Source organism: Anabrus simplex, chromosome 6, assembly GCF_040414725.1.
Source record: "Anabrus simplex isolate iqAnaSimp1 chromosome 6, ASM4041472v1, whole genome shotgun sequence".
NCBI lineage: Eukaryota > Metazoa > Arthropoda > Insecta > Orthoptera > Tettigoniidae > Anabrus > Anabrus simplex.
In genome coordinates, this window is record NC_090270.1 from 170,201,688 (window position 1) to 170,345,866 (window position 144,179).

The following is a 144,179-nucleotide window of genomic DNA, read 5'->3' on the forward strand; positions in this document are numbered from 1 at the left end:
GTTGCACCAACCTTCGCCTATGATCATTACTATTTTAAACGAATACCTTGATAACACTCACATAAAATTGTAATTATGATCTAGTTTTTCAGTTGTTTTGTTCCGACATGTTTGTGAGGTGGCACTTCTATATGTTCCTGGTGAGTGGATACTGTATCAAGGTTTTTATTACTTTCCGATCTTGTACAGTGTAACACGTTACTACTATTCCAGCTTACTACTAAGTTATTTGTGTCTCTGCTCAGTACGGTACCGAATGTAATACTTCCATGAACCTATTTATACCCGATATAATATTGTTTCTTTAAATGCATCTATCTACGTGTGATCATGCTAAAATCAGGCATTAGTGTTGTAATCGTGTGCTTTTGTGATATAAGTGTAATATATTAATTGTCTCGTGACTGGGAAAGAATTTGTTGAATCCCAAATAAATATCCGCAAGACAAGACAAGTAGGAGAATAATAATAAGAATAAGACGAATACGAAGAAGAAGAACTCGTAAAAGAATAGTTGGCACATGGAAACTGAAACAGAGTTTTGTTTTTGGTTATAGTATCATTCCTGTAAACTTTGCTACAACGGCAATGGATACAAAATAAGCAATGTGCCATACACTGTGGAAGTTACTTTCCGTCATCCGATTGCTGATTAAATAGCCAGTGCCTTTGTTCGTTTGTTTCACTTAAGCACAATAAGGGCAGCAGTTTCGAAGAACTGTATTCGTTTGGCTTCATATTGGTCAACAGGTCGATGTTTGAGTATTCCTTCTACTTCCTTAATGATGTTTTTTAAATTGCTAATTTTTTTAATAATGATAAGATATATTAATGGTGGGACAGAAGAAGACGAAGGTGTCAAATATGCTAACAAATGTGAAGGTAACAGTAATACCCGCTTTATTTTTCATTTTTCAAACACAATCACTTGAATTTTGCATAGGTGGATGTAATAGGTTATATTTTGTATATTGATAATTTTTGCACAGTTCGTATTTAGTTTGATCAAATAAAGAAAGTTATAAAATAAGGTCAAAGTTACTAATTACTGCTAAACTTAGACTAAAATTCATGATTACATGCTATATAGGGGAAAATACACACACACTAAATTTTGAATGGACAGCAGGTTCAGAAATAAATTCTGTTGTATTAAAATTTAGTTCGTTGAGCCACTCCAAAAGAGAAAAAAAGTGAAACTTGCAATATCTAATACTCCACAGGGAGCTTGTCTTTCTCACTAAGTACTGGATGGTCAACTAACGTATGTGACTTGTGGGAATTATATTGATAGATGTAATCACTTCTCTCTCTGTTAGGATAGGTCCGTAACACATGTCTATGGTTTCTTTGGTAAATAGAAATCCAAATTGTGTATACAGAACTCCTTTACATCACACGGATACAGACATTTCTTATGGGGACGATAGCATAGGACTCGTAAGGTAGCGACCATGACCTTAATTAAAGGTACAGCCCCAGCATTTGCCTGGTGTGAAAGTGATAAACAAACTTAAGATCTGCCGACAGTGGGGCTCGAACCCAGCACCTCCCAAATGCGATCTTACAGCTACGTGAAGCAAACCACGCCGCCAACTCACTCGGTAGTTTATACCGGTACTCCTGATTAAAAGGGTCTGCCATTGCCTGCTGCTAGCATCCTCAGTTGTCTTGGATAATTAAAAGAAATGGAACAAGAGAATGATCAACTCTCTTAATACATTTATTCCAACATTTTATGATTTTGTTGTTAAATGAAGGAACTTGGGCATGAATTTTCAAAGATTCGAGGAGCGATGGCTGATGCAGCCTTCCGTCACGGAAGGACACAGTAGATTTGTCAACAAGATTTCGGGGAAGCTCTTTTAATAATAGTATGACAGTGATCAGCTTCAGGGATTTCCAATTTCTTTGAAATCATTTAGGAAAAGGCTAGGAAAGCAACAGATAGGGAATCTGCCACTTGGGCGACTGCCCTAAATGCAGATCAGTATTGATTGATTTGATTTGATTGATCCCGAATTAATTGAATTTGATAAAATTGAAACAAACACCATTCGCCTTGGAAAGAACAAATGAAGAGAACGTCCTTGTAAAATATAGAACAGTGACAAAGGAAAATTATTTTTCAAAATTTTTTTATCAGTGGACAAGTAGATTATCATACATCATAGTGAAAAAAGTGCTGGAAACGAAAACATTTAACATCTGTTCAAATGAATAAATATAGTTTTAAAATATGCTAAAATATGTAAATCAATTTTCCTTACTATTTCACCACCCCATTCAACCATCCACATTAATTTTAATTTTTAAATTCACGTAGATTTTAAGTAAAACAAGGTACTCATTAAGATGACAAATACCGGGCGAGCTGGCCATGCGGTTAGGGGCACGCGGCTGTGAGCTTGCATCTGGGAGATAGTGAGTTGGAATCCCACTGTCGGCAGCCCCGAAGATGGTTTTCCGTGGTTACCTATTTTCACACCAGGCAAATGCTGGGGCTTTACCTTAATTAAGGCCACGGCCGCTTCCTTCCCATTCCTAGGCCCTTCCTATCCCAACGTCGCCATAAGACCTATCTGTGTCAGTGCGACGTAAAACCACCTACTGGTAGCAAAAAAAAAAAAAAAAAGATGACAAATACTTTGCAATTTCACCTAAGCCTTGTAACACAGCTGAAGATGTTCCAAACGGAATGAAACGTGTACTGTTTTGCTTAGGCTCTTAACACAAATATAAATATCAAAAAGGTGGAAATTTACTGTTATTGATTCATTGTAAATAAGATTTGATACAGGAAATGAAGCTGATTTCTTGCAATGAGGCATATGAATCACCTGTGTCCTATGCTTGTTGTAAGATGTGACTAAATGGGGGAACCCTCTGGGGCTCTCCACTTGGGAGTGTTGGTTGGCATCCACAATTTCTCTGACTGAATGCGGCAATGCTTGTGCTTCCTATTTGACCTCTCATAGTTGGCTTTAATTCTTCTCTGAATCTGTGGCTTTAATTCTCCTCTGAATCTGACATAATTAGGTCTGTAGGCCTAGGGTGTCCTTTCATTTTCACTTCCTTTGCTGTTCCTCTCTTTCTTTTACTGATACCCTCATTCTTTAAAGGGTCAGACACTTTCCATATGTTCCTCTGATTAACTTAGTGTTAAGAGAGAATAGTTGCCTGTGTATTATCTGCGCACCTTTTAGCGATAGATTTACACCCTACTGCTGAATCGGTCGACTTCGGTTATCTTCGAGATTCGTATTGGCAACCTTTGAAACACAAACTAAGAATCGCTTATTATCGCTGTGTGACATTTGGCGTACACTTTAAGTACTCGTACTGTTGTTGTTTACACAGCAAAGCCAAGCTATACAATTCATGCTAGGAACACGTTTCACATCGGGAAATGTGATATAGTATATATTGTGTGTGTGACACAGTTGTTGGCGGAAGATATAATAAAGGTTTAGAAAATTCATATCGATCGATCATATTATCGATTCAATTCAGATTTCATTTTCATTCAGTTGGCAGTACTACTGGAACCGGCAGTGCTCCCTTCTTACTTCTCAACCGAGTACAAAAATCTATCACTAAAAAGTGCGCGTACTATACTTACTCTTGATACACTAACTGCCATCACCAACCTTAAGAGTAGAGGTATTTCAACATTCTTTCCACTTTTTTTTTTTTTTTCTCATATTGTTTGTTTTCAAGACTACGTCATAATATACTAGGCTTGTACGTGTTGACCGAGCGAGTTGGCCGTTGGTTAGGGTCACCCAGCCGTGAGGTTGCATTCAGGAGATAATGGGTTCAAATCCTACCGTTGGCAGCCCTGAAGATGGTTTTTCGTGGTTTTCCATTTTCACATCAGGCAAATGCTGGGTCTGTACCGTAATTAAGGCCATAGCCACTACCTTCCCATTCTTACCACTTTCCCACTCTTTCCTCGCCGAAAACCTTCAATGTGTTAGTGTAACATTAAGCAAGTAGTAAAAAAAAAAAATGTAACTTACCTGTTGACTGTTTTAATATGCATAAGACTGAACCAAAATCTAATTTGACTGCTACCATCATGTACAATGAGGATTTTTCTTTAAGTGGCTTAATGTAATGTTGCACCTCCTTGGGACAGGAAATTTTGCTAATGAATTTTCTTAATTTAGTTAGAAATGTTTCTTTTTTTCTTTTTAATTCACAGCATTTTAGATTGAGTTTGATGTATATTTTGAGACGAGAGAATCTGTATGTTACCTTGTCATACATTTAGAAAGCAAAAGATCCCTTGTTCACACCCTCAGTAAAAGTAAGTGTTGGAATGGAACAAATGAGTAAACAGTGTTAAAAGGAACACTTAATAGCATGAACACAATGACAGATCAATATGAGAAGATGGAGCAAAAGAAAAGGGGAATGAGAATAAACTCCGTAGCTAGTCCTTCCTTGAAGCGTTACTCATCCCCAGGAGCAGTTCTTTAGGAGTCAGTCAGGAACGACACATATCTAGTGTAAACTACATTTTGCTCTGGCCTGTGCCAAGGGACAGATCCAAAAATACTGCATCCATCAAGAAATGACAACAAAAATGAGAAAAATAATATGGTCAGATACTGATACGTAAAAATCCTAAGAAGATTTGAGAAAAATGAACACTGTTTTCCTCTTTCAAGGGAGAGAATTATCTTCCTTGCATTAAGAATTTTGATTACAGAAGAAATAAAATGTGTATGAAAGGAAAAAATAGGTCTGAACTTGTTATAGATCACTTTTAAATCACCCGTGCGTCAATTTCAAAAACTTGTTAGCTGAAAATATTTTTTTTAGATTTGTTAAGAAGGAAGCCATACTTTCTAGTGTTGACAAAGTTAAATACTTGAAAGCTTTCCAGTCTGTTGAACACACAAGTTTAATATAAATATTGGACTAAAAAATACCTGTAAAAAAATTAATGTTTTTTTAAATGTTTAAGTGCTTTTTACAGGTATGTTATAGTCCAGTATTTACACTGACTGACAGAGCAAATGCAACACCAAGAAGGAGTGGTCAGAACTTTATGCCAATTGCAGGGTAGACTGACGTCACTGAGGTATGCTCATGATGTGAAATGCGCCGCTGTGCTGCGCACGTAGCGAACGATAAATGGGACACGGCGTTGGCGAATGGCCCACTTCGTACCGTGATTTCTCAGCCGACAGTCATTGTAGAACGTGTTGTCGTGTGCCACAGGACACGTGTATAGCTAAGAATGCCAGGCCGCCGTCAACGGAGGCATTTCCAGCAGACAGACGACTTTACGAGGGGTATGGTGATCGGGCTGAGAAGGGCAGGTTGGTCGCTTCGTCAAATCGCAGCCGATACCCATAGGGATGTGTCCACGGTGCAGCGCCTGTGGCGAAGATGGTTGGCGCAGGGACATGTGGCACGTGCGAGGGGTCCAGGCGCAGCCCGAGTGACGTCAGCACGCGAGGATCGGCGCATCCGCCGCCAAGCGGTGGCAGCCCCGCACGCCACGTCAACCGCCATTCTTCAGCATGTGCAAGACACCCTGGCTGTTCCAATATCGACCAGAACAATTTCCCGTCGATTGGTTGAAGGAGGCCTGCACTCCCGGCGTCCGCTCAGAAGACTACCATTGACTCCACAGCATAGACGTGCACGCCTGGCATGGTGCCGGGCTAGAGCGACTTGGATGAGGGAATGGCAGAACGTCGTGTTCTCCGATGAGTCACGCTTCTGTTCTGTCAGTGATAGTCACCGCAGACGAGTGTGGCGTCGGCGTGGAGAAAGGTCAAATCCGGCAGTAAATGTGGAGCGCCCTACCGCTAGACAGCGCGGCATCATGGTTTGGGGCGCTATTGCGTATGATTCCACGTCACCTCTAGTGCGTATTCAAGGCACGTTAAATGCCCACTGCTACGTGCAGCATGTGCTGCGGCCGGTGGCACTCCCGTACCTTCAGGGGCTGCCCAATGCTCTGTTTCAGCAGGATAATGCCCACCCACACATTGCTCGCATCTCCCAACAGGCTCTACGAGGTGTACAGATGCTTCCGTGGCCAGCGTACTCTCCGGATCTCTCACCAATCGAACACGTGTGGGATCTCATTGGACGCCGTTTGCAAACTCTGCCCCAGCCTCGTACGGACGACCAACTGTGGCAAATGGTTGACAGAGAATGGAGAACCATCCCTCAGGACACCTTCCGCACTCTTATTGACTCTGTACCTCGACGTGTTTCTGCGTGCATCGCCGCTCGCGGTGGTCCTACATCCTACTGAGTCGATGCCGTGCGCATTGTGTAACCTGCATATCGGTTTGAAATAAACATCAATTATTCGTCCGTGCCGTCTCTGTTTTTTCCCCAACTTTCATCCCTTTCGAACCACTCCTTCTTGGTGTTGCATTTGCTCTGTCAGTCAGTGTATATTTAACATGTGTGTTTGACAGCGATAGTGGCAGACTGGAAAGCTTTTAAGTTACATCATTTTAGATGTTACAATACAAGATTGATAGGTAAATAACACAACATTTTTACCATTAGCTTTACGTCGCACCAACACAAATAGGTGTTATGGTGACTATGGGATACGAAAGGGCTAGGGGGGGAAGGAAGCAGCCGTTAATTAAGGTGACAGCCCCAGCATTTGTCTCGTGTGAAAAATGGGAAACTACGGAAAACAGTCTTCAGGGCTGCTGACAGTGGGAGACTATCTCCTGAATGCAAACCCACAGCTGCGCGCCCCTATATGCATGGCCAAAGTCAAATAAATAATAAATAACTCGCTTGATATGGCCCCAAAGTCAAATAAATAAATAATAAATAACTTGCTCGGTAATAAGCAACACCATTGCCAGATAAAGGCAGTATAAGAAAAGTCATGAACAAGACAGTAACAAAAGCTCTTTCGTATCCCATCGTCACCATAAGACTTATTTGTGTTGGTGCAACGTAAAGCCAATGGTAAAACTGTTGTGTTATTTACCTATCAATCTTGTACTGTAACATCTAAAACGATGTAACTTAAAAGCTTTCCAGTCTCCTTTGGAGTAATGTAACTCTCAATCTTCCAATGTCATGACTGTACAATAGACAAACTACCTACAAACACAGAAAGGTTCATGGCGTAATCATATCTTAGCAGTTTTTGAAGAGTCAGAGAGAGGAACAAACATGTGGGAAACGATATGGGAAGGAATGTGATTGTAGCGGGAGATCTCAACTGACTTTACCAAAAGTCAGTCGGGAAGGTAATGCGAACAAAAAATGGCAAATAAGTTAATATGAGAAGTACAGCTGATTCAGAAAGTGATGGAACCAACTGGAGGGAAGAATATTCTGGATGTGGTGCTGATGAAACCAGATGGTATCAAGAAGCTGTTTTTGTGTTAAAAATAAATGTGATAGAAAGGAAGGTCTTAATTAGGCAGTACCATATGGCTGATAAAGCAGACATCAGGGACTTTTTAAACAGTAATTATGATCGGTGGAAAACGTTAAATAAGAATGTAACAGACTCTGGGATGGGTTTAATGCAATTGTTGAGGAATGTGACAACAGGTTTGACCTTTAAAGGTGGTAAGGAATGGTAAAGACCCACTTTATTGTAACAGAGAAATAAAGAGACTAAGAAGGAGGTGCAGACTGGAAAGAAATAAAGTTAGAAATGGCTGGGGAAGTAAGGAGAAATTGAAGGAACTTACTAGGAAATTGAATCTAGCAAAGAAGTCACCAAAGGATAACATGATGGCAAGCATAATTGGAGGTCATAAAATTTTAGTGAAAAATGGAAGGGTATGTATGTATGTACTTTAAGGCAGAAACAGGTTCCAAGAAGGACATTCCAGGAACCATTAATGGACAAGGGGAGTGTGTATGTGAGGATCTTCAAAAAGGCAGAAGTATTCAGTCAGCAGTATGTAAAGATTGTTGGTTACAAGGATAATGTTCAGACAGAGGAGGTGACTAATGCTAAAAAAATATTAAAATTTACGTATGATAACAATGACATTTACAATAAGATACAAAAGTTGAAAACTAAAAATAGCTGGAATTGATAAGATTTCTGAGGATATACTAAAGGCAATGGGTTGGGATATAGTACCATATCTGAAATACTTATTTGATTATTGTTTGGTTGAAGGAGCTATACCAAATGAATGGAGAGTTGCTATAGTAGCCCCTGTGTGTAAAGGAAAGGGTGATAGACATAAAGCTGAAAAATACAGGCCAGTCAGTTTGACATGCATTGTATGTAAGCTTTGGGAAAGCATTCTTTCTGATGGGTTGGGATATGGTACCAATTGATTATTTGATTATTGTCTGCATGAAGGAACAATACCAAATGAATGGAGATTTGTTAAGGTAGCCCCTGTGTACAAAGGAAAGGGTGTCAGACAAAGCTAAAAATTACAGGCCAGTCAGTTTGACATGCATTGCATGTACGCTTTGGGAACGCCTCCTTTCTGATTATATTAGACATGTTTGCAAAATTAGTAACTAGTTCGACTGAAGGCAATTCGGGTTTAGGAAAGGTTATTCCACTGAAGCTCAACTTGAAGGATTCCAGCAAGATATAGCAGATATCTTGAATTCAGGAGGTCAAATGGATGTCTCGCGATTGACCTGTCTGAGGCATTTGATACGGTGGATCATGTGAGACTACTGGCAAAAGTGAGTGCAATTGGACTTGACAATAGAGTGACTGAATGGGTGGCTCTGTTTCTAGAAAATAGAACTCAGAGAATTAGAGTAGGCTAAGCTTTGTTTGTCCTAGTAATAATTCAGAGGAGAACTCCTTAAGGCAGTATTATTAGACCTTTATATTTCCTTATATATATCAATGATAGGCCTATGTGTAAAGAAGTGGAATCAGAAATAAGGGTTTGTGCGGATGATGTTTTTCTGTATAGAGTAATAAATAAGTAACAAGATTGTGATCAACTGCAAAATGACCTTGATAATGTTGCAAGATGGACAGCAGGCAATGGTATGTTGATAAACGGGGTTAAAAGTCAGGTTAAAAGTTTCACAAGTAGGAAAAATACTCTCAGTTTTAATTACTGCCTTGATGGGGTGAAAGTTCCTTATGTAAGTACCTAGGTTTAATATAAGGAAAGATCTTCATTGGGGTAATTACATAAATATGATTGTAAATAAAGGGGGTGTAGTAAGGATGTAAAGGATAGGCCATACAAGTCACTGGTAAGACCCCAACCAGAGTATGGTTCCAGTGTATGGGACCCTCACCGGGATTACTTGATTAAAGTACTGGAAAAAATCCAAAGAAAAGCAGCTCGATTTGTTCTGGGTAATTTCTGACAAAAGAGTAGCGTTACAAAAATGCTGCAAAGTTTGGGCTGGGAAGACTTGGGAGAAGGGAGACGAGCTGCTCGACTAAGTGGTACGTAAAGTGTAAAAGTTTCAAACATATTTATTAAAAAACCACCATTCCAATACTTTACAATCTTTAAGTTTAAGATACAAATATTACTTATGCGTTAAAATGGGACATTTTTGCTTAGGCTTCGTAAGCATCTTCAGCCATACTTAATCTAAAGCTAAGTCAGGGCCCTGAACTTTGTTCCTCATTAAAGTATAATACATGCTTTAATACAAGATAAAACAGTCATAAAAATCTAGTCTGTGGAGAAGGCGATGCTTAAATGCAACTAAACTTCAATAATGAACTTGTCATAGTATTACATGTACATGAAATGAATACTAGTGTTCGTGTAAAAAAGTACAAGTTGGTTATTTGTAGAACGAGACATAGTCATAATGATCTGACATACATTTGGATTGTACATATTATTTGATATTAAGGAAGCGTGAATTAATTAAAATATCGAAAAATAAATCTTCGAACGTTGTTGATTGAGAACGTTCCGAGCTGTCAGTGGAGAGTTGACGTGGAATGTCATTAGTAGACGAATAAGTTTAAGTGGTGTCTTTAAAAGTAGGAAAGATCACAATATGAAGATATAGTTGGAATTCAAGAGGACAAAGTGGGGCAAATATGCGTTTATAAGAAGGGGAGTTAGGGTTTGGAATAACTTACCAAGGGAGATCTTTAATAAATTTCCAATTTCTGTGCAATCATTTAAGAACAGGCTAGAAAAACAACAGATAGGGAATCTGCCACCCGGGTGACTGCCCTGAATGCAATCAGTAGTAACTGAAGTGACATCAATATAACATACGAGGGCAGACCAAGTATAAACAGGAAATATTCATTTAAATTTATGCATCAACCAAAAAATACACATATACAGTAGAGATCACTCTTCTACATTGTCTCCTGCCTTCGATACACATTTTCTCCATCGGATTGGTAAGTTTTTGATGCTGTCCTGACAGAAAGAAGAGGGGCATATGCAGAGTGCACAAACTCTCCTACACTTGCATCATCATCGAATCGCTGTCGTTCTAGGTCTTGTTTGAGTGGTCCAAACAAATGGTAGTCGTAGGGCAATAAATCCGGACCGTACGCAGGGTGTTCCAGAGGTGTCCTATGAATTTCCTCACATTTTTGCTGCGTTAAAACAGCAGTGTGTGGCCTTGAGTTGTCACGGAGAAGAATGATATTTCGGATCAGTTGCTGATGCCGCTTGTTGCGATACGCAGCTTTCACTTCATCCAAAAGGCGGCAGTAATAGTCTGCATTAATTTTCCTTTGTTCGTGAGGAAAATCCAGCACCCACGGAGATGCAAGCACCTTTCCAGCAGATGGGCGTGTTTTGGCCTTGAACAGACCTGTTTCATCTCTTCGCCACCACTCCATGCTTGCTTGCTTCGACTCTGGGGTGTAATGATGCACCCAAGTTTCATCATCAGTCATAATACGACACAAGAAATCCTCTTCTTCCTCCCCGCAGTGGCGCAAGAGTCTCTGACAATCTTCCTGGTGTAAAGGTTTTTATTCCTGGTTGAGGAGATGAGGAACCCACTTGGCAGACATTTTTCTGAAATGGAGTTCATCTCGGATGATTGTCTGAACACTTCTGTAACTTATTCCTATAGCTAAAACAATTTGCAAAATTTTTACTTACTGATCTTCACCAATGTCACGAATGGCAACAATGTAGTCTGCAGTTATGCTTGTCCCCGGCCTTCTTTCATGAGGTTCATTTTCCACAACTTCTCTTCCTGCCACAGATTTTTAAGCCCACTCATACACTCGAGTCTGCGAAAGTGTTTCTTCCCCAAACTGCGCGGAGCCGTCTGAAAATTTTGGAAATTACACAATGATGCATTGCGCAATGGACGTGTGTACCTCTTGCTCACTCATGGCGTACTGAAGCAGCCCAGTTCTCCACCGCCGTTCACGCATGAAAACTACTTCTTCAGACACCCCCATCAACATCCTGGCAAAGCCCTGTCTCAGAATTATTACTAACAGCAGTGGTACATTCAAATTCCACTTTATATTTGATCCGCCTTTGTAGAAAATGAGGATGAATAAAAATCATATAACACGATTTGTGTAAAGATAGCGGGGCGAGGACAAGTAAGAAAACACTAAAGGACAAGGACAATTTCCAGTTCATTATACACTGCTATCTTCACATGAATAGGCTCACTTCTACATCCATTTCTTCTCAATGCGTTCACAGTTTCATTCGAAGGTGGGCATCAGCATTCATTCCAGGGCCAACTTCTCCTTTATCTTTTTCTCTTGTCTTCTCATTCTGTTACTCCATCCTCCCACAGTGAACTGTCATTGTACATGTATATAAGGAATGCAGCATAAATAAGCTCGTTGGTGGCTGAGAAAAGGTGGATGTAGGAAAATGGGATTGATGTGGACAAAGCATATCTATTTGTTGATGGCAGTGTATGAAGATATAGAGATTGTCCTTGTTCTTTTGTGTTTTCATGTTTGTCCTTAGCACGGTTGAGGTGCTGGCCTTTTGACTGCAACTTGGCAGGTTCGATCCTAGCTCAGTCTGGAGGTATTTGAAGATGCTCAAATACGTCAGCCTCGTGTCGGTAGATTTATTGGCACGTAAAAGAACTCATGTGCGACTAAATTCCGGCACCTCGGTGTCTCCGAAAAGTAAAAGTATTAGTAAGACATTGGCCTGCCTTTATGTTCATTTTATTTTGTGTTCTTTTTCTTGTCCTATCTATATATGACTTGAACTATCAATGTGTTTATCCTATTGTGTGTTCCTTTCCAGGTTTCTTTCTTTTGATGTATGACTTCACTTGTGCCTTGTTTGTTCGTTTTAATTATTTATATTGACCCTTTCGGATCCTTTTCTTCTTCCTTGTTTGTCCTGATTCCTAATCCTTTACAACCTGTATTTAATTTCATCTTTTTGTCTCTTCTCTAGCTTTATCTGCCTTTCTTCTTATCCTACATTTCTCCCATCAAGACTGAAGGTCTGTCAAGATGTTCCCTCAATGAGTATTGAGGCCTCCTCTGTATTGTTTTGCATAGAACCAATACATGCTGTACAGCCTATCACTTTGCTTGCTTTTTTTGCTGTTTATCACGAAAAATAATTAGGTAGGGGCCTTACTTTTTCATAGGTTTCAAAGCTTAGATCTTTATTTCTTTGTCACAGGTGAAGATGTCCAACCGAAGAAGTGCTGTGTGGCTTCATTTCAACTATACAGAAAATAAAGGCATATGTCGATATTGCAAAGCAGAAATTAGTGTGAAAGGAGGAAATATTAGTAATATGTCAAGACACCTCAAGAATGAACACCCAACAATCCACAACAGTGCATATACCATAAGTATTGTTCGCGCTCAAAATCTGAACATACCCACGTGCTGGTCATGGGCCATTGTCGGCAGCCCAGCTGTCTGGGACTCTTGCGAACGAAGTTTCTGAGGGAAATGAAATGAAATGGCGTATGGCTTTTAGTGTCGGGATTGTCCGAGGACAAGTTCAGCTCGCCAGATGCAGGTCTTTTGATTTGACGCCCGTAGGCGACCTCCATGTCGTGATGAGGATGAAATTATGATGAAAATGACACATACACCCAGCCCCTGTGCCAGCGAAATGAACCAATTATGGTTAAAATTCCCGACCATGCTGGGAATTGAATCCCTGTGACCAAAGGCCAGCACGCAAACTATATAGCCATGGAACCGGACGATACTGAGGGAGAAGAGTAGGAACTAAAAGAACTGCTTCAAAAGAACTATTCATTTCAGGGACTGAGCAGTTGTGACATAAGTCTTTCCGGTCAACTGCTCTTACCCATATCTAGTTTCCACCAATGTCCCAGTCTTATTCATGGTTATGACAGTGTAGAAGCTGCTGAGATTTGACTTTTGAAGCATGAGTGCCAGGCTGAGTGGCTCAGAAAGTTGAGGTAGCTGGCCTTCTGACCCCAACATGGCAGGTTAGATTCTGCCTCAGTCCGGTGGTATTTGAAGATGTTCAAATACGTCAGCCTCGTGTCTATAACCGCATAAAATTTGTTGGTGCTATATGAGGATCCAACCAGCCAATCAATCACTACTGATCTGCATTTAGGGCAGTCGCCCAGGTGGCAGATTCCCTATCTGTTTTTTTTTCCCCTAGACTTTTCTTAAATGATTGCAAAGTAATTGGAAATTTATTGAACATCTCCCTTGGTAAGTTATTCCAATCCCTAAATCCCCTTCCTATAAACGAATATTTGCGCCAATTTGTCCTCTTGAATCCAACTTTATCTTCATATTGTGATCTTTCCTACTTTTAAAGACACCACTAAAACTTATTCGTCTACCGATGTCCTCCCACGCCATCTCTCCATTGACAGCTCGGAACATACCACTTAGTCCAGCACCTTGTCTCCTTTCTCCCAAGTCTTTCCAGCCCAAATTTGCGACATTTTTGTAACGCTACTCTTTTGTCGGAGATTGCCCAGAACAAATTGAGCTGCTTTTCTTTGGATTTGAATTGTTTGTTTCAGAAACGACACTTCTCCAACGTACCAAATTGTTCAGAAAACAGGAAAAACTGCTTGTAGTGTGTAATGTCATTTCTATCCTTCCGATATTTGTTATGCTTATTCTACTGTTGAAATGACTATAACAGATAGGTTGTTTGTATGAATTAGTCTAATACGTTCCTTTACAGACTTTGTTGAAAATGGTGGAGCTGTGCTGTTTCTGCAACAAACACCATTAATGAGAATATAAGGAAGCGTAACATTGATTTTAATGTCATTTCAAGTTCAAAAGGAAATTTTTTTGTACTGAGGAAATACAGTGTTTAAACCCATTATTTAATAGTTATTTGTAAGACTTACTTATTTGCACATATTATGATTAGACCACATTGTATAGAAAAATAAACAGAAGAATACTCCTTTTATGTCCCTTTCCAAGGTTCAATATATATATATAAAATAAAACAACACAATATATTACAAGTAACATGTAAGTCTCTTATCTTTGAACAGTGTTTTCTCACTTCTATTGCGCTGATGTTGTCCATGCAAACAGTTCATTATAAAACTCATGGTGTTGTTCTGGTATGTAAGATTCCAACTTCTTTATGTCTGCTAATTTCTTTTCATTTAATGGAACACAGCCTTGTGGATAAGCAAGTCTAGTTGGTAACACAGGGAGACGGGTTGCAGAAATAATCAACTTGAAATTATGAACGCACAGTCCATCAATATAGTATTTTCCTAAGACATGATTTGCCTCAGACTAAAACTCCATAAATTGATTTATATGAAATGCGAATTTTGCATCTCTTTTCACACCTCTTCGTAGCGACTCAACTGAAAGAACTGACACAACTACTTTGTGAAGCGGGCTGGTTTGAAGTAAAGACAACACCTCTCCAGGATAAGTGTTCTTTCTGCACAAAACGGAAACTTGCATTCACAACTGACAGGCAAAGATATATGGTAGAAGTGTTTTTTCTGCACAAAATGGTAGCCCTTCGTGCATTAATCATGGCAGTATTAATAACTCATATAGTGTCAAAAAGTGGAGAAGTGCTGTTTCTGCAACAAACGATTCATTTTTTCCAGTTCTTGAATCAAGTAATCCTGGTGAGGGTCCCATACACTGGAACCATACTCTAATTGGGGTCTTACCAGCAACTTATATGTCCTCTCCTTTACATCCTTACTACAATCCCTAAATACCCTCATAACCATGTGCAGAGATCTGTACCCTTTATTTACAATCATATTTATGTGATTACCCCAAATGAAGATCTTTCCTTACATTAAGACCTAGGTATTTACAATGATTCCCAAAGGGAACTTTCACCCCATCAACACAGTAATTCAAACTGAGAGTACTTTCCCTATTTGTGAAACTCACAACCTGACTTTTAATCCCGTTTATCATCATACCATTGCCTGCTGTCCATCTCACAACATTATCGAGGTCATTTTGCAGTTGCTCACAATCTTGTGACTTATTTATTATGCTGTACAGAATAACATCATCTACAAAAAGCCTTATCTCTGATTCCACTTCTTTACACATATCATTGATATGTATAAGATAACATAAAGGTCCAATAATACTGCCTTGAGGAATTCCCCTCTTAATTATTACACGGATAGATAAAGCTTCGCCTACTCTTATTCTCTGAGTTCTATTTTCTAGAAACAGAGCCACCCATTCAATCACTCTTTTGTCAAGTCCAATTGCACTAATTTTTGCCGGTAGTCTCCCATGATCTACCCTATCAAATGCCTTACATAGGTCAATCGCGATACAGTCCAATTGATTTCCTGAATCCAGGATATCTGCTATATCTTGCTGGAATCCTACAAGTTGAGCTTCAGTGGAATAACCTTTCCTAAACACAACTGCCTTCTATCAAACCAGTTATTATTAATTTTGCACACATGTCTTATATAATCAGAAATAATGCTCTCCCAAAGCTTACATGCAATGCATGTCAAACTGACTGGCCTGTAATTTTCAGCTCTATGTCTATCACCCTTTCCTTTATACACAGGGGCTACTATAGCAACTCTCCATTCATTTGGTATTGCTCCTTCAAGCAAACAATAATCAAATAAGTACTTCAGATATGGTACTACAGTATATCCCAACTGATTGTCTTTAGTATATCCCCCAAAACCTTATCAATTCCAGCTGCTTTTTTAGTTTTCAACTTTTGGATCTTACTGTAAATGTCATTACTGTTGTAGGTAAATTTTAATACTTCTTTAGTATTAGTCACCTCCTCTATCTGGACATTATCCTTGTAACCAACAATCTTTACATACTGCTGACTGAATACTTCTGCCTTTTGAAGATCCTCGCATACACACTCCCCTTGTTCATTAATGATTCCTGGAATATCCTTCTTGGAACCTGTTTCTGCCTTAAAGTACCTATACATACCCTTCCATTTTTCACTAAAATTTTATGACCTCCAATTATGCTTGCCATCATGTTATCCTTTGGTGACTTCTTTGCTAGATTCAATTTCCTAGTAAGTTCCTTCAATTTCTCCTTACTTCCACAGCATTCTAACTCTCTTTCTTTCCAACCTGCACCTCCTTATTCTCTTTACTTCTTGCTATAATATATTGGATCTTTACCATTCCTTACCACCTTTAAAGGTACAAACCTATTTTCACATTCCTCAACAATTGCTTTAAAGCCATCTCAGAGTCTGTTTACATTTTTATTTGCCGTTTTCCACTGATCATAGTTACTTTTTTTTAAACTCTCTGACCTAGCTCGATAGCTGCAGTCGCTTAAGTGCGGCCAGTATTCGGGAGATAGTAGGTTCGAGCCCCACTGTCGGCAGACCTGAAGATGGTTTTCCGTGGTTTCCCATTTTCACACCAGGCAAATGCTGGGGCTGTACCTTCATTAAGGCCACGGCCGCTTCCTTCCCAGTCCTAGCCCTTCCCTGTCCCATCATCGCCATAAGACCTATCTGTGTCAGTGCGACGTAAAGCAACTAGCAAAAAAAAAAAATATTACCACAAAAACAGCTTCGTGATCACTAATACCATCTATTACTTTGGTTTCTCTATAGAGCTCATCTGGTTTTACCAGCTCCACATCCAGAATATTCTTCCCTCTAGTTGGTTCCATCACTTTCTGAATCTGATGCCCTTCCCAAATTAACTTATTTGCTATATGTTGGGCATGCTTCCTGTCATTCGCATTACCTTCTCAATTGACATTTGGTAAATTGAGATCACCCACTACAATCACGTTCTTTTCCTTATTGTTTCCCACATAGCTGATTATTTTATCAAATAATTCTAAATCAGCAACTGCGCTACCTTTTCGCTGTCTGTACACTCCAAAGACATCAAGTTGCCTATTATTTTTAGAGATAAGCCTTACACCTAGATTTTCATGTTTGTCATCCTTAACCTTTTTGTAGCTTACAAATTCTTCTTTCACCAGAATGAATACTCCCCTTCCTACCATTCCTATCCCAGCTTTATGATGCACCCTCCAGTTCCGTGAGAAAATTTCTGCATCCATTATATCATTTCTCAGCCATGGTTCAACTCCTATTGCAATATCTGGAAAGTATATATCTATTAAATTACTTAATTCTATTCCTTTCTTTACAATACTTCTACAGTTCAACACTAACATTTTTATGTCATCGCTACTTGATTTCCAGTTTCCTGTTCCTTTAACACTGCTCCCTAGGCCAATCTGTTTCCCTTAATGTACATCTCTATAACCCAAAAAACCAAACCAAACCAAACCCCATGGCACTACAGCCCTTGAAGGGCCTTGGCCTACCAAGCGACCGCTGCTCAGCCCGAAACCGTGCAGATTACGAGGGGTCGTGTGGTCAGCACGACAAATCCTCTCGGCCGTTATTCTTGGCTTTCTAGACCGGGGCCGCCATCTCACCGTCAGATAGCTCCTCAATTCTAATCACGTAGGCTGAGTGGACCTCGAACCAGCCCTCAGGTACAGGTAAAAATCCCTGACCTGGCCGGGAATCGAACCCGGGGCCTCCGGGTAAGAGGCAGGCACGCTACCCCTACACCACGGGGCCGGCGATTCTCTATAACCCTTCTAAACAAATTTCCTAACTTATAGGTACCACAGCGGTTTAAGTGAAGCCATCTGAGCGCAGATCCCTATCTCCTACCCACCCATGAGGATCTAGAAATCTCACTCCCAGTTTCCCACATACCCAATCACCTTCCAGTCAGTATCACTCCTACACAGTATTCAACTGATAACAATCTTTGCTTCCTGAAACTTTACCCGTGCTGCATTTACCAGGTCCCACTCATCCCCAACTATGTTGGTACTTATACCTGCTTGTCTTACGTTGTTAGTACCAACGTGAAACACTACCACAGTCTCCTTTCCTTCCTCCTTCTCTTCTACTTTCCTCAACATATGCCTTAACCTAATTCCTGGATAACACTCTACTCTGGTACCCTTTCCTCCATACACTTTCCCGACATGTCTAATGATGGAATCCCCCATGACCAGAGCCTCAGCCCTCAGTCCTACTTGCCCATCCTGTTGAAAGTAGTCCTACCCACTTCATTTGATCCCCTCCCCTCCTGGTCAGTCCTATCTTTCCTGACAGCTGCAGAAGTTACTTCCTCCTCCTTTTTCTCCGTCCCATGACCCTGTTTCACCTATCTTTTCTTATCCACTACTGCACATTTCCCTTTCCTACTTTTTCCTTTTCTCTTACTTCCACACTTTTCATCAACAGTTCCCTGTTCCTCATCTGCCCTTGGTTGTTCTACCTGCAGTGACTCACGGTATCCCCTGCCTGTTGTAAGAGGCTACTAAAAGGGGCCCCAGGAGCTCTGAACTTTGGAGCGTGGGTTGGCGACCACGGGGCCCTCAGCTGAGTCCTGACATTGTTTCCACTTACTTGTGCCAGGCTCCTCACTTTCATCTATCCTATCCGACCTCCCTTGGTCAACTCTTGTTCTTTTCCGACCCCGACGCTATTAGGTTTGCGAGGGCTAGGGAGTTTTTCATTTTCATGCCCTTCGTGGCCCTTTTCTTCCTTTGGCCGATATCTTCATTTTTCGAAGTGTTGGACCCTTTCCATTTTTTCTCTATGATTAGTGTTATATAGAGGATGGTTGCCTAGTTGTACTTCCTCTTAAAACAATAATCACCACCACCACCACTCGTACCAATTTCTCACAGACACCTATCCTGAATTCTGATCCTGAAAGGAGCCCTTAGCCTGCAATCTCCTCATTAAAATATTAGACCACCTGTCTTCTACAATTACCCCTTTCCTTTCACATCCCTTTTTTACACTTACTGTATCCTGTACATTTTTTGATGTGGTGGTGGTGATTATTGTTTTAAGAGGAAATATAACTGGGTAGCCATCCTCTATATAACACTAATCAAAGAGAAAAAATGGAAGGGGTCCGACACTTCGAAAAATGAAGGTATTAGCCAAAGGAAGACAAGGGCCACGTAGGGCGTGAAAATGAAAGGCTCCCTAGGCCTCCATACGTAATACCGTCGAGGTCGGAAAAGAACAAGAGTTTACCAAGAGAGGTCGGATGTGATAGATGAAAGTGAGGAGACTGGTGTAAGTGGAAACAATGCCACGACTCAGCTGAGGGCCCCGTGGTCGCCAACACACGATGTAAAGTTCAGAGCCCCTGGGGCCTATGTTTGAGGGAGGCCTAATTTCCTTCCTGTCCTCTGAGAGAATCCTAATTATCTCCCTCAAGCTCTCTAACTCCTCCCTCTTACTCCTTAATGCCTGGCCACAGCCACAATTCCTACACTTGCACTCCTTAGCCATTCTTTACTGAATAATGAAAAGGAAAAATAAGATATTCTGTGAAAAATAAAAATGAAAGGAAAGAAATATTATCTAGGATAGTTCACAAAGATCACACTACACTTAAGTTAATTAATACAGGCTACTATTGCACTACAATACTACTTAATTGTACAATGTTTTTATTCCTACAACACCCTAACAGGATGAATATTGCTGTTAATTACTGGAAACAGAGAATAATATGCAAGAATTACACAATTCTTAACTGCAGTTAAGTCTACCCTAATTACTACAACAGAATTCTAGTAAGAGAGTTACTACAGATGCCACAGATACTATACTGCACAAATATTTCACAGTAATAGAATAAAAACACTATTTTCTAATATGATACTGTAATACATTACAATACTTCTAAACTACATTCAGACTATGTTCAGATACTACAATACACTGCAATAATTTTAAACTACGTTCAGACATATTCTAATTACAACTGGTTGTTACCAAGCACAATCAGAAAAGAAAATTACCACGAAATTCGCAAGTGAACTCAAAATGATAGAATACGCACTCTAATTTCTAATAAGTTACTATACTACACTAGAATAATTTTTAAACTACGTTCAGACATGTCCTAATTACAATAGGATATTACTAAGCACAAATACAAAGGGCATTAGGAAAGTTTTGCAATACTCAAAAACGGTTGGCTGGACACCCCTGTTACGGTGAGGGGTGAAAACTGGTCTGGAAGACAGCAAGGCGCGACCTTCACACCAGTTGGTACCAAGCAGTGGGATTGAAAGCAAGTTAAGAAGTCAGTGTGGTCTAAAGGTGAATATCACGCAATTATCCACTACAATTTTGCTTGTGGATTAAATGTTGTCCAGTGCCTGGAAGAAATGACTCCTGTGCTGGGGAAAGACTCTCCACATCGGACAACAATTTTACGCTGGTACAAAGAGTTCCAGAGGGGAAATTTGGAGGTTGAAGACGATCCTCGTTCTGGGCGACCATCTGAATCGGTGACTGAGGAAAACTTTGAAGCTTTGAGGAAAATGTTGCAGCAAGAGAGGCGATTGACATATCGGCAGGTAGAAGAGACCCTCCACATCCCTGCACCAGCTATTCATTCAGTTCTACACAACCATCTCCATGTTAGAAAGGTTTGTTCTCTTTGGGTGCCCCATTCACTTTCAGAGGAACAAAGGGCACATTGAGTGAAATGGTGCCGAGAAATGCTAAAACAGTTTGAAAATGGGACTTCGCGTAACGTCAATAGCATCGTTACAGGTGACAAAACTTGGCTTCATCATTATGATGTCCCAACAAAATCCCAGAACAAGGTGTGGCTGTTTGAAGATGAGGGTACTCCTGTGACTGTGCGAAAGTCAAGGTCAGTGAAGAAAAGGATGATTGCAGTATTCTTCACTAAACGGGGCATCCTGACTCGGGTTGTGCTAGAAACACAAAGAACAGTTACTGCGATGTTGTACAGTGAGACTTGTCTGTCTCAGGTTATCCAGGCTCTCAAGCGGCTCCATCCAAGGTCACAGCTCAACACTTGGCTCTTGCATCACGACAATGCTCCAGCACATCATGCTAATGTAACAATGCATTTTCTTGCCAGATGAGGGTTGACTGTGCTTGATCATCTTCCATGCTGTTCTGAACTTGCCCCATTTGATTTCGCATCCTTCCCAGAAGTGAAGATGAAGCTGAAAGGGCGGCGTTTTGCATCCGACGAGGAGCTTCTGGCAGCATGGGATCAAGAGCGTGAAAATGTAACCGAAGAAAAGCGGCAGAGTTGGTTCAGTGACTGGTTTCGACGTATGGAGTGGGGTGGAATTTATTTTGAAAAAGTCTAAAGTGTTCACTCACATTGTAAAACTTTCCTAGTGCCCTTTGTAGAGATGAAAATTCTAATTAGGCCTAAAGTTAGATATTCGCAAGAACTACCAGTACTCAAAGATTTTCCAACAAAGTTAAAACATGTGGATAGATTAATATTAGTACTACTTATCCTACTATGCTGTAATAGAAATGAAACCTGCCGTTTTCACAAAAATACACACTAATATAACAGGCAAAATACTATCTAATATACCGTATCTACACTACAATTCTCAACTGAAATGTTATGTGATTATTACAGATGGTGGATTAATATTATTTTCCCTACTCCGTGGGACGTAGAATAAAAGTGTCCTTAAATGCTGAAAAATATGAGGTTGTTCACAATAATTTCTCAAAAGCATTTCTGTCTAAACTACGCCAGGGACTTGTATTGAAATTATTGGGATGTCGGAACTTGATTATTAGTTAACCGCTTATAAACACTGAAAGATCGAGGGTGTGAAATACAAATTACAGATACTTAACTGCCTACTCAGAACTACAAATGATCGGAATGCAAGAATCAGCTGTGGACTGATGACCTGACAGACAGACAAAACTACAATATATTCACAACATTCTGCCATTCACGTTTGGCCCAAGGTACACAAGCACATTTTCAGTTTTCCTGATAATTACTGCAAAGCTGTGAAACCAGTGGTGTCATATCTCTTGAACAGAAATTGATACGTTCTGTCTGAATCACAGTACATAGTTTCCAAATTCCTTCTTCCCGCAGATATATTGTGGTTCTTTTTATTTCAGTGTAAATGTGTCAAGCTTATTTTTTGTACATCTGTTAGTTGTATATGATAGGTGTTGCTATGTGTACTAGGACCATATCTTTGTAATCTAGTCATTAGCAACAGTAGAAAATACAATATGAGAGTATACAACATGTTGCCAGGTGTACCAAATCATCTAAACTGAAGTATACTTGTAAATTGAGAGATTTCATCCTATTTCAAATTGAAAGTATTTCTAAATAGGATTAAGAAACTTGAACAGCATAAATATGATAGATCAGAGGGGAAATACCCAAACACTGTCAATTAATTTGCCTCCCCTGCAGCCAATGAATGTCAAAGATCATGCGAAAGTAAGTGAAAACTGGAAATTCTTTAAGTTAGCTTGAAATAACTATTCAGTAGCTACTGAGTTAAAATAAAAAATACAAGTAGTGCAAACAGCAATATTTAATAGTGTAATTGAATGTGTGCTTGCAAAAACGGGCTAATGAACATTATGTCAGAATGGAGATATATCAACTTTTACAAATGTCAAGAAAAAACAACTATATCATAAAAATATTATTTTCATTGTTATATCTCAGTGTAGTAGCTTTAAATTATCAATACTATATAATAGAACAATATTAAAAAAGAAATGTGCTTGGAAAAGTAGGAATGTAGGAAAATGGAAGAAAATTGACTTTTGCGTTGACCTAGGTATAGAAAACAGTTAAGCTTTGATTCGTAACGAGCCTTTATTTCATGATCATGTAATACAAAAAATTTGTTTTATATACAGAGAACTAGATATAAAGATGCAGCAAACCTATTTTGGGATATGACATAACTGTACCTCATTGGACAGTCGTCAGTCATATGGGTCATATTCTAATGCACTGTATAATGATTCCTCAGCCACTTCTTGGACATTACCAGCTGTCAATTCTTTATAATGCTGGTGATATCTTGGAGGGTCATATTCAAGTTATTCAGGCAAGTCCTTAAGTTTTGCTGACTTTGTAGGCCTTGTACCATTGTACTTTTGTGGCACCTCAATACCCGCAAGTGATAGCTGACCAACCACCGATACTGTTCCTTTTGTTAATGTCAACACAATCATATTCCTCAACAATACCATATGAATATTAAAAAAAAAAAACTTTTCATATATAGTATGTAGTATCATCATTATATCAATGCACATATAAACACTCTTTATATGGGACTTATGATGCCCGTAAAAGTGTCTGGAGAAATCTTCAAATAATCACAATTTCAAAATCTTGAAGTCACGATTAGAACGACACTTAACACAACAGAATTCTTTTCACTCAAGTTAGAACTTTGAAAGTATTGATTTCGACTTAGAACCATAAGATTCTCAAATAAATAAAAAGTCTTGTCATAAATGAAATGTTTTACAAAGGTCGAACCACATATAGAGTTTCTCTGTAAATATGACAGTCCCAATTAGAACGACATTTTAACATAACATAATTATTTAACTCAAGCTGGAATCTTGAAAGTCCTGAGTTCTACTTAGAGTAGGAAGGTTCACAATTTAAATAAAAGGTCTTATCACAATTGATCAGAAGTACAAAGGATGAAACATGTACAAAGTTCCTTTATAAACATAAAATTGTTCTTGGAAAACAAACTGAACAGTCGCCTGTTTTAAATGTTGTAAATTGTTTCTATGGAAACTGTACTACAGCTGTGAATAGTTTCCTTTAATTTGAATATTGAAATATATTTTAAAAGGTGGAAGTTGTAATATTAATAAGAACTTCAAGGGAAATTTTCTCAGTTCAATGCAGGGTCAATGGAGTAAAAAGAAGAATAAAATAAAAACAATCCCCATGGCACTACAGCCCTTGAAGGGCCTTGGCCTACCAAGCGACCGCTGCTCAGCCCGAAGGCCTGCAGATTACGAGGTGTCGTGTGGTCAGCACAACAAATCCTCTCGGCCGTTATTCTTGGCTTTCTAGACCGGAGCCGCTATCTCACCGTCAGATAGCTCCTCAATTCTAATCACGTAGCCTGAGTGGACCTCGAACCAGCCCTCAGGTCCAGGTAAAAATTCCTGACCTGGCCGAGAATCGAACCTGGGGCCTCCAGGTAAGAGGCAAGCACGCTACCCCTACACCACAGGGCCGGCCTAAAGAAGAATAAAGAAAAGTAAATAATGCAGAAAGAAACAAGAGGAAGTAAAAGTTGAAAATAAAATTAAGTAAATTGTCAGGTTGAAAAGGAAAGAGAAGAAGGTAGGGGGACAAGAAGAGGTGAAGGTAAGAGAGAGAGAAGGGAACTATGGAGGGTATAGCGAAGGATATGCATAACGTAAGAAAGTGTTATGCATAATACAAAAGATAGAGCTGCAGTTAGGAGTTTTGTTATTAGTAAGAAGTAAAATAAGAAAATCAAACAAAATTTTTGGTTTTTCGGAGGTGTCATTTAAATTTAGGCCCACATTAAAATATTGGTCCAAGTGAATGTAACAATTTCCCATAGCATCAAGCAAGGGACCTTTGTTTAAGACCTTCAGTATCTCAATAACTTGACCAAATTCAGTAAAGGTATGATTAGAATCCTTCATATGTTGGCCTACTGCAGAAAACCTGTTATATTTTATTGCATTAACGTGTTCTGCGTGCCTACGTACAGAAATTTCGATATTTTACACAACCCCTCCTCTATTAATAACAGCAACTCTTTTTCAAAATCAGGAGTCCATAGGTTCTGTTGTAATGACTGTTCTTGCTCATATGAAGGTCAAACAGGTCATTGCTTCAAAATGTAAGCCGGACTGGTTTCATCGTCCAGTATTCCAACATAAAGAGATGGGTGCACATTTTACAATCTTTGATAACTTCATCCATAATAATGATGAACAAGTAGGGAGACAAAGTGTCTCCTTGCTGTACACCCAATGTCAGAGGTCACTATCGGAAAAATGCCACACAACGTAGAAGATGAAATCAGTTTGGACATAAAAATGTCGTGCCGAACTCTTTAGACTCCTTGTTTCCAGTTCTCTCATAGTCTCTGCAAGTGTTTATAGAAACTCTGGATGGCTTGAATTAAGTTTTGGCTGACTTGCATCTTCTCCAGTACCTTCCATATCTCACTCTATGGAACCTTATCGAAGATTTTTTTTCGAGATTGATATAGCACACACCGGGCGAGTTGGCCGTGCGCGTAGAGGCGCGCGGCTGTGAGCTTGCATCCGGGAGATAGTAGGTTCGAATCCCACTATCGGCAGCCCTGAAAATGGTTTTCCGTGGTTTCCCATTTTCACACCAGGCAAATGCTGGGGCTGTACCTTAATTAAGGCCACGGCCGCTTCCTTCCAACTCCTAGGCCTTTCCTATCCCATCGTCGCCATAAGACCTATCTGTGTCGGTGCGACGTAAAGCCCATAGCAAAAAAAAAAAAAAAAAAAAAAAGATATAGCACACAACCTCAAGATCCAGATCTTCTCACCGAGCAAGTTGGCTATGCAGTTAGAGTCGCACAGCTGTGAGCTTGCATTTGGGAGATCATGGATTCGAACCTCACTCTCGGCAGCCCTGAATTTGGTTTTCTGTGGTTTCCCATTTTCACACTAGGGAAATGCTGGGGCTGTACGTTAATTAAGGCCACAGTTGCTTCCTTCCTACTCCTGCCCTTTCCTATGATATCGCGTTGCCATAAGACCTACTTATGTTGGTACAACATAAGGCAAATTGTGTTAAAAAAAAAAAAATGTAGTCTTCTTGATTAGTTGTCTGAATGTGAAAATCAGATCCTGGGCTCTTCTTGCCAGCCAGAAACCACATTGTTCGGAGTCTCGTCACGCTGATTCATGAGTAGATTTTTCCTGGTATACTCAGTAGGGAAATGCTTTGATGATTACGGCACTTTCAGTTATCATCCTTTCTCAATGTTATGTATATTATCATACCTGCCAAGTATTCCGGTTTTTCTTTAAAATGTATGGATTTTGAGTGTGTTGAACGGATGAACGACGTTATTGTACGGATTATGAATATCCGTGTTTGGTTTCGTTTTCTGCGGTCAAATCGGATTTGACTTTTGATAGTAGTTGGTAATATGAGATGTAGTGTTTGAAGTTTGACTGGTAAATGTATCGATAATCACATTATCGACTATCACCTTGCTTTTGTCACCTGTTCGATCTCAAATGCTACTTCATTCACTGAGATGTTTCCAAACACTTAGCAGGCTGTGAGTTTGAAAAAAAAGAAATCCATGAAAAGTAGCAGGCTGTGAATTTATATATAAAAACTTAAGTAACTGCGTCGTGCTTTGTATAGCAGCTGAAAGACTTTGTTTGTGTGTGGGTTTAACATTGGTGGTAGTTCTGAAGCTCGTGGAATTGTGTGATGAATTTGAAAGTGATGTAGTATTTTTAGTGGTGTTCGCAATGAGTTCAACTAAGAAATGATGATATCAGTATTTTAGGGAGGCATATTCTGCTTAATTTCCTTGTTTTATGCGATCACAGAAAGTGTTCCCAGTGTTAAGTGAAAACAGGGCATTACTCCAGCCCGTTTGACAACATATTTCTGATGTTATAACTAAGTGGAAATTAATGAAATCTTACTTGGAGTGCGTCTCAGAGAAGAGATGTGTTCATTGCGATGTTCAGGAACCCACCATCCCGCCCCAAGAAGTACATTTACTTTTATAACCTAATGAAGAGTATTACACGCCATTTCATTTCTGAAGTAGCTACTTGCATTCTTATTGGCCAATGAAGTGGCATGTGATCTCGTTCCCGTCAATGTTAATCATAATCCGTTACCAACCCCAGCACAATAAAAGTGTAAGAAAATGTACCATGTTAACGAAACAATGTACAATCCTATCTTAATGTCCGCATGGCAAGAATCACTCCAGACCAGTGGTCTTGTCCAGGTCCTATCATACTGTCCGCACGGCAAGAACTAGTCCAGACTAATTGTGTTTCCACACGAAACTTGAGGCCTAGGGCCACTTCGCGGCTTCTAACCCTTTGCTTGTTGCTATATCAGTAGTCTGTCCAGGTCCTATCCTAATGTCCGCAAGGCAAGAACCACTCCAGACCAATGATCTCCAGGTCCTACCCTAACGTCTGCACGGCAAGAACCAGTCCAGACCAGTCGTGTTTCCATGTGAAACCAGTGGCCTAGGGCCGCTTTGCAGCTTCTAACTTGGGGGCTTACGCCCCCTGGACCCCCTCTGCTAGTCCCTGTATCATTGGTCTTGTCCAGGTCCTATCCTAACGTCCACACAGCAAGGACCGCTCCAGATCAATGGTCTTGTCCAGGTCCTATCCTAACATTTGCATGACAAGAACCAGTCCAGACCCATCATATTTCCACACTAAACTAGAGGCCTAGGGCTGCTTTGTGGCTTCTAACCTGGGGGCTTACGCCCCCAGATCCCCCTTTGCTTATCCCTATATCATTGGTCTTGTCCAGGTCCTATCCTAACGTCCGCACGGCAAGAACAGCTCCTCACCAATCGTGTAACAATAATCACCACCAGCAGCTGTTGAAGCTCCACTCACTCATTAGTTCCTAAGTACAGAGGTTGGCAGCACTCCACCGCTTGACAACATCCTTCCTGAGAAAGCCGCGAGCGTGTAAACATACAACAGTTGTTCCGCGGATGTGAAAGTCTTGTCCAATGGGCGGGAGTAATGATGAAAACAGATGAGCACTCAAGATGTAACTGTGTGTATTTAATTTCAGGGGTGATCATAACATATATTTGACTTGTGTTAGTATTGTTTATAATCTCCCCCCTTGCTGTCCTTTTTCATTATGTCACAAAACTTTGCGACGCATGCGCGTGGTGTTAAAAATGTTCCGCTTTAGGATCTTTCAGATTTCTCTTATTGAAAGTTGGCAGCTATAATATATATATCGTATGGCTTTACAAGTACGCAAAATATCTAATATCAAATAGAATTGTCCAAATTTGACAACCAGTCCAGAGCACTCGGGAGTCACTTGGTGTAGAAATCTCAATCACTGTTAAATGCTTGAAGGGGGCACTCCTTAACAATGTGTTCCATTGTCTGCTCCTCCACTCTGCAGTCACAGTCAGCAGATGAATGGAAACTCTATTTCTTCAACATGTAACCACACCTCCCTTGACCCATTCTAATTCGGTTCAGGTTCGACTTGGTTTGACGCAGCAGTTGGAATCCTTCAGCCTTTTTGTTGGATCTTGAATCAAGCGATCATTGTTAGGTGGATGTTCATGCCAACGCTGTCACCACTCAGAGGTCATGTCGAAAAAACTGATACTTTTAAAATCAGTCCAGGGTGGTTTGCGTGATTTTAGATGAATTTTTAGTGGGTCTTGTAGGGCATCGTACAAGGTAGAATTCATAAGAGAAGAGACTGCTTTCCTTCTTAGATCTTGCGGTGGAGTGTTAGCTAAGACAGTTAATCGTTGAATGGAAGTAGATCTGACAGTACAAGTGATAACTCTCATGGCTTTATTAAGCTGTACATCAGTCTTTGTTGTGTGAACGCTGTTTTGCTACAGAAGCACAGTATTCACTGGCAGAATACACAAGAGCCAGAGCGTAGGGTATTGGCGTCCGCACCCCAGCTACTCCCAGCAATCTTGTGGAGTAGATTCACTCTGGAGCCAAGTTTCTTAGATAGCGTGATGTACTGTTGTTTGAATGTCAAGGACCGATCCAGAGTGATTCATAGATATTTTGGATTGTTGTTATGTGGCACTTCGGTTCCGTTGAAAGCCACGTGTAGCTTCCTTTGGGCTTCCGTATTATTTAGATGGAATGCAGTAACCTCAGTTTGTGTTAAGTTGAAGTCTCCATTTATGGAAGTAGTCACTCAATTTTGTCAGATCACTTGCCAGTACATTCTCACAGTCATAAGATCTTTACTCTGGAAGACTAACACTAGGTCATCTGCATGCTGGATTTTCAATGAGTCCATGTCTGGCATATCATGGATATTTAGCGAATAGGGGCCAAAACTGACCCCTGAGGTAGGCCGTTATTTAGAGTCCTCCATCTGCTAGATTGTCCATTCAGAAAAACCTTAAAGCGTCTGTCAGAGAGCATGTTGTTCAATAAAACTGCCAGCTTTTGACATGGGATAATTTCAATAAACTTCGACATCAAGCCATCCCTCCACACAGTGTCATAAGCTGCTGTCCACAAAAACTGCAGCTGATTGCAGACCTCGTATATTAGGACGATGGCTGATGTACCCCAGTCTGCAGGTATTTTCATGTGCTTCCATGCTACATAAAACAGAAGATCTTCCCCAATTTCTCCCATGCACTTCACCATTTCTGGTGCAATTCTGTCATGTCTACAGCTATTCCAGCTTCATCTTTTTTAATAGCTGTTCTCAGTTCTTTACAGGTAATGCATTTTGCATCATTTGCTTGCTCTTCTTCGTATGTATCATTCTCTCCTTTTTCACAAGTCAGTTTCCTGAAATACTCTCCATCTTTTCATAATCTGTTCCTCATCCATTCCTTTTCCTTTTGGAGACTCTTCAAGACCTTACAGAATAGTTTTGGTTTTCATGATGTGACTTCTCCATTAATTTTCTAAACTCCTCCTGAGATCTCTGTTCCCAGGTATTTCTTCCATAGTCCCTTCTTCTTTCTAACCCCAGTTTTCATGGAATCATTCTACCATAGCCTGCTGTTTGTTTCTTTGCCCAGATGTTCCACAGGTTTCCTTTGCTGCCTTCATGAGAATGGTCTTAAAATTCACATAGGCTTCTTCAAGATCTTATGTTGCTATATTCTCGAGTCTCTGAACTTCCAGGGTTATAAAATCTTGATACTGGGTCCTGGTATCTGGATCCTATAGTTTATACACTTTGATCTTGTCCCTTCCCTCCTTTTGTTTGTTCCTCCTCTTTCTTCTTCTCGCTTAAGTAACCAGTACCATTGTCAATAAGAGATGGCCACTGACAATTTATTATTATTAAATGAAAAGCGCACAATGTGCAAAAACAGTTCTTGTACAGATGGTCAACTATGCTAATGCCATTCTTATTATTGAGGTTGTCCTCATTTTGCAGTTTTGTGCATGGTATCTTTCACAATGATCGTTGCACAGGTTACATATACAGTCTTCGTTCGGCTGGTGGAAGTTTTTGGTTTGGCAGAATCTGTGGTGAAATCCATGAGTGGCGTAACGTGTAATTACGTGCCGTAGCTCGTAATTTGCTTGCTTCCATTCTTCCGTCATTATAGAGTCCATGAAATAGAAGTCGGACCAAATAGCATTCCTTTTCTCGTTTAAATTTTGGCGCGCATTCTCGTAGGGCTTGGTGTTTGGTAGACAAAACTGTGTTTTGATATTGTCAATGAAATAGTCCTCCTTGGTTAGGACATACGTTAACCTTGAAGGGGCTGACTTCCCAATGCCTAGTATTCTCTTGAGATATCGGGCCTTGACTTTTTCTATTGTCATCAGGTCGCTGAGTGTGAGTTTTTCCCAGGTGATGTTAATCCCATAGGTTGCTATTGGTGATATGGCTGTCCTGAACAGTAGCATTGCTGTACCCAATGATATTTGTTGAGGTTGTTGAATGTTGTAGATGGCTTTTATTGCTGCGGCTGCTCTTTCTTTGACGTGGATATTGTAGGATGTTAGAGTAGTTTGGAGGGTGACTCCAAGGTACTTGAATTTCGGCACTACTTCCAGAGGTTTGTTGTGCATGGTTATTGTATTTTTAGGTGCATGTTTTCCTCCTTTCCTAAAGGCCATTTGTTTAGTTTTGTTGTGGTTTATTTGCAAACCGTTTCTTTCTGCCCATGATGTGAGCCTATTGAGGACCTCTTGGAGCTCTTCTATGTTTTCTGAGCCTATTGCCATATCATCTGCGTAAAGTATAAGCAATGCTGAGGTATTTGTGATTATTTCTGTGATGTCTGCTGTCATGATGTTGAATAAAATTGGGCTGATTGGGTCACCTTGTAGGACTCCGTTTGTTTGGGTTACGTTTTTGGATAGGGTTATGTTGTCTGATATTTGGACATAGTTATATTTGAGGATATTCGAGATTATGATTGCTTACATAAAATCAGCTTCATGGTCCGTATCGCACTTCAATAGATTCACAATGAAGTATTTATTTATTTTCCACCTAGTCGATACAATGATTGCCTAAGGCAATTTTTATTGGTCAAAAGTGGTACATGTTTCGTATATTATCAACATCTTCAGCCACATAACACAGTTTAGATGAAAAATATAAAATTGACAAAGTAATGCTTTAGAGGAAGTGTCCTTGAAATTAACATAAGATTCTTATGTTAATTTCAAGGACACTTCCTCTAAAGCATTACTTTGTCAATTTTATATTTTTCATCTAAACTGTGTTATGTGGCTGAAGATGTTGATAATATACGAAACATGTACCACTTTTGACCAATAAAAATTGCCTTAGGCAATCATTGTATCGACTAGGTGGAAAATAAATAAATACTTCATTGTGAATTATGATTGCTATCGGATGTGTAGCTCCTATTAGGTAATTGAGTTTCCGGATGAGTGTTGCTCTATCAACAAGGTCAAAAGCTTTACGATAGTCTACGAAGACTACAAAATATTTCTTTCCTGGATGCCTCAATGTATCTTGGACCTGTTCTATTAGATATTTTACAGCATGTAGTGTGCTTCTTCCCTTTCGGAAGCCGAATTGATTTTCTGGTATCTGGGAGTCTGTTTCTTCTGCAAGCCTGATTGTTAAGATTTTCATGAAGATTTTGAATGATGTATTTTCGAGGGCTATACCTCGATATGAATCAGGATTGTCAATTTCTCCTTTCTTAAATATCATTTTGATTGTTGACAATCTCCATTGCTCTGGAATTTCCCCAGTGTGCATGCATGTGTTGAATAGTTCTACCCAGTAGTCTAGCATGACAGGTAGAGAGTCTTTCAGGTGTTCTGTGCAAATGCTGTCTGGGCCGGGGGCCTTTCCATTTTTTGCTGCTGTTATTGTATTATATATTTCCTGCCTCGTTATGGGGATGTGATTTCCCGTCATTGTTATTGGAGTTAATTCAAAAGCTGTTGATCGGTGTTGGAGGTTGAGAATGCTTTTGAAATGGTTTTCCCATGACTCCATTGAGATATTATTTGTTACTGAAGTTTTTGGTTTCCTAAGCACTAGGAACGGGTCATTTTGGGCGTTTGCAGCACGTCTCCTGGAGTCTTCCTCAATGTACTCCGTTCTTGTTTTCTTGATTTGGCCACTGACAGTTTCAGAACCTTTTCTGATCCTAGTATCATGCATAAATTTAATCTGGTTTCTCTTCACTATAATAATAAATGGTGAATGATGGATCTCTCATCTTTTGATGGCTCAACTTGGGTGCATTTGTGAATGTCCTTGTGGATGAACTTGGATGTTAGCACTGATCAAGTTATTCACTATACATAAGTGAAGAAGGCACACTCTGTTATTGTTAATATCACCTTCTCCTTTACCTATAACGTGTTCCCACCTTTCTGGTTCATTATCAACTTGTCCATTCAGATTTCCAAGGATGATCATTCTCTCAGCATTTGTTTTACGTATGGAACACCTTGAGGTAGATAATCAGTAGAAGTACACGTTATTTTTAAAGTACCACATCAGCTAAGGAGACGGAATGAAACAGGTGCAGGCTACATGACGACTGACTTGAGGTCAAGGGAAAGCTTAGGCTGTGGATAGGCGAGATAGGAGTAGCCAATGAGATAGCTTTATTTGAACGGCCACATGACCCAATGACGTACACATCGTCCAATCCTGACGTAGTGACAATCTAATACAGCTGATTATAATCTCATAGTTTACAATCGTAAGTTCTAGAAATAAATATGAAAATTGTAACAAAATATATTACAATTTGTTTCATCTATTGTCTGCTGCGACAGTTCAAAGTACTCGTCCTTCATATTCACATCTTCATTTAGAGCATACATTATGATGAGAGCCACCTCTAACGTCTTGTTTGATGTTCATGACCATAATCCTCTCATCAACAAACTGCAATTGTTTTACTGTACCTAGATGATTGTTGGTCAACTTAAAATCTACTCCTGCTCTTTCACCATAGGTACCCCACTGTACAGAAAAAAACATCACTTTCTAGTGTCTCAATTCATTTCCTGTTCTTCTTCGTTTCAGTTATGGCAAGATATTCCACTTTAATAATGTTATTACCAAGCTTGATAGCTGCAATCGCTTAAGTGCGGCCAGTATCCAGTATTCAGGAGATAGTGGGTTCGAACCCCACTGTCGGCAGCCCTGAAAATGGTTTTCCGTGGTTTCCCATTTTCACACCAGGCAAATACTGGGGCTGTACCTTAATTAAGGCCACGGCCAGTTCCGTCCTAGTCCGTTCCTGTCCCATCATCACCATAAGACCTATCTGTGACAGTGTGACGTAAAGCCAATAGCAAAAGGAAAAAAAAAATGTTGTTGGCTTTACGTCCCATGAACTACATGTACGGTTTTTGGAGATGCTGAGGTGCAGGAGTTCTTTCACATTCCAGTAAATCTACCGACACAAGGCTGACATATTTGAGCACCTTCAAATACCACTGAACTGAGCCAGGATCGAGCCTGCCAGGTAGGGGTCAGAATGCCAAAGCCTCTACTGTCTAAGCCACTCAGTCCGGCATATTCTAGTTTCGTCTTCAGGATTGCCAGGCTGACTAGCTCAGACAGTTGAAGCGCTGGTTTTCTGACCCCAACTTGGCAGGTTCAATCATGGCTCAGTCCTGTGGTATTTGAAGGTGCTCAAATACGTCAGCCTTGTGTCGGTAGATTTACAGGCACGTTACAGAACTCCTGCGGGACTAAATTCCGACACCTCGGCGTCTCCAAAAACCGTAAAAGTAGTGAGTGGGACGTAAAGCTAATAACATTGTTATTATTAACATCTTCAGGATTTCGTTACACAATTCCACCTCCTTTCTATATATGCTTTGAATATTCTGTATACCAAAATTCGTAGCAGGTAATGCTTTGCTTGTTTTGCTGTCTTAGAATATGTCCGGTGTATTACTCTCTTTCACTTATAATAAGGGAAAATTCAGATGATCAAATAATTAGTCAATTGCACTCTAACCCAGGGAGGGGTCTGCCTCCTAACTGCTCCAGATTGCAAAATTTTCTCTCTGGTTTTTCTCCTGTAGCCTTACTAGTTCCGCTCCTATCAGCAAGGCAGCAGGTTGCCTCCAACAGCAGGTATGCTGTACTGAAACCTATTTTGTCCACCATCCCTGTCCTAGAGGATTTCACCAGAGCCCCTTAGCCATCACTTTTCAGGGTTCCCATAAGGTCTTCATAGTTACCATGTTGGTTCCAGGGCACACAATGTCCTTACTGTACAGACCATCCCCCACTTCATACCATTGCCTGTCTTTCACAGTGTGGATGAGGGTTGGTCTTTTGGGAAACGAGTACCAAAACAATCAATCCCAAAATATGTAAAAGAAACTTCAGTGTCCATGGTATCCCAGATATTATTCACATAGGCAGCGGAACGCAAGTAGATTCTCATGAATTTAAGAAGTTTACTTTCAAGTGGGATAGGACTCATCATGTCCTTTCTTTATCACCATGAAAGTAATGGCAAGGTAGAGCCAGCAGTGAATATTGCTAAGAAAATACTTAAGGAAACGGAACTTGACAGTAAAGATAATTGTTTGAGCAATTTTCAACGCGAGGATAATGCTACAAGAGGACCAAAATACTCACGAGTACAAAAACTGGTATCTAGATGGATGAAGACTATAATCCCTACATCAGAAGAGGTCTTGAAAGTGAAAGTTGTTACAAACATACAAGATCTGATAGATATCAGGGAGAGGAAATTCAAGTTGTACTGTGACAAACAGAGGTGAGAACTCACCAAGTTAAATATAGGATGAGATTTTAGAGTACAATCAAACCCAGAGAGGTGAAATGAACGAAATGAACCATAGAAGAAAGCTGAAGTGGTAGATCAGTTGTCACCAAGATCTTGTGTAGCTGCTAGGTCACAATTTTGGAAAAAATAGGATCCCCGTATGCAGTCATCATGAATAAGTGGAAGAAATAGTTGAAATGAAATGGTGTGTGGGCCTCCGGAGAGGCCAGTACAGTTCTTTTTATTTATTTGATGCCCGTAGGCGACCTGTGCATCGTCATGAGGATGAAATGATGATGAAGACGGCACATACACCCAGTCCCCATGTCAATGTTATTAACAATTTATGGTTAAAATTCCCAACCCTGCTGGGAATTGAACCCAGGACCCCTGTGACCAAAGGCCAGCATGCTCACCATTTAGCTATGGAGCCGAATAAGAAATAGATAGGAACATTGAAGAGGAAAAGAAAACCACGTACAATACAAACATATGAATTTATTCTCATTTGAAGGAAGTATGAAGAGAGAGTAGCATGACTCACAAATACTTGCATCTGAGAAAAGAACGGCTCAGTTGATGAGAAAGCAGAACAAACATCACCATCAAAAGCATGTGATGGAGGAAAATGGTAATCCAGAGAAAGTAGCCGGTGAAGATGAAGCTGGTTGCTCTGTGCTCAAAACACAAGAGGAGTTGCCAGTCAGGAATTTGAGCAAGTTCAGTTCAGTTCTAACATCTTGTATTCCAATTAACCCAGTTCAAATATCTCATGCTCTAACCAGCTCATTTCAGAAAACTACTGTAGAAGTGGAAAAGCAGTTGAAAAACATGCAAGATATAATGACTAGTTCTTGTACACTTTATTTCAAACACTTTGACTTAATTTAATACCACTTACTGTTTTTATTAATTTTATTTATTTTGTCCTTTTATTTAAGAAGACCCTTGTATATGTTATTAGTAGGATATGCCAGATGTCGCTATGTGGACTGTGCGCATACTTTGGTAATCTAGTCCAGAGGAACAAGAGAAAATACAATATACAGTATACTCTTGATTGTCTGGGGTGAATGGCATAGATAATCCAAAAGCATGTGTTCATTCAATACAAGGGCGCCCATGCCCGGGGGCAGGGGGGGGGGGTGCCCCCCGCTAGCTCTCAGGGAATGAAAAATATCTAATGTAGTCAGGTGTTTTTGTTTCAAGAAAATGATTTAAAAGTCTGTATTACATAGAAGAGGTAGGGGATTCCGAGGTGGCATTCTACCGTGGAATACAAGTCGCCATTGATCTTCCAAAATATTAAAAATACTACATACCTCCAGTTCTAGCCCCCCCCCCTTACAAACTATCCTATAGGTGCCCTTGTTGCAAGAAAAATGCCTTCTGTATTTTTTTAAATACGGTACCATATGAAGTAGGCTATAATACATTTACAAAGATAACTCACCCACGTTATTTTGCTCTGAAGAAGTCTGTAATGGTTCTCTGCTTTTGGTTGTTCATCTGCTTCCTTACCTCAATGTGTGTTTTGTGCCGTGCAATAATGTCACCATTTTCAAACCACCTCTGTCCCATATAATCCAACAGGGTATTTATACACTGTAGAACCACAGAATGAGAAACACTTTCATCACTTTCTTTTTCTTCAAACTCACTTAAACTGTCAGTGTCACTACCATTTCCAGCACAGACATTAGCAATGTCTTCTTCACTTAACTGTTGAAAGTCTTGTTCACACAAGTTACTCAAAAACCATTCAGTTGATTTATAGTCAATTTCTTCGATCCCCTCGGCTTTCTTAGCATGAACAAGAATTTCTTGAGAACTGTCTTCTTCACGGATATCCTGTTATTCTATTTGTTTATGGTAAAGTTTTCCTCCATGATCGCGATAGGGTGCACGGTTTTACTTTTCCTCAGGCTGCTGTTGCAACTCCATGTACTGCATCCAATAAAAAAATATTGTTTCCAGAAATTTGATAGAGTAACAACACTTACTTCCATCAAATTTTTCAGGAGTTCAGATCTATAGTGTTGCTTCACAGATGCAATCACGCCCTGATCCATAGGCTGTATCAGTGTTGTCGCATTCAGAGGAAGAAATTTGGCAACAATGAATACATCGTCTGAAGTTAACAATTTGTTAACAGCTGTTGACCATTTAACCAGATGCCTCAGTGGAGTGCAGGCTGCAGTTGCCTTCAAGCAACCTTGAAATAAGCCTACCCCTACCTCCTAAAGGAACCTACACTTCGCTATTACAAAACAAGACAGGACAATGCGAGAAGTCGTCGACTTGTCACAAAGTACCATACTAAAAATAAGTTACACACCGGGACTACACTGCAAAAATATGTGCGAAAAATACCGGAACTGCACTGAAAAAATATGTATGAAAAATACTGTAAATTCAAACTATTCAATTTCAATTACAGTATTTTAATAAGACGAAAACGTGCACGGATAATCGAGAGTATACGGTAAGTCTAGGTATACAATAAAATTACTTCTTGTTGTTGCTATCGTTATTCTAACACGTTCTATAGATCTTTATGGATGATTTGCTAACATGTTTTACAAAGTAGCCTATTTGCAGAAATCATTTGAGCTGCAGGTATATGTATGTCTGGAATGTGCAGATTTTAAAAGCATTTGCATAATGTTCTTTCAAGAAGAGTTCAGACTTTTTAAAAGATGAAGCTATAGTTGATTGGCTCCCATTTTTCCCTTGATGTTAAGAAAACTTTTAACTTTGTTACGTAATTTTTAATTGCAATTAGTCTTTCATCGTCTGGTACAATACTTTAATGTAAAACCTCACTAGAGGAACTCTATATGAAAAAGTGTTTATCTCGTAGCTTTCTAACTTATTCTTCCCTGCGGTCTTGGGACATTCCTAGAAAATAATGTATTGGCTTGTGTGTAATACAAGAACCATGTCTTGGTGCTGCTAAGTTAATTAGTGACATTTCTGGGTAAAAAAAGCTTGTGTTTTTAGCTGACTTTTCTTACTGATCCTGTTTTAAATTTCTAGCTTGTAAAATTCTCGCCATTGAACTTGAGTCTCGTCTGGAAGAAACTGGAAAATCGCATGATGTCATAGAAATGGGTTATTCTTTGGAGGATACAAAATCAAAGAAGAAAACTAAATATCAGAAATCGTAAGTAAAATAAAGAAGGACCATTACTTATCACTAGAGCCCAGATTTCCATGCTAATGCATGTTCCTAAATAAGCTGGTTACACTTCTGAAACTTTGCAAATATTAGTTTTATGACTAATCAGTTCCAAATAACGACGTTTTCTGTGCATGTTGTGGCATTTTTGGGAGAAAATTCATGCTTATTTTGAAATTTTTGGATTTAATAGCAAAGAATTGGACATTTGTATTGGATTATATGACTTTTCTTCTGACTTTGATTTATATATTAGGTTAACTTCCATGATAGTGTCTATTTTTAACATTGGTTTGCAGAATTGGGACTGCACGTCCACGTTATTTGTCTATCATTGAGAGAGAAAGAAAATGTCTTCCTGGCATACCACTTGACAACCACAGTTAGATGCATAGAGGTCCTATAATACAGTTAGCCAAGCACCTTCTTATCTGTTGCTTGAGTAAACATTGACATAAGCGAGAAGACCCCACATCGACCGCTCTAATCCGTAGAAATAAGGTGTCCCAGTAAAAACTGAACCCTAAATTTTGCATTAATAAATAACTGCTATTTCTTTTTTCATGTACGTTAGACGAAGAAGTCAACACTTGAATCACACTTCCGTGATGCCACGTTACTGAGATAGCAGCTTACAAATCTGCAAAATCGGCACTTCTTGGATGCCTGTTATACATAGATTTCCAATATGCAGGTCAGACCATGAAAATACAGGATGAACCCTCAAGTTACGCAACAGCACCACTAACTCCCTACTGGCTGTTGATCGAGAGATACGTTCCAGTTGTTTCAAGATGCTCCATCCCCTACTGGGGCTTGCGGTAGCCAGAGGGAGGAGAGACTATGTTAGGCAAGGCACACTGAACATCTTCATTTGTTGATTTTAGCTGTCTGGGAAGACCAGTTACCTTGGATTGAGTAGGGGTACATCAGCCGCTTTGATAAGGAATAAAGCAACGTATTTGAAGCATTGGCAACCTGTATAAAAGGTAGGGCCTACATAAAACAAAAGCATGGTTCAACTGGAAAGAGAACTAAATAGCTATCTTCTCTATTGTTTATGTTGCTGGTATGGTAAATATACAGTATTCTCCATGATTGACCTCTTCTGAAAGTGTGGTGTTCTTCCAACAATATATTGTGCCCCCTAGTGCTGGTCCCAACCCCCAATAAAAGAGCGGGTAGGTTGTCGTGGTGGTGGGTGGGGCAAGTTCTTAGCCTTCTAAGTTAGGGAGTGTGTTAAGTGTTGATATGCCTTCTGCTTAATAGAACTTATTGTTCATAAGCATTACAAATGATTAGATCAATTTTAGTGAATGATAAATTAATTAGACGTGTTAGAAAAATGAAATTTGACTGTTCCTGTACATCCATGAAGCTGTAATTTTTTTAAATAACGGTTGTGTTCTAGCCAGTCCTGTGGTGTTGGGGTAGTGCACCTACCTCTTACCCTGAGACCCTGGGTTTGATTCCCAGTCATGTCAGAGATAGTTGCTTAGGCTTAAGGGCTGGTTCGAGGTCCACTCAGCCTCATGTAATTTCTATTGAGGTGTTATCTGATGATGAGGTGACTGCTCTGGTTCTAGAAATTCAAGAATAATGGCCGACAGAATTCATAGTGCTGACTTCATCATCTGCAAGGCCTTTGGGCTGAGGAGCAGCTTGGTAGGCCAAAGGCCATTCAGGGCCAGTGGTACAAGGGGATTTATTTATTTTTATATGTTTTACTAGCTGATGTACCCGTGCTTCGCTACGGGATTCTCAGAAAGATTGACTTGGTGGTTTTCCTAACTGAATTCAACATAGGTCATTACAAAAACGTCAGTAGGAATGTAGCGATTGAAAGCAATGTTATCATATAAAATACTCGATCAAATGAAAAACCGCACACTTTCTCACTTTCAACGAACAGTACTACGATGCTGATCGAAGAGTCCAAAGTTCCAGAGCTGGAATAACCAGGTCGTAGACTGCCGTGAACACTCCTCTGTCATTATTCCGTTAAATATGCACACTACTCATTCCAATCAGTGCCTCAGAGTAGGGATTGAATAGCTTGAATACTATGATGAACCAATGTGTTACGTACCAGATGTATCAGAAAATGTATAGACCAGAGGAATGGCATGCTAAAGAAGAAAGTTATCTTACTCCCCAGCTACTTCCCGCCAATATACAGGCAGCCTGTTACAGTCGGTACGACCAGGCGTGTTGCCCGTGTGGTTAGAGGCGCGCCGCTGTGAGCTTTCATCCGGGAGATAGTGGATTCGAACCCCACTCCCGGCAACCCTGAAGATGGTATTCCGTGGTTTCCCATATTCACACCAGTCACACCAGGCTGTACCTTAAAGCCAAGGCCGCTTCCTTCACACCACTATTCATTTCCTATCCCAATGTCGCCATAAGACTTACCTGTGTCGGTGTGACGTAAAGCAAATTTAAAAAACCTTGGTACGCTGCAGTAATCGAGTCTATCGAGGATGAGAGGAAACAGAAGACAAAAAGCACATCACAACAAACAATGGTCCATATAATGTTATTGTTGATAAAGTTTATGAGCTTTCTATACTGCAGGCTTTCACATTAGTTTTCTTTCGACTCTGTGATATTAGGGTGTCTTACAAATTTATTTATATCGTAGGCTGTAGTTCTTTATTCTCGGACTTTACATACCGATTTTCACTAAATCCTGTTTACCCATTTTCTCGTGACTCGGCGCTGATTTGGATTTAGTAACAAAAATCCAAACTCATTAATATATCTGATTATATGCGGTACGGTAACAATGTATCAGACATAAGTGATCAGAAAATTAATAACTTCTTAATAACTACTACTAACATACGACATAACTAAAGTTATGTTAGTTATGTAGTATTTATCGATACGACCACTAATAACATAAATAAATTATTTGAGAATTACATTTCAGGCCTTCCCCTAAACTACTATTTCACTCAACGTGAATAAAATAATTTGTAGCCCAGATTGCAGTGGTTCATCACCCGACATTACATACGATTTTCATTTAGTTCTCTTCAGCCGTTTTCTTTTGATGCGTGTACATACATACATACATACATACATACATACATACATACATACATACAGACAGACAGAGAGACAGATAAAAATTACAGAAAAGTAAAAAATGCATTTCCTTGCTATTGTGGGCATGACAGATACAGAAATATCATTCATTTCAAATTCTGAGCAATGCACAGGCAAAACACGTATTTTATATATAGATTACATTTCAGGCCTTCCTCTAAACTACCATTTCACTCAGCGTGATTAAAATAATTTATAGCCTAGATTGTAGCGGTTTATCACGCGACTTTACATTCCGATTTTCATAAAATTCTCTTCAGCCGTTTTCTCGTGATGCGTGTGCATAGATACAGACAGACAGAAAGAAATTACGGAAAAGTAAAAAATGCATTTTCTTGTTACTGTGGACATGACCGATACAGAAATACCATTCTTTTCAAATTCTGAGCAATGTACAGACAAAACTCTTATTTTATATATATAGATATTGGTCAGCTTGCAGGTTTGTTTAAGTAGTCAGATTGTATGAATTTGACTTTGCATTGTATGCTGTCATCTGTTATGGCTCTAGTTTTTAATTATTTTTCTTTATTTTGCAGTGAGCTGAGACTTGTGGAATCTTTAGAAAATATATGTGAACGGATATTGGAATACAACATACATAAAGAAAGAACAGATAGTACACGATTTGCTAAAGGAATGAGCCAAACATTTCAAACTTTACATGGCCTAGTGTAAGTATGTTCAGAATGTATTAGATAACTCTTTGAGTCTGTATGAAAGTGTGTCACACTTGAATCAGTGGAAATAATTAAAATACACTAGTTGATCAAAAGTATCCATATACCTACTGGAAACTGAAGTCAGTGGTTTACAAAGTGGAGCAGGGGGCAGAGAGCAATGTAAGAGGATGCAGCCATGATCAAAGTTTGTACAGTGTTACAAATTTTATCTCTTTTTGTGAACGGTTATTGTTATTCTCATATTCTCAGTACAGTGAACCCAGGCAGTAAGTTCTCTTTCTCAGCCTGTCAGTCTGTACAAAGACAGTGGACAGAACATTGTTCTTGACTGGAACAGCCCGACGTACTTAACACACACCGTATGAGTAAAACTCGATCATTTCTTCGAACAAATGTTTCAGCAGGGTTAATAACACCCACTTGACCGTCTTTTGGATACAATTGATTACCGTACTAACATAACTAAACACATCAGCTAGCTTTGACACAACAATCTATCATTAGCAACGTCTCCACAAGAAGTCCCATCTTCTTTTCTACGACTTTCTGATAAATCAACCGTACATATTTTAACACATTTGATACGTGCACATTTCTATTTTAAATAACTTACATTGATTTTATTATAAACTTGAACTTATGCTATGGGAATGGATGATTGTGCTTTTACACTCAAAGCCGTCACAGTCCTAATGATGGTTTTAAACGCTCAAATATTCATGATTAACTACGTTATAATCTTCAAAAATTGTTAATTCACAGTATTTTTTAACATACTTTCTGTGCAATATCCCTATTTTAGATGTTATAGTACAACATTTTATGAGATCATTGTCCAACATCTTACTCTAGAGTTTATAAGATTAGAAAGATCACGTATCCATTAATTTTTAAGATTGATATAAGCTGATGATGCCCGTAAAAAGGGTGAAACATGTACCTATGACTTTTATGTATTATGTATAAATTTTAACCACATGAAATAGTGGATTGTATTGTATTGAACAGGTGGATCTATAAATGTTATTATAATATTTGTGATATACGTCATCTTCAATATGGAACCAAAATGAGAATAGTTACTTGAAGCTGAAGTGTAGGGATATCCCGTTGGCAGAAAGTACGATATTTATGAATCGTGCATTCATGATTAGCAGAAGAAGAAGAAGGAAAAACTTCTAAAAAGTAACGGCGATCGCAGAGCGTTCCGCGGGCAGAGTGCAGTGTTTCCGGAAATTGAAGAACGACTCCACAAATTTGTGATAGAAAAATGTGAGTTAGGATATGGTGTCCAGTGAAATGTGTCAATTGAAAACACTAGATATCTCAAAAGAACTAAAAACACAGGGTTTTACTGCAAGCCGCGGATGGGTCCGAAACTTTTATTGGAGAAAGTGATTGTGCATTCGGAGACGTACGTCTATTTCACAATGTCTCCCAAAGGGCGTATGAAGAAAAATTAATGGCTTTTCAGCTTCTCATTATTCATTTGAGGAAGGAAAATTATTTGCTGTCGCAAATTGGGAATGCTGACCAGACACCTGTCCATTTTGAAATGCCATTAGAAAATACAGTGGATACAAAGGGTTCTAAAAGTGTAACCATCAGAACAGGTGGTAACGAAAGGCAAGGATGCACGGTAATGTTGTGCGTATTAACGGATGGAACCAGACTCCCTCCATATGTGGTTCTGAAAAGGAAAACACTTCTGAAAGGAAACTTGCTGTCTGGTGTTATTGTTAGAACGCATGAGTCTGGCTGGGTGGACATTGCGTTAGTTGAGGACTGGGTGAAGTGCGTTTGGCAACGTCGCCCAGGAGCTTTGTTCCAAAAACGAAACATGCTTGTGTTGGACAGTTACCGAGGACCTACAACTGAGGCTGTAAAAGATATGATGAGGAAAGGAAAACCGATCTTGCGATAATTCCCGGAGGACTCATTTCTATTCTACAGCTGTTGGATGTGTGCGTGAACCGGCCTTTCAAAACTGCAATGAAACCTTTGTACACCGAATGGATGTCTGATGGTGATCACACATTAACACCAACTGGACGAGTGAAGAGGCCTGAGGTGGGACTAATATGCAGCTGGATCAACACCGCATGGGCGCGCATTCCCAACGATCTAGTGTCCAAAAGCTTTAAGAGATGTGCAATTTCAAATTCAGTGGACGGTAGTGAGGACGACAATTTGTGGAAAGATGCCAGCAACAAAAGTTCCTATGGTGAAACTTCAGATGACGACGGTGAATTGTGAATGATCTGAGTATTGGACCGATTTTATTTACAATATATATTTGTGGTATATTTGAAGATAATTAAATAGGTATGTAAGTTATTTCATTTTTCATTTTATTCCCGTATTTTGCCGTCTCAAATTTAGGGTGCAGGTCTTATTCGGTGCCGGGTGGTATTCGGGATTATACAGTATGCTCAATATACTGGAAAACCTATATATTCATATCGATCAGTACGCCAGTCCTAATCATACTAATGAAATAAATGAGAAATCAAATATTCTTTTTGATATAAATATTCCAATATATGTAAAAAAACAAAAAAGAGGTAGGATACCAAACCCTCCAACATATACACTCCCACCTCTCTGTCCCCACCTGCTCTTTCCCACTAACACTTTCCCCTACCTAGCCCCTCCCCACTAACTCAACACAAACGTATATTGCTACAGCTACCCAGTTAATGTTGGAGTGGGATCACACATAGACATACAAGGCAACCGGGGGTGAGTTTTATACAAGGACATTGTGTTTGTTAGGCACTACTCAAGACAGATATTAATTTCCCTTTAATATTTGTTTTAGACATTCCCTGCATACAGAATACATGAAGGATCATTCAATCCAGATCAATAGGCCCCCATATTCAAACTGGCAATATCCCTTCAGACATTCACAACAACAGTTACAAGATCATTAATCATAAATGAAGAATAAAAGGTGTTCTTCAAAACAAATATTTTCCAACACTCCTATAATATTAGAATACATTGATAAGAGACTTGCACATAGGTAGAAAATTCTGATGTATTTCGACCAATCCATTTTATCTATACAACTTTAACATTACCTAGATTTTTCAACTAGACCCATAGCCCACATACTTAAACCGAGAATGCCCCCGTAAAATTATATTAGCAGGTCTATTACTACAAATAAAGAAAAGATGTTCATCATAACAATCAATTTCAAATATTTTAAAATTACAATAAGGCATAAAGACTAAGGACAAAGAAATGTGTATCGAAGAACATTCTAGTATATTTACCTACCCCATTTAACTGTGTATGTACACAAAATGTGTTTTAAGATCAAATGTACCTATATTTTATAAATATTACAAGCAACAACACACTGATATGTTTAAAATAATACCAAGAGAAATATTTTAAAGTGTTGTAGTAACTTTGTCAATTGGAATGTTTAGTGTTCATCTTCTGAAAAATTTTAGGATCAAAACGTAGTGTTTTATACAGATACAATATTACCTCAATGGAATTTTAATACGTATGTGCAAATACATCAAATTACATGGACTTTAAAGTTAATGAATGCAAATAGTTTTAGACATACTACATGTGACATATTATATTAAGTGTGTATGCATGTCATATCTCTCCCAAACAATGTATCTAGGCTGAAGATGACCTAAAGGAAAGGTCGAAACTAGTCCCAAACAATAATAAGCATTAATAATAATAATAATAATAATAATAATAATGATATAACATATGGTATTGAATAGGTGGACTTGCCCATCCTGTTGAAAGTAGTCAGTCATCAATACGTACCAAATAAAATGAAAGTAATTTCATACAATACCACAGACAGATAAGTGGTACTTTATTTATTTATTTATTTATTTATTTATTTATTTATTTATTTATTTAATTATTTAATTATTTATTTATTTATTTATTTATTTATTTATTTATTTATTTATTTATTTATTTATTTATTTATTAATTAATTAATTATGTAGATTCTCTTACTGTATTATTTTCCTCTGTAGATGTTGTTTAATTTAACTTAATTAAATGATATATCTGTGCTACTTGAAAAGACAGTTCGAGTCTTCAGAAGTCTTCTAATATGTGAAGCATTTTATGTCATGATACCCAAGATTGTTACCATGTTTATATGAGGATATGTTAGTTTCAACTCCATGAACATCGACCAGATATGCATTTAGGCAGAAGAGAATTGTTTATGTCATCTTAGAATATTTAAGAAGTGCTTTACTCGTAAAGATACCAAACAAAGGTTATGAGATCAATCTGTGTGAATATGTAGAGGTAATCTGAGAAAGTGATTACCTGACTTGAAGTGTGTACTGTTTATTTTGTATTAAGATCGATTTTGTTGGGTTAATTTAATTGGAAAGGAACCATGGAATAATATTAAGAAGAGAAATAGAGCATTAATATGCAACTACAACTTGGAGATGGTAATATGACATTGAAGCATTTTATTTGATGGAAATAAAGATAATTACGAGGTTATATGTGACGCGTAGTAGAAATATGTTTCGATTGTCAGGAAATATATGTTTTAGTACATGTTAGGTGTGACATACTGTACCCGTCCACCCTCTGAGTCTCAGACTAGCATTAATCTCAGGGGTGTCGGTTCATATTTTAAGTCATCAATATCATAAATATAGAAGCATTAGTGAACACAGGGATGAACGGGGCATGCAAAAATATAAAGTGGGGGACGCTCAATCATAAACATGAATTTAAGGACTCCATGATAGGACTAGGAAGTGACATTTAAATTTTGTCAAGGACATAATATCTAACTACAATAAAAAGATTGGTTCCCTCTGAAAATAAATGCCAGAAGGTGCAGTTTATTGCGCCATCCGGCGCACTGAATTTAGATGCACTTTAGAAAAACAAATATTTTACAACACGTTAAATAATAAGGTTACTTGCTTCACCGCAAGTGGTGACAATACACTTACAATGTCCATCCTGAAAAAAGAAACACAAATTCGGGGTATGATTCACTAATTGATCACGTTGGGATCGAACCAGTGTCCGTGCGATCTGATGGTCCACTAGGACAAGCCTTCATTACGTCAAGAGCCCGATGATAATAAAATTTATTGTCGGCTTCCCAATTCAAATTAGATTGAGTACCTCCAACAATATCTACATTTCCCGATGTCGGCAATCGGGTTGAGTAATGCTACGATGATTAAGGAAGGTGTATTTCACAGACGGACCCTATCATTTACCCAGCGGATGCCATGGAATTCGCCTCTACAAATATTTACGCATGATCTAATTACCGCCGAGCTTGACCACTTGGTCTCAGTAGGTCAGTGTCATGATAAGATAACACGAGGTGTAGTGGGAATACCGGGCGATAACCTCCTCTCACCCCTCAAGCAAAATAAACAAACCGAGCCTTGCAGCCTTGACGCACGGCAAGTCATCTTGGTTACGAGTCAACATATGATTATCATCTCCGTTCAAATTCTTACGCTGAGGGGTATCATCGTCAATAATTTAATTTGTTATTATTAGAATTATCATTCATCCATGAAATTATCATTTGCGTCTGTTTAGCGTAATCATACGAATGACGTCCGCGTAACTTGTAACTTTTTCCGGTCAAACATTATTATTATTATTATTATTATTATTATTATTATTATTATTATTATTATTATTATTATTGCGTCTATTATTATTATTATTATTATCTACAATTTCTGACACTGCCACATTATGATTATGATCATTATTATTACTGGACGCAAAATACCAATGTTGTTGTTATTATTATTATTATTATTATTATTATTATTATTATTTATTTATTTATTTACGGTTATGAGTTGGTCACGTCTGCAGACGTCTCAATATACCGGTCGCGTTTACAAATATTCAATGATCGACAAAAAACTCCCTATTATTATTATTATTATTATTATTATTATTATTATTATTATTATTATTATTGTGATAATAATTATTATTATTTTGATCACAACGATTTATCACCGTCCTAACATTATTATTATGATTATCGGTTTCCCATCATCAGTTATATTCCTCTTTAACACATTTATCACCGTCCCTTCATTTAACACGGTCCAACTTTAGATCTGCAATACTTATTTTTATTATTATTATTATTATTATTATTATTATTATTATTATTATTATTATTATTATTATTATTATCATCATCATCATGATTATCAGCACTCGTCATTCTTAACCATCACACCATACAATCATTTATGTGGAATCTGAACCTCTTTTCATCTTTGGGTCCGTAGTCTTTCAAACGACTATCTGCGCAGTCCATTTATTTCATACGTACTATTACGGGTTCGAATCCTGCCCTCTACATAATTCAATTTTACTCTGTTACATTGCCCGTATTTGTACACTCATTTCTCTGTGTATCATTAATTTCATACATTTTTTTGTATCACATTATCTTTCAACTCAGCTTCATTATACGGTAAGTGTCCTCATACGGAATTAATCTCTCTTCACATCTCAACATCATTTTATTAATTATTAATCACAGAGTTTTCAACTGACTTATTTCTCATCGACGACATCGTACGACATATTTATATTCTGACTCATGATTATTATAACATCTCTCTTCACATCTGATTTACTTCTGAGGTCATTCTCCACAAATAATCGCAACAGCCTGAAATTATATTTGCCTAAATTTGACAGTCATGATCACGTAATTATTAGTCCTACGTGGTCCGGCTAATACTTGCAAATTAAATATCTGACATTTATTTATAAAATATTGGACCTAATTTAAACACGTTTATTAGCATTTAAGGTTTATTAGCACTGGTATCATTACTCATAATTATTAATTCACAAAATTCAATTATCACATATTTTAAATTTCGAATTAGAAAAATTATTCTGTCATCACCGATTCCCGATTATCTTAACATTTTATCCATTCAAAATTTAATGTTACTGACTGTTCACATCGGAAGATGGTATTTCATGAATTATTATTATTATTAGTTCATGACATTCCCTACAAATTTTGTCAACATTAATAAAAAAATTAACACAGCGGAAAACACTGACATCGCACGTGGCTGGATTTTCCATAACATTATAATACAAATTGTCGTGAATTGACTGACATAAAAAGCAAACTCTGGGTCAGTTTGAACATTACACACAAAATCAAATGTCGAGGAGAACTCGACTAGACTAATATTATAATCCATGCATGACTTAAATCACTACCCTACACCTACGGAAATATATGTACAACAAAATAAATACATTATTTGACCCCCCAACATTTACAGTACTACAATTTAATTCCGTCCGTTTATACTAAATTTAGAATGGACTCGGGAAGAGATCCATTTTGTTACATGAAGTAACCAGGTCAAAATATAAAACTGTTTCCCTTCCCAGTCATGGTAACATCCCCAAATAAATTTACGTAGCAGTACTCATCTGTAGTTGAAATCCTTGGCAGACATCGTGGACGAGAGGCCCATTTGGCCCTTCTCTGGCTTACACTTTCATAACGGCTGGTTTCTTTTCACCTTTGCCTTTTATTACACGGCGTTCTGCCATTATAACACTGATTTAATAATTATGACACTGATTTAATATTTTAATATACAGTTGAACCTTATTTATACGTATATCAAGAGAAGAGAAAAGACTACTTGTAACTCAGAATTACTTAGAAATCAGACTTACGCAATACATCACATATTTACTGAAAAACCAATGGAATAGACCTACATGTGTAAATCCTTGCAAATAATAAATACATTAAGACAGAAAATATTATTTTGAATTTGGACCAGCCTTAAAGAAATCAGATAGTTTGGCTTGTTCCACTTTTCTTGCATTAAGGGTATAAACCTCCTTTAGCAAACCTGGTAATGAATTCAAAGCATTTTCACTACAACATTTCGCACTGATGTAACGGCTACACACTTCGATTGCACTTAACACTTCACTCAGTTCAGGTGTCACGATTCAAATCGTTATCTCCATCTCCAATATCACTATCGCTTGTAGCTGGTCCATCCCCGCCGCATTGTTGCCATACATCAGCAGTAATCTCTTCATCCGGTAATTCTCCACATACAGCCAGACTGTCAACAAAATGCACAAAAATATCGAATTCTACACCCTCCGGCAGCGTTAGCCCATTGCCAGACAAAACTTCGTCCCTATAATCATCATTAGAGGCAGACTCTTCTAGTAAGACACCAGCTTTGCGGAAACAGTTGCTGATTGTGGAGGATGATACTTGCTTCCAGGCAGCCGAAATAAAGTCCATGGCTTGTAGCAAATTAATGGAGAGATGTTCATTTGCTGCATCACTCATTGTTATTAAATGTTGAACCAGCATTTTTCTATAATGCACTTTGAAATTTGCAATGGTGCCCAAATCAAGCGGTTGTAGAACACTGGTACAGTTAGGAGGGAAAAATTCCATTCGGACATTCTCCAGAACGATTTGAGGAGGATGTGCTTACATCGATCCATAAGAAGAAGGATCTTCTTCTGTTTCTTTTTCATTTTAATGTCCAGTTTTCTCAGCCACTGTTCCACTGGATTCATATTCCTTAGGTTTTGTTTCCGCATCCGTAAAACACCTGGATTCTTCGATTTTCGCATCACAAGTGAAGGAAGTTTGTCAGATCCATCTGCATTGGTGGCGAGAAGTACTGTTAGACGAATTTTATTTTTCTTCCCTCCATGGCATGAGTCACCTTTTTCAGGAAGGAGATTGTAGAATAGGCCGGTCTCATCACAGTTGTAAAATCACGTAAGCCACCAATGAAAACAGCTAAGAATCTAATGGATGCTGGTTTCAATTTAAAAGAGGAATGGAAAGAGCGATGGTTTCGTACAGCTCCGGAGTGGCCAAGCCTCTTTAATCCAAACCACGCCTCAGCTGGTTTCAGTTTGCCAAGAAGAACGTGGGCATCACTAAACAGGTTTCGCAGTAATTGTGAAAGATCCCTTCACCAGTGGGGCTTCAGGGACTCTCCAGCATGTGATTGTGGCGCTTTAGTCCAGACCATGCATCATATAATGGACGAATGCCCTCTGCGTGCTTATGGTGGAGACCGAAAAGACTTTGCTGATGTCTCAGTATCCCTAGTGCAGTGGATAAACAATTTAGATATCCATGTATAATTGTTCCCTACTTACCATGTATTCTTTGCAGGTTTTTCTCTTGTATAATATTGTATATACTTGTCCATTTTGTAAATTCCATATGCTTAATAATAATAATAATAATAATAATAATAATAATAATAATAATAATAATAATCACAGTTGTAGATATTTGGAGGCTGATAATCGCTTACGATACCCAGCAGAACCTCTTCTTTCCAGTGTTGCACCGTGACGTCGTCTGCAGATTTTGAGTCACCGCAAATTGTTCTCCCTGTGATTCCATGACGATCTTTAAATCCTTGCAACAATCCTGATGAAGCCTTGAAAGCAGCAGTGATACTCATCATTTTAGCTCAATCTATCGCCTTTGCCTTCAGCATGTCTCCACTAATTGGTAGAGCTGCAGCCCACTTTTGCTGGAACCATGTGAAAAGTGCTTTCTCCAAATCTACGTACCATCCTTCTTGCTGACGGCTGCGCTTTGCTGTTTTGAACCCAGATTTAAGAACTCATCCAAAATAGCGTTTATTTTACTGATGACTGTACATAGCTGGTATAAGCAATCCGTAAGTCTGAAGCGATTTCAGTTTTTGTTTTGTGTGGATTAGCGTCCACTTCTCGTATAACTTTTCCTTTTTCTGTTCTCCATGGCTAATCAAAAGCAACTGAATGGCAAAACTACTGTTCAACAGTAAACACCAGATACCGGCACCATGGACATTTTACTTCCCCGTTGTTCCCACGAAAGAAATTCTCATAATCAAACAAATTTACTGTATTTTCTTTTGTTTCTGCACCGAAACCGCCCACTTTGCTTATAATGTATCTTAATCTTTGGCGGGGTGTCAAAAACGACAAAGGTAGAGGAGGAGCGAAGGGGACTCGCCTTTGTTAAGCCGCAAATAAGTAAGGGTCAACAATGTCATTCAGCGAAACTCTGTGTTCTGTTTCAGCACCGAAACCCGATTGCTCTACTTCTGTCTACGCCGACAAAGAGGAAACTTCGTAAATACTGTTTCTTTTTTAAAAGCACATTCTCATTACAATTACGCAAAACTCTGTGATATTCCACCGGCACTTAATACGTATAACAGTGAATTACGTGTAAATGGATTGCATATAAATAAGGTTTAATTAACACACTTTTAAATTATTTTTTGCCGGAACCTAAAGGAAATTACGTACAAATACGAATTACGTACATCAGAGTTACGTATAAAGCAGGTTCAACTGTATTAACACTTACAACACACTGAAATTAAATTTTACCATATAATACCACTATGGTACCATAGACCCAATTTTATTGATGTACACTATTTTATCTTCGCCCTTTTCCCGCACAAAGGACTGGACACAAAACGACGGAGTGTCGATTAAATCGCCCGGCGCGCTTCACGGTCTCCGACACTGCACGTGCGAATTAATATCAAGTTGCACTCTTGATGTGTTCATTATGACGGCAGTTTTATTTCACCTACCTGCAGTACAGGCTCAATTATTCACTAAGATTTCCATTTACTGTCTGTCACACAGTTTAGTACATCTGCTTTCACTGTTACTTTAAAAGAATAGATTTTATCACTCCTTGCTACTATTACATCTTTACTTGAATTCACAATATACAACTCGTAGGCTCAGACCGTAGCATGATCTGGCGGTGATCTAACTTTACTCGACCCGCGGGTGACTGGAACACAACAACCTGATTCAGAGTAACAAGTCACTTCACCCGAGCTCCGAATACAATTGAGTTTGTACGCAAGTACGGTCGTCCGTAAATTGAGGTAGCGCGTAAAATGAGTTAGTGAATGTTCCTTTCACTCATATTTATTGATGGAGGACCTTACTGATGGATTAGCTGACATCATGCCTTGGAGAGAGGGGGTGGATTTCTCAAATCGGCACTAGCAGTCCGAACTGGAAGTTATAATTGATACCAAATTAATCCCCTGATCTGGAACATACACCTGGTTTACTATGATCTCCTAACGATCGCAGATTTCAGAGATATTAACAGATATCGCTCCACAATATTTCGCGGGTTTCGTAGCGCCTCTCACGGCCTGGTCATCTTTCGGCCAATAGCATTCGAGATGCCCTGTTTCCAGGAAATTCAGTCTTCAGTTTATTTAATTTGAAGCTTATTATTTATTATTCTTCTATGCATGACATCTATAAAGTTCCTTAATTTGTTTCATGTAATTGCAATAATTGATTAATGATTACTTTCGAAAATAAATTGACACTTCATTTCATATCTTTCAAGTGGTATTCCTGGCTGGCCAACTGAATTTTGTGAAGCGGTTTATTTGAATCTTCCTCCGTAACAACTTGACAAGCACATGCCCTGAGGCTCTGGTCTTTTCCATTCTCCAATTCCGAGAATACGTGACATCACGGAAATTTTCTGCCCGACACAAATACATCTTTGCAGCGCTAATGTTGCAACCTTTCCATTGTTCCTGGCTCGCCTTTTTCTTATTATATGAAACATATTTGTGTACATCCGTATCTTCTGGTCGGTAATTTAATAGGCCCCCTACCAAGAAGCAGCACTCTAGCCATTGTGACAGGCTAATCCTCACGGCTCCGCTGTGTCGCGCATTCAGCTCGTGTTTCAATACTACTCGTATAGAATATTGTCAACCAATTTTCTTCATTTCAGTACGTGTACCATATTCTACTTCGGACATCAAATCATGATTAAATTACAACCCCTATCACTCGGGTTCAATACTATGTTATGGGGGAAAGAATAGAGGGTGATATATGACAGATTCTAAAGTAAGTTTCGATTACATTAACATGTATAATTGTGTGTTGTATTTCCCATTAAATGTGACTTGCGTGTGGTTAATAAATGCAAGTCCATAGAGGTTAGTGTTAAATGTCCATCGGTGAAATGTGCAATTTAATATATGACTCACTTAATAGATGGAATATAAGATATATTTAACATGTTATTGGACATCAGTTAATGTGGTATTGTTGGGTAAATAGAATATTTTTCCCAAAACTTAAATGATGGATATAATAATGTTCGATGTCGAGTAGGGTCTTAAAAAATATTGAATTACACTATGATAAATGGTCAAATATTGGAACAATATCAAAATAGTATTATGTGGAGACATATACTGTATTTACGCGAATATTCCCCGCATATATATTTTTTTTTAATTGGGTTTCGGATTTTATTTGCGTTAATGTTGGCAACATGCTCCTGACTCACCTAGTTTTCAATATTGAGTGTAGAGTTATGCTTTGTGTAAACAAAGATGAAAGAAAACTGCCCCAATGTGTCATATTTAAATGGAAAACAATTCAGACTTTTAATAGAAAACTGCCTTAAATTAAAACAGTAGTATTATATACACTAATTTAAATTCAAAATTTCTCCAAATCATGATAGATTGCGTCTCCCAGAACGTGCAGGGGTAGTTTTCCGCACTTTCACTCACTTCGGTGTGTTGACAATTTGGTTCATAGCTGCTAAGTTTGAATGGGATCACCATTCTTTCGTATTCATAGTTTTAAGGAATGCCATAGTATCATGTTACAGTCAGTGTGCAAAGAAGCAGAATCCGTGAACACTGGCTATTCTCTTTGGCGATGCTGACAGTTGGCAAAAAGCGTGGCTTATAATTCATACGCGACAAACAATATTGTCAATGCCAATGAAACTACATTGTCTTTTTATGCCTAGCCCAAATGGACTTTTGTGGGGTCACTGTACTGTATTGGAATGCAGACGGAACCGAAAGACATCCTCCCCTCGTCATAGGAAAGTTCAATAAGCCACAATGTTTTAAGCGCATCGGGTACTTTCCATGCAAATACAAGGCATCTAAAAATGCATACAGTACAGTAATCCAGTGAATAAAGTACTTGCACAGGGGAGCCAGCGTAGACTTCTCGCCTTTGAATTTTTTTCTTTCGTTGCGTGAGGGTATGTTTGTCATTGAGTTATGCAAGTGCATTATTTGAATACTGTCAATGCACCTTGTTGGATATATTTTGAAAATGGTTATTTTCCATTGCATTTGAAAGGTTTAAACTGTGAATCAATGTTAATTGCATGCACTAACGGATCTTAGAATATTTTTTGACGCGGCAAGGGTTGGCATTTCTGAGGTACGAGTTGGCGGTTAATTCGAAATCACATAATTTGAAGTCCAATTTCTGCGTCCCAACACTTCGAATTAACGAGGTTTTACCTTATCGCAAAACTAACATCCGAGTTCGCCGGTGTGTCTGTTTCAACTGTTTACATTGCACGAAAAAGAATTATCTACCACTGGTCGTGTTAATATCCACGTAAAGAAAAGACCGCGTGTGAAACGTGTTTTGGATGTGATGTGTAACGAATTTGTAAGTAATTTAGGAGAGGATACTAGTGATGCAAGAGATAACAAATCTTTTGATCTACAGGGAATCGTGCCTACTGCAAGTTCAGAGTAATGTTATACCTAGGACTACTTGATAATTTTCATGGCAAATATATTTTATAGCAGTGATAATATATTTCTCAAACATGTTCCAGGAAAGCAGCTATATCCGTAACTTTACACGTTCATATTTGCGTAAAGACCACGTGGATCTCGCAGAATGATTTGAAATATTTGTTTATGGCTACGTTACTCCTTCGGTGGAAAGAATTTTAGTTCATTTAATTTTTTTGAAAATGAGCCTTCCTAAAATTAGGGTGCGGGGATTATTCGCGTAAATACGGTATGTTGTCATGGAGCACTATTATTTTTGTTTGTTTTCTTCTTATCAGATTATTAATGAAATAATGAATTTAGTGTCATATTATGTAGTCTTAGGTGGATTATGGATTCTTCATGATGTATTTCATATTTATGTGGGTCAAGACATTTCAATCTTGAAATAATTCATTCGAAAGAAGTAATTTATATTTGCTAAACAATTTCTTTGACATCGTTGATGTATGTTTATGTGGGATTTCAATGTTTGCATAATTAACGGAGTTGTGATATAATTATTTATGATTCAAGATTCGATATTTGTCAATCCTGTTAGGGATTTTGAGATAAATAAATGTCTTTTTTCTTAATCCATTTCAAATATTACTATTGAAATATGTACCAGCGACTTCGGAAAATATTTTGATTTACATCCTCGTTTTACCTTGAATCTTGAAGCGATCTCATAGTTGATGACTGAGTAATGCTGTGGTGAATTATGTCAAATTCAACTTTATATGAGAAATATGTCGAAATGATAAGACCCCGAGTTGGGTACAGATATCATCGTGTGTTTGTTACCTAAGATGAGGACTTCAATTGAAAAGTAACAACCCTTTGGTTTTAACTTTGATTCCATGCTCATGATCAGAAGATACAAAGTCTTGTTTAGCTACTTAACATGTTTGAATTATTAATCTTTTTAATGACAGAAATACTTAAGTATTCTTGAATTCATGAAAATGCCTTGACCTCTTTATAACTAAACAATGCAGTGATTATTTTTATGTGTTTTTCAGGCATAAGGGAGTGAAAGTTGAACTTGGCATTCCCTATGAATTATGGGATAAACCTTCTGTTGAGATAACTAATATGAAAACCCAGGTATGTTCTTTGAGTTTTGTATAGTTTATAAATGAGAATCCTTTCTAAGTATGAATAAGATGGAGATAGTAATCAGAATTAAGGTATAGATTTTTTTCAGATTTTGAGTATTATATCGTAATCAGCATCGAAGATAACAGAATAAACATATTGCCTCTTTGCATTTAACATAAAAATAAATTGCTTAACCATACAACTTATAAGCAAAGACCCTGTCCTGATTTCTGGGTAACTATTGAAACTTTCATATCACTCTTATGAATCTGTGCGGCTAGAAAAGATAAGGAGAATAATAACAATCAGGTCTTGAAGAAGATGAACATGGATTCAGACCTGATCAATCAAATGCAGATCTTATCTTTGCTACCAGGATGCTTTTTGAGAACTATTAGGAAAGGAACGAGCCTGTCATAACAGTCTTTTATGATACGGAAAAGGCATAAGACCACATCCCTTGTCACCACATTTGCGAAGTATTACTCAGGAATGGTGTTCCAAAGGGTTTAATGGCGCAAGTGAATCAGCATTACGTAGAAGCCATTAGTTGTGTCCAAGTACAAACTAGATGATCAGGCTGGTTTAAGACTAGAAGCGGAGTGCAGGAGGGAAGTTGCCTGTCTCCTTTGCTTTTCATAAGCAGAAACCAGGGCAGTATGACATTAAAACAGTCCAGCGTTTTAAATAGCTTGGCACTATTTTGTCATCAGACAACAGATTACCCAAGAAATTAACAGCAGGGTTCAAACATCTGCAAACGTTTACAATTCCGCATCACAGCTTCTGAGAGACTAAAGCTTCATTGTTAAATTCCATTGAGTTTCATGGTTTAAATCGTACCAGCTCTTATCCTAACCTATCAACTACAAGCTGCTATCCCAATAAGAAGAGACAACAGCTGGATACATACACCAGGATTACTTGATTCAGGAACTGGAAAAAATCCAAAGGAAAGCAGCTCGATTTGTTCTGGGCGATTTCCGACAAAAGAGTAGCGTTACAAAAATGTTGCAAAGTTTGGGCTGGGAAGACTTGGGGAAAAAGGAGAGGAGCTGCTCGACTAAGTGGTATGTGATACAATTTCTTATAATTTTGTTAATTACCACCTATTCAATACAATAAAAACATAGTAAAAACTTACATATTTACATGGTACATGTTTCGCTCCTTTTTCGTGAGCATCATCAGCCAACTATCATTCACTTAAGGTTGTATAAGATCATGAAACAATTCTTTTGGATCAAGATTATTCCTATAAAACTAATTGACAAATCTTATAACATTTTAAAAGTCACACAACAATAAAATTATGTCTTTAATTTAAAACTTTTTGTCTAAAATCTATCTAAGTCTAACATTTTATTGACGAAACTCATCTGGTGAACATCTTTTAGATTGTTTAAAAAATAAAAAATAAATTAAAAACTTTTGAGATCTGGCTAATTGTATTGATTCATGTTGCTTAACTTGTATGATTGTCGTTAAAACTTCGTAAACTATATTGACAATTTTCTGCAATTGATAATTGTCTATGTTATGGACATTTGACTTGTTCTCGTTGCTGGAGTAACATTTATATAAATGTATTGGCATTAATTTTATATTGTCAATAGGATAATATTGTTCGTGAACAAACTTGTTGATGAAAATTTTTAGGGCTCTGTAAACCAAACTCAAAAATGCTGCCTGTTCGTGAGAATTGGGGTGGAGTAACTCGTTTTTAATTGTTATTGGAGTAAACGTCGGTTTTCTATAAAATTCCACTAACAAGTAAGAGTTTAAAGAAAGAACTTAATTTCATAAAAGATCTGGCACTCAATAACGGTTATAAAATAGAAATGGTTAACAAGATCATTAATAAGGTGAAAATAAAATTGGCCACTAATCTTATACCACATGAAAATAAGAAATACAAATTTGCAACTTGTACATTTACTAACCCAGCTATATACCAAATCACTAATACCATCAAAAAACAAGATATTAACATTGCCTTCAAAACTCAAAACACGAACCGAAATATTATCTTCAACCACAATAAAGTTAATATAAATAGTAATCAATATCAAGGATCTGGAATATATAGGTTCGTGTGCACAGAATGCAATTTTTCGTACGTTGGCCAAACTGGCCGAAGCTTTATGATAAGATATCTCGAACATGTAAATGCAGCCAAACACAAGAAACATTCTGCAATGGGTGCACACATGCTAGAAACTGGACACAGTTTTACAACTATTGAAAGGGATTTAAAAATTTTAAGAAGAGTAGAAAAAGGAAAAGAAATGACGGAATTGGAAAACATATACATTCATTTAGATCAACAATACAACAAAAATAAAAACCTAAATGACGAAACTGAAATAAAGAACCCCATCTTAGTACAATTACCGGAACTAATACAAATGCTTAAATCAGATATAAAGAAATTCTATAAACATTTTAATCCGACAAAAGTTAATGGCTTATTGACGTAAACAAACTCAACTCTTCCCCTTACTTCTCCTAGACAATCCTCTCCACAATCTACTGCAGCTATCAATGCACCGCCTACCTTAACTTCCCCTTCCCACTCCCCGCCAAAATGTAAACTCATCCACTTTCACTCATATAATACAAGAAGTGCAAACAGAACAACAGTAGTTCTCAAGAGGCTAGGAGTAACACCAAACAATTACGCAGCAGAAAGAAAAGTAAGTGCCAGTTCTTCCAATAAGAAGTTATACAGAATTATAATCAAAACCATAAACATATAATTTTTTATCTTTCATTGCAGATATACCAACAAGCCATTATGGAACGTACGAGAACATTTTAAATCCAATATCACATTAGAAAGTGTTTCATCAACAAGTTTGTTCACGAACAATATTATCCTATTGACAATATAAAATTAATGCCAATACATTTATATAAATGTTACTCCAGCAACGAGAACAAATCAAATGTCCATAACATAGACAATTATCAACTGCAGAAAATTGTCAATATAGTTTACGAAGTTTTAACGACAATCATACAAGTTAAGCAACATGAATCAGTACAATTAGCCAGACCTCAAAAGTTTTTTATTTATTTTTTAAACAATTTAAAAGATGTTCACCAGATAAAATGTTAGACTTAGATAGATTTTAGACAAAAAGTTTTAACTTAAAAGACATAATTTTATTGTTGTGTGACTTTTAAAATGTTATAAGATTTGTCAATTAGTTTTATAGGAATAATCTTGATCCAGAAGAATTGTTTCATGATCTTATACAACCTTGAGGCCCGGTTTCATCAACACATGTTAGTGCTTAACAAGGTGTTAAATCATTTTAACATACGATTTAAGAAAATTTGCGTTTCATCAACAAATGTTAACATTAACAAATGTTAAACTGCGTATTAAAGTTAACCTCAGCCATTTCCAATGTTAAATGGCTAACATTGGCATTTAGCAACCTGTTCCAAAATGGCTGCTGTGAATCTCGCTTTCGAGGCGGAATTGCTCTATTTAGATCTTTTATAAAACAATCCTGATCGAAGGAGAGTTCAGCGACGTAATGACTTTGAAAATTTGACGGATCTGAAATTTCTTCATAGATACAGGTTATCGAAAACAGTCGTTGCTAAGGTTGTTGACGAAATTCAAGTGAGGTTAGAATATCCTACGAAGAGAAACCTCTTTCTCCAATGTTGCAGGTACTGATAATATTACGAGTTTTTGTTACTGGTTATTTTCACATAATGGCCGGAGACAATGCTGGAATTTCTAAAGCCACTGTTAATAGAGTTGTTTGTCGACTGTCTGCAGCAATAGCATCCATGAGAAGGAGGTATATAACATTCCCTTCAGTAGAAGAGCGTCAGCAAATTATCCGCGACTTCTATGAAATAAGTCGTTTTCCTGGTGTTTGTTCTACGTGCAATAGATTGCACACATGTAAGAATCCAATCACCTGGAGGCAATTGGGCCGAAATATATCGTAATCAAAAGGGATATTTCTCTGTTAATGTTCAGGTGATGAGCGAGCCTAACCTCCATATCAGGGATATACTTGCTAGGTGGTCTGGTTCTGCACACGACAATACAATATTTAATAACTCCCATATCGGAGCACAGTTTGAAGTGGGCCGATTGACGAAGTGATTTTGTTAGGTGACAGCGGATACCCGCTAAAAAAGGTATCTCTTTACCCCATTGAAACCCTCGCGGACTTTTCCCGCGCCTCGTCCTTTTCTTTTATCGTCAAGCCATCTGTGCGCTTGCACTCAATAACTTATATATATTTACTAACTAATTAAATTAACAACTCTTTTTCGAAGGAGGAAAAATTAGAACTACGATTCCGTTTCACTTTACGCGCCATACTTTACAGCTGTGCTCAAACAAAAGCGAATCTGAGCGCGTTGTAAAACAGCATGTTCGTACCACTGCCTCCTTGATTCGCACCAGTTCGCAATATTGGGAGAGTTAACAGTCGATTAGTTAACATTTCACACGAAAAGTTTGATGAAATGCAAGAAACCTAACAAGATGTTAAATTTCTAACTCCGTATTAACTAACTACTTGTTAGTATATATTTAACATGTGTTGATGAAACCGGGCCTAAGTGAATGATAGTTGGCTGATGATGCTCACGAAAAAGGAGCGAAACATGTACCATATAAACATCTTAATAAATATGTAAGTTTTTGCTATGTTTTTATTGTATTGAATAGGTGGTAATTAACAAAATTATAAGAAATTGTATCGCAAGTAGATCTTCAATACAGACAAAGAAGATGAAATTTATAACCTGCAATAAGTGGTATGTTCCAAGGTGTCAGTGGAGAGATGGCGTGGGAGGACATCAGTAGACGAATAAGTTTGAATGGTGTCTTAAAAGTAGGAAAGATCACAATATGAAGATAAAGTTGGAATTCAAGAGGACAAATTGGGGCAAATATTCGTTTATAGGAAGGGGAGTTAGGGATTGGAATAACGTACCAAGGGAGATGTTCAATAAATTTCCAATTTCTTTGCAATAATTTAAGAAAAGGCTAGGAAAACAACAGAAGGGAATCTGCCACCTGGGCAATTGCCCTAAATGCAGATCAGTAGTGATTGATTTGATTGAGCAGAGATGAAGTTCCTCAGGTTAGGTATACAAAAGGTCAGATGGGACAGAATCAGAAATGAATGAGTTTAACTCTGACTAGGACTGCAATGCAGTGTACTTGATTTTCTGCAAGAGTCAAGGTTGAAATGATTTGGTCACGTTATGAGGATGGCATTAACCTAAACGTCCAAAGCCTGTTGTGAAAGGAGAGGTATCTGGAAAAAGTCCTAGAAGCATACCAAGAGATGGATGGATGGATGGATGGATGGATGGATGGACGGACGGACGGACGGATTCGGGAGTTTGTGGGTTCGAATCCCACCGTCTGTAGGCCTGAAGTTGATTTTCCACAGTTTCCCATTTTCACATCAGGCAAATACTGGGGCTGTGCCTCACCAATCTTTGCCCCTTCCCGTCCTTGCATCGCCAAAAAACCTTCGGTGTACAGTGTGATATTAAACCACTAGCAAAAAAGAGGAAATCCCCACACCCTGACGCAAGTGTGGTAAACAGATATAACTTGAAAACAATATTCTCTCACCCATGGGTAAATAATGCAAGTATTGTGCTCGAATTATTGTTGTTGTTGTTGTTGTTATTATTATTATTATTATTATTATTATTATTATTATTATTATTATTATTATTATTATTATTATTATTATTATTATTATTACTTGTAATGTATGGCTATGAAGTGTTACATCCAGATCTTATTTGTATTATTATTACATCATATGTACATACGATAAAGTCGCGTTGTTTGTGAGGTTATGTCGTGAAACATGCACTGGATATAGACATTTATATCAGTTCAATTAATGTAAGAACCTGTATATAATTTATTCTTGCCTGTATATATATTTTGTAATCCGCTATAGAATTGTGAAACACACTGTAACTTCCAGAATGGCATTACATCATTGTAGAATATTCTGTGCATTATAATCATGTTGTTAGGCACTCTAGAATTTACGAGAAGGTATTTTGGTAATGTATCTTTCTAGAAGCCTGACCAGGCACATATATAAGGAGGTGTTCTTGATGGTAACGACAAGTTATTGTTTAGTAGAGTTATGAGTTAACAGGTTATACTTGTGACCACTGTGTTTTAAAGTTGCAATTGTCAAGATAGCAGTTTTTGATGTGTTTTGTTTATGACAGCAGTGATTAAAGTTATGTGAGTGTTTAATTTGTAAATTGATGTGAATAAATAACTGTACCAACTGACAGCATTTCGCTTGCGTCTTTGTGTGTGCATTAACCTGGCCTGCTGGAGTGGTGAATCAATGATGATGATTTTTCATACTTAGTAGTATTTAAAGGCCTGCTGGAATGGAGAGTCAGTGATGATGATTTTTCATACTTCGTAGTATTTCAAGACACTTTAGATAATAACACCTTGCAAATTACATAAAACTTCAGCATAAATTTGTTGATAATATCTTTCAAATCACCATTACACAGCAAAATGAACAGTTCTGTAATGCGCACCGACCGGTTTTGGTAATAATTATTGTTTCAACAGAATAATCAACATGATTATTAAGTGATCATAAGTGAAAGAGGGAGAAATCTGCCATCTCAAGTTTTGAGTATCAGCTAAAGAAAAGGGAGGGCAATGAAATCTGGCTAAATAATTCTGTAGACCTTGCAAACCTAATACAGTACCATTGCATTTCAAAGAGCACGGGAATACAGGAGTGATAAAAGATAGGAGCTTGACGTAACCAATGGCATATTCAGCTGAAGCCCAGTTGCCATCATACTGAAGTTATGAAACATTCAGAGAGTTATGAAAGTGCTGTTCCAAGTTATCATTCTTTTTCTCACTGCATAATTTTTCCTTATGGCCATTGCAGTGAAGTAAGGATATTAAGTTTCTGCGTGATTGGCCCTTATTCAAATCATGGCTTTGCATGCAAGAAATGTTGATCAGAATAAGATACACTCAACCTAGTAAAAAGTCTTGAGGAGGGTAATATACTTGAATCCTATCTGCAGTCAATTCAGAAGTTTTGTGTGGTTCCCCCACTTCAGCTCCTCACAAACATTGGAATGGTGATTATCATGCAGGTCACAGTCACTTCCTTTACAATCCTAGCCATGTAAACCATTGTAAACACCTAGATTTTTAGCCAAGTTTCTGGCATACTTCAAGGGTGAGAAAGCACAATTTTTTTAATACTGCTGGAAGTGATAGACAATGTCTGATTCATTAGATGCTAGTGGAAAATCTTGTTCGTAGGAAAATGATGGGAAGTTTAGCTTTGGGTGGTGTGAAAAGCATCTGCCTCTGAATAAGGTGATAATATTCAGGAGATAGAAGTAATTTTTCACAAAGTGTTGTAGTGGAAACCCTTTCTTTTCAGTTTTGACTTAGTTAATCTCCGTGAGCTGCTTCAGTCTGTCAAAACTAATTCAGGATAAATAAAATTAGAAAATACCATTAAAAAAACATTTAATAACAGATTATTCTGAAAACAGTATAATTAAATTAAAACAGAATGACGTTTTATTTTTGAAAGATCATCATTGATTGTATCAAATCACACTTTAAATTATTATTATTATTATTATTATTATTATTATTATTATTATTATTATTATTATTATTCTTTGTTCGTATTGGCCTACTAAGGACCACATTATTCCAGCTGTCTTCTCTGGGCTTTGATCTTTGTCCAGTGCTCCTTCATTCGTTGCTGGTGTTGCTTTTTTCTTTCCTCCATCCACGTCTTTCCCATCTTCAGCTTTGGCCTTTCTTGAAAACCCTGGAGTTCTTTTAGTTTCCTCCTCAGTGGGTTGCGTTTTTGTATATCTTCATAAGTGATCCCCATCTCCTGTAGGTCCCTTTCCACCTCCTTGAGCCAAATTAGCTTCGTCTTCTTATCTTTAAAATAGGTAAAGATCTGGTTCGATAATCGTGTTGTAATAATCGTGGTCGCCACGACTTTTACATAATTTGATTGCCCACCCGAATTAATTGTATATATATATGTATCATATGTAATTTTATTCATTATTAACGTCCATCATCATCATTTATGTAATTGTACATAAGAACAAGAAATAATTTTTAATTGTAATATATTAGAATACTAGCTGATGTACCCGTGCTTTGCTACGGGATTCTCAGAAAGACTGACTTGGGGGTTTTCCTAACTGAATTCAACATAGGTCATTACAAAAAGATCAGTAGGAATGTAGCGATTGAAAGCAATGTTATCATATAAAATACTCAATCAAATGAAAAACCGCACACTTTCAACGAACAGTACTACGGTACCGATCTAAGAGTCCAAATTTCCAGAGCTGGAATAAAAAGGTCGCAGACTGCCGTGAACACTCTTCTGTCATTATTCCGTTAAATATGCACACTACTTATTCCAATCAGAGGCTCAGAGTAGGGATTGTATAGCTCGAATACTATGATGAACCAGTGTGTTACGTACCAGATACAGTATTTTAGAAAATGTATGAACCAGAGGAATGGCATGCTAAAGAAGAAAGTTATCTTACACCCCAGCTACTTCCTACCAATATACAGGCAGGCTGTTACAGTCGGTACGACCAGGCGTGTTGGCCGTGTGGTTAGGGGCGCGCAGCTGTGAGCTTTCATCTGGGAGATAGTGGATTTGAACCCCACTGGCGGCAACCCTGAATATGGTATTCGGGAGATAGTGGGTTCGAGCTCCACTGTCGGCAGCCCTGACGATGGTTTTCCGTGGTATCCCATTTTCACACCAGGCAAATGCCGGGACTGTACCTTAATTAAAGCCACGGCCGCTTCCTTCCACTTCCTAGACCTTTCCTATCCCATCGTCGCCATAAGACATATCTGTGTCGGTGCGACGTTAAGCAAAAAAAAAATGGTATTCCATGGTTTCCCATTTTCACACCAGTCACACCAGGCTGTACCTTAAAGCCAAGGCCACTTCCTTCACACCACTATGCATTTCATATTCCATCGTCGCCATAAGACCTAACTGTGTCGGTGCGACGTCAAGCAAATTTTAAAAAAACCTCAGTACGCTGCAGTAAACCTATCTATCGGGGATAAGAGGAAACAGAAGACAAAAAGCACATCACAACAAACAATGGTCAATATAATGTTATTGTTGATAAAGTATATGAGCTTTATACATTGCAGGCTTTCACATTAGTTTTCTTTCGACTCTGTGATATTAGGGTGTCTTACAAAATGATTTATATCGTAGACTGTAGTTCCTTATTCTCAGACTTTACATACCGATTTTCACTAAATTCTGTTTACCCATTTTCTCGTGACTCGGCGTTGATATGGACTTAGTAACAAAAATCCAAATTCATGAATATATCCTTTTATATGCGGTACGGTAACAATGTATAAGACATAAGTGATCGGAAATTTAATAACTTATTACATAACTACTAATAACTTACGACATAACTAAAGATATGTTAATTATGTAGTATTCATCGATACGACCACTAATAATATAAATAACTTATTTGAGAATTACATTTCAGAACTTCCCCTAAACTACCATTTCACACAGCGGGAATAAAGTAATTTGTAGCCTAGATTGCAGTGGTTCATCAAACGACATTACATACCAATTTTCATTAAATTCTCTTTAGCCGTTTTATCGTGATACGTGTACATACAGACAGACAGACAGACAGACAGAAATTACGGAAAAGTAAAAAATGCATTTCGTTGTTACTGTGGACATGGCCGATACAGAAATACCATTCTTTTCAAATTCTGGGTAATGTACAGACAAAACTCTTACTTTATATAATATAGATTTATCGATATGACCACTAATAACATAACTAACTTATTTGAGAATTACATTTCAGGCCTTCCCCTAAACTACCATTTAACTCAGCGTGAATAAAATAATTTATAGCCGAGCTTGTAGTGGTTCTTCACCCGACATTACATACCGATTTTCATTAAATTCTCTTCAGTCGTTTTCTATTGATGCGTGTACAATCATGCAGACAGACAGACAGACATTACGGAAAAGTAAAAAATGCATTTCCTTGTTACTGTGGATATGACAGATACAGAAATAGAGAGATATGAAAGTTGAGGAGAGAGTCAATAATGTAGAAGCGAAGCTGAGACGGGAGATAAGAGAGAAACAAGGTAGCTATGATGGGGTGAAGCACGGAGGAAATTATGTAAGAGAAAAGGAATTACCGAAGTTTAAGGGGAGACAAACCAACCCACTGGACTTCCTTAACCTTATTCAGAAGCGGTTTGAGCGAAACATAAATGAGGGGTATATTGAATGGGAGCAGGTTTTGGAAATCATTAGCAGTGCTTTCGTGGGAGAAATGAGATCCTGGTTCATGTTGTACCGTAACAGTATGAAAGACCTCAACGAGTTCCAGAATAAATTTAAAGAAAAATACTGGAGCGAGACAATTCAGAGTCGTGAGAGGTAAAGAGTTGTTTTTGGCAAGTTTAGGGTGAATGAGGGGTATCCATGATGGAATACTTCTGGCTCATGTCATGATATGCCAGAATTTAGCTGGGATAGCGACGGATACTGGCGTAGTAAGGCTACTACCCAGGCATTTTCCTGAACGAGTAAGAACTGCAGCGGTGATGCAGAAAACTAGCACTATTCAGGAGATGGAACAGCTGCTCACTAAATTTGATGGGTTGGGTAATATGGAGAGTAGAAACAGGAACGTGCAAGATTATGCCCCGCAGTATGAGCGCAGGGAAAACCGTAGGCAGCCGAACTACGAAAATAGAAATCAAGGTAACCCTAGGAGTAACAGGAACCAAGAACGAGCGGATCTGCAAGCAGGTAACCGACAGGCGGATAGGAATGTGAGCACTAGCGGGATGAATGGTCAGGGCCAAGTAAGACATTTAAACTGAGTACGGGCTGTAATTCAAGGTCTGTATTTCAGCCGTATCCACCGATAACCCAAAGTTGTGTTATGGAGTTATCGTATGACCCAGATGTAAGAGATGATTTAATGTTTGAGCCACAGCAGGATTATATTAATAAACAGGAGCAAGTGGTTAATCCCATTGTTAAGTTAGAAGTATGGGGGGGTGGGTGTTCAGGCACTTATTGACTCAGGTAGTCAGAGGTCATGCGTTAGTTATGAGTGGTATATGAGTTTTGTACAACGAGGTATTTATGTGGAGTAAATGCCAGTTAAGAGTACGTATATCATTACTGCTGTTGGCAAGAAGTCCAAACAAGTATGTAAGCAGGTGGCATTACCTATAAGTATTGCTGGTTCTATTATGGTTCAGATATGTTTAGTTATTGCGCATCTTGTATTTAATATCATCTTGGGATGTGACTGGCTGATGTCACACTCAGCACAGTTAGATTACAAAGAAGCTGTGATTAACTTAACGTGGAATGAGGCTCATATTAAAGTCAATTTTGAGGGTGACATTCAGGAGAAACAGGGTTGATTGTGCCATGTGGTGTGTTGTCAGGGTTTCACAAGCTATCGAGGAAGCTAGAGAGAGTTTCAGGGAAGAAGAAATTAGTGAGAGCTTCGTTCTGTGTCATGTCTTGTTTGGTAAGGGTCAAAAGGACGCATTATGGGAAGCTGTGAGCAAGAGTTGCTTGGAGGAAGGACGGCAAGACGAGTTGTTGGCAGTGTTGCTTGAACACGTCAATGTATTTTCTGTGAAACCTGGCCGAACTCATGTAAATATGCGTATCTCAGTAGGAACCGTCTAAAAAAATTGCATACCCCAATGTAAGACCTAAGTTCCTTGATATTTCTTGGGGTACTGGTATTCAAGATTTTCTCGATTCTCGTACCCTCAGGCGTTACTCCCGCTGCAGACACACGGTGTCCCAAAAATGTGACCACACGCCTGGCAAAGACAGATTTGGAGAGTTTAAGAGTAAATCCAGCACGTTCGAGCTTCACAAAAACCCTCTCCAAATGGTCTAAGTGCTCTTCAAATGTGCAGGAGCCTATTACAAGGTCATCGATATAAGCCGTGGCAAACTCACCAGTGTCCTTACCTAAAGCAATATTTAATGCTCTAAACAATACCGAAGAGGAGGTTTTTGTCCCAAACGGTACACAGTGAATTAGGGCATTACGGTGCAAGTAAAGTTCTATATAAGATCCAGCAGAACTTTATCTGGGACAAGATGGGTAGAGAAATCAGGAAAATTCTGGCCACTTGTGACCTGTGTCAGCGGAGCAAAATTCCGAACCGCTACCTGGAGGGGCCACGTCAAACGGTAGTTTCTAAAACAACGGGAGACTTGGTATGTGTGGATTTATTTGGGCCCCTTGTTTAAGGACAAAATTCGGCTTTCAGTACGTTTTTGTCATGATTGATGCGTTCTCGAAGTTGGTCAGATTGTACGCTTTGAGGAAAGCAACAGGAAAAGCTTGTAGCCGTATAATTCAAGAGAAGTACATACCTGAACTTGGTACTCCTTGTCGCATACTTTCTGGTAGCGGACCACAGTTTACTTCGAGAAAATGGAAGTCGGTTATGAAAAATTTAGGAATTACTCATGTTCAGTCATCTGTTAGAAATCCTCAAGGTAACATGAGTGAACGGGTCATGCGTGAATTAGGCCGTATGTTTAGAGCTCTGGTACATGAAAAGCATTCTGCCTGGGTGGCGCAACTATCGCACATCGAGACATGGATTAATGCTGTTCAACACGATAGTACCAGACTCGCACCTCTACAGGTTCATTTCGGTAGGAAACCCCAGAATGAACTGGTGAGGGTATTAGGCATTACTGAGGAACCTCAGCAGGACGCCGAATTTTACGTGAGACTGGCCAGGGAAAATATCGTAAAATCTGGCGAGGCGCGTAAGAAACAGCAGAAACGTAGGGTATTGGATGAGTTTGAAGTAGGTGACCTTGTGCTTTTGAGAGTACCCATGCAGTCGTGTAGTGAGGAAAAAGTCATCAAGAAGTTCTTTCTTTTCTATCAGGGGCCGTACAGTATTCATAAGAGGTTGGGACCTTGTGCCTATAATTTAGCTGACGGCGAAAATGTTTTACTTGGGTCCTACAACCTTCGTAGTTTGCGGAGGTATGTGACAAATGAAGGCGAGCATATAGAATGTAGATAACGGGAAGTCAGCCTGGTTATTGTTTTGAAGTGTTTGTATGTTTGCGTATCAGCTGTGTGTATGAATGAAGTGGATTTTCCGGATTATGTCTGTAGACAGGTGGGGGGTGTGGTGTTCTGTCTGGTGTGAGCTCACTGTACTGCTGAGCACGTGAGTCATGTCAATCGGCGCGTATGTGATGCCATGAGGTTTTTTTTTAAATGTAAAAGGGATAATTCAGACTTGCCTAATAGGAAGAACTACGTAAAAAAAGTTTGTTTTTGTAAAATAGAGTCATCGCAGGCGGATATGTGCCATGAGAGGACTTGCGGTAGCATGGTTACATGTTCCAACGGTGTGTGGGTGAACGTGTGTAACAGTGCTTGGAGTTTCATGTGTGGGGATACACTTGGTATTGGATGGCACCAGATGAAATGATGCTCTCACATATTGAATAGCATGTGGTTGCGCTATAGGTTTTTTGTGCCATTTTAATCTGGTGAAGACAATCTTAAAACTGATGAACGCTTCAGTGTGAAGAAATCAGAGATGTTGTATAGTGGTATTTTTTAGGTATGGTTTTTTTGTAATTGTGTAATGTGTGATTTTTGATGGAAGTTGAAGAACAGTTGAACACTCGAGAGACATGTTTGGCATGTTAAAGTTGGGTAAATAATGTGTGTCGGTCTAGATAGAGGTGATACCACATGATTAAACTGATGCAAGATGAACTGTATGAGACGTCGAGAGGAGTGTAAATTTAATAAATAATAATGTTATTTGCTTTACGTCCCACTAACTACTTTTTTTTAAGGTCTTCGGAGACGCCGAGTGTAAATTTGACAAGCTGTGAATGATGATTCGATGTATGACAAACTAGTATATTTTCTGTGTTATATATAAATATGTTGTGAGTGATTCCGACACTATGTGTTACGCATGTCAGAATCAGGGGGGCGAATGTAATAATCGTGGTCGCCACGACATTTACATAATTTGATTGCCCACCCGAATTAATTGTATATATATGTATCATGCATCATATGTAATTTTACTCATTATTAACTTCCATCATCATCATTTTATGTAATTGTACGTAAGAACGAGAAATCATTTTTAATTGTAATATATTAGAATATTCCGTGGTAATGTCAAGACAGGTCTTGCGCTAACAGGCTACTTGGTGTCTTGCAGTAGTCCAGGAAGGTTAATTTTGGATGGTTCTTGGAAACGTACGCAACAGCAAGAGGAAGATACATAATTTCGTTGTTGGGACGCTGAATTACCCCATATCATGTGCTCCTATCAGGAGGGTTTTTTCTGTCAAGGACAGACATTTCATCTCTATATCGACAGGGGGGTGACGTACATCGACTCTCATTGAACGAGATGTCATGTGACATCAAGGGAGGAAGTGGGAATATGAAGAGGATTTATATAGATCTACACGGCATGGTGAAGATCAATCTGATTCTGTATTCTGCATTCTGCATCCAGCTTTCTTGAGTCTCCATTCTCAGGTAGTCCACGGGCTTTTAGAGAGTCACTCTGCTATCTGAGTGCATCGCTTACGATGTGCTTATACTCAACATTTCTTATCGGCTCTGTGAGACTTACTCAGATTATTTAGAAAGACCATATAACATAGAAGGACTGGATGTTTTCCGTTCTCTCTATTCAATTAATTCCAATGTGGAATTTCACATTGTAAGGCTGGTACTATGTTTTTGGTACTCAGCACAATAGGGAGTGATAGATTCAGGGTGGGATCCATTCCATGAAGCAGATGCCAAGGATGATGCTGGTGGAAGAGGGACGACAACGATCAACCACGGAAGCAGACGACAAAATGATCAACCTCTGGTGAGCATGAGTTATCCCTGTTATTGCAAGTCCGCGCGTGTAGTATTGAATTGTAATCTCAGTCAGTAATTTTTAATTTTGGTAAAAACTAGTTTTTATGTAATTTCATCTTTTTTTGGAATAAAACTTTTTTTCTTTTTGCATCGTTAAATAATTAACTTTTTAATAGGTTCCCTTTGTTTTTCCACATTGTATTTAATGGTCAGTATCCTTATACCTCACGACTGGAATAGTCTCATTAAATTAAGTTTAGTACTTTTTAGATCTAAATTCGGTTTCAAATTACATTTGATTTCGAAGCCTAGAGTCCAGCATGCAATTATTGTTAATTATTTATATAGGGTGTTTGATCGTTACAGTGTGTGGGTTTTAGTCGTAACAAGTGGCCATAAAATGTAATTCTCCTTCTCTGCATAACATCGGAGATCTTCTGGATATGAGTATACAGCTCATAGTTATGCCGACATTTATATTCATCTTTATCCTTAATTGGGCCAAGAATTTCCCTTAAGATCTTTCTCTCTTTAATTTCCTACTTTTCTATCAGACCTTTCTTGTTCATAGCAAGGCATTCTGCCGCATACAAAGCCTCTGGTCTTATGACAGTGCAGTAATCTCTGAATTTTGGGTTCAAGGATATGGACTTTTTGTTGTAAATGTCTTTGGTCAGTTGATAAGCCATTTCCATTTTATTCATGCGTGATGCAAAAGCTTTTTTTTTTTTTTTTTTTTCCAGAGGTGTTTTGTTCTATCCACTCACCAAGATATTTAAACTTATCTGTCCGTTTGATTGCCCCCTGGTTTACTTTTAGCTCCCTTGGTGCTGGCTTGATGTTAGTTATAAATTGCGTTTTCTCCAAATATATCTGGAGGCCTGCTTTTTCTGCCTGTGTCTTGAGGTGATTAATTTGCTTTGTAGCCATGTCTAAAGATTCAGAGAAAATTGCTAGATCATCTGCAAAAGCTAAGCAATCAATTGAAAGGTTCATGTTCTTGTAACCCCGTCTCCTATCGTTGTTAATATCTTTGCCCCACTCACAGATGACTTTTTGAAGGACGCAATTGAAGAGCAGGGTCAAGAGCCCATGTCCCTACCTAACTCCTGTCTTTATCTTGAAAGAGTCTGAAATTTCTCCTCAACTTAATTCTGGAGGTTGTGTTAGTTAGGGTCTGTTCGATGATTGCCCTGGTTTTGTTATGCAAGACAAATTCCTTTAGGACTTGAATAAGAGTGATTCTATCAATCGAGTCATAGGCCTTTTTGAAGTCGACGAAGGTCACCACAAATTTCTTGTTCCTTAGTTACAGATATGAGAGGATATATTTCAGATTCATAATTTGCTCGGCACATGAGCACTCAATCCTGAACCCTGCTTGGTACTCTCCCAGTTGTGGATCAAGTTGTTGTTCTGCCCTAATCTGCAGAGCTTTTGAGAGAATTTTGTAAGTTACCAATAGGAGGGAAATACCATGGTAATTGTTAACATCCGTTTTGTCCCCTTTCTTATCCAGTGGGTGAATCAAGGCAGAAGTCCAGTCACGTGGAAGTTTCTCACTTTCCCAACTCTTTTTGATGATGTCGGTCAATTTATCAATCATTTTGTTACTAGCATACTTCCACAATTCAGAAGTTATCGAATTCTCACGTGGTGCGTTGTTATTCTTAAGGGACTGGATAATCTGTTTGAATACTTCTTTGGTTGGAGGGGATGAATCTGGGAGGACATATATGTTATCTTCAAATGAGAAAGTGGATACTGGAATTTCACAACTGAGAAGAGATTCAAAGTACTTTGCTAGAATCTGGCCATTATCTTTGTCATTGTAAGCTAGTTTTCCATCCGAGCTTTTGAACTGTAAGCTTGTTGGATTATGCTTGTTTAGATTGTGTTTGAAGGTTCTATAAAAGTCCCATGTGTTGTTCCTCTGGATATCTTGTTCAATCTGTGTTAGTTGATTCTTGTTGTTTGCACGTTTTACATTGCGAATAGTTTTTGCCGCACATTGTCCCGTTCACAAAGTTTTCCCAGTTATCTTGGTTCTTTACCAAATTCCATTTTTGCCAGGTGAGTTGTCTTTGTTTTACTACTGAGTCACATTCATCATTCCACCAGGTATGTTTCTTTGACTTCATCAGTGGGACTGTTTCCTTTGCTGTTGTAACCAAGGTCTGTTTTAGCTCTTTCCAATTCTGGGGATTCAGGGATTCTAATTTCTTTGTAAAATCAGGGCTTGAGCGTAGTTTTTCAGTATCAAATTGATTTATCTTCTTCAAGTGGACCTTTCTGGTGTTTCTCAGAATCAGTTTAACTTCAATTTTGGATAAATAGTGATCCACATCTAGATTGGCATTCCTTAGAACCTCACATTCTGTATCTCTCTTTGAGCTTTACGGGAGACTGCAACGTGGTCAATTTGGAACTCTCCGAGATTGGGATTCGGAGATGTCCTAGTCTTCTGCTTCCTGGCTAGGTGTTTGAAAGCTGTAGATTTCATAACCAACTTGAAGGCCTTACATAGCTCCACCAGCCTCTCTCTGTTGCGGTTTGTTCTCTGGTGTGCCGGATAGTTTCCGATAATGTTTTGGAGCTTTCTCTCTTTACCCAGCTGTGCATTGAAATCTTCAAGATGTATAATGGTGTGTTTGTCTGGGCTCTTACAAAGAACGTCCTCAAGATCTTCCCAGAATTTATCTGTTCATTCCGGGTCTCTCTTATTCCCTTGATTGTTTGGCGCATGAACATTCACAATAGTGTGAATTCTGTTTGTGTTCTGGAAGGAGAGTGTTGAAACTCGTCTACTAGGTGAAGTAATGACTGAATCCAGAATCTTCCTCTGACTGTGAAACCTTTGTCAGGGTGGGGAACCATTTTTAGAACATGTTTACCAGTTTTTCCTTTAAAGATTCTGTAACCCTCTGACTCAAAGGCTTTCTTCATCAGTGAATCTTGTTTCTTGAATCACTGCAATCAATATTTGATGGTGGGATGAAGTATCGGTTAGTTGTTTCAGTTTGCCAATCCTTCAAAGGGAATTCATGTTAAAGGTAGCTCAGATGGTTGCGGCGCTGGCCTTCTGACCCCAACTTGGCAGGTTTGATCCACGTAAGGAAGGAATAACTGACAGAATAGGGCGCATTCTTAAGAAGTACAATATAATTCCAGTTTTCACCGCAGACCGGAAGCTCAAATCCCTGTTTCGACCCATCAAAGAGAAGCCACGTCTTGAAACACAGGGCGTATATGAAATTCCATGTGGTTGTGGTTGTTCATATGTTGGCATGACAAAAAGGCTTGTTAGCACCAGGGTAAAAAATGAAATGGCGTATGGCTTTTAGTGCCGGGAGTGTCCGAGGACATGTTCGGCTCGCCAGGTGCAGGTCTTTTGATTTGACACCCGTTGGTGACCTGCGCGTCGTGATGAGGATGAAATGATGATGAAGACGACACATACACCCAGCCCCAGTGCCAGTGAAATTAACCAATGATGGTTAAAATTCCCGACCCTGCCGGGAATCGAACCCGGGACCCCTGTGACCAAAGGCCAGCACGCTAACCATTTAGCTATGGAGCCGGACAGCACCAGGGTGAAAGAGCACATCAGATCGGTAAAGAATGTCGCTCTTTCATCTTCCACGGAGAATGCTATAAGCCAGTCTGCCATAGCAGAACATTTCTACAGTACAGACCGTGAAATCCTCTTTGACCAGGCGAAGGTCATCGCGCCTGTAAAAGACTTCTATGCTCGTCTTGTGAGGGAAGCCATAGAGATAGAGCTGCGCCCAAATAACATCAACAGGGAAGATGGCTTCAAGTTATCAAATACATGGAGACCTGTACTGCAGAAATACATGCATAACACCACCATGGCACAGCGGGACACACTCAAACTGTCGACAGAGGGCGGTGCATCAGTAACTTCCCTCCCAACCACCACAGCACAGCGCCACGATCCTTGAGTCCAGTTAGTGGGGTAGGCCGTGGATGGTACGGGCTTAACTTCCATGTTCCTTCAGATAATTTCTTTGCTCACTGTCGGAGGCAGAACTTCACATGCCCTGATGAAGGCCAATGCAATTTGGCAGAAAGCTTGGCTTTATTATTAATAAATATACAGTATATATAGTGGCTTTAATCCAGTTCATTTATTTTTGTTAATACAATGAGCCACGAAAACTTACGTTCATTAATAAGTTATCTTGTCCACCCTCTCATAAAGCAAAGTTGGTCTGAATACAGACCAGTGTAAAGATAGTTTCATCCAGCAGCTGACTTCTCTCTTAGGTAATACTGTTCATCGCAACTGTGAACGCACTGCATTAGCCTTGCTGCACCTTGATTCAATCTCAGTTACTATACTACCATCTTGGGAGAATACACATGCCGGGATGAGTGGCTCAGATGGTTGAGGCACTGGCCCTCTGACCCCAACTTGGCAGGTTCGATCCTGGCTCAGTCCGGAGGTATTTGAAGGTGCTCTAAATGCATCAGCCTCGTGTCAGTAGATTTACTGACACGTAAAAGAACTTCTGCAGGACTAAATTCCAGCACCTCAGCATCTCTGAAAACCGTAAAAGTAGTTAGTGGGATGTTAAAACAGTAACATTATTATTATTATTATTATTATTATTATTATTATTATTATTATTATTATTATTATTATTATTATTATTATTATTATTATTATTATTATTATTATTATTATTATTAATACACATCCTGAATACATGAAATTATCTACCTATTCCAGCTTTGTATTGTATTCGCAACCTGACATTCACTTCTCTTAGATTTCTTACCTACTCACTTCACTTTAGTCTTGGCAATGCTAACTTTCATATCATATTCATTGCACCTATTTTCATTTCCTTTTCCCTCCCTTTCTAAGATTCTTTATTAATGTCCAAAAATTTTTCCTGCTGTTTGACTTAGCCTTTCCAGGTTATTACTTGAATCTTTCCATGGACTGTTATTGGATTCAACAATTATTATTTATTTTGTTCTGTTTCCTTCATCTACATATAATTCCGTGTTTGGAGCCATTTCTGATACACCTTCTTCTTACATTTACAGGTTGCCTTCACTTCATCATTCCACCAAGATGTTTACTTTTTCCCATCTTTAAACACAGTTATTCCTAGGCATTTCCTTGCTGTTTCTACTACCGCATCCCAGTATGCCACCCATTCTCCTTCTGTATCCTGAATGTTTACCATTTGTTGTTTGGAACTTTTCAGTTATCATATCCATGTACTTCTGTCTAATTTTCTCGAGTTGTCTGTGCGGTTAGGGGCGCATAGCTGTGAGCTTGCATCTGAGAGATAGTGGGTTTGAGCCCCGTTTTCGGCAGCTCTGAATATGGTTTTCCGTGGTTTCCAATTTTCACACCAGGCAAATGCTGGAGCTGTACCTTAATTAAGGCCATGGCTGCTTCCTTCCCATTCCTAGCTCTTTCCTATCCTATCGTCGCCATAAGACCTATCCAAGTCGGTGTGACTTAAAACAAATTGTAAAAAAAAAATTTTTTTTTAAATTCTCATCCTGGAGCTTTTCTACCCTTATTTATCTGTAGACAGATTTCACTTTCTCTGTTCTAGGCCTACAGATACTCAATTCACTATAGATTGGATAGTGGTCTGTATTATCAAAAAATCCCCTGAATACCCACATATTCCTAACAGATTTCCTGAATTCCAATGTGTACCAGTGAATAGCCTTATACTTGAAGAATGTATTCATAACTGCTGATCCCATACTAGCAGAGAAGTCCATTTCTGTTAGCATCCTTATCTTCCCCACATTTACCCATCACATCTTCATATCCGTAAGTTCTATTTCCAACTCTCACGTTGAAATCACCTATTAGCACTATCCTATCCTTGCTGTTGACCTTGACTATGATTTTTCTCAGTGTTTCATAAAACTTGTCAAGTTCTTCCTCATATGCACCCTTGCATGGTGAGTATACAGAAACAATTCTCATCCTAATTCCTTCAACAGTCAAATCTATCCACATTGCTCATTTACATCCCTAACATAATCTGTGTTGCTAGCAATAGTATTCCTGATGAACATTTCTACCCCACACCCCTGAAGTACACTTTGTAGTCCTCTATTTCTTCCTCGTTATCTCCCCTTACCTTTTTATAGTCCTCTATTTCTTCCTCGTTATCTCCCCTTACCTTATCATTAACTCCTAATACACCCAAAAAAATCGTCTTTGCTGACTGAGCCAGTTCTTCTTTCTTTCTTCCTTCCATAAATCCCATTAATATTGAATATTAGAATATTGATAGCTCCCCATCGAATTCCATTTTATTCGCCAAATGGTTTTCGAGGATTCTGTTTCCTGTCAAATGGAAGTGGGACTCCATAACTCCCTCCGGTTCGAGGTTTGCTTAAAACGTTCTGAGCGTGCTCAATGAAAATTCCGTGAAGCAGGATGCTAACCTATTTACACATAGTCCCAGTGGGAATCTATCCTCTTAACAGGTTAGGGACCACGGATTTTATAGTCCTACTAGCCGTCAGAGCACAAAGAGGGCCATGATTCAGAGTATGTCTGAGATACCCTCTCCCATTCCATTGCAACTGATATACCCCCTGCAGGTGGGGGATGCAGACAAAGAATATACCCACATATCCCCTGCCTGCTGTAAGAGGCAACTAAACGGTACCCCAAGGGCTCTCAACTTGGGAGTGTGGGTTAGCGACCATGGGGTCCTTAGCTAAGTCCTGGCATTGCTTCTATTTTCTTGTGCCAGGCTTCTCACTTTCAACTATCCTCTCCAACCTCCCTTAGTCAACTCTTGTTCTATTCCAGTCCCGATGATATTAGAGCATTCGAGGCTTAGGGAGTCTTTAGTTTTCACGCCCTTCATGGCTCTTGTCTTTCCGGTACTTCATTCTTTGAAGTGTCGGATCTTTCTTTTTGCCCCCTGTGTGTTGGGGACGCAGACGAAGAATACACCTACGGTATCCCCTGCCTGTCATAAGAGGCGAATAAAAGTGGCGACCAAGGGATGATACTTTTGGAACCATGAGACAATTTGCGATTAGTACCATTGTGCAATGAGCACCATGGATCAAGTTTACTTGTGATTAGCACTAGTACTAGTGCCTGGTTGTGCTCCCTATTGAAGCAATTATCTCCACCTGAGGAACTCGTACTGCTACTGCTTCCAGCTGGGTCTCTGATTAGTATCATCGGGGCAGGATTACTGTGGGAGTAGTACCATTAATGGAGAACACCATGAGTCTGTGTTGCATGTGGGTGGTGCCATAATGTGTGATACACCATGGGTCTACGTTACCTATGATTAGTACCACTATGTGAGCAACACCATGAGTATACTAGCCTGTGATGAGTACCACTATGCGAGCAACGCCATGAGTGTACGTGGCCTGTTGTACCACTATATGGGGAACACCCCGGATCTGGCCGGTGCCCGTGATTAGTACCTCTGTGTGAAGAATACCTTGGGTCTACGTTGTTTGTGAGTGGTACCCGTATGTGAGGAACCTCATGGGTTTGTGTTGCTTGTGAGTCGTACCCTTATGTGAGGAACACCCTGGGTCTGTGTTGCCTGTGAGTAGTGCCATTATGTGTGACATACCCTGGGTCTACATTACCTGTGATTAGTACCACCATGCGAGGAACACCATGATTCTCTGTTACCTGTGATTAGTACTACTATAGGAGAAACATTATGGTTCTGCTTTGCCAGTGATTAGTACTATTATGATGGCCTAATGACCCCCACATCAAATTTACGCTTGAGTCCAAAAATAATGAAGTAATTAATTTTCTGGATTTAACTATTCTCAGAAATCCATCTGCTCTTTCATATAGAATCTTTAGAAAACAGACACAAACTGCCAATACTATTCGTCATGATTCCATACACCCTCAAACACACAAACGTGCAGCGTATAACAGCATGGTTCATCGTACATTCACGATACCTATATCTAAAAAAGACCTCAATAGCGAACTCAACACTATAAGAGCAGTCGCCAAATTCAACGGTTACAGCAGATCATTTATAGAACAGATAATCAATAAATTTAGACACTGGCCCAAGATTACTTTCACAAAAGAAAAACCTATAACTAATGTTTCATCTACTTTTACATTCAACGACAGTATCCACCAACTCACCAATGTTTTTCGAAAACATAACATAAAAATCTTCTTCAGAACTAATAATAGGACCTCAGAAATTATACATAATTCAGCATCAGTCAACACCTGTAACAAATTTTCCAAATCTGGAATCTATAGATTCAAGTGTATCGACTGCAGCGCCTCCTACGTGGGACAAACAGGACGCAACTTCACAACCAGATATTCAGAGCACGTCAACGCAGTAAGATATAACAAGTTTTCTGCTATAGGCCAACACATTCACGACTCTGATCATAAGTTTACTGATATAGAACATGATTTTGAGATACTTCAAATAGCAAACAAAGGGCCAATTATGAACATTGTTGAAAATTGTTTCATTCATTGCGATCAATATTTCAACCCTAACTATAATTTAAATGAAATTTCCAAGAAATCTAATATTCTTTATGATCTCGTAATTAAATGGTTAAGAAATATTAGACCACCTAAAAACAATTCGATCTTTCAAACCATACGCAGTACATATCAACATCATTTACCCCCACTACCACATCCTTCTGCTCCACCTTAGCTCCGTGACAGTTGCTCCGCCTCTACCCCTCCCCTCTCCTCCCTTCCGCCTCGCCCCTTAACCTTATAATCACATCTGTCAGTCCAGCTCCATCCGCCGATCACTCAGGCTGATCAAGGTGAGTTCGTTTCTAGTATTCTCTCGGTTTTTCTAGACTTTTCTTTTTGATCTTTCCTTCTTCATGTACCATATTTTATTTTATACTAGCAATTGTACCTGTGCTTCGCTACGGTATTCCAGATTGTATACGGATATCGAAGTAAATTACTGTACATGAAGTTAATAATAATTTTTAAATTGCATGTAAATTGGCGTTATCTGAGAAAAAGCATAGAGAGGTCCACAGACGATGTTTCCAATGTAAAGTGCGAGTTGTGGAGTTGTGATGATAACGACATGTGCACTTGTCTACCACAATTCATTATGTTTTAGAAACATTGAATAGGGTGAAATTTGTGTAAGATTTTTACACAGTGGATTACTTTTCAGATACTTATGCGACAGCTTCAAACATAGAATTTGGCTCGCATATGGCTACTGGGTGGGCCAATATTCGTGTAGAATTTGATGATCCCATCTTTCCTATAAGTGAATCAAACCATCAATTGTACGTGTACAAAGTGCAAAATTTAGGTAAATCCAGAAATAGAGAAAAATTTAATGTATAAGGGATAGAGATACGACAAAAGGTCATAGGACCGAAGTTGTAGATCACTCCAAATTGAACGGAGATTGTGCCATCCATTTTGTGATACGACTTACCGTTTAGCCACGAAATACATCGAAAGGAAGGACTGCACCGTCATTAAAATTGCCTCCATATTTCGATATTTTTCGGGGGTAAAAAATAAAATTTTTAAACATCTCATAAATTTTCCGTCGGTTACATGCTAAAAGCTATAATTTTGCAAAATTTCAATTTTCTAACTTGTCTGGCAGATTGTGCTGCGATTTTGATATGGGGGAGTGGGTTAAAAATCAGGACTTTAAGGAAACTTTTAAGCCCATAAAACCTGTAGGTTCTGGATAAATATCACCGGCTGTGTTCTTATGCAGGTTTGAAACTCCCAGCATGTACCCCTCAGAAAATTATGAGAATTTGAAATTTTTCTAGGGATCCTGAAGTCCTCAGGTTGTCTGGTACCAAGTTTTAAATTTCTAAGATGCCTAGAATGGTCTTACTAATTTACGTCTGTTTTCACTTTTATGCCTTAATATATATATATATGGTACAATATATATAGATCACGCCAAACAGACTTCCATTTATTAGTGTGGATACTATTTGACAACTAGGAATTAGTTATATTTTCTTCTACATTAATAATAAGAGCCGCACTGTGATATCAGGATTTCTTCGTTTCGATAATTACTTATAAATTGTATAATTTTTAATTTATAAATTTATCTTTTTTCATGAATTATTAAGAAAAGAATATTTATTAGGACAATTTCTCTATGGAATATTGTACAAGTGTTTCCTTGACGACTGCTTTCTATTGTAGAAATAATTTATATATTTTCTCTTGAGTTATTTGTTTGTTTTAATCTTGTCCATCTTATGTTAATTTTAAGGACACTTCCTCTAAAGCATTACTTTGTCAATTTTATATATTTCTCATCTAAACAGTGTTATGTGGCTGAAGATGTTGATAATATACGAAACATGTACCACTTTTGACCATTAAAAATTGCCTTAAGCAATCATTGTATCGACTAGGTGGAAAATAAATTAAATACTTAATTGTGAATTTACTCCCACAGTACGTTTTCCAGGTAGTAAGTCATACTTGAAAGTCATACTGGAACATACACACGTCCATTATCTCGGTCATTTCTGACAATTTATTTTTTTCACTCTTTCTCGCCCCCTATGCCAAAGGGGGCTGAAGTTAGACTTTAAACATCTAGAATGTTACTATTCATCTCAGCGACCCGGAAAACTATGGTTTCGGCAGTATGTTCGATTACTATTATATCTCACTCCCTCTTCCCCCACCCTGAAGGGGGCTAAACTTTAGTTTTAAAAAATCGGAATGTTACTATTCATCTCAGCGACCCCGAAAAGTATGGATTCGACACTACTTTCGATGATTTGTATATCTCAGTCCCCTTGCCGCCCCCCCCCTCCTGCCCCTAAGGGTTCCTGGGGTGTTTTACTCCCATGTGGTTTGTCTCCTGATACCAAAATTTTGGAGTGTCACTATTCACTTCAGTGACTATGTATTCGACACTATTATTTCTATATGTCATTATTATTTCTATATATCACTCTCCCATCGCCCCCCATCACGAAGGGGGCTGAACTTGGACTTTAAAAAATTCCGGAATGTCACTGTTGATCTCAGCAACCCCGAAAAGTATGGATTCGACACTTTTCGATGATTTTTATATCTCAGCCCCCTCGCCCCCCCCTGCCCCTAAGGGTTCCTGGTCTGTCTTACCCCCACATGGTTTGTCTCCTGATACTAAAAATCCGGAGTGTACAATTCACCTCGGCGACCCCGAAAACTATGTATTCGACACTATTTTCGTTTAATTTTATTTATCACTCCCCCTCGCCCCCACCCCAAAGGGGGTTGAACTTGGACTTTTAAAAAAATCTGGAGTGTCACTATTCATCTCAGCGACCCCAAAAAGTATGGATTCGACAGTATTTTCGTTAATTTGTTTATCTGATCCCCCTCGCCTCCCGGCCCTAAGGGTTCCTGGGCTTTCTTACCCCCACATTGTTTGTCTCCTGATACTAAAAATCCAGAATATACAATTCACTTCAGCGACCCCCGAAAACTATGTATTCAACATTATTTTCGTTTAATTTTATATATCACTCCCCCCTCGCCCCCCATGCGAAAGGGAGTTGAACTTCGACATTTGAAAAATGGGGAGTGTCACTGTTCATCTCAGCGACCCCGAAAACTGTGAATTCGGCACTTTTTAAAATTATATTTATACCTTGCCCCCCCTGACCCCCCACCCCTAAGGGAGCTACGGATGGCTTACCCCCACAGTGCTCGTCTCCAGATAGTAAGTCATAAGTGTACCAAGTTTGGATTAAATTGCTTCAGTGGTTTAGGAGGAGATGTGTCATTTACACACACACACACATACATGCATGCGTCCATTTTATATAGAGTAAGATGATTATGCTTGCTTTATTATTACATAGAGAGATTTTATTTTGAACACTGCAGAGATCTAAACTTAAACTGTATATCTGAAGAAATTATTCGAATCCGAGGAATGAATATTACTTCGCTCGCGGCATGCCCAATCATGAGAATGGCTTCAGTAATATTAGTCATCAGTTTCAGAGTCGTGTTCAATGCAGAGGGCAGGATTCTTATTCTTAAGAAGGATAATTGGTGCCACAATCATCCGCTCTAAGATGATCGAGGGTGCTCCAGGTGACTCCAAGTCTTTCGAAGCTCTGCCGTGTAGTCGATAGACTTGTAACTGTGTAGAACATCGGGTAATTCTTGTAAAAGTTGCTTGTTGAAAGAAATGAATGACATGATATATGATAGCAAGAATGAAGAGGATGAAACCCGGCGCCGGCACATATGCCCTCCTCTTGAATAGCTCAAGACTTAACGTCCTGATCCGATGGATGAATCGTCATCAACACCGTCATATGCCCTCACACCATATACGACCAAAAACAGCTTCCTACTTCCTGGACGTAAAATGGCTCCTTGAATATTGTGTTCTCTACTTATCTTATGTACGTTGCCTAGCAACAGCGACTCTATGCATTTAATCTTGGTGACAGCACGTTGGATTGTCATATCCCAATGCATGTTTTCCGATGGTTTTTCGTTCATAACTCACCAACGAAAGCGAAAATGAAAATTCTGACTTCGAGGTGCATTCGGACCCCTTTCCATCTACCTATGTTCAAAATTTCAGATCTCTACGTGCTGTAGATTTTGCTGGGCATCGCGCACAGACAGACAGACAGACAAACACTTCCTCTTATAATATTATAGATTCATCTGTGCAAGTGTTATAGTGTGTTTTTAAAGTTGTTTTAAAGTCATATTTCATATTCATCCATGCAGGTGTTATAATGTGTTTAAAGTTGTTTTAAGGTTTTATTGTGTTTGCCCGATTTGACTTTGTGGCTGATGGCGCTTATTTGGTGCTGAAACTAGTACCTCATGTGAACGATATGTGATTCTTTCATGTTAATAAACATCTTTGTATTGAATAGGAGGAATCCTCTTAATTTCAAATATTGTAATCCCACTTCAATACGGATCATGAAATTTCTAAATATTAAAGAACCAGATATGTCAAAAAACGTGATTTTTTTGTTTTTAATGCCAATATGTACGTAGAGTAACGAGGTTGAAGATGGCAAAACCCTATCTGGTTTGGATTAACCTAGATACACAGTTATCAAAAATAAAATCTTGATATGTCGATTTCTTTGAAACGTATTGTTGGCAAAACCCAATATGTTAAACATATTGGGCTTTGGCATCCTCTTGTAATAGCCAAGCAACTTTTAATTCCAATGTGTCTGACGTATAGCATTACGGCATCTTCATAGCCATTCACAATTGGACATATCAGGGACAGCGGTGAATAATGCAAGAGTACAAGCGTGTGTTCCTGCTCTTTTCAGTAGTATTATTACTGTTGTCGGTGATTTTAGATGTTCGTTCAACTCCTTGGTGTGTTGTGAGTTTCACAACTGTCTCATAATGTATGGAAACAATAGGACTGCCAAACTCCTCAAAATGTCTTTAGATAAGTATAATTAATTTAACAATTTTGACAGAAACATACAATACGAAGCTCGAAATTTATTGCTGGGTTCATTCCTTTTAGACTTAATGAACAATGATCATCTTGTTGAACTGAAGGCGATGTCACCGCCTCCGCAGCTGCTCTACAAAGAAGCTGTTTTCGAACAGAGAGGGACTGAAACACATGATGGGACACCTACTTCCAATGATTATCGAGGTTGGTCGTGCAATTTTTATGCCCCTATCGTACAACTACCAATGAGAACCTGATGTATTTTAAAACAACAAATTTAACCTTTAATTTCTAATCTATTAAGCCTAACACACTTTTCTTAATGATTTGTTTGTACAGGAACATCTCATTATGAAGTGGATGGTGAATATGTGGATATCATGAGGACTGACGAACTCATTGAAGGATTCATTCCCGTTTGTAGAGAGATGACTATGCCAGGTAAACATAATTTCAGAAATGTTCATAATATTCAAAATTCCCATTCTTCACAGAATGGACAAATGAATGTCGCTGTTATAAAATACAGAACTTATTTAACTTAAGTTTTGTTTTCAGATCATTTGGAAGCTGTTGTCTCCGAGGTCAAAGACAGAAACTCCTATATTGACACCACTCTGCATGATGGTTTGATGGTAGACAAAATCTTTGTTCCACATAAAGAGTCTTTTGGACGACGAAAATGCCCAAGTAGAAGACACCTCAGTATGGAACATAACAGAGGATATAGAAGTAATTGAAAATGCAACTGAAGCAGAAAGCATACCAGCACGGAAGAAAAGAAAAACGAATGCAAGAAAGCTACAGAAGCAATTGCATGACCATGGGAAAGAGGCAAAGACTAGAATAGGAAAATTAATTCCAGAGAAAGTATTCTAGCCATCTTGTGTCTGTTGTCGTGGAAAGTGTTTCGAAAATGCACAAAGGCGGAACAAAATCAACTTTTGGCCGGAGGGATAAAAATCTGCAAGAAATGAGACGAAAGGAAGGGAAGCAGGAAACAGGTATTACACACGACCGACAGATTACTGTGCATTATTCTCTGAAATCATAAGGAAGTCTTCAAGTGGTCTGCAAGAAAATGTTCCAGTCAGTTTATGGAATAACCAAATTCAAAATAGATTATTTAGGGCCTGTACTACGACTGTCAAACAGCCAGATACGTAGGCTGCAGTTTTGCAAACTAGAAGTTAAATATTTTCTTGCTTACTACCAACGGATTTTAACAACGGTATTGTAATGCGGAAGATGTAGTAACATTTTTATTGGGTTGGTAATAAGGTTACTGAAAATATAGTGAAATTTAGCGTGGTGGTATACGTGTTCCCTTGTATTTTCGTTTGTTTAGCTCTATTCCTTTTGAAATTGTATTACTAGAATCCAATATTAGACTCTTATTAAGCTATAATGTGGAAGTCCAGGTCAAAAACAGAATTAGGACTGAAATATACACATACAAAGAAATGTTAAAATTAATTAACTGTATAACGAAACTGAAACTGTTATAGAAAATAAAAAGATTGAAAATGTAACCTGAACGCAAAGGTTAAGATTCAGGTTATGTATATTTTTTGTCTAGTACTATTTACGAGGTTGCGCGTTACGACGAAAGTAAAGTTTATATTCGTAATTAATGCCACTGATGCAGCGTGGGATCATTAATTTTATTATTAATTCAATTTGTGGGAATAGTAACTGGCAAGCATTTATCTCACTTTAGCGTAAATACTTTTGTAGCAAGTTGTTATGAAGTAAAAGAAATATAACCTCCTTAACATCCTCATTCGACGGACGAATCGCCATGAACAACGTCGTATACCTTTATTCCATATGTGCGTCGTGGATAGATTTGGAATAGAACCCCCGCTTTTGATACGCATTTTAATGATTAGGAAATGTGTACTATCACCTCTAGTACCCTACCGACTACCATTTACAAGGTAAAAAAAAATGTTAGGCTATTGGGACTCAAACCCACTTAAAACTGCTTAGCAGCAAGCTTTGCTGCCTTAACGACCACGGCTACCCATGATGCTTACGGTTACCTGTTTGTGTACTAGTGATATACTCAGTAGCAACAACTTACTAGCTTGGGAAATATTTAAGAATTCTGTAATAGCTGGACAGGAAGCATGACATACTTTATAAATATATACATAAATTACATTGTAACAACTTAATTTCGCATATCATCATGCAGATGTAGATTCATCTTCATGAGTAGCCATCTTGATTCTTTACACTAGCGTCCCCGATAAGAGCTAAGTGCCAGATAAGAGCGTTAACAGCCTCTCCAACTTCGGCATAGCTATACTGGAGAATATTTTCCCAGATTGCACATAAACAAATTCGTAGTACGCGGTTTCAACCGAACTTCCAGATAAATGTCCAAACTGCCAAATAAATTTATACCGCACTTTTATCTGGCTGTCGTAGTACAGGCCCTTAGTGGAAAAATTGAAATCATCTTCTGTTCCAGTTGTGTGTCTTGAGGATCAAAGAGGTCACCATGAACCCACAAACAAAAAGACTGAGGAAAGAAAGGCTATGTTGGATTATATAGAGAAGTATCCAAAGTATGAAAGTCACTACTCAAGAAGAGTTTCTCACAAACGGTATCTACAGAGCCACTTAAACATAAGAATGATCTATGATGAATATATAAAGGCTCATCTGAACGGTGGTTTGTACGACTTATTTTGCGAGGTATTTAAGTTAACCGGTTACGCATTTAAACAACCACATGTTGATACATGACTTGACTCAAACACCTCATTGAATCACAAAGGTTCATAAATTATCACTTGAAAGTAAAATAATTAAACTGGATATCTGACCGCACATTGCATGTCAACTGATATTTGGGAAAATTATGTACAATTTACAATGTCTAGTTCACGACGCAAGTCCGCTAATATTGGCATGACAGACTGGAATGTTCTATTAGGTCACTAACCTTTGCAGAATACAATGTTGAGCGCAATATTTACAGTTTGTGTAAGCTCAGGACATATTAGCATGTTCGTGATAAATTAAGCAAATTTAATGGTACTCGGAAATGTCCTATACTGTCTGTAAATAATTGTCAAAATTACGTGCACTTGAAGACTTGTTCAGCACTGTCTTTAAATAATTATTAAAATTAAACTGCACTCGAAGAAAGTCTGTCTGTGAATAATTATTATGAAGTAGAAATTATAAGTTCAGATATGGCACTGAAAAATTCTGTTCTCTCGGAACTTCACGAGAGGAAAAAACAAATTCAAATATAGCATTGGTATTCTATGTTTCTACAGTCTGTTACGAAGACACAAGTTCAAATGTAGTTCTCAGAAATATTCTATGTTCCCACAATTCGTTATGAAACACAAGTTCCAATGTAATACTCGGAAATATTGTAAGTTCCCACAGTTTGTTACGAAACACAAGTTCAAATGTAGCACTTGGAAAATCAAGAACAAATTTTATGTTCCTTCAGTTTGTTACTGAAACACAAGTCCTAATATAGCACTTGAAGAAAAATACTAAGTTCCGCTTCCACTGGAATCGAGCACTAGAGATGAAGAGTATTGTCCGGACATAGGTTCGGTTTATCGCACTTTGCAGAGCTCCACCCGTCACCCGTATCATAGAGACAGTGGAGTATTACTGACTCTGTAGCCTGAATCGCCCTATTTTTATACCTGGAGCCGATGAAGCATCTTGAAACGTGGATATTATCTACTTCAATAACTTCCAAAGTACATGGTAGATTTGCTCGAAAATTTGGTAGTTTGCGTCTGTTATGATGGCCTCAATGTTGGTGGTGCAAAAATAACAATATCTTAATCCCAAATAGACTTTTACACAGGGGTCGGAACATTACCATATATTGTCACGCCTTGCTGTGTGAAGCCAGCTCGCGGCGGCTACATCACAGCTGTGTACATCAGCAAGTTCAGAGGGCTTGCCTGTCCTCCACCTCGCGCGAAATTTAACACTCATACTTCGAACTTGTTTCACGTACGGTGTTTCCGGTACAGTATAGTGACTTTTCCTCTGTTGAACTATTCACATTGTTCTTTGATGATGATTTGCAGAATACAGTGTTAGGTTATAACAGGCAGCCAGGTGTGAGATATTACTGGGATTCATGTGGCGATACGAGAAATATTTGTAGTAATTCAGTGAAGCAGAACAGGTTTATTCTGATAATGAGATTTTTCATTTTGCTTATAATAATGACTATGAGCCAGATGACAGGTTATCGAAGTTGAGACCCATTATCAAGAAATTTAAAGAAAATTTCATGGAACACTTCATTCCTACCCGACAAATATATTTTGATGAATCAGTGATGACTAGGACCTTACTCACGAGATCCGACGCAGAATTGAGCAGGCCAGAACTTCTTTTCAGAAACAGAAAACTTTAGACAAGCCGTGACCTTTCCATTTCACAACGGACACGACTACTTCGGTGCTACGTTTTCAGCATTCTATTATACGGCGTTGAGGCATGGACACTAACTGAGACCATGTGCAAGAAGTTACAAGCATTTGAAATGTGGGCGTACCGAAGGATGCTGAAGATACCTTGGACAGGCAAAATGACCAATATAGACGTTTTGCACCATATGAACAAAGAACCAGAAATTCTCACTACCATCAACAGAAGGAAGCTAGAATACTTTTGTCATATGATGCGGAACTGTAAATATCACCTTCTGCAAGTAATACTCCAAGGGAAAATTAATGGAAAACGTGGTCCGGGGAGAAGTAGGACATCATGGCTCAGCGACTTGAGGCAGTGGTTTGGGGTGACAAAGCTTACTCTGTTCAGAACAGCTATGAACAAACAACAGATCATACTACTGATCGCCGACGTTCTGCGAGGACATGGCACATGAAGAAGAAGAAGTGATAGCATACTATGGCAGACACTCATGCAAACAGTTCATAAGGGGCAAGCCGATCAGGCTTGGCTATAAAACATGGTGCCTAAATACACCAGGATGATACCTAATGAATTTTGATATGTATATTATTATAAGGTATAGGGCCAGGGTCTAATGATAATATTAGTAAACATCATGGAAAATCAGCATGTGAAATGATAAACTTGATAAACAAATTTCCCAACAATTTCCAGGGGCTGCATTTCTATTCCTTCTTCGACAACTTGTTTACGAGCATGAACTTACTCTTATATCTAAAGTCGTGTGGGTACACAGGCACTGTAACTGTAAGAGAAAACAGAGTCTCAAAGGAATGCTATCTAATTCCTACCAAGGAAATAAAAGGAAAAGATCGAGGCACATGCGATTGCAAAGTAATGGTGACTTGATAATTGCTTGCTGGCACAACAACAATGCCTTAACTGTTGCTTCCACAATTCACACTGTCTTCCCACTGGAGCTGGTCAAGAGGATTTCCACGGCAGATATGAACGTCATCATGGTTCAATGCCCTGCGCTAGTTGGAATTTGCAATACATTTATGGGAGGAACAGATCTCATGGGCGGTACCATCAACAGATACTGCACCGATTAGGAGCAAAAAATGGTGATGGGAAATATTTTCCTGGATTCTACATATCAGCCTGCAAAATGCTTTGTACCTCAGCAACATGACATGGCCTAAATGATGCAGCTCCAATTGAACCGGGAAGTGATTCAATACTATGTCGATCCTATGGCACGGAGCTAAGCGGATCGGAGTGTACATCACTCTTATGTACCAGGGAAGGTAGTTTGTGTTGCAGATTGCAGACGATAAAAGATGATGGTGTGCTAGTGAGAAATGATCTGGCATAGTCTATGTGGCATGTGCAAAGTGTGATGTTGGGCTCTCTGTAAGTTGTTTCATTCCATTCCACACAAAAGGGCATACACATCACTTAGTCATCATCGATCCCCCTCCCCCACCAGAAAAGTAGTACAACATCCTACATTACGACACCTGCGGTGGAGAGGGGGAGGGGGATTTACAAAAATGACAACTGAAGAGCTCTGAATACCCAGTCGGTTTTCAACGTAATTTCCCAATATAGACATTGTAAATAATGTAATATTTTATATAAATGATTTTATTTTGCTTGTAAGTAATTAGGTAGCTAAACAATAACTTGTATCATCTTCTCTGCACTCATTGTTGTTCTATTTTCATTATTTTCTCAAAGCAAACAACATATGTGTTGATACCTTGCACACTACTTAAGTGCCTAGTGTTGCATATGTGCATCACCTTATATTTACAAAACTAAACATGTTTGCTGAAAAATAATGGAACTTCCTTTAATAATACCATATCCTAAGAATGTGTATTAGGAAAAATTAAACATTTCAAAAATGAAATTTTTTTCTTCTATTTTCTTTATGTCGCACTGACACAGATAGGTCTTATGGTGACGATGGGATAGGAAGGGGAAGGAAGCGGCCGTGGCCTTAATTAATATACAGCCCCAGCATTTGCCTGGTGTGAAAATTGGAAACCACGTTAAATCATCTTCAGGGCTGCCCGACAGTGGGGTTTGAACTCGCTATCTCCCGGATGCAAACTCACAGCTGTGCGACCCTAACGGCACAGCGAGACTTAAAATCTAGTGTTTGTAAAACTTTCATGCAAACAGGGAACGCTGTGTTGGTGTTGTTATTGTTGTTATTATTATTTTATTACAACTGATTGTACGTCACACTGACACAGATAGGTCTTATGGCGACAATGGGACGAAAAGGGCTTGGAGTAGAAAAGAAGCTGCAATGACCTTAATTAAGGTACAACCACATCATTTGCCTGTTGTGCAAATTGGAAACCATGGAAAACCATCTTTAGGGCTGCCAACAGTGGGGTTCAAACCCAACACTGTTTTTCCCGAATGCAAGCTCATAGCTGTGCGTCCCTAGCTGCATGGCCAACTTACTCAGTTTATTTTATTATCATTGCATAATACCAACACAAACTGTTAAATTTCTTGTGTTGTGTTATCAAAATTGTATTTCATTTAACAATCTTGTCTTATTTGTGATATGTATTTAAAAGAATGCTTTGTAACCACTTAATATTTAGGCAAATACTATTTCTTAAGCCTATCATTTAGGAATTTTTTTAGTCATGAGTGATGGGTACAGTCTTATAGAAGTTTGAGAACCTTTGTTTTAAACAAACCCCCAATGTATGCAGACTTTGCTGTTCAAGTGAAGGCCATCTGAGTGCGGATCCCTGTCTCCTACCCTCCCATTGGTAGAATCTATAAATCTCGCTCCCAGTTTCCTGCATACTTGCTCCATAGCCTTATTTAAATCCCCTATCGCCATGCAATCAGTATCTCTGCTATAGTGTCTTCTCCACTCCCTTAAATTTATCCCTGCTATCATAACCAGATCCCACATATCCCCAACTATGTTGGTACCTATTCCTGCTTGCTTTCCATTGCTTGTGCCAGTGTGGAAACCATCCCCTTCTCTGTACCCTCCTCCTTTCCTTGTACTTTCTTCAACATCTGCCTTAACCTAATTCCTAGATAACATTCTATCTTGATTCTTTTTCCTCCATACACTTTCCCCACGTGCCTAATGATTGAGTCCCTATGAACAGAGCTTTATCCCTACCCACCTTCCCCTCCTGGTCTCTCTTATTTTCCCTGATGGCTACAGAACCTATTTCCTCCTCCCTTCTGTCCCATGAACCTGTTCAAGCTCCTTCTTTCTATGCTCTATGCTTCCCTTTCTTATTACCTCCCCCCTCCTCTGTAACACTTTTTTGTTTTTTCAGCTTTCCTGTGTTTTATATGTAGTGACTCTACTGATTCCTCATCAATACTTCTCATGAACTCGCAATTTCCTTTCTCTTAAAACATTATCCCACCTGTCTTCCACAACTTCTGCCCTTCCTTCCCATCCCTCTTGTCTACCAATCAAACCCTGTACATTGTTTTGAGTGAGACCTATTTGCATTCCTGTCCGGTGTTAGAAGCCTAATTATCTTGCTCAAACTCTCTAATAGTAGTTGGTTTAATTGTTGGCTTAATGATATTCACTTCCACAAAATAAATTGCAACAAATATGTTTAAGAAATTTCAGCTATTGTTTCACCTGGTATTTTAGTTTAGTTACCATATTGATACTTCAGATAATTTTGTGGAGGCAGGTGGAAATTTTGTTGGCAATATCACATATGATTGAGGAAGGGTTTTAAGTTTGTTACAGTATTGTTTCTGAAGAAGCAACTTCAGAGTCCCCCCAATTCATACTTTCATATGAATGAATATGTTGATTGTATTATGGACCAAATTTCCTGTAAATAAAAGTATTTTCTAATTCTAGTGTGAAACTCTGGTAGAAGAGAATGAAGGAGAAATTGAACACTGGTACTGGAATTTGCAAGGAAAAACGCCTTTAAAACAATTTCTCTGTTCACAACGTATTCTGAAGGGACAGGATGATTCTTGCCTAAATGAAGATTTGTCCAAAGAAACAGGAAACAAGAAAAAGGGTGACACTGGTGAAAGGAAATCTGAGAAAATTAAAAAAGCTAAAGAAGATTTATGAAGCCTCTTCCAATTTCTGTTGATTAGGAACGGTTTGTCAAAGGTTTAGGCTTATTCCTCAAACTTGTACTGTCTACTATTCTGTATCTATCCTGTGTTAGTGAGGATGCTTGGAGGATTATGCATCGACCAAGACAATCGGAAAGTACAAATGTTTAATATCACTTTGTTGTGTAAAGCTTATGAGAGTAAGTTGTGTAGGTTTTTTAGTATAGAATAATTTATGTAAGAATATTTTGTGCAGATTCTGTGGATGTCTGTGGATTAGCTCAGAATTCTGGGAAATCTCAAACATGGACTAGTAAATCTTTTCTCACCACCAATCTAACCAAGAAGAGCTAAGTAGATATGAAATGTGTAACATGCTAATTTAATTAAATTATTTGTTCTTCCCAATTTATGTATTGTCATAATGACAAAACATACCATACAATTCTTGGCTGAACACAGATAGTTATAAAGTGAACACTATAAAAATTTACTTTATCTTGTAAATGAATTGTTAAGTACTGTATAAATGATTTGTTTGATGTGAAGGGAAGCCTTCAGAGCAAAAATAACTACTGGTTTCTGGACTTCTTTGTGTAAGCCCTAGCAGGAACAAAAGTCAGGAAACATTTTAGGAATGTTGCTCTGTGCCCCACCAAGACGACATAGTAAAGTCTATAATCTAAAATTATAACTGGTAATAATTCAAGTATGACATCAGCCATGTGCAGCCAATTTGATTTGATGCCAGTTAGGTTGCCTGCATATTGATTTCGGCATTGCTTTTTTCCTCTACTGGCTGACAGAGAAACTGAAACTTTATTGGGCAACCTATTGCTGAGTATTAATTAATTTTCTTGGGTAAAACGCCAGATATGTCACCAGAAATCTTCCCTATATTAACATCGTACGACATGAAACGAGAAAATTTGTAGCACATCATATTGGCGTGTAAAGGTCCTGGTTCAACAATATTCTCTAAATATTTATATCTGTCTATATTCGGTTCTCAATGTCACTACTAGGACCATGGCAGACTGTTTCTGCTAGACCTTGCGATCTGGAAGCCCACATTGTATGTACAGTACTTCTGATCCACTGAGGTAGATTATAGCAAGTGCTGATGATCAAGTGGTGAACATGCTAAGTTTTCATGCCCAGGAATGCCGGTTTGTTCCATACTGAGTTTCATTGATTTTTTTATGTGAGAAAATTCATAGCACATCATATTGGCATGTAAAGATCCTGGTTCAAGAAAATTCTCTAAACATTTATATCTGTCTATATTGGGTTCTCCATGTCAATACTAGGACCATGGCACTTACTATAAATTGAACCTTAAAATTGATATGTAAATCAAGCAATTGGCATCAACTTAAAGTTAGGAACTTTAATTTCAACTTTATACTGTGGTCATTACCATTGTTCGACTCCTTCGCTGAATGGTCATTACCGAGGCCTTCTGTTCAGGGGTCCCGGCCAGGCTGGGAATTTTAATTGAGTCTAATTCTTCTAGCTTGGGGACTGGGTGTTTGTGTTTGTCCCAACACTTTCCTCTTCATATTCAGAGAACACGCTACACTACCAACCACCAGAGAAACACGTAATAGTGATTACATCCTTCCACATAGGGTTGTCATCAGGAAAGGCATCTGGCTGTAAAACCAGTTCAAATCCACATGTGCGACACAGTTGACACCCACAGGTATGAGAAAAGTAGAAGAAAACTGGTGACTACCATTAAACAATTCTTTGAATACCTGCACACTCATTTTTGATTTTCTGAATCCATCAAGTGTTTTTCATTTATGTTATCGTCCATATCTTTTCCCATTATCTACCCATAACATCTTATTGTTTCCAGTCTGCTTTGAAATCACCTATTAGTACTGCAGTGAGCGCCTATGAAGTAACTAGACTGATCCTCTAAAATCTGTTATTCAACAAATTACTCCACGGAAATGTTATCACTAGGGATCAGAAGTCCATGTCCTAAAAACTGTATAAATATGTAAGCATTTATGCCCTAAAAATTACCTAAATATGCAACAAAGCAGGCATCATCAGTTTGAGTTTATTTCCATAAGATAAAATAATTATCTGTAACTAACGTCATTATTCCATGGATTTTGAAGTGCCAGCCTCATCATCAGTGAATTCATCACTGTTGCATTTAACAAGTAGGGAGTGATGAATAGTTTTCATGGTCACTTGTCATCTGTTGCCCTCAAATAAGCTTTGTAACGCAAAAAAACTTCATTCTACATCATACAAAGTGACAGGAGCATTCACAAATGCTGCTAACTGATATGCAGATATCGATTGTTCTGTTGGTGTTGTGTGTGCTTTGCGTTCTAGAATATCTACAATTTCAACCAGTACATTATATCCAAGATTTTTGGGGAGAACGTTTTGTTACTTTCTGTTTCACTGTTTCTCCTACACTTCCTGGAACTGTTTTTAAAGTGGACATGGTTTTGTCAAATTTTGCAAATGGTTGGTATAAAGGAATTCCAACTGCTTCCAGTGATGTAATAGCTTTAGGAATACAATGAAAATGAGATTTACAGGAGTACTTTCTTATTCTTTGCTTGACACTCTCTGCTGAGCCAGCTCAATAGATGCTGCTTCATTGGGATCTAATACTTTTACAACTTCTCTAATTTTTGGTAAATGTTCAGAATAATAGAGTGCAGCATCAAGTCATAATCCCCAGTGCGTTAAAATAGGTTGTGATGGTAAGGGAGTTTCACGGCTATTGTTCTGAATATCTGAACCCGTGATGGAGCTTTTACAAATATTTTCTTAACTGATGACACTAATTTGCCCACTAATGGACAACTATGTGATGGAGTCCATGTGCGAGATATGTTAAGTGAATTAAATTAGGGGGGAAAATACCTTTAACGTTGTCCCCAATTTAATCATGTAACTGTCTATTACCATGAGGAGTACACTGTTGTACCAAATACCATCAGGCCACAGCAGTTTAATTGAATCAATGACAAACTGAGTTCCTGTTGTGGTAGTGACCTCTAGCTCTTAAGAAGTGTGGGGTAGTCGGCTGTTCCTTACTAAGGGCTCCAACTACTACATTTGTACCAAAATGACCTTCAGAGGCCGTTGTTTCGTCAATACTAACCCACACGTATTGATTTCTTAAAACACTTCTGAATATTGGACATTAAGTTCTCGTAACACCAGCTGACATAAGTTTTGTGTGAAGTGTTTTCGTCTGGAATATGTTCATTGGTGTATTTGTGAAGGAAATTTCTAAATGTTGGATTGTTGAGCTTAAACAGAGGAATATTTGCTGCTAGAAAGGCTTGACAGAAGTCTAAGGAAAACTGTGTTATGCTACACCTGAAACACTCCATAAACTGTTTTGCATACCAGAATTTGTATTACGTTGCCTAGCGACTGACTCCTTATGTTTGGATGTGTTTATATGCTGCAAAACTTGATAATGGTTTTTGCTACCTGCTTTCTTCTCACACGCCTTACATATAGTATTTTAGTTTCTGTAGAAATAAATTCAGAAGAAAACTCATCTTGATAGCCTTTAAACCTACCTGCACAACTTAATTTAGTTTTAGGCATGATGTACAGTATGTGAGTATTAAAGAGCAATGCATACACACACTTAACACTTAGTAACATTCCACAACTCACTTCTGCACTATTAAGACAACTGGGCTAAACAAAATATCCAATCAGCTGCTACCGAAGCTGTGCCACTACTATTGTGAAAGATTGATTTTGCCACGTGAAGCACTGGCATTGTGATTCTCAACATTGTTGTCAACTTCCATAAATCCAGCCATAGAAAAATAGCTATATCCCTATACCAACAACGATAAATCATTTTTTTGTAGCTAATTCCCAATACAAGCAGTTCTGAATTTTGAGTTTCTTGTAGCTAAACAATAACTCAAAACCGCTTGGTTTGGTTAAAAATAGCAAGATTGGCAACACTGATTCCAAGCACGTGTGAGGAAACACTGGGATTGCATCATAGGTACATGACTTTCAGCTTCACGTATCAAATATTGTTGGTGAGTCATGCTTCCTTGCTCGTATCCTGCTGTTCATATTTCCCACTCCTTCATATTGCACAGCTAAATATTCATTTGTTTTCGGAATGAGCCCTCTTATCTATGAGTCATCATTATCATCAATCACATTCCTTGCACTCATGGATCATATTACACATTATTAGAAAATGTCAGAGCATTCCCTTATAAGCATAATAAAAATATTAATATCCTTTTTATGTGCCATTTTAGAGCATAAAACTCAAAATATGGTGGATCTATTAAAAAATACATGCATAATGAAAGTAGTCATATTCTGTTCGCATGTTACTGATTTGCATAAATAATTTACCAGCATACTCATACAATGGTGGGAAAAATATATGCAAATACATGAACTTCCATTCCTTAGTTATCACCTCTCTGATCCCTACAAGTGTACAGACAGTGTGTTGTGTTCACTGTGTTGTCCTGGGTATGAATCTAAGAGACATTCTTTCACATTTTTGGTCTCTTTCCCCTCACCTGTTGAAAAAGTGATATCATAACCTCATACCGCAGATTTTGTTAATGATCTGACACTGCTGTGAATTTGAAATGGATATCCTGTGGTTTATTTTGTTTTAGTGAACTGGAGTTCTTCCATACCCTGAATTAGTGCTAATTTGTAGATCACACTGAAAAGAAAAAAAAAATATATATATATGTTCCATCGAAGTTTTTCCTGTTCTCTGAAATGTTTGGATCATCTTCACATTTCTGTGCATATTGACACCATTTTCAAACACTCGTGTTAAAATATTAAAGTAAAATCAATCAGTTTCTTTATCATTGATATTAATAGCACTCATCAATTGCCTTTTTCTCTTACTGATCGTTTCTAAAGAATTTTTCATCTATCAAATGGAGGTAAGATCCTGTTACTCTCATTGGTCTACTGAAAATGTTTGTTAAGCAGATTGCTAGTTTTGTTAACACATCGTTCTAGTCAGTATTTAACTCTCTTTAAATGGTTTAGGAGCCATCAGTGGACTGAATAGTCCCAACTACTTGAGCACAGGATGGCTAAAACTTGTAATATCTACAAGATGTCATCTACTATATCATATTAACTCATATCCTGACTCTCAAGACCATTTACTTGGCCACTCAGCTATTCCCCATGATTCACAAACTAGCACGTATCTATAGCGACCAACACAAGAACAAGAACCAAGAACTACTTTACATATTCAAGATACGATTGCACTTGGGCTTGGAAGTGCTAGTCGTTGTAATACACTCAATCTAACTCCATATATTCAATATATTTACTGTTTAAACTCAATAACTACACATAATCGTGATAGATTGCAGACTTGGTCAACAACAATTCACGTCACTGATCCAACCATGATACACAACCAAAGAAAAAAAAGAATAAAAGTACTAAACAATTCAAAACAGTTTAAATTTTCAACATTTCTCCCACCCTGAAATTGTGAGAATAATTTCAGTCACTTTGGTTATGGAGACAGGAACCCAGAAGGAGAAAGTCTTCTAGATCTATGTGTAAGGAATGGCTTGAGAATAAACAACAGTTGGTTTCAGAAGCAGCTAAGTCATAAACTAACAAGATACAGTTGGAATGGAGATACTAAAACTCTGATAGATTATTTTATATCTGATATTGAAGCAGGAAAGACCATATGTGATGTCAGAGTTATACCAAGTGAAAGCCTGGACAGTGACCACAGACTTCTCCTCGCAACAATAAAGCACATTGAAATTTATAGGCCTCAGAAATACAGGAAACCAAAAATTAAGACATGGGAGCTAAAGAAGACAGAAAAACAAGTTGAATACACAAAAAAAGTGACCAATAAATTACCATCAGATGCATTACAAGAAGGCAACATTGAGTGGACTAGATTCAAAGAAAGCATTGTCGGAGCTGCATTAGAAGTTTGTGGTAAAACTAATAGCAAAATGAAGGGAAAAGAAACTCCTTGGTGGAACGATCGGGTGAAGATTGCTGTGAAAGTAAAAAATGAAACCAGGAAAGCCAGAGACAAAGAAATGCAAAAAGGAAGTCAAAGGAACGAATCTAGAGTAAACGAACTGCAGCAGAAATACAGAGATCAGAAGTTACAAGTAAAGAAAATTGTGGCCGAAGAAAAACAGAAAGCTTGGACTGATTTCACAGATAAACTAGAGCAAGACAGCAAAGCTAATTCTAAACTACTTTACCGAACAATACGAAATATAAGAAGAGACAATGAATACATAACAGCAATAGAGGAACCAGATGGTAACATAGTTAGGGAGGAGACAGAAATAAGGAAGATCATGAAATCCTATTTTGATCATTTATACAACAGTACTGGGAAAGACTCCAATGATGTAACCACGCAGGTCAGTTTAAGCTGCAATGATGAGCCTGACCAAGAGAGTCCGCCAACATGGAAGGAAGTAGAGATGGCCCTTAATAGTACGCCCAAAGAAAGATCTACAGGATTTGATGAAGTCAGTGCAGATATGATCAAAGCAACTGGTGCAATAGGAATACAGTGGCTTCATAGAGTAATTAATGCAATATGGAAGGATAGGAAAGTCCCAGATGATTGGAAAAAGGGAATAATAATACCTCTCTTCAAAAAAGGAAGCCGGAAGAAATGTAGCAATTATAGAGGGATCACTTTATTGTCTCATGGTTTGAAAATATTTGAGAAAATACTTGAAAAAAGGCTAAGGAAAATAATAGAACCACAACTACAGGAAGAACAATATGGATTCAGAGAACACCGATCAACTACCGATCTCATATTTGCACTTAGAATACTGTTAGAAAAGCATTGGGAGAAGGGCAAAGACTTAACACTAGTGTTTTTGGATCTCGAAAAAGCATTTGATAGTGTTCCAAGGACGACTATATGGGAATGTTTAAGAAAGAAGAATGTACCCAAAGGGCTTATCCAGAAAGTTAAAATGCTTTACGAAGACTGCTGCAGTTGCGTACAGATAGGAAACGGTAATTCTGATTGGTTCCAAACCACTAAAGGAGTGCAACAAGGCAGTACCCTTTCACCATTACTTTTTATCACTGTCATGGATGAAGTCATGAAAGAAATTAAGCAGAAGAACAATATGGACATCAATGCATTTGCATTTGCAGATGATGTAGTAATTTGGGGAAATACAGAGAAGGAAGTCCAAGAGAGGCTGAACACCTGGAATGAACATTTGAAAGCACACGGATTAACAATAAATAAATCGAAAACTGTTACTATGTCTGTCAACAGGCAGAAGAAGAAAGGAAAAATAATGCTGGAAGGTACACAACTGGAAACAGTAGACCAATATAAATATCTTGGGTGCATCATTTCAAGTGATAACAGAATACAGCATGAAATTAACAACCGCATTCAAAAATCAGCTCAGTTTTACCATCAAGTTCGGAACCTTCTCTGGAACGAACAAGTTCCCTTAAGATCAAAGCAGATTCTATTCCAATCATACTTCACCCCCATAATAACATATAGCCTAGAAACCTGCACAACAACCCAACAAGTGGACAGCAAACTACAAGCCGCAGAAATGAAGTTCCTACGAACTATGGTACAGAAGACAAAAAGGGACAGGGTAAGGAATGAAAGAATGAGGGAGCAAGCTGGTGTGTACCCATCCCTGAATGAAAAAGTGACAAGGGCCCGTTTGAAATGGTTTGGCCATGTCAAACGAATGGACGATGGAAGGACAGCAAAACAATGGCTACACACAGTCGTGGCCGGAAAACGACCGGTAGGAAGACCTAGGAAGAGGTGGCTGGACCAAGTGAAAGAGGACATAGGAACAAGAGGAATCAGCTGGGATGTCGTCTTGAGAGAAGAGTGGTACATGGACAGACAGAAGTGGAGAGTGCTCGTAAACCACACCCGGGCAACTGGAGTGGAAAACTGATGATGATGATGATGATGAATTTCAGTCACTTTGATATCACAAATAACTTATGCCAGCAAATATCACAGGACCCTTTCTTCAGCACAGTATCATAGTCTATAACTTAAGAGGAGTATTTTGGATTGGGGACCACTCTGCGACCACTACGAGTTCTGTACCCATGGGGAATGTTATCATGTGAAGAGGCTTTGGAAACTAAGGGGTCCTCACGAGTGTCTTATCTCCAGAGGGTACAATCGTTCAATAGGTCTTATCAGTGTTCCATCTTTCAGTCTTAATTTGGCTACCCGAGATACACCATCCTTGCCAGGAAAGACTGACACTATTCTTACTAGTGGCCACAACCAACCAGAACCACATCACCGTCCTTCAAAGTCGATGTTCCTTTTCCTTAGGGGTACTGGATTAGCTGGTACAGATATTCCTTCCTAAAGCATTGTTTCAGTTCTTGTACCAGGTGTTGTTGTTAGCGCAGGCATGCCTGGAACTTCTCCTTCTCGAGATGATCAATATCTTGCACAAAACCCTCTCCAACATCGTTAAGAAACATTGATGGTGTCAAAGGATTTAAATCCTCAGGATCCTCTGATATACAAGTCAGTGGGCGTCCGTTAATAACGGCCTCTACATCACAAAGCGAAGTCGGTAGTGAGTACAGACCTTCCGAGCATTCGTCTCAACAATTCTTTAATGGAACAGACCAGACGTTCCCACCATCCTCCCTACCAACTTGCAGTAAGGGGATTGAACTTCCACTCTATTTCTTGAAATGTAAATTGTTGTTGAAGTTCTTGGAGATCTAGCCTTTTTAATGCATTGGAAGCCCCAACAAAATTAGTACCATTGTCAGAATAGATAATGGCTTCTAGCAATAAATCTTCTCGATGAAAGAATGAAAGCTTCGGTACTTAATGACGAAACTAGTTCCAAATGGATTGCCCAGAAGACGGCACGGGTGTAGAGAACAATCCATACGTTAGAATTACTTCTCAGAATTAATGGTCCCACCATGTCAATGCCAACCACTTCAAAAACATTGCATCCTTTACTTGATCATTAGGTAGGGGGGCAAACTCTGTTTCAGCAGTCTTTAGTTTATGAGGTTTACATGTCAGACAACTTGCTATCACTATTTTTATAGTCCTCCTAGTTTGTACTACCTTTTCCTCAAATAAGCCATTAAAACCTGCAAACCAGCATGACAAAGAAGTCAATGTTGCTCCATAATCGTTGCTTCCACTATTTTATGTTTCTTAGGTAGCAACAGTAGGGATCTGAAATTCATTAGATCCTCCCTCGCCACAGTCTCGGTCTTCACGTGGATAAGATCTTCCTCGTCCCTGGCAACATTTATCCCATTGACGTTATCGCGTTTAGCTGGGAATGAATCTGACTGAATACATTTGATGACAATCATCTCTGCTGCCTTTATTTCTGAAAAGTGTAGGAGTCCTGCATGGGAGTTAATCTACCTTGAATTACTACAGAATCTGAAAATCCATGTCACAACCCTAACTCGTTGAGAAAAGCTCAAATTTCTTGTCATTTCTAGACTTAGCATTTTCATAGTGTAGTCCAACTTCTTCCTTTCTGCTAGGATTGTGGTTTCATCCTCATTGTCTTCCAGCTGATTAAATGGCCACTCTTCTTCTGGTCGTTTTAACCATTCCGGACCTTTCCTCCATGACGAGTCCTTCAGCTGGGTCGGATAACATCCTCTTGATAGGAGATCAGCCGGATTGTGTATTCCTGGAATATGTTTCCAGTCCTCTGGACATGTAAAACTCCTGATCTCTTTTACTCAGTTGCCAACAAATGTAGCCCATTGTTTGTTTCTTCCCATCCAAGCTAATGCGGTTGAAGAATCGCTCCAGAAATATTGTCTCACATTTTGCAGATGTAGAGCAGACTTAACTGTTGATGTGAGTCTACTTCAAACTAGGCAGTCTAATAATTCTAGCCTGGGAATAGTGATGGTTTTAAGAGGGGCTACCCTGGTTTTAGCTAACAGCAGCTGCACTGAAACTTCCTGGTCACTTTCAGTTTGTAAAAAGATCACAGCAGCATAAGCGTGTTGGCTAGCGTTTACAAAGGTATGAAGCGGCCATCGATACCTTTCCTTCACACTTCCCGTGATTAGTCAATGAACTTCCACTTCCCTTAAGCAGTTTATTTCCTGATAATGTTTACAAAATTCATCAGCGATACTCTCTGGTAAACCGGGCGAGTTGGCCGTGCGCGTAGAGGCGCGCGGCTGTGAGCTTGCATCCGGGAGATAGTAGGTTCGAATCCCACTATCGGCAGCCCTGAAGATGGTTTTCCGTGGTTTCCCATTTTCACACCAGGCAAATGCTGGGGCTGTACCTTAAGGCCACGGCCGCTTCCTTCCAACTCCTAGGCCTTTCCCATCCCATCGTCGCCATAAGACCTATCTGTGTCGGTGCGACGTAAAGCCCCTAGCAAAAAAACTCTCAGGTAATGGCGTGTCCCACTTCTGTTTGACCTTACGCACCATGCCTTCTGCAACAACAGCTTGAATGGGAGAAGTCCTGGAGTGAGGAAACCCAATGATAAAAAAAATCTTGTGTATTAACCCATTCGCCTCACATTTAAATACCATAGGAGTTCACTAAGAAATCACATTTAAATACCGCTCTACGGCCGTCATCATCACACTATTATTTAGAAAATCATACAAAACCAACCAGTAAATATTCCTTTCTGAAAATTTGCATGCATGATAATGAAGTAATAAACTTACCAATGCCGCTATTTTAGTACGTCTGCTGGGTGTACACCTCAAAACATTCTTCTAAGTGAAGAGCTACGCCACAGTTTTTGCACTGCCAGCAACTTTCGCTTCTTTTACCCCGGTTGTAGCACATAACACACCTTCTTGTGACTTTTGATTTCTTCTCTGTAGGGGCAATACGCATGGGAAAGTGGGCCTATGATTTAGTTTGTAATCTGGTTGGGGTGGTGCTCGCTGAAGGTCGACCTCAAACCAAGTACTCCGGTAACTGAACAGTCTCTAGTAGCTGCTGTGCAATGCTAGTTCAGAAGTCTGTGTAGCTCGTCTTTCTGCTAGCAGCGATCTTGTGATACACAGTGAAGGAATTGAAAATGCACATATCTAGGAGGTAAAAGAATATTTTCCCTTTCACTGTGCGTCGCATGACGGGAAACAGAGCTGTAACCTGATCCTGAAGGTCAACACCACCCATCCCCTTCTGGTATTCAAGGCCACACTTGGGCTTTATCACTTCTTCCCTCGGGGTTTGTCCTCTCTTTCGTCTGAGTTTGCGTGTCCCTGTCATGTCAGCTGATTTGTGTTTAGTGGTGAGAAAGCAAACATCCGTGTTATCTTTCCACTTCACACACAACATACTGTAGGCAGCCCACGTCTCATACTCTCCATGATTTAGTTTCGTCTTACTGATATCGCGAGGCATGTCTTTTCGGTTCTGTCTAACAGTTCCAGTTACATTCATCTGCTTGTCGTGTAGCCTTTTGAATAAATCTGGGGAAGAATACCAGTTATCTAAAAACAATGCAGGTCCTCGGCCTAACAAGGGTTCACACATGTTGAGAACAACGTTTGGACTTGCTGGGAGACTTGGATCCGTTACATCATCACCTACATAAATTTTGAAAGACAGACAGTAGCCAGAACTTGATTCACAAATTTTGTAAATTTTTATTCCAAACCTAGAAGTTTAGACCTATTACACTGGATATATGAAAGGCGGCCTCTGAATTTCATTAGACTTTCATCTAGAGCAATGTCTTATGAAGGTAAATATAATTCTGAAAATTTGGAACAGAAATGTTGTATTACAGGCCTAATCTTTCTTAGTTTGTCACTACTATCGACTTGTTCGTCAACAAAATGTAAAAATCGTAAAATTATAATAAATCTTCCCCTGCTCATGGTTTCACGAAAAATAGGAGTGTTTATACACCTGTTTTTACTCCAGTATAACTGTATTCTTGACTTTCGCACTTGTGACATTAGTATAACTAACCCAAAATATGCCCTAATTTCGTCGGGTGTAGTCTCAAACCATTTGCCATCGTCTTTCAACTTTTTTCTGGCAGGATTGCTCAACTGTTTTGCTGCATATGAATTTGTCTCGACAGATATTTTGTCAAACAAAGGGTCGATGTATTCACAAAAAACTGAGAGTTCAGATAGTGGCTGCATATCAAACTTTTTCAATAAGTTTTCACTAACCCCACTGTATTCATTAAACTTATGTACAACAGGTTTATTGTCACTTTTTGTCCAGTTCCAGTCAGTCAAGTTAGTCTGTGCCGAGGTACGAGCTTGTTTTGAAAGACTCGGCACACCGTCGTTATTTGCATCACTTTCCGTGTCATCAGAACTATTATACACATCGCTAGTACTCGAACTAAGGACTTCAGGGCCTATTTTGTTGTCACAAACATCCCTGCCTTCAATATCACTCTCTAAAACACTATCTATTAGCTTCCGTATTCCTTCTTCATCAACACCAGCACATCTGCTTGACACCATGATGGCAACTGACTGGCAAGAGCGAATTTATATGGTAAAAGATTCTCTTATCTCATGTTCCGGAAGTGTGTGAGAACCTGGTGAAAGGGAAAAAACCGAAGCCATATGTGCAAACTTCAGCTCAGAATGCATACAAGTGGTGTCTGTGGGTTAGTGACTGAACTACATGGATTGATGTACAGCTGTGCATCGCCGCGAGCAGAGCTCGTCATTTGATTCATATGCCACGAATAACTATGACGAGCTAGGGTCGTCAAATGATGCGATTGGGTTAAGGAAAGTAAGATTCTCTTCGTCAGTACTTCTGGGAGAGCTAAAAATTCTGTATTATATTCAACACTCGTGTCCGATCTTCTGTTTCACTGTAGTCCAAGAACCTTTGTGATGTATCCCTTCTCAATTTCTGTTGAATATTCCCAATTCCTAAGTTCCATTTTTGCATCATTGAGCCATTTAACGCTCTCAGTTTGAAATATATCAAATTCTTCCTTCGAAGCCACCGATGTCACACAGTTGTCGACATACATTGACTCAATCATTGTATGTGCTGTTGACTTGTCTTCCTTACATATGTTGGTAATATGGTGTTCTATTACAGCGCCTAGTATAAGTGGACTGCAGGTAGTTCCAAAAACCACTCGTGAGTGTCTGTAAACTTTAATTTTCTTCATATCGCAATTCTCCCACCATGTGAAATGCAGGAAATCATGATCTTCTGTCGCAACCTCAATCATTTGAAGGCTTTTCGGATGTCTGAAGTAACTCCAATTATGTTCTCCTGAAATCTGAGGAGTACCTCTGGAATTAACTGAACATGATTGGGCCCTTTCTCTAGACAGTCATTCAGTGAAACACCTTCTGTCGTGCAGGATGCGTCGAAGACTGGACAAAAAGGAGTTATCAAGCTTATTATTTTAATTACTGACCGATAAGGAAGATAATGGCAGCATCTTTCTAATTCTTCATTTGGTACTTTTTTTGTGAATCCTTCTTTCTTCCCATCAGTGAAAATCTGATCTTAACTGGTGAATAGATTTGCCTTTCATCAGCTTGTCAGTTGTAGGTTCAAGTCTCTTCTCTGCAATATGCTTATTGCAACCGATCGCGGGGTGACCTTTTCTCCACAGGAGGTTTATTATATAGCGACCATTGCCATCTCTTTTCAAAGTGCTAAGGAGATTCTGTTTGACCTCTTCAGTCGTTTTGTCTTCTACCAGATCACAAATACCAATAGTCTCCAGGTTTCAAATTTCAGATATGGTTCACATATCGTCACAAGCCATTGAGATGGTATGAAATGGCGTTTGGCTTTATAGTGCCGGGAGTGTTCGAGGACATGTTCGGCTTGCCAGGTGCAGGTCGTTTGATTTGACGCCCGTAGACAACCTGCACGTCGTGATGAGTATGAGATGATGATGAAGACGACACATATACCCAGCCCTCGTGCCAGCGAAATTAACAAATGATGGTTAAAATTCCCGACTCTGCTGGGAATCGCACCCGGGACCCCTGTGACCAAAGGCCAGCTCACTAACCATTTAGCCATGGAGCCGGACATTGAGATGGTGAGGTTACTCAGACTAACATCAACAGATTAGTCTTGCCTCTCACCAGCCAAAGTCCACCCGAGTTTCGTTTCCACGACTAGGAGTCCATTCTTCAACTGAACTGCCTTTCCTGTGAGAATCTTGGCGTATACATCCATTCCTATGAGGAGCTCAATCTCGGGGAAATCATCACCCAGGTCACTGATCCATATCCTCTTCATTTTCAATTCTTGCATTAAGTCTGAAGATCTTGACACTTATGGAATCAATTGACAAATTCTGTGATGATCCCGTAACTCTATTTCACAATTGAATTGTCCATCAGTTCTTTTATGTTGATTTTACATCTTTTGTGTTTAATCCTAGCAGTTTGATCTCCACCAAGCAAAACATGGGTTAATATTTCTTCTACACAGGGTTCTAGCCTCAACTCTTTAACTGTACTCTGAAGGAGGTAACTTCATTGTGAGCCACAGTCTAAGAATACTCAGACTGTTTTCTGTTTACCATTCCCTTGTAACTTGACCATCAGTGTTTGTAGGACAACTTGATTGATACAAGTATGATCGGCTAGGTCAGATGTAACTTCAGTTTGCTGTGTTTCCTTCTCAATGTTAGATTCACTCTTCTCAGTTGGTGATAAATCAGGACACATAACAGTAGTGTGCTTATTTCCACGAAGTAAGCAATGAACGGAAGAGTTGCGGTTGTTAGCTAATTGGTTAGGTTTTGTACACAAATAGCAACAACCTCTTTCTTTCATTTCTGATCTCCGGTCTTCTATACTCATTTTCCTAGTAAAAGAACATTTATCACTTTCAAGAAATTTACTACAGAAAATGCATGACACTGAGGGACTGTTGTTGTAAAGTGCAGCAACAGTAGGAACGGATCTATCTACATGTTCTTTATTATGTTTCTTCTCTGCCCTGGTAGAACCTAACCCCTCCTCGTTCTTACTTTTCACAGCCAAGTTACTAAATACTTCTTGAGCTAATAGAATCTCCTGCTCGTTTTGGACTTCAGTACATAGAATTCCATGAGGCACTCAAGACGAGACCCAATTTCTCCATTTGTACTTCCTTCTTGTTTTGAGAACTGACTTCTTTACCAGGCTCGTAATGTCTCTTCTGGGAGGCTAGAATTGACTAATGGAAAAAGCCATATACTTGGGTCTGCAGATGCTAGATTCAAACTACTGAGGGATCGAAGGTGAGACTCTAGCTTGATTAACAGGGTGGGTAATGGAAGCTTGTCCTCTTGTGTCGCATTTGAAATCACTAACTTCAAAAATGCCCTGGCATACACTTGTAATAAAAAATCCGCTCTTCCAAACCGTTCTTGTAGAGTTTGAATGACCTTCGGGTAATTTTCTGACATCTGTGGATAACTAAGCACAATTTCATGAGGTTCAGTTCCTATTTCCATAACTTGCAATAAATCCTGAAGTTTGTCACTACCATGTAAACTGTCATCTTCATGAATCTTCCGAAATTGAGACCAAAAAATTAACCACTCCCGCAAATGCTGGGGCTGTACCTTAAGGCCTTCCAACTCCTAGGTCTTTCCTATCCCATCGTCGCCATAAGACCTATCTGTGCTGGTGCGATGTAAAGCCACTAGCAAAAAAAAAAAAAAAAAAAAGAATCATTTAAGTGTACTACATGTGCAAAAAAAACAATAGGATGGATTCAGAATGGAATGTGTGTTGATCGATCAGGAGCTAGCTATTTTAGAGTGGAAGTTATCATTATATCACTAAAGACTGACAAACTGACTGAGTGACTGAACAGTCATATGTTTAGCAGGCTCCTGTACCTGATGACATAGCACCGGATATCAACAAGGAGTTGTGTCTGGCATAGTCGAGTGCGATCAACACGTAATACCAAAATGAGTTATCAGCTAGTTGGGATCTTCTCTGTCTTATTCCTGACCAGAATACATCCAACTTCTATTTTATATCACAGAACAGAATTTGGAGAAAGAAAAAAATACAGTATACCGGTATCTATCTTGAAAACATTTGCTTCCATCAATCACCTTCAAAATAAGTTCTGTACGAGGGTGTTGAAAAATTGAAGTCCCAGAGAATATTGTCACATTATCAGCATCTAGTATATGCAAGAAAGGAGGATTGGTGGAGAAATACTTAATGTAACCAGTAGGGCAAATTATATTGTGAAAAAAAAACATTCTGATGGGTAACTTGCTCTTTGAGACTATGTGAACACACAATTTGTACACTTATGCAGAGGTAATAAGTTTTCACTGATTGAAACATAAGCAGCAGTAACTAGAGAACGTCACTATAATTTCTTTTTGTGCCAGCATATATATATAAATGTATTTTTAAGAACATTTCACATGGTTTTTTATTCATATGACAGGTTTTTTTGTAAGATGTTACCAGTATAGAATTATAATATTGGAATGGTGTAATCATTCAGTAATATAGCATGTATAATTCTGGCAGATATTGCTCCACCTGTGTTGTATATACTGTAGTGAAAATATCTGTGTGTTCTTACAATTTAAAAGATTGTTTATATAATTTTATATAACAATCCTCTGATAAAATAAGCTGAGTGATTTTTTTACTTGAATATTTTCCTAATATCTTCATTTTTTGGTCGGTGTAGTAATCTTTCAAGTTTGTTGTTCTTCTTTCCAATGCAGTTTGCAAGTTGGGTGAATATGTTACATTGTGATATTTTGTATAAATAATTTTGGCTGTGATGATGTTCAATTGTGAAAACATGAATTATTTGTATCCTTTTTAAGGACATGTAATGAACTGTAGTTAAAATACTATTAGGAGGGATTTTCAAACTTTCAGTATATTAAATACAAAATTATGTTCTTTCAGTATCCATGTGGTCACATACAATTTTGTAAGCTAATGTATACAAATGTACTGTGTATATTTATATATAGTTACCATTTTGTTACCGTTGTTTGTTTGTATGTATGTATGTATGCATGCATTTGAGTATATAAAATGAGCTTTGCCACACTAGAAATAGTTGCTGATTTCTGATTATGATGTAGATATTGCAGTGAATATCACTTTTAGTAATGAAATTTGAAACTAACATATTTTATAACTATGGGAATTCAGAGAGGTCTCGTGGCAATAATGAAATAGAAAGAGCTAGAACTGGAAAGGAAACATCTGTGGCTTTAATTGAAGTACAGCCCCAGCATTTGCCTGGTGTGAAAATGATAAACCACAGAAAACCATCTTCAAGACTGCTGACAGCGGGATTCAAACCCACTATCTCGTGAATGCATAAGCATTTGAGTGACCGATGTCTGAGAGATATCCTCACCCTGTTCAACAGAATATGGGGTGAGGGTGCGTTTCCATTTCAGTGGTGTGAGAGAATTGTAATACCAATTCCCAAACCAGGTAAAGATCGAAAGCTTCTAGCTAGTTATAGGCCAGTATGCCTTACAAATGGCCCGGTAAGCTATTTGAAAGGATGGTGAACCGACGACTTGTGTGAGCTTTGGAGGAGAGAGATCTCCTGACTAATTACCAGTGTGGTTTTTGCTGTCATTGTTCTGCCACCAATCATCTGGTTAGACTAGAGAGCACCATTCAGGTTGCCTTTCTCTGGAACACCTAGCTGCCATGTTTTTTGCTCTGGGAAAGCTTACGACACTACCTGGCTGTATGGGATAATCTCCACACTACAACAGTGGGGATTTCAGGGTAACTTACCTACATTTCAAAAATCAAAAAAGGCTTTCACGGCCGCAGATCTTATAATCACAGCAATAGAACCAGCTTTTGGGTGGTTAGGCCGTGGGGCATAATGCAGAGTTTCGTCCAGACGTGCCATTTGGACTCATCAGCTGGAATGGCACGCCCCTCCAGGACTCTGCATAGCAGAGGCAGACCAAACTGTGTGGCCCCGCCGAGTTAGCAAATCAAGTTTGCTAACCTGCTAAAGGAGAAAATATTTCTCCGTTCAAAAAATGCTCCCCCATTGGAGATACAACATCAAAAAAGGCTTTCACGGCCGCAGATCTTATAATCACAGCAATAGAACCAGCTTTTGGGTGGTTAGGCCGTGGGGCATAATGCAGAGTTTCGTCCAGACGTGCCATTTGGACTCATCAGCTGGAATGGCACGCCCCTCCAGGACTCTGCATAGCAGAGGCAGACCAAACTGTGTGGCCCCGCCGAGTTAGCAAATCAAGTTTGCTAACCTGCTAAAGGAGAAAATATTTCTCCGTTCAAAAAATGCTCCCCCATTGGAGATACAACATCAAAAAAGGCTTTCACGGCCGCAGATCTTATAATCACAGCAATAGAACCAGCTTTTGGGTGGTTAGGCCGTGGGGCATAATGCAGAGTTTCGTCCAGACGTGCCATTTGGACTCATCAGCTGGAATGGCACGCCCCTCCAGGACTCTGCATAGCAGAGGCAGACCAAACTGTGTGGCCCCGCCGAGTTAGCAAATCAAGTTTGCTAACCTGCTAAAGGAGAAAATATTTCTCCGTTCAAAAAATGCTCCCCCATTGGAGATACAACATCAAAAAAGGCTTTCACGGCCGCAGATCTTATAATCACAGCAATAGAACCAGCTTTTGGGTGGTTAGGCCGTGGGGCATAATGCAGAGTTTCGTCCAGACGTGCCATTTGGACTCATCAGCTGGAATGGCACGCCCCTCCAGGACTCTGCATAGCAGAGGCAGACCAAACTGTGTGGCCCCGCCGAGTTAGCAAATCAAGTTTGCTAACCTGCTAAAGGAGAAAATATTTCTCCGTTCAAAAAATGCTCCCCCATTGGAGATACAACATCAAAAAAGGCTTTCACGGCCGCAGATCTTATAATCACAGCAATAGAACCAGCTTTTGGGTGGTTAGGCCGTGGGGCATAATGCAGAGTTTCGTCCAGACGTGCCATTTGGACTCATCAGCTGGAATGGCACGCCCCTCCAGGACTCTGCATAGCAGAGGCAGACCAAACTGTGTGGCCCCGCCGAGTTAGCAAATCAAGTTTGCTAACCTGCTAAAGGAGAAAATATTTCTCCGTTCAAAAAATGCTCCCCCATTGGAGATACAACATCAAAAAAGGCTTTCACGGCCGCAGATCTTATAATCACAGCAATAGAACCAGCTTTTGGGTGGTTAGGCCGTGGGGCATAATGCAGAGTTTCGTCCAGACGTGCCATTTGGACTCATCAGCTGGAATGGCACGCCCCTCCAGGACTCTGCATAGCAGAGGCAGACCAAACTGTGTGGCCCCGCCGAGTTAGCAAATCAAGTTTGCTAACCTGCTAAAGGAGAAAATATTTCTCCGTTCAAAAAATGCTCCCCCATTGGAGATACAACATCAAAAAAGGCTTTCACGGCCGCAGATCTTATAATCACAGCAATAGAACCAGCTTTTGGGTCGTTAGGCCGTGGGGCATAATGCAGAGTTTCGTCCAGACGTGCCATTTGGACTCATCAGCTGGAATGGCACGCCCCTCCAGGACTCTGCATAGCAGAGGCAGACCAAACTGTGTGGCCCCGCCGAGTTAGCAAATCAAGTTTGCTAACCTGCTAAAGGAGAAAATATTTCTCCGTTCAAAAAATGCTCCCCCATTGGAGATACAACATCAAAAAAGGCTTTCACGGCCGCAGATCTTATAATCACAGCAATAGAACCAGCTTTTGGGTGGTTAGGCCGTGGGGCATAATGCAGAGTTTCGTCCAGACGTGCCATTTGGACTCATCAGCTGGAATGGCACGCCCCTCCAGGACTCTGCATAGCAGAGGCAGACCAAACTGTGTGGCCCCGCCGAGTTAGCAAATCAAGTTTGCTAACCTGCTAAAGGAGAAAATATTTCTCCGTTCAAAAAATGCTCCCCCATTGGAGATACAACATCAAAAAAGGCTTTCACGGCCGCAGATCTTATAATCACAGCAATAGAACCAGCTTTTGGGTGGTTAGGCCGTGGGGCATAATGCAGAGTTTCGTCCAGACGTGCCATTTGGACTCATCAGCTGGAATGGCACGCCCCTCCAGGACTCTGCATAGCAGAGGCAGACCAAACTGTGTGGCCCCGCCGAGTTAGCAAATCAAGTTTGCTAACCTGCTAAAGGAGAAAATATTTCTCCGTTCAAAAAATGCTCCCCCATTGGAGATACAACATCAAAAAAGGCTTTCACGGCCGCAGATCTTATAATCACAGCAATAGAACCAGCTTTTGGGTGGTTAGGCCGTGGGGCATAATGCAGAGTTTCGTCCAGACGTGCCATTTTGATGTTGTATCTCCAATGGGGGAGCATTTTTTGAACGGAGAAATATTTTCTCCTTTAGCAGGTTAGCAAACTTGATTTGCTAACTCGGCGGGGCCACACAGTTTGGTCTGCCTCTGCTATGCAGAGTCCTGGAGGGGCGTGCCATTCCAGCTGATGAGTCCAAATGGCACGTCTGGACGAAACTCTGCATTATGCCCCACGGCCTAACCACCCAAAAGCTGGTTCTATTGCTGTGATTATAAGATCTGCGGCCGTGAAAGCCTTTTTTGATGTTGTATCTCCAATGGGGGAGCATTTTTTGAACGGAGAAATATTTTCTCCTTTAGCAGGTTAGCAAACTTGATTTGCTAACTCGGCGGGGCCACACAGTTTGGTCTGCCTCTGCTATGCAGAGTCCTGGAGGGGCGTGCCATTCCAGCTGATGAGTCCAAATGGCACGTCTGGACGAAACTCTGCATTATGCCCCACGGCCTAACCACCCAAAAGCTGGTTCTATTGCTGTGATTATAAGATCTGCGGCCGTGAAAGCCTTTTTTGATGTTGTATCTCCAATGGGGGAGCATTTTTTGAACGGAGAAATATTTTCTCCTTTAGCAGGTTAGCAAACTTGATTTGCTAACTCGGCGGGGCCACACAGTTTGGTCTGCCTCTGCTATGCAGAGTCCTGGAGGGGCGTGCCATTCCAGCTGATGAGTCCAAATGGCACGTCTGGACGAAACTCTGCATTATGCCCCACGGCCTAACCACCCAAAAGCTGGTTCTATTGCTGTGATTATAAGATCTGCGGCCGTGAAAGCCTTTTTTGATGTTGTATCTCCAATGGGGGAGCATTTTTTGAACGGAGAAATATTTTCTCCTTTAGCAGGTTAGCAAACTTGATTTGCTAACTCGGCGGGGCCACACAGTTTGGTCTGCCTCTGCTATGCAGAGTCCTGGAGGGGCGTGCCATTCCAGCTGATGAGTCCAAATGGCACGTCTGGACGAAACTCTGCATTATGCCCCACGGCCTAACCACCCAAAAGCTGGTTCTATTGCTGTGATTATAAGATCTGCGGCCGTGAAAGCCTTTTTTGATGTTGTATCTCCAATGGGGGAGCATTTTTTGAACGGAGAAATATTTTCTCCTTTAGCAGGTTAGCAAACTTGATTTGCTAACTCGGCGGGGCCACACAGTTTGGTCTGCCTCTGCTATGCAGAGTCCTGGAGGGGCGTGCCATTCCAGCTGATGAGTCCAAATGGCACGTCTGGACGAAACTCTGCATTATGCCCCACGGCCTAACCACCCAAAAGCTGGTTCTATTGCTGTGATTATAAGATCTGCGGCCGTGAAAGCCTTTTTTGATGTTGTATCTCCAATGGGGGAGCATTTTTTGAACGGAGAAATATTTTCTCCTTTAGCAGGTTAGCAAACTTGATTTGCTAACTCGGCGGGGCCACACAGTTTGGTCTGCCTCTGCTATGCAGAGTCCTGGAGGGGCGTGCCATTCCAGCTGATGAGTCCAAATGGCACGTCTGGACGAAACTCTGCATTATGCCCCACGGCCTAACCACCCAAAAGCTGGTTCTATTGCTGTGATTATAAGATCTGCGGCCGTGAAAGCCTTTTTTGATGTTGTATCTCCAATGGGGGAGCATTTTTTGAACGGAGAAATATTTTCTCCTTTAGCAGGTTAGCAAACTTGATTTGCTAACTCGGCGGGGCCACACAGTTTGGTCTGCCTCTGCTATGCAGAGTCCTGGAGGGGCGTGCCATTCCAGCTGATGAGTCCAAATGGCACGTCTGGACGAAACTCTGCATTATGCCCCACGGCCTAACCACCCAAAAGCTGGTTCTATTGCTGTGATTATAAGATCTGCGGCCGTGAAAGCCTTTTTTGATGTTGTATCTCCAATGGGGGAGCATTTTTTGAACGGAGAAATATTTTCTCCTTTAGCAGGTTAGCAAACTTGATTTGCTAACTCGGCGGGGCCACACAGTTTGGTCTGCCTCTGCTATGCAGAGTCCTGGAGGGGCGTGCCATTCCAGCTGATGAGTCCAAATGGCACGTCTGGACGAAACTCTGCATTATGCCCCACGGCCTAACCACCCAAAAGCTGGTTCTATTGCTGTGATTATATTACCTACATTTATTGAGAACTTCATGTCCCATCAACTCTTTAGAGTCTGAGTAGGGAATGCTTTACTCAATATCATGTTCAAGAAAACGGAGTACTACAGGGAGGGTCACACTGTTTGCAATTGCCATCATTGGCATAGTTGCTGCTACTGGGCCCGCAGTCATTTCATCGCTGTATGTAGATGATTTAGCTCTACATTGCAGCCCCGGAAGGATGGCTTTTGCTGAGAGACAGTTACAGCAATCTACTAACCGATTTGACAGATGGGCCGTACAACATGGTTTTCGATTCTTAAACGGCGAAAACCTCAGCTGTATACTTCTGTCGACTTTGGATTTTGCATCCTGAACCAGAGCTCTGCTTGCGAAACACTGTCTTACCAGTGGTAGACACCTACAGGTTCTTGGGTCTCCATTTTGATAAGCGACTAATGGGGCAGCCCCACATCTGTCAGCTGAAGGTTGCCTGCATGAAGAGCCTTAATATGCTTAAGTTTCTCAGCGGTACCTCCTGGAGGGCTGACCGTGTGGTGCTGCTACGTTCCTACACAACTACGATTCTATCCTAAATAGACTAGGGTAGTGTGGCTTATTGGTCAGCTTCAAGATCTACACCGAAACTTCTAGATAGTATTCAGCATAGTGGAGTTAGGCTGGCTACCATAGCTTTCCGTACTAGCCCCCTTACCAGCCTACTCGCCGAACCAGAAGTTTCGCCTTTAAGGATAAGACGGCGAGCAGATACTCCTAATGTACGCTGCCAAAATTCATGAAATGCAGCACCATCCATGTATCTTTATTATACCTGATCTGGCCAGAGGTACCAAAACCAACCGAATGCCACACAGCTGGTTCAGATTCAAATTGATAGCTTGTGGAGAATTCTAAATTCCCATGGAGGGAATTAGATATTTTTCACCAATAGAGCATGTCAAAAATGTCAAAACAGATCAGATGTAAGGCTTTTCAGGCGTTTGCTCTATTAACCAGCGTTTCGTCTTAGGTCTGACACTAGACTCATCAGCCTGATCTGTTTTGACATTTTTGATAGCTAGTGTCGTGAGTTAGGTGTGGCTATCGGTGTTGTGTGTTGAGCAGACTCATAGCAAAGTACCTTCGCGGCTAAATATATGGCTAGATCTACTTCGTGGACCCAAGGTGAATACGGATGCCTCTGTTCGTAGGAAGTATTACCAGGACTTTGTTGACCCCTATCCGGCCGTGTGACGTGTTTCCAGATGGTTCTAAGATCAGAGAAAATGTAGAATGCTCTTTCGTCTCTGATGATATTAGCATGAAGATCTCGCTTCCCAATGTGTGTAGCGTTTATACTGAGGAGTTTTTCGCCATCTTAGAAGCTCTGCAGTTTGCAGTGGGTGATGAAAGAGACCACTTTCTCATCTGGACTGACTCATTAAGTTCTCTATCAAAGGGTAGAGAAGATTCCACGTATTTAATACTATTAGTACCGGGAGTGTCCAGAGACATGTCCAGGTCGCCAGGTGCAGGTCTTTTGATTTGACGCCCATAGGCAACCTGCGCGTCGTGATGACGATGAAATGATGAAAACGACACATACACCCAGCCCCCATGCCAGCGGAATTAACCAACGATGGTTAAAATTCCTGACCCTGCCGGGAATCGAACCCGGAACCCCTGTGACCATTAATGGTATTGAATAGGTGGACCCTTCTCTGCCCTTTGATAGTGATCACTTGCCAATACAGACCACATTGAAATTCACAACCTATGAATCGTTAAGTTCTCTGCAGTCTATTGACATCTGTTTCCCACAACACCCATTGATACAGCGGATTCATGACCTTCTAGTCTGTAACTGTACATTAAATATGGCTCATGGTGTGGGTTACAGTAGTCAGGTCCTAGTTTGTGAACCATGGGTAATGGCTGAGTGGCCTAGTAAGTGATCCTGAGAGTCGGGATACCACTTGCTACGGAACGGGAGTGAGCACCTCGGACATATTCTGAGTCATGGCCCTCTTTGTGCTTAGGTGGCTAGGACTATACAATCTACCAGTGGTCCCTAATCCATTACAGGAGAGATCCTCACTTGGACTAGGTGTAAGTAGGGTACCATCCTTCTTCACTAATTTACCGAGCTCAGAACATTTTAAGCAAGCCTCAGACCTATGGGAGTAAAGGAGTCGCATCCCCATTTGATAGGCGAGGAACTCCTTGAAAACAACTTGGCGAACAAAATAGGATCCAATGGGGAGCTATCAATATTAATGGGGCTAATGGAAGAAAGAAAGTGGAACTGACAAAGTCAGCAAAGAGGATGCATCTGGATGTACTGGGAGTAACTGCTGTTCGGGTAAGGGGAGATAACAAGGAAGAGACAAGAGATTATAAAGTACTTGACAGGTGTTGGAAAGGGAAGGGCAGTGTGTGGGGTAAGGCTGTTCATCAAGAATTCTATTGCACGCAACATAGTTTCTGTCAGTCATGTAAATGAGCGAATGATATGGGTAGATTTGGCAGTTGGTGGAATTAGGACGAGAATTGTCTCTGTGTATTCACCACGTGAGGGTGCAGATGAGGATGAAATTTATAAGTTTTATGAAGCATTGAGTGACATCGTAGTCATGGGCAACAGCAAGAATTAGGATAGTGCCAATGGGTGATTTCAATGCAAGAGTTGGAAATAGAACTGATATGAAAGGGTGATTGCTAAATATGGGAAATATATGGAAAGCTAATAGGAATGGGAAGCATTTGATGGACTTCTGTGCTAGTATGGGTTTAGCAGTTATGAATATATTCTTCAAGCACAAGGCTGTTCACCACTACACATGGGAGGGTAGGGGTACCAGATCCATAATAGACTATATCTTAACCGACTTTGAATTCAGGAAATCTGTTAGGAATGTAGGGGGTTTCCGGGGATTTTTTGATGATACAGACCACTATAACCGACTTTGAATTCAGGAAATCTGTTAGGAATGTATGGGGTTTCCGGGGATTTTTTGATGATACAGACCACTATCTGATCTGTAATGCACTAAGTAACTCAAGGCCTAGGATAGAGAAAGCGAAATCTGTCTGTAAACAAATAAGGGTAGAAAATTTCTAGGATGAAGAAATGGATATGATTAGTGAGAAGTTCCGAACAGTGGACAGTAAGCAGGTTCAGGATATAGAAACAGAATGGGTGACTTACAGGGATGCTGTAGTAGAAACAGCAAGGGAATGTCTAGGAGCAACTAGTGTAAAGATGGGAAAAATCTTGGTGGAATGGTGAACTGAAAATAGCTTGTAAACATAAAAAGAAGGCTCATCAGAAATGGCGCCAAACAAGGGTTGATGCAGACAGGGAATTTTACGTAGATGAAGGAAACAGAGCGAAACAAGTAGTTGTTGAATCTACAAAGAAGTCGTTGGAAGATTTTGGTTATAACCTGGAAAGGCTAGGTTAAGCGGCACGTAAACCTTTCTGTACAGTAATAAAGAATCTTAGGAAGGGAGGGAAAAAGGAAATGAATGGTGTTTTGGGTAGATTCAAGTGAACTCATAATAGATCCCAGGGAATCACTGGACAGGTGGAGTGAATATTTTGAAAATCTTCTCAACGTAAAAGGAAATCTTTCTGGTGGTGTCGCGAACAACCAAGCTCATGGGGAGGAGGAAATTGATGTTGCTGAAATTATGCTTGTGGACGTGAAAAGGGTGGTAAATAAACTCCATTTTCATAAAGCAGCAGAAATAGATTAAATTAGACCTGAAATGGTGAAGTATAGTCTGAAGCCAGGGATGAAATGGCTTCATAGAGTAATAAAATTAGCATGGAGTGTTGGTAAGGTACCTTCAAATTGGACAAAAGCAATAATTGCACCTATTTATAAGCAAGGGAATAGGAAAGATTGCAACATCTATAGAGGAATCTCGTTGATTAGTATACCAGGCAAAGTATTCACTGGCATCTTGGAAGAGAGGGTGCGATCAGTGGTTGAGAGAAAGTTGGATGAAAATCAGTATTGTTTCAAACTACGGAGGGGCTGTCAGGATCAGATTTTCAGTATGCGCCAGGTAATTGAAAAATGTTATGATGGGAATAGACAGTTGTGTTTATGTTTTATAGATCTAGAGAAAGCATATGACAGGATACCAAGGGAAAGGATGTTCGCCATAGTAGGGAACTATGGGATTAAGGGTAAGGTAAGGGTGTATTCTGCCCAAAGGCAGGTCCAAACCTCCGCAGAGGTGTGCCTAAGCCGGAATTTACATACGGTAGGGTGGCCAGTTCCTTTCCGCTTCTCCATTTCCTTACCCCCTACCAACAGTGCATGGCAACCCATCCACATCTTGACCACACCCAATATTGCTTAACTTCGGAGATCTCACGGATCCAGTGTTTCAACACGGCTAAGGCCGTTGGCGGATTAAGGGTAGATAATTAAAATCAATCAAAGGCATTTATGTTGACAATTGGACTGCAGTGAGAATTGATGGTGGAATGAGTACTTGGTTCAGGGTACTTACAGGGGTTAGACAAGATGTAATCTTTCACCTTTGTTGTTCGTGGTTTACATGGATCATGTGCTGAAAGGTATAAAGTGACTGGGAGGGATTCAGTTAGGTGGAAATTTGGTAAGCAGACTGGCCTATGCTGACGACTTGGTCTTATTGGCAGATTGTGTCGAAAGCTTGCAGTCTAATATCTCGGAACTTGAAAATAGGTGTAGTTAGTATAGTATGAAAATTAGCCTTTCAAAGACTAATTTGATGTTAGTAGGTAAGAAATCCAAGAGAAATGAATGTCAGATTGGTGATACAAAGCTGGAACAGGTAGATAATTTCAAGTATTTAGGATGTGTTTTTTCCCAGGATAGTAATATAGTGAGATTGAATCGAGGTGCAGTAAAGCTAATGCAGTGAGCTTGCAGTTGCGATCAACAGTATTCGGTAAGAAGGAAGTCAGCTTCTGGACAAAACTATCTTTACATCAGTGTGTTTTCAGACCAACTTTGCTGTATGGAAGCGAAAGCTGGGTGGACTCAAGATATCTTATTCACAATTTAGAAGTAACATACATGAAAGTAGCGGAATGATTGCTGGTACAAACAGGTGGGAGCAATGGTAGGAGGGTACTCGGAACGAGGAGATAAAGGCTAAGTTAGGAATGAACTCGGTGTATGAAGCTGTATGCATAAACCGGCTTCGGCGGTGGTGTCATGTGAGGCGAATGGAGGATAGGTAGTAATAATCGTATGGCCTCAGCTACGATGTGCAGAAATTTTAATTTGATGCCATCTGGCTGTCTGCTCGTCAGTTTCGACGTTCCGTTTCACTCTAGGCCTACTAGATGCCAGACCAAGTAAACCGAAACTCTCTTGGGCGTCTGTGGCTGAGATTTAATTAATTTTGTTGAGTAAACACCAAATGTGTCACCAGAGACCTTTTACATGCCAACATTGTACGACATGGAGTGTTGATGTATTGAACCCTTTAAGGTCCATAAAAGTTACCTACCTTCCTTACCTATTAGCAGTTAGCATGAGATCTATCTCTTAGGTCGTTCACGGGTTCTTCGTCACTTGCTTAGGTAAGAGGCGGGTTTCAGTAATTTTAATCTATCTACTAAATGAGGAATCAAATCTATGGAAAATCAATATTTATTCAAGAAATTATTGAAGTGAAGTTGAAACAACATTTAAATCGAACTCCTACTTGTTCGATAAATATATTAAACGATGACAGTATAGCACTGATGAGAGATGCCGGCTTGAGATACTTTAACTCAACTGCCTGAGGGGCATCCTTACTAGAAACCATTGTCATAAGACAAGAATGGCTAAAGAAAGCCTGGAAATCCTTAAAATCGGCTTCCATTTGAGACTACATGTACCATCATAATGATCCAGCCCTCGTAGCACGAATTCTGGACTCTTGGTATAATTAAGGCAGTCCAATCGGTATGTGCCATACAGTGGTTGTACGGCAAGGACCCGTAATTGAATCGATGTGACCTGCGACTATGTCATGGACCAACATCTAACTTTGTAATTTTACATTAAAGTCATTGTGGATGATGACCGCAAGGAAAATGATGCTTTCATGGTAAATAGCCCTAATCTAAGTCACTGAGGTTGATGACCCTATGACCATCTAAGTTTCTAAGCTGAAGGCTAAACACGATTAAGTTACTGTAGTTGATGACCAAGGTTTTCACTTCAATAATCCCAACACATTTAATGCTCAATCAAAGTCAAATGATACAACAACAACAATGCTCACAACACTAGTGGCAGTACAAATCCTTTGCATCAGATATGAATGGATGAAAACCATAACGGTATAAGTAGCATTTTGTTCATTCAGAGAAAAAGGCATTTAAATATCTTAACATTCATATAAAGCATGATATTTGTAGTTATACCACCCATCACTAGAGCGCAGAATATTACCGCTATCACTTGTATCTCTTTGCTGGTGCAAAAATACACCCCAGAGTTACATCCTGCACTTAACTCTTTTTTTTTTCAAATGTCACTTATACCGTTATGGTTTTCATCCATTCATATGTCCCCTTAATCATTACGTTAACAATAGAATTTTCCCAGCAAAATAAACTAAGATCTCCAGAATATATTCCAAGTTTTAAGTTATTTCTCAAATATGATTTTCATTGAATTTTATAATTTAATAAATTGAAATGATTTTATAATCCTAATTAACAACAAATTCTATCCACTTGGACGAATGGTTTCTTTAAAAAGAGTCCCAAATTATTTACTGGCACGAGTTAATATAATTCATCGTTCACTTGATTCGTGGAGGCTGGAAATAACACATTTATTGTTTTCCAGTATTATTTATTTATTTCATGATGTCACACCATAAGTTACTTTAACACTGGCATTTATTAATACTTGCTTGGATAACCGTAATTATTAAGTACTCAAATCTGCAGAAATATACTCAATGCAAAAAGAAACCAACCATATGTCACCTCATGATATTTATAATAAGGCTTTGTGCATCCCTCAAAAACAATGTCAAACAAATAACACCAGAACTCTAATTTGGACATCCCTGGAAAAGGTTAAAATCCGAACATTTATCGTCTCATTTCCATCGCTTCAATAATAAATCTCACATCTCAGTTAAACAAGTTAATTTTAAAGAATGCAACTAAATCCCAACATTTACTAACTGACAAACATTGCAATTAGTTTATGTCAAAGTGGCGAGCTCCATTCTGCAGACTACAGTCTGATTTCCAACACGTTTAACTCAATGGAAAAGATACAAATTACCGTTATCTTCCAAGTGACGAGCTCCCCTGATCAGCTGTCCCCTCCTGACTTTGCTTGATATGAAACATATGTGCTACTCACGTTTTAACTGGTATTTAAAGATGATATCTACGACCTCGCTGATAAATTACAAAATATAACATTCCTGACCCATACAGATTATTCACAGAGATTTACTTTAAGATGTCACTCAATATTAATATACACCACGAACCTACAATTTTACATGGAATCCAAATGTGGTTCGACCCTATTCCCATCTCGAAACATTACACAAATAATTCCTCGGATAACAGAACATCCCAGCAACATCACCACAGGCTTCCAACCACCTGATTCACAAATCCTACCTCAACTCACATACTGCAGTACGTGACCACTTGCTTAAACACAACAAAAATCTCGATGACATTAAAATGGAATATAACACTCAGGACCCACAATGCTGTGACACTAACCTTCTGACCATAAACCATCTCCACATAATGTGACCTCGTATTTTTTAATCGGACTTCACAAAAATGACTGACAAAATTTTACTGTTATTATTATCGTCAGTTATACACAGTTTTAAAAACGGACATTGAAAATAGCAATCTCCTGTAACAGATATTTATCGATCTCGCCTCGTAACTTTCCTTACTAAAAATGCACCTTGCTCAACATGACAGCCTGGCTTCCTTCGACTGAAAATAGGCAACCACGGATTTCTTACACAACTTTCGCTATTACATCGAACAGAAATTTTTACGATAGATTAAATATCTTAACTTGACACGACAAAAATACAAAAAAAGTAAACGCATGGAAATGACAATCTACTTTAGACATTATATCATTTCATAACCGTAAATTGACTATTTTACAACACTTCACACGGTATTTTGCAACTTTCCTAGCTTTATCCAAGAACTAAAACAAATGACCTTTCGTCATATTTTCTGACAATTCACAAAAATAATTGGGTGACCAAAATGTGTCACAAATACACATACAATAAACGGTGATGTAATGAAACAAATAAAACGTGTTTTAATGGTGATAAGTCACCTACCTTAGGACGTACATCTTCTGCCATCAGGTCAAATTCACCAATACCTCTCTGACATTTTATTTAGCCATTCCAACACATCTGGCTTTACAATTCATTTTTATTTATATATTGCTTCACCTGAAAATAATGGCATGTTAAAAATAACACCCTCCATACAATATTTCCACGGATCAAACACGTCTGTTGAAATATCGACCGCACATGCAATACTTTGCCACACAGTAATATTTATAAAGATTTCGTTTACAAGATTGCGGCATCAGAATGACCATCTATTTACTCGTTCATGAAATAACGCTACTTCGAAAAACTATCTCCACTTGGAGATGATACACCAGCCACCTCGGCCAAAATCTATGTTCTGTTGGACTCACTCTAATAATCACTGATAAAATTATACAAAAGTGCGAGGTTCCTCCTCGAACTCAATTGACACAATGTGGTAATTCAAGATGGCGCACCCAGTTTATAGAGTTTTTACCCACTCTCTCAGGCATTTCTTTCTTGCCGCCAAGAAATTTACATTTATTTTCCTACCCCATGGAAATGTATTGAAGACAGGTTTTACCGTATCACAATACTGGCTAATTTAGTAGTGATATTATTTATGAACATTTGAGATTTTCTCTTAACAAATTGACTGGTTAAATGACCTCATATGATAGCACTATATTTTGTTGACGTGACATAGGCTGAACGGATAAGCGCGTCTATTACCAAATTTCCCTCAGAAACTGTTCAGCAATCTAAAGTCTATTACTAAGGACCAAATTGTCTTACATACAGTTACAGGCCACTTATTATGTTAGTTCCACTGCCAATTCCTTTTAAAAAGTATTTTTATTAAACCAATAACTTTGTTGCATCTATGTTCCTCTACACGTGTGGGTGACATCATTTTTCTTAGCGTGAGAATGAGAACTACTCCCGCTCATGCCACGTGCTGTTTCTGTGAGATAAAATGTAGCTAGAGGCTCCTCATTATGATTGATATGGGGCCTCATGTAGTAACTTTAGGACTCTGATTTCTTATGACACAAAGGTCATGGTAATGTTGATAAGTGCTCTTGTATTATGATTGATGAATTATTTGAATGTAGATGTTTTGAAAATATAAGTAGTTCCTTTAATGACAGTGGAAAAAGAAAAATGAATGTGTTGCTTTGGTGATATTGTGTAAGAAAAGAAAAAAGATCTAGTGTGGTGTAAAGGGTGGTATAAAGGGAACTGTGCTTTGTTAGCGGCTTCTTGGCAGTATTTATGACACTGTGGCATATATTTATTGTGTGTGTGTTGTCTAGTGAATTAGTGATCATTTGATATTGATTTTTAATGTAAGTCTATTGTGTTTTTATGCCATAGGCGATAGTCATCTTGTTTTGCCCTCAATCCATAGACAACATTACTAAGAGAGACACTCGATATAATTATTTACTATATTTGCATTGCCCTAAGTGTCGGCCATTTTGTTCTATCTGCCATCAATGCCATGGAAACTATGACAAAGGTGGGAACTATGCATGCTCTTATCGACGTTGCCAAGGAACTAGAGTCTACACCTGTTGACACCATTACAATGGACGTATTTTTGACGGTATAGAGTAGACAGAACAGCCAGCGACTCCACGCCGAGTGTTAGGCGGCGAGATATAACCTGACACCCTCAGGGAGCTAACGGCTTCGGGTGGATGAGCTCCTTGAGGGAGGAAGGGCGGTGGTCCCTCAGTGGAGGAAATGCCACTGGAATCCACTGAAAACCTGATGTCGGGCAGCAGCGCCATCAGTATCGACTTGATGCACAGAGCAATTCATGCTCGAGATGGGTCAAGAGCGGGGAGCCTCAAGCGTTACCAGAATGACTGGTTTTGTCAGCTTCAGGAAAACTTCTCCTGATAATACAAGAGCTGGAAAGGTATAATATAGGAGTGGCTGGGCTAAGTGAAACTCACTGGAAAAACAATGGCCATTTTAGGAGTGGTAATCATTGGGTCTACTTTTCTGGAAATGAAGAAAAAAGCAGTAACGGGGTCACAGTTGTGATCAGTGACAAACTGAATGGCCTAGTGAAAGGATATAAACCTGTTAATGATCGCATTATAACACTTAAATGCAAGCCACTTTCAATCAACATCATTCAGGTTTATGCCCCAACAGCAGATGCATCTGATGAAATAATCGACCGCTTCTGTCAAGATCTTGATGCTACTGTTTCAGCTTTTCCAAGCAGAGAAATAACTATTGTTATGGGAGACTTCAATGCCAAAATTGGTTCAACACAACATGATGAGCATGTCAGAACATCAATAGGAAGATACGGAATTGGAGAAAGAAATGAACGGGGGAACAGGCTTCTTGAGTTTGCAATTCAAAACAGGTTCACTATAACTAATACAGTCTTCAAGCATCACATACGGCACATGTCCACGTGGACATCGCCTGATGGTCAATATAAAAATCAGATTGACTACATCTTGATCAGTTCAAGATGGAGGTCTGTAATGGACACCAAAACCTGTCCAGGTGCAGTATGTAGCAGTGATCATCAGCTTCTTAGAACAGAAATAAGGATAAAACTTCAAACACCAGTTAAAAGATCACACAGGATACCACAAGTAGTTAATATGTTGTCTTTCAAGGAATCATTGGCGTGAAGAGCCTCCATATTACAGGATCCAATAACAACTGCAGAAGGGCTGTGGAATGTGACAAAAAACTGGATAGAGTCCTCTTTGAATGAATCTCGAGTACCAAATACTAGAAGGCAACAGTGGATCTCTGACTTGAGCCTTCAGCTTATAGAAGAAAGAAGGTGCCTTAAAAAATCTGGCATTAACACTAAAGAAAAAAGAGAGCAAATGTCTGATCTTGATAGAAGGATTCAGTCTTCTTGTAGAAGAGATAAGAATAATTTCCTTAGTAACATTTGTTTTGAGATTGAAGACCATGCAAATCAAAACCACAGCAAGGATCTTTTTGACAAAATTGGAATAATCACTCGAGAATTCAAGCCATATTCCTGGAATATACAGAACTCAAAGGGGGATGATGATGTGGATATAGAGAATGTTCTGGAAACATGGAGATTGTACTGCCAGGATCTATACAGTGAACAGTGCAATGCACAAGACCAAGTGAAGATAGACAAGCAGTCAGATCCTGAACCTGACATCCTCCGAGATGAAGTAGAAATGGCTTTGAAAATGCTGAGAACTGGAAAAGCGTGTGGACCTGATGGAATAAGTGCAGAAGTCTTGAAAGCTACAGACGGTGCTGGAATTGAAATCCTGTTGAAAATCTGCCAAGCAATATGGAATTCTAGAAGATGGCCCGAGGAATGGGTACAGTCAATCTTTGTCCCAATCCACAAGAAAGGATCGAGGAAAAAATGTGAAAATTATCGCTTAATTGCTTTGATTTCACATGCCAGTAAGTTATGCTTCATATCCTGCACAAGAGACTCCGGGCATTTCTAGAGTATCAAATTCCTGAAGTCCAGACTGGATTTATGAAAGGAAAAGGTACTCGAGAACAGATCTTAAGCCTAAGACAAATCATAGAAAAGGCTAGAGAATTCAATGTTCCGGTATATCTGTGCTTTATTGACTACCAAAAGGCCTTTGATACTGTCAAATGGAACCATCTTTGGAAAATTTTGGATGACATGGGTTTCCCACTCCATTTGATTGATCTCCTCAAGTCCTTGTATAAGGAAAATACAGCCACTCTGAAGATTCAAAACAAACAGTCTCAGCAGTTTCGTACAAGGGCTGGAGTTCGCCAGGGATGTATCCTGTCACCGTTACTTTTCAATATCTATGGTGAATATGCAATGAGAACTGCATTAGAAGGCTGGGACAAACGGTTTTCCATTGGGGGATGCAAGATCAACAATTTGAGATTTGCTGATGACACCACCTTGATAGCATCATCTGAAGAGGAGTTGACGGAGCTGATCAAGAGAGTAGAGGAAGCAAGCCTAGAAATTGGATTACGCCTAAACCGACAGAAAACCAAAGTCATGATTGTTGATCGTAAGAACAACAACAGTCCACATATCAAACAGATTGGAGGGTGTGAAGTTGTACATCAGTATGTATACCTAGGCTCCTTACTATCCAATTCTGGTGGTTTCAAAGATGAAATAAAGCGCAGAATTGAAATAGCAAAGGTAGCAATGATCCGTCTGCGGAAGATCTGGAAAGATAACATCATCACCATTAAGACAAAAAAGAAGCTCGTTGAATCTCTAGTCTTCTCAGTCTTCTTGTATGGCGCAGAGACGTGGACCATCCTCAAACGTGATCGTGAACGGATAGAAAGCTTTGAAATGTGGTGCTGGAGGAAAATGTTAAGGATTCCTTGGACAGCTCATCACACAAACACATCAATCCTGAACCAACTTCAGATAAAAGTTCGTCTATCGTGTAAGGTCTCTCAACGAATTGTACGCTACTTTGGACATATAATGCGCCGAGATGTTAGTCTACAAAAGCTGATTGTTGAGGGCAAAGTCCAGGGAACCAGACAACGAGGACGAATACCAACGCGATGGATTGACATGGTGAACGGCCCCCTACAGTGTTCTCTCAGAATAACCACATTGAAAGCTTTAGATAGGGAAGAATGGCGGAGTATGGTTCATTGGCTAGAGGGCTGAATATTATGATAGTCACGACGCCTCAGTCATGAGGCAAAACGAAGAAGAAGAAGAAGAAGAGACTGATATTGAAAAAAAAAAAAAAAAAATGAAATGGCATATTGCTTTTAGTACCGGGAGTGTCCAGAGACATATCCGGTTCGGCAGGTGCAGGTCTTTTGATTTGACTCCCGTGGGTGACGTGTGTAGTGATGAGGATGAAATGATGATGAAAACTGGACATACACCCAGCTCCCATGCCAGCGGAATTAACCAATGATGGTTAAAATTCCCGACCCTGCTGGGAATCAAACCCGGGACGCCTGTGACCAAAGGCCAGCACACTGACAATTTAGCCATGGAGCCGGACACCGATATTGATAATGATCTATTGAAATTATATGTTGTATAAAGAAAGTTATATTAAAAGATTATATTTGAGGAGAAACAATGAGAAACATTGAAACTTATAAAGGCATCATAGATGTATAAAGGAGTGATAAAATTAAGATATTAGATAATGCCCTTAAAGAAGTCGACAACAAGGTTGTAAAGCTTAATGAAGAGATTGAGAACTTAGTGGTGCTGGAGAGGAATTACTCGTAAATAGTGAAGCTGAGAAGAGAAACCTAGAAATATTCAATAAGTGAATCTGGAGTTTAAGAGTTAACTGAGGTACATATATCTCAGCAACACACTATTACTAAAGCACTTGTGCAATATATAAGAAGAAGTTGGAGATGTACTAAGCACAAAGAACTTCAGAGGAACTAAAAAGAAATAACCAATGATAAGGATGTTATGCAGCAAAGATTGAAACATCCGGATTTCGTCAGTGCATTATACACCCTGGGATAAGAGTTCTAAGCTCAATTCATTTGAAAACTTGTATTTCATGGATATTAGCCCTAGTAGATGTGTACAGGTGTCGTATCCCGGCCAACAGGTGAGACGCCGAGCGGTGAGTGGAATCATCTGATGGCTAACAACAGTACTAAAAACGAAAGGGATATAAGATGGTAATTTATAGGCGTTAGGTAAGTTGATTGTTAAGAGTTGAAACTCATATGATTTCCTATATATGTGCGTATATTGACAGATGATGTACAAAGAATATACACGTACAATTGAAGTCGGTCACTTAGTGTGACGTACTGGAACTAGCCTTCCTCAGAACGGCTACTCCAAGTAAATGCAAGTGGACTCTAGAACATTAGAGTGCCACTGAAATTCTAAAGCGATGTAAAAACAGAGTATCGTGGAGTCTCACAGAGATTCCTCAAGCTTTAAGTTGCCAACTACGATAAAACCCAGAAGAACTAGGGCTTAAGTCGAGAATCAAAGTATGAATGATGAATACCAAGTGTTAGTACCACCGTTCAACTTGATCTACTAAGAAATATTCTAAGTAGCGAGACCGCTTGGAGAATCGATCGTGATTCCCTGACGTGAGCGGAAGGCAAGGCTTCCAAAGCGAAGACAAATGCAATAAGATGCTTGTTCCTTCAATTACATACATATTTAAAGGGACTAGCAATATGATACGAGGATCTCTCCTCCTCTTAGATAAAGCCTTACTGGCTTACCATTGGTGCTACCACCTCCCCCATGTATCACAAATTCCACACTATGCACGTGGCAATATTTATTAACATGAACTTGACTTCTTGCCCTTAACCCTATGCTCATAACTCCCCCATTTCTAATACTTGTCATCATAAACATGACTGCGTCCCGTGTCACTTACAAGGGAACATCCACAATGGTGAAGTCGCCGATCGCGATGAAACTTAGCAAACACATTGAGGTACATGTAAAAACAATGCCAGCATCAATTTTAGGCGCCAACATTCATTAGCGCGTTAACTAAGGGGCCTAAAAGTTGCGACATTTCAAGTTCCGCGCGAACAGCGATGAATTCCTCCTGACCAATGCTTAGCCGGAACACTGCTTTGTGCCACACCTCTGCTCCTCCTCCCCTCCACCCCGCCTGGTTCAGCACCACTCGTTTCCCTCTCCCCGCGCTGTGTTGTGCCTTTCACTGCAAAACATAAATACATCGTTCAATACGAGCACAAATAAAAACATTCTATCTAGATTCCTTATACCATACGTAATACGGGAAATACCAGCAGTTTCTAACTCGGCGTTTATAATTGCTGTTGTTCGCGATTTCGTTTCGTTATGACACAACTGATAGCGACAAAATGGGGGTAGGGGAGTGGACATGAAAAGAAGGTCTGGACCTGTAACCATATTTTGAAATCCCGAGGTACAACATCTCATTACATTCATTGTAATCCTCTACCCGGGCACGTAATTTCTTTAAATAAAAGGTTATTTAACGTTGTTTCAAGGTGGGTAATTTATTTTAACAAATTTCAAATTTATGTCCACTCTAAATGACACTACCGACAGCTTCAAGGTGTTTCAGACGTAAATAATAATTTAAGCCTAGGTCGGACGCGGTACCTTATACCACGTTTGTCCACGCCCGATGGTGCTTAACTCGGGGTTGTACCCACGAATTGACAACCCACCGGAATTAGCAGGAATGCAAATATAACATTTGCATAAAACATGAGTAAATACGTTTAGGTTATTTATTATCATTATGTGTGAAAAGGAACATGATTTAAAGGATTTCAATAATTATAGTACGTAAAGAAGCAAAATATAGCGCCGGTCTCGTTCCACAGCCAAGCAGCCGGCAAGCGCGAGGTGAAGGAAGGGGAACGTGCCGGGGAGAACCACTTGGAGGGTAAAGGGCGGTGCAGAGGGTGTGTCTCCAGACGGGAAGTGTGTGTGCCGGCTTAGCATTGGCCAGCAGGTATTCATCGCTGATCGCGCGGAACTAGAAATGTCGCAACTTTTAGGCCCCTTAGTTAACGCGCTAATGAATGTTGGCGCCTAAAATTGATGCTGGCATTGTTTTTACATGTACCTCAATGTGTTTGCTAAGTTTCATCGCGATCGGCGACTTCACCATTGTGGATGTTCCCTTGTTAGTGTGGTTCTCCCATTAATTTTAAGTATGGGATCCTTCAAACTACCCCCTTTTCTTGCCATCTCCAGACAACAGGACACGACTATTTAGATTTGTCCGTATCGACTTACTCATAAGACCTCACACAACTCAGTTTTTAACTTTCATTCTTTATCACCCAAACACATAGCAGCTCAGACAGCACGGCCAATGGATTGAGTTACCAAAGTAATTACTATGTATTACTTACGTACTGCTACTTGATGAAGGCTCGTGTCTCTGGACATGACACCTCCCCCCTTAGGAAAGAAACGAGTTGCCACACATGCAACTGGTTTCCACCTGAGTACACGTACATACAGGGTTTATTACCGCATGTACCTTACATGGCACATTACATTTTAGCAATATTTCACTACATTTCATAGATACATTTTGACATTAATACAATTCTCTTTACCCTTCATACAATTAAATATTCATTTTTTTCGTCAATACATTTCACATTACAATTAACATATTATTTCACTGTAAATCATACTGCATTAATACATTTCAATTCATATATTCCACTGTACATATAACACTTCATTTTTCATTTCACAGTAATTAGTACATATAAATTTATATACCTCACAGTACATATAACTTTACCTTCCAGCCTTCTCTGGTCGGCTTTTACTCCCGTACCAAACTCTTGGAATGGCTGGCTTCGAGATTGCAATAGCAACTCGGTTCCCCTGACTATACTTCTTGAGTAAGTCTTACAAACTTGTGCAGTCACTGCTGACACATTACCCGTACCAAGCTCATAGGAATGGACGCTTGGATCGTGCCTCTCTCGACACATCCGAACTGTGCCCCCTTAGGCCAGTCTCACAAATTTTTGTGCACTTATTACTGACACATTATCCGTACCAAACTCATAGGAATGGATGCTTGGATCGTGCCTCTCTCGACACGTCCGAACTGTGCCTCCTTAGGCCAGTCTCACAAATTTTTGTTCAGTTATTACCCGTACCAAACTCATAGGAATGGACGCTTGGATCGTGCCTCTCTCGACACGTCCGAACTGTGCCTCTTTAGGCCAGTCTCACAAATTCTTGTGCAGTTATTACTGACACATTACCCATACCAAACTCATAGGAACGGACGCTTGGGTCTTATCTCCCTCGACAAGCCCGAACTGTACCTAAGAGGCCAGTCTAATGAAATTTTACCTTAACATAAGGTTGCCTGTTCGACTCTGCCCCTTGGCAAGTCCTTTTGCTTACTTTAACAATTTTAAAGTTACATTTGTTACATTACAGCCTTAACACTGTCTTACTAGTGATTCATTACTTATACAATGGTCATTGAAATTTTTACTTTACTTGTGTGGTTACGCTCCCACTTTATTGCCTCTTTGGCTCTCTGATGAGAGACCTTTCATTTAGTTCTATACTGGAAGTAGTAAGATCTGTCATACTTCTACCCCTGCGCTCGCGCACTTTCCTCTTACATACTCCTGTCTATCAAAGTGCACTGTGATGTCCTCGTCTGAACAATGTGAGTTAGGATCATTAATTATGGTTTGGCGGATACATACCTTTCCGCAACACTCATCTCCTAGCTCTGATAGTTTATGAGCAAGTCTAAATCTTTTGCAACATCTTTTGCAACAGCAGGAACATAATAATAACAAAATAACAGCAATTGTTCCTCCAACTATATAAGACAGAAAATTCAACTTATCCAATTTATGATTTTGCTTTAATTCATCCTCCTGTTCAAGTATTAAGTTTTCAACTGCCTCTACCTTATGACTTGCTAATTTTAATTCCTCTGCATGGTGAAGCACATTCACCAACGGTATCTTTCCTTCATCCTGCAATTGACTCAATTTAGTGTTAATTCCTAAATGATCGCAACAGTCATACTGTAACAATAGATCAGGTACAAACTCTTGATCTTTAGTACTATTTGTTTTAATTACATTTGAAGATTGAATTTTTTATTTTGGCCCCAATGCCGTACATCTATTAAACATTGTTATTATTCCTGTACCTGTTAACTTAGCATCACTTGTGTGCAACTCCTGACATACTACTGTTATTTTTACCTCCTGTGGAGCGATATAAATCCATTTATTTTCTCTTAAGGGAAACCACATTACTTCTTGTACTCTAATTACATTTTTTTGACAATCTTGTGGCATAACCTGTGCCCCTGTCAACAATTTTATTACACATTCCTCATGTGAATGAGCTAGTTTGATAGCAAACTCTTGTTTGCATACCTTAAGTTTATCATTCAACCTTTTACAATTATTAATTTGATTTTGAATTAACATTACATAATTTTGCCTGTTCTGATCCAAAAGTATAAATTCCTTTTCACTGTTAATAAAAACAAAGTTTTCTACCTCACCATTCACTCTTGTTGGGAATGGTATAACCTTATTAAGATCATATTTTACCTTATCTACCAATGGCACCTTCACAATTAACCAAGCATGTCTTTAGTAATGAACACTTCAGTCTCTGCTATTCTAGTTTTTAAATAGCCATAAGCCAGTCTCAACTCAGGTAATATAATTCCTGGTGGGGAATTATTCTGTGCCTTTGAAAACGACCTTATTATATCACTAGGACTTATAATCTGAGGTTGCAAGACTCCCTTTTGAGCCAACATTATTCCATTTAACCCCTCAGCGTCGCAGCCATTTAAAGAGCTTCCTACCCCGCGGCCGGATGAGATTTCAGCTACGCGCGACTGAAATACATTGATTCACTTAAAGAGTTACTACAAGTATAAGAGTAGCCCAATATTCACAAAATTTGGAATTTGTTTTGACAGAACTATGCACATGCAGATAACTACATAATTGTTTCACATTTCCTTAATAATTTAGTTCCGCGTGATAGAGTTCGAAGCACTCTTGGAAACGGACCTAAGACACACTCCTGGCAGCAGTACACTGACGTCTTCTTTTCGCCGCGTTTTGAATACTAGATACAACATCTTTGAGGTTTGTATTTCTCACTCTTGGGTGCTAATTTCCTGATAAAATGTCTTTCCTGCAACCTTAGAACTGTATTATCTGATGCGCGCCGGCCTTGAACATTTAATTGCCCGCCCGAGCGAGCGTATTTTGTAAACAAATCTTTCACCAGCTGAACCCGATAAGGTAATTGCTCAATATTTGTCTCTGTGACTTGTGTGAGTATTATTAGTTATTTTAGCAATCAGAATTCACTGTTGAAAACTTCCCTTTGACCTGTATAATTATCTATAGCCTCCTACACGAAATTTCCAAGTACTGTTTCCTCCTCATCGTCGCTCTCATCATTTACCAATGCTACATCATCTATTTCATTATCACTGCTGCTCATACTGTCACTACTACTTCCGACTAAACTTTCATCTGAATTATACAGTATTTCAAGCACGTTACTGTCAGTCAAACCACGGCTGAGCGCGTCGCGTCAAACAGATTGATGAAACTGCAGCTTGACCGAAAACAGCAGGACGAAACTGAATGAGGGGAATAACATTTATGACGAAACAAACCAACTCGACACATATTTCAGATGAAAGGTCGAGTCATTGTCTTTCAAGCGATATATATACCATGAACAACTGGTTCTCGTATCGTATGACAGAAAGTAGCAATAACTCATGCCTACACAGAGTGCTCGTAGAGAGCTATGAAAATATTATGAGCTGAGAAATAGAGAAATATATAATAAATAAACCGCACTCCCATTGTACAAATAGAGCAAAGAACATCACTCGAAAAGACAAACTTCCCAAATCATAATTTCTTTATTTTATTCTGTGGGAAAAAAGCAGAGATCAATGCTCAGACTTACATGACAAATACAGTACAGTACATATCCTTGAAAAAACAACTACATTACAATGATTTTCAATTCTTGTTTACAACAATGATAAACCCGAAAATGTCTTCTCGGAAGCAAAACAATTTGCATATCAATAACTCCAAAACTTTTTGCGCTATAGCCGTAAATGTGAAACCCTGTATGGGTCTATACCATGTGTAGAGGTCGGCGGCTACGGAAGAAAAGAGGGTCTATGCCACGTATAGAGGATGACGCTGAGGGGTTAACAAGATCTCATAATGATCTTTTAATTGCGCTAAGAATCCTTGCGTGTCAATTAAAGTCAATTAAATGGTTATTGACCGCCATTTCAATCTCCGTTCTCCTAAATGCGCTTTCTATTTACTCAGTCTCATCCTTCAGATATTCCCGTATTGTTGATCGCTTAATTCTTTTTCGTTCTTAGCGACGTCATACAATAAGCTATCATTGATTGTAACGTACTTTTTACTATACTCATCTGTTCTTTCGCGACTTTTAACATCGATAAATTCTCTGATTCAAGATCCTTAATGTGACTTTGATAATAGGCGGTGTCTTGCGAGTCTAAGGTTCCAAATAAAATTTTAGCAATACTTCCTACAAAATTAAGAACTCCTCGCTTCTTTCTATTCTGATCTGAATTTTCTTTCTCCTCAGTCTTAGTTGTTTGTCTTATTAATTCACGCAAATTTTATTTAATTGCATAATTAAAAGTTTTACCTCATTCTCACACGTATATGTTAAATTTACTTCCAGTTCTGAACACAATCTCATGGTTCTCTGAATGTATTTCTTACCAACATTATACGCATCATTTAACACTTCTAAATTTACGTAAGTCACTACCTTCCATTCAGTTTTATAGAGTTGAACTTCACCTAGCTTGTCGAAATAAACCCCTGGGGTGTACTCATGGTTGGAGCTGGAAATCAATTGCCTTTCCTCCTTTCGGAAATATCGCTATCACTGTGATCGCCGCTGGTATCAACGCCATTGACCTGCAAGTAACAGATTTGTGTTACCTTGCATTGCCTATAATTTATTACTGGTTGTTCACAATGTATTTACATACAATTTTCCTTCTCATTTAAATATATAACTTTAATCGATTACTGTGTACTGTAACGAGCTTCCCTCGCTTATTCATATTCAAAACACAGTTCACTCCGGAAACCTCCTGTAAGGTGTACGGGCCAATAAAGTTTGGACTTAATTTTTTGCTACGACCTCGCCTTACTGAATCATTTCTTAAAAGAACTTAAACGTTACTTCGTTTACTCTTGTATCATACTGGACTTTATTTTTCAACTTAGTTTCTATTAGAGTTTTACGTGCTACCTCGTGGCTTTCTTTAAGCTTTCAAGTTAATTCCTCCAGATAGCTTTCATGTTCATTGTAATTCTTCTCATTTGGTTTTCTCTGCAATGTCCCTGGTATATTCGCCTTTCTTCCAAATACTAATTCAAATGGTGTGAAATTAGTTGACGTACTTTTCGTTGTATTGTAAACAAAAGTTGCCATTGAAATAAACTGTCCCAATCGTCTTGGGTTCCACATACATAGTGTCTCAAAAATTTAGCTAATACTGCTTGAGACCTCTCTAAACTTCCGTTTGACTGTGGCCTAAATGCGGCAGTATGAATCTTCCTAATATTTAACAATCTACATAATTTCTTCATTACTTCGCTCAAAAAGTTGCTACCTTGGTCAGTTAATATTACACTTGGTATTCCAAATGTTCGTACTACATTGTCCATCAGTGCCCTTGCAATTGTCTCTGCTTCTTGATTTTTCATTGGCACTGCTACTAACTACTTCGATAACTGATCTTGACACGTTAAAATAAATTTGTTTCTGTCGGGTGTAAGTGATCCGACTACATCTGACGCGATATTCTCAAATACAGTCTGTGGTGTGTCATTACCATAGGCGCCTTCGTATCTGGCTTCGTAAACTTATTAGTTTCACATGAATGACATGATCGAATGTATTGCTCTACATCTTTCTTCATTCCTGGCCACTCAATATAATCTTTTAACCTAGCATACGTGCGTGTAATGCCTTGATGTCCTCCAACTAAAGATGCATGAAATTCTTTCATAATCTCTTGCTTTTCATCCTCTGTTAATTTCTCTGTGAATTTCTCATCTGTTTCCATTTCTGAAACTTCTTCCTGTTCCACCTCATCTATTTTGTGTATTCTGCTCAGTGCATCTGCATTTGTATTTAACTTTCCTTGTTTATAAACAACATCGAAATCGTATTCTGCTAACTTCAATCTAAGTTTTAGCAATCTTGAGGTTGGATCTTGCACATTAAATACCCATTTAAGTGGTTTATGATCCGTCACTACAGTGAACTTTCATCCTAAGACATACGGTCTAAAATACTTTACTGCAAATACAATTCCTAACATTTCCTTTTCTGTTGTTGAATAATTTCTTTCTGCTTTATTCAATATTCTAGATATGTATGCTACTGGCAAATCGCTTCCTACCTTCCCTTGTGACAATACTGCGCCTAACGGTTCATTGCTTGCATAGGTTGTTACTATAAATGGCTTCTCAAAATCTGGATATTGTAAAATAGGATATGTTATTAACTTATTCTTTAAACTCTGAAATGCTTCCTCTTGTTTAGTTTCCCACTTATAGTCTACTTCTTTCTTTAAAAGTTCATACAGTGGTTAAGCAATTTTGCTATAATCTGGTATAAAACGTCTGTAATATCCCGATAATCCCAAAAATCCCTTAAGTTGTTTCGTTGTCGTGGGTTGAGGAAAATGTCTCTTAACTTCTCAAAAACGTCGATCATTTACTATTATTATTATTATTATTATTATTATTATACTGAATATCCAAAATAATTATATAATAATTTTATAAACATTTCATTCAATTTACTTCCGCTAATACATTTGTCATTAATCTCATGAACGTCACTGACGTACGTTTATATTCAAAATTCCTATCTAACGCTGAAAATACGGTTTCTTAATGTAATCTAATTAGCATAAACACTTAGTTCCATTTACTGCGCTAATACATTTAACTTTAATCTCATGAACACCATTTGCATACGTTTATTTTAATTGCCGATCTAATACTGAAAATGCGGTCTTTTCAGTATTGTTTTTCTCTGCTTCAACTTGATAATAGCTATTGGCTAAATCAATTGTCGAGAAATAATTCGCTTTCCCTATTGAGTTACTTAACTCCGTAGTACCTGGTATAGGGTACACACTACCGATCGTAATCTCGTTTAATTTTCTATCTAAATAAAATCTATCATTACATTCTGAAAATATTTCAAATATCCTTTCTCTATCACTCTTTAGCTTATGATCTGCCCTCATTAGTTTGATTATTCTTCGAGTTCTCGATTGTGAACATTTCTGTGCGTCACTTTTTTCTACTTTCATTACATGCGCATTTTCACCTTGTCCTATGTCATACGTACTGTTATTACTTTAGCTTCTCTAATTTCTGTTTGATGTCTATCACCATTTACTTCTATGAATTCCTCCGTGAAATTAATCACAGCATCTTTCAATACATCTCTACCTATCAATCCGTCTTGTGACAACTGAAATTCATCATCTGCTACCTACAATTTTCATTGAGATGTTCCCAAAGTTACGTTCGCGGTTCTACACATGAATCGTGTTCCTTTGCTAACTCCTAGCAATTTTAATCTATCACTTGTATTTCCTTCGGTACGCATTGTTTCTTTATTACACTAATTTCTGATCCTGTATCGATTAAAAATCGAAAAGGTCCGTATACATCATTTATAGATAGTAAAACTGTACCTTCATTGTTATTACACTTATTGTATACTTGGCCTATGTGAACACTTTTAGGACCTATAACCGGCCTTGCGTCATGATCCGGTTCTAGTTTTCCGCCTGCTTGTTCTGTACATGCCCTGTTGTCTTACAACGTTTACAAGCTATTACTCTGCACTCTCCTGAATAGTGCCCTTCCTTATTACAATTGTAACACGTTATTGCCTTAACTTCTTTTGGTCGCATTTTAAGAAAACATGGGGGTGCCAAATGTTCTTTCTTATTGCAATTACTACAATATTAATCTCTCCTAACTGATTCACCGTGCTTTTCTTTACTTGAGAGTACGGCCGACTCTTCTTGGGCCGCTACCTCAACTGCTAAACCGAAATCATCCGTAATGTTCATACTATGGACAATCGTTTCAATGCTTTTATCAATTAATCCTTGTACAAAACATGATATCTCTAACTCTCCTATTAAATTCGCTCTATGTACTTTTGCCTCCGGTTCGACTCTTGCCGTGGCAACTTCCTTAAGTTCGCTTACCATTGCATCCATTCTCGAACCCCAAGCTATTACAGATTCATCTTTATTTTGCTGTGCTTTAAACATTTTACATGCGTAATGATCAATAGTCCTACGCTCTCCATAATTTTCAAACAAAGCTTCCTTCGCTTTCGGGCAGCTCGTAACATCCTGTCTTACTAATAACTTGCTTCTAGCTTTGTCCGTTATTCTGGTAAGAACATATTGAAAAAAACACCGGATGTTCATCTGGTTGAACAAATTCTATTGCTGAATCTACATTTGCACAGAACTCTTTCAACCTACCCCGATTTCTTCCGTCAAAAGGATCTCCGATTAACTTGAACGCTTGATTGATATTAATATAATTGTTATCTGAATTATCACTGGCACTTCCCGCTTCAGAATTAGACATACTGATTTGAGTTTGGCTTACCTTACAATATTTGGTCTTCTACTGCTTGCTGATGGTGAGCTGACGACGTGAAGGTACGCCGGGTCGATTGCGTCTTCCTTCGTTGGACTCCTATGAATCCTTCTGCTACTCCGTGGGCCAGGCCTTGCGCCTTCTTGGTTCTGCTCTCTGTCTGCTTACGGACTACTTCTTCCTCCTGCCGACCTCTCCTCAGTCTGCTAGGATAGACAGCCTCCGGATTTCTTCTTCTGACCGCCCCTCAGTCTACTAGGATAGACAACCGCTTACGAAACCACCAACACCTGGTCAAGAGCTAAAACAACCCTGGATGGACGTTGAACTCAGGACCAACCCCACAAAACTGACACCAGTTTTTCTTTTCCTGTCGTATCCTGGCCAACAGGTGAGAAGCCGAGCGGTGAGTGGAATCACCTGATGGCTAACAACAGTACTAAAAACGAAAGGGATATAAGATGGTAATTTATAGGCGTTAGGTAAGTTGGTTGTTAAGAGTTGAAACTCATATGATTTCCTATATATGTGCGTATATTGACAGATGATGTACAAAGAATATACACGTACAATTGAAGTCGGTCACTTAGTGTGACGTACTGGAACTAGCCTTCCTCAGAACGGCTACTCCAAGTAAATGCAAGTGGACTCTAAAACATTAGAGTGCCACTGAAATGCTAAGGCGATGTAAAAACAGAGTATCATGGAGTCTCACAGAGATTCCTCAAGCTTTAAGTTGCCAACTACGATAAAACCCAGAAGAACTAGGGCTTAAGTCGAGAATCAAAGTATAAATGATGAATACCAAGTGTTAGTACCACCATTCAACTTGATCTACTAAGAAATATTCTAAGTAGCGAGACCGCTTGGAGAATCGATCACGATTCCCTGATGTCAGCAGAAGGCAAGGCTCCCATAGCGAAGACGAATGCAATAAGACGCTTCTTCCTTCAATTACATACGTATTTAAAGGGACTAGCAATATGATATGAGGGTCTCCCCTCCTCTTAGATAAAGCCTTACTGGCTTACCATTGGTGCTACCACCTCCCCCATGTATCACAAATTCCACACTATGCACGTGGCAATATTTATTAACATGAACTTGACTTCTTGCCCTTAACCCTATGCTCATAACTCCCCCATTTCTAATACTTGTCATCATAAACATGACTCTGCGTCCCGTTTCACTTAGTTGGTTCTCCCATTAATTTTAAGTATGGGATCCTTCAAACTACCCCCTTTTCTTGTCATCTCCAGACGACAGGACGTGACTATTTAGATTTGTCCGTATCGACTTACTCGTAAGACCTCACACAACTCAGTTTTTAACTTTCATTCTTTATCACCCAAACACATAGCTGCCCAGACAGCACGGCCAATGGATTGAGTTACCAAAGTAATTACTATGTATTACTTACGTACTGCTACTTGATGAAGGCTCGTGTCCCTGGACATGACACAGGTAACAAGCCAGGTTATGTGCTGCTGGCACCTGAATCACTTCATGTGGCTCCCAAGCCACGCTGGGATTGGGAGAATTGAACTTGCGGATGAAGCTGCAAAAGAAGCGGCACTTTTACCATATAAAGTTATGAACATTCCTGCTATGGATATTTGTTCTCAGCTATGTCAGACCATCTTGACGTCCTGGGAATCGGAGTGGCTAGCTATCCAAACTCCCAACAAGCTGAGAGTGGTCCTCTTTCCTGCCTTCACGGAGAGAGTCTGTAGTTTTATACAGGTTGATGATACGTATGTCATGAAAGATCTATGCACTTCTACCTCCTGAAGAGGGAAGACCCTCCGGTGTGTCCTTGTGGTGCCAACTTCACTGTGGCTCACATCCTCACAGAGTGTGCCAATCTACCTGCCCTAAGATGGAACCTCAGCCTGTAAGAAACACTCAAACCCATACTAGCTGAGGATGGGAATACTGCTGATCTCATCATTCACTTTATGTCTGAGAGTGGACTAATCAAGGGGTTCTAAATTGCAAATTTTTAGTGTCCTTTTCAGCTTAATATCAGTTTTTTAGAATTATTGTTTCAAATTCATTTTCAATCCTCCGTTCAATAAACCAATGCAAGAACCAGTGCTATTCTCCATTCATAAGCAAGTGATATCAAATTGTCACCTTTTGTGGAAAGCAGCATCAAAACCTAAATCGGCAGATATTACTCAGCAAATACTTAGACATGCCCTTCAAATACAAGGTAAACCAGGTGGAATTCATTCTGACACATCAAAAAACGTTTTGAATAAAACCATTGTGTATTCAGGTATTTAAAGGGTTGAAAATGTGAAATCCAATAAAGGAACATGAATTTCTAAAAGAGTATATAGAATGCTCTCAACCACTAGCTCAAGCCTTAGACATTCTTCAGGGAGAGAGTAACATGTTCTATGGCATGTTTAGATTGATGCTTTAACGGCCCGTAATTGTAGACTTGATAAACTTTTGGGCTTTTGGCGTGGTTTACCCTATTTGGCCCAGTCTAGGAAGCCAAGAACAACATCCGAGAGGATTCGTTGTGCTGACCGCATGACACCTCATAATCTGCAGACCTTCAGGCTGAGCAAGGGTCGCTTGGTAGGCATGGTCCTTTGGGGCTATTGCACCATGGGGTTTCGTTTGGTTTTTCTACCATATTTGGTCTCTTTGAGAAGAAAGCTGCAAGCTCTAGCACAACGTAAATAGTGTACTGCTGTCTGTAACTGCAAACACATCTTGAGAGTAAGAAACGAGATTCGTGGCCATTTTAAACCTCACAGTGGCAGAGTCAGAGGCCGCAGCTATTGTGTCCACTGCGGCCTTGTCACATCCGAGTTTCAAGAAGAGGTAGCTTGCTGCCATAGAATTAATGCAGCATGAAAAGTTTTTGATGTTGTTCCTCAAAATAATGTCAGAACAAATAGAGCATTCTTGTGAAGCAGGAATAGAACAAACGTGTAGGAGCAACCAGTGAGAGAGATATGACTTTCCTCTCATTTTGGAAGAGAACTTCCAGTGAAGAGGGAGGTAACGATGTTGGAGAAATGGAGATACATAGATATTTTTGTGGCCAGTCTCAAGATGTTCTAAGAATTAGCCTCTCCTAATAAAATAGGTCTTCATTAAGTACACCACCTCCCGTCCTTCTTCTGCTCCGGTAGAACGGCTGTTTTCCTTTGCAACTCTAATGCTTGCACT

The 144,179-nt window shown here is 39.1% G+C and overlaps 1 protein-coding gene across 1 annotated transcript; it reads left to right on the forward strand.

The window, feature by feature from the left end:
- Positions 1–514: 514 nt before the first annotated feature.
- Positions 515–95,624, forward strand: CNPYb (protein canopy b). The gene is made up of 5 exons (XM_067150033.2): positions 515–882; positions 38,276–38,402; positions 42,068–42,202; positions 56,907–56,991; positions 93,778–95,624. Exons 1-5 carry the CDS (start codon positions 783–785, stop codon positions 94,000–94,002), a joined length of 672 nt encoding a protein of 223 aa, XP_067006134.2. The 5' UTR covers positions 515–782; the 3' UTR covers positions 94,003–95,624.
- The last annotated feature ends 48,555 nt before the right edge of the window (positions 95,625–144,179 follow it).

Excerpts from the sequence above, each read along its gene's own strand:
- CNPYb (XM_067150033.2), top strand. The coding sequence starts at position 783 with ATGATGTTTTTTAAATTGCTAATTTTTTTAATAATGATAAGATATATT. Across the intron at positions 42,203-56,906 it reads CAAACTTTACATGGCCTAGT|GCATAAGGGAGTGAAAGTTG; the intron begins GTAAGTATGTTC and ends TGTGTTTTTCAG. Across the intron at positions 56,992-93,777 it reads TAACTAATATGAAAACCCAG|TGTGAAACTCTGGTAGAAGA; the intron begins GTATGTTCTTTG and ends TTCTAATTCTAG.